Source organism: Phalacrocorax aristotelis, chromosome 3 (assembly GCF_949628215.1).
Source record: "Phalacrocorax aristotelis chromosome 3, bGulAri2.1, whole genome shotgun sequence".
Classification (NCBI taxonomy): Eukaryota; Metazoa; Chordata; class Aves; order Suliformes; family Phalacrocoracidae; genus Phalacrocorax; species Phalacrocorax aristotelis.
The window spans coordinates 1168405-1273749 of record NC_134278.1 but is presented as its reverse complement, the minus strand read 5'-3'; the positions used below and the strand labels follow the sequence as shown (position 1 = coordinate 1273749).

General features: G+C 53.5%; 1 protein-coding gene across 4 annotated transcripts; it reads left to right on the top strand.

Moving 5' to 3' along the window:
- The first annotated feature begins 11074 nt into the window (after positions 1 to 11074).
- OTOF (otoferlin) lies at positions 11075 to 105025 on the top strand. Of its 4 annotated transcripts, none has more exons than XM_075086389.1 (44): positions 11075 to 11148; positions 32724 to 32823; positions 37815 to 38026; positions 59802 to 59875; positions 62392 to 62518; positions 62828 to 62882; positions 66082 to 66213; positions 66671 to 66733; positions 67623 to 67707; positions 68814 to 68973; positions 70215 to 70401; positions 70732 to 70918; positions 71556 to 71779; positions 72836 to 72944; positions 73311 to 73494; positions 75914 to 76034; positions 76690 to 76790; positions 77165 to 77255; positions 78410 to 78526; positions 79815 to 79967; positions 80447 to 80636; positions 81022 to 81146; positions 82367 to 82501; positions 83002 to 83163; positions 84563 to 84682; positions 85817 to 85978; positions 86271 to 86433; positions 87423 to 87493; positions 88978 to 89007; positions 89652 to 89792; positions 90204 to 90270; positions 92150 to 92274; positions 92944 to 93078; positions 94212 to 94349; positions 95621 to 95748; positions 96315 to 96485; positions 97054 to 97214; positions 97914 to 98056; positions 98565 to 98653; positions 100554 to 100652; positions 102275 to 102516; positions 102880 to 103058; positions 103232 to 103332; positions 103850 to 105025. In XM_075086389.1, the coding sequence occupies exons 2-44, from the start codon at positions 32743 to 32745 to the stop codon at positions 104028 to 104030; spliced, it is 5721 nt and encodes a 1906-aa protein (XP_074942490.1). In that variant the 5' UTR covers positions 11075 to 11148; positions 32724 to 32742; the 3' UTR covers positions 104031 to 105025. The 4 variants fall into 4 exon arrangements, with proteins under 4 accessions (XP_074942490.1, XP_074942488.1, XP_074942491.1 ...); XM_075086387.1 differs by having other exon boundaries at positions 87363 to 87493; XM_075086390.1 differs by lacking the exon at positions 88978 to 89007.
- The last annotated feature ends 320 nt before the right edge of the window (positions 105026 to 105345 follow it).

Here is a 105345-nt window from a genome sequence, read left to right as displayed (position 1 = left end):
GCAGCACCCCACCAACCCAGGTACGTGCAGTGGAGGGATGCTGCCATCGGGGTGGGCACGTGTGGCCGCATCCCTGCGGTTGGGCTCAAATGTGCGGATCCTCCGCTCTGGGCAGGAGGGGGCTGGTTTTCTTGGGGCAGCTGGTCTTAAATCTCATCCCTGGGCTTTGAACGCACCGCTGGGGTGTGTAGACCTGCATCCCAATACCCCAAAGCTTGAGGAGCCCCTGCTGAACCCACATAAAAGCCTCTGCAGAAACCGCCACAACCCCCATCCCCCTGCTCTACAATAGATGAGACAAGATTTGAACGCACCGGTTAAGCACACTCCAGAAAACACCTTCTTACCGAGCTCTTAAAGCAGATTAATGTGGTGTTTAGTGCTGGTGCTGGGGAGTCGTAGCTGGATTCACCCTCTTGCGTGGGCTGTGTCCCCTCTGCACCCCTTTGCGCACACCCACACGTGCCTGCGGTGTGCAGTACCTCGCTGCAACCAACCTGGTTTTCCTCTCCCCTCTCCAGGCTCTCCTTCTACACCCGAGTGCTTGAAAACTGCGAGGACGAGGCCAGGTTTGACGAGGTAAGAGGAGATGTGTTTTCCTCCTGGTCTGTCTCATGCGTCTGGTTTGCTTTGCCGTGACTCCCTGTCCAGATGAGTATCCCCCTTCCCCGATTTAAGCAGGTGGGCATCTTCGTTGTCTGCTCCAGGGTTTCTCCTGGCAGGTACCAAACGGGTCTCTTGGCTGTGGTCTGGCTGGGGCTGAGGACACGGGGTGTCCTGTGGAACAGCCTTACAGAACTTCCCCTTGGGTGATTAATTAAAAAACAATTTAAAAATCCATATGGTTTGCGCTGAAGTTTCAGGAAAATTTGCTTGTCTCCACTGGGCAAATCCCGCAGGGCTTTTGGCTCTTCTTTTCCTTGCCTTGGGGGGAAAACCTCCTCCTTGTTTCAAATCCCTGGTGCCTCAGCTGTTGATGCTCAGCCTGCCAGCCTCCCCCGCCCCGTCTGCACCCCTCGACTCCCAGCGGGTAACAAGCCCATGGATCTACTTTGGGTACCCATCGGGTGAGGTATCAGCCTTTAGCGCTTGGCTTTGGGCTTGAAAAGGGAGAGAGGAGGAATTGAAACCCAGGTTTTGTGTGGTTTTAAAATACAGCCTTTTCTTAAGCGGTTACCAAGAAAAAAAAATCCGAGATAATTGAAATAAGGTCACCCACACAAACAGGGGAGAGAGGTGCTGCTGAGAAGTCACATTCGAAATGGAAAAATGCTTTCAAAAGAGAATGGATGTTTTCTGTGATTGCTTTGTGTTCCTTGCAGAAGATAACCGGTTCCCAGGGGCTGGGGAATACCAGGGGCTATGAGGAATATTAAGGTCTTTAAATTGTTTACCACTTTCTAAAACTTTTTCACCTTTACAAAATAAGGTTTCATCCAAGTTCTAGGCATGGGATGTTTTTGTGGGGTGATAAATCCCATGGTGTTCCCAGCCCCTCTGTGTCCCCGGCACATCTTAGTCCTTGCTCCAGGTTTTAGGAGAAAAGCTTAATCTCAGTCTCCCCTAAACAGCCAGGGAGGATTAAAGGGCAGGGGAAGCCCACAGCTTGGGCAGGGTGGGATCTGCCACTGGTACCCCCAGTGTTGTACCACGGGGCCGGTGGGGCCCAGCGAGAAGGTGGCTGGAGATGTGGCTCCCACCACGCTCCTACAAAGCGGGGGCAGCCGGGGGAAGCTGCTGGTGGTAACAGGATTCAGATTTCTATAGATCTGCACGCAGCAATTTGTTAGTATAATAACCGATTTGAATAACAACCACTGAGGTGTGCACTGGCGGAGCTGCCTGTGTCTCAAAACTCTTTGTGATGCGAATGAGGAGATCCTTCCCCGCCAGGGCTGAAGGGCTGGAGGCTCTGCTCGCTGTCTCAGGCTTGGTGGGATGCCCGATGCCGGCTGCTCCGAGTGCTTGGTGCTGCACAATGATCTTGGGGCACCCCAGCCATGCTCTGAGCCCCCTGCAGTCCCAGGCAGTGTGCAGGAAAGGATGGGCACTGCTGCATGTCAGGAGGACGAGGGCGAGAGACCTTAAAAGACAGCAGGTCTAAGTGAGCCTTGAGCCACAGATGTATGTTGGTGTGCATTGCATTTTCTTCTATCCTGCTGACCGTCCCCCAGGCTGCATCCCAGCAGCGCGGGCAGCAGGGCGAGGGAGGGGGTGCTGCCCCCCTGCCCCGCTCTGTGAGACCCCCCTGCAGCGCTGCCTCCAGCTCGGGGCTCCTCAGCACGGGACAGACACGGGGCTGTTGGAGCGGGGCCAGAGGGGGCACAGAAATGCTCCGAGGGCTGGAGCCCCCCTGCTGCGAGGCTGGGCTGGGAGAGCTGGGGTTGTGCAGCCGGGGAAGGGGAGGCTGCGGGGAGACCTTATTGCGGCCTCTCAGGGCTTGAAGGGGCTGATAAGAAAGGTGGGACAGACGTTTTAGCAGGGCCTGCAGCGACAGGACAAGGGGTGATGGGTTTAAACTAAAGGAGGGGAGATTCAGACTAGAGAGAAGGAAGGAATTGTTCACGCTGAGGGCGGTGAAAGCCTGGCCCAGGCTGCCCCGAGAGGTGGTCGATGCCCCATCCCTGGGAACACCCAAGGCCAGGCTGGACGGGGCTCTGAGCAACCTGCTCTGTGCTGCGTCTGCACGGTGTTGGAACCCCCCCAGGGACGGTGACTCCCCCACCTCTCTGGGCAGCCTGTGCCAGGGCCTGACCCCTCTGGCAGGGAAGGCATTTTCCCTCACACCCAGCCTAAACCTCCCCTGACGCAGCCTGGGGCCGGTTCCTCTCGTCCTGTCACTGGTGACTTGGGAGCAGAGACCAGCCCCCCCCTCACTCCAGCCCCTCTCAGGCAGTTGTAGAAGGCAAAGAGGAATTTTTGGCCGAGGCAGTAATCATACTTAGCAAATAGCATGTAAGCAGAACGAAAAACCCATCCAATCAATCTATTTTACTGTTCTCTTTAGTGATAACTATTAAAATACTTGTTTGTCAAACCAGTACAAACCAACCTAGGCACAGGTAGGAGTGTGGGTGAGGACCACAGCCATTACACAATGTGACATTTCCCCTTCAGATGAAGGTGAGGGGCAGCCTGTGTTTCTGTTTCAGAGATCCCCATGCTGCTTTCATTAAATAACTAAAGTATTAAAAAAAAATCTAAACAATTGTAAGTAAAATATTTCAATAAAGTGTTTATTGGAAAAAAACACTTATAGAACCTAAGAAGACAGCCCAAATGAAGCTGTATCTTAAAGGCAAATTAAAGGTAAAATAAAGGTAATTTAAGGGCAAATTAAAGGTAAATTAAGCTTGATAGACATTTACAGCGCACCGTGACCCAATACTATCCCAACTGGCCCGAAGGAGTTTGATGAGCTCTGATGGCACATACTGAACAGCACAGAAAACATGTAGGCAAGGCTCCATTTTCGGGTTCACCTTTCCGGGTTTGCTGGGAACTGAGCCACATCTGCAGGATTAGCCCGAGTGGGCCGTGCCTTCTGTCTGGGTCGGAACGGGGAGGCTGCGGCTTGCCCTCCTCTGCAAATCGCCCAGAGCTCTGTAAGAGCAGCAGTACTGGTGGTGCAGCCCTGCCGCCCACTGGGGGGCTGAATGCCGCTCCCCGCTCGTGCACAGCCGGACAAGCCTGATGACAGGCACAGCCCACGAATTTTATTGAATAAAATTTTATTATTGCATCACTGCAGCGCTCAACTCTTCCCCAAATATTCCTCCGCAGGGGGCTATCTCACGGGGGGCCTTCGGAGGGAGGTGATGGGCGCACGTGGTCTGTAATGCCTGTGGTGCACAAAATCGAGCTCTTCTAGATGAGCCCTGATGGCTGGAGCAGTAACGAGAGGCGCCAGCTCTCTTGTGGAGAGATGATTGCTCCGTGACCCAGCCTCTACGAATTTTTGCCATTAGCTGCTAGGTGAAGAGGACCACCCTTGATGCCAGCGCATCTCTCTTCCCGTCAGCGTCGAGGAGCTGGCTGGCAATTCCGGCAGCAAGGCTGTTAGCGGGGGGGGCTGTCTGGCAGGAGGACGTGAACTAGAGAGGTCCATCGCTCGGAGAAGGTGGTGTGCACAGGAGGCAACGGTTTTGGTGCAGGCTGTGGTGCAGGAGGTTCCCCGCACCCAGGCTGGGATGCACGGTGTGGCAAGGGTGGTGAAAAACCTGCAGGGAAACCCTGAGCGAGAAGCCTCAGAAATTACCCCATTTCCTCCTGTTTTCATCTGGAAATGGGGTAACATTGTGACCTTTTTTCTGGGGGTGATTGGGATGGAGGGGATGTGTCATCCTCCATGTGGGGAAGGCTTTTGAAGCTGAGCCGGCTGATCTCTCATCTCTGTGGGGTGAGATAAAAGGGGGTGAGGATGAAGAGGATGCTCCCTGCCTCATCTCAGAGCTGGGGACAAGCAGAAAATTCACATTAGGTTCGTGTGAAGCCAGAGGCTTTTTTGACAGCACTAACGAACCCATCGGCTTTCCCTGCCAACACATTCACGAGGACCCGCTACCAGGCTGAATCTGGGCTGCCCTAGTGGTTTCATTTGTTTGGTTTCACTCTATTTCTTTTGCAATTATTTTTATTCATTGCTTAATGAATTATGCAAAGCCTGTGCTTCTCTAGAGCCTGGGGAAGATAAGCTGCTGGCTATTCCAGAGGGTAGCTACAGCACTACGGCTGTACTTTACATTATCAGGAATGGCCCCATTGTGTCCTGCCTGCACCCAAAGCGCTTCTTCTTGGAGGGGCCAGCCCTTCTGCAGGTACCCACAGGAGGGAAGGGGACTCCCGTGATGGTGCTGGGCATGGAGAGCTGTGGGTGGGTCGTGCGTGGTCGCCTTTGCCTGCATTCAGCCTCTCCTGAAGGGACCAGGACAGGCTAAAGCACTGCTGCCAGGAAAGCTGAGACCTGCAGCCTTGACCCGAACATCTGGAAATGCCCCTGATGAATCAGGCTTGGAGGTGACAGGCAGGATGAGCTTCCAGCCAAGGCTCCCAGGTGTTGTGGGAGACATGGCTTAAAGAGAGGTGACATGTCTTAAAGAGGGGAAATATGGCTTAAAGAGGGGTGACATGCTTAAAGAGAGGTGATATGGCTTTAAAAGGGGTGACTTGGCTTAAAAAGGGGTGATATGGCTTGCAAAGATGCCCTTTCCCAGCTCCCTTAAAGCAGCCTCACTGGAAGTGTCTGGTTTCTGTATTCTGCCAAGGAATTTCTCTGCCTCTACCTTTCCCACACCCCCCGCCCCCCTTGTTAATAAAACCAGGTAAAATTGACCCAGCAGATAGCGCTTGCTTAGCTTTGCATGGGGCTTTTAACAATAAAACCGGTAAGGAGAATAAAGAGGCAGCCAGCCAGGGGAGGAGGAAGGGTTTAAACCCATCATCCCTTGTCCTGTCGCTGCAGACCCTCCTAAAAAGCCTGTCCCCTGACTGCTGGGCAGGTCACTGAGGAATAAAACGGGTTTGTGGATTATACTATTACTTTAATAGTGACTTAGTACTTAGATCATGGCATGGCTGGAGGGACTCCTGATGGATGTGAGATCATCAGTCCCAGAAGATCAGCTGCGGAGGGCAAGGAGGGTGGGGAGGCTGGGTGGGTCTAATGCCCAGCACAGTGCCACACAGAGGAGCCCAACTGCCTGACTTGGAAGGAGATGGGAAACCCCACAGGAGGCAGATTTGGGACAACCCGCTGTCCCCACCCGGCAGCGTGCAGCATCCCTTTGAATGCGACCCTTGGTTAGATGTCAGGTTAGAGTTTGTCATCGGTGTGCTTTGTTTCTCAGCAGGGATGTTTTGCGAAACGCTCGGATGTGAAAACGGGACGGAAGGTTGAGTGGGGCTGTTGCTGCTGCCAGGGGCGGAGGGACAGATGGATGTGCTCTCAGAGACCTTCCAGCCTCCCTCCCTGGGCTTCTTGGGCACCGGGGGCCATCAGACCACCTAACTGCATTGGATAAATGTAAAGTCTGTGGCTTCCACGCTGCAAGCTAACGCCAGCGCTCCTGCTGAAGCAGAGTGGCCGTTGCAAGTTTTTCTAGTGACAAAAGGCGCATTTTAGCAGCAGCCTTCCAGCCTGTCCCCACGCCACCTCCTGCCGCAGGAGCCCTCTGCCACGGCCGTGGGTAAACACAGCGAAGAGCAGCCATTAAGTGCAGCCCCTTGCGAGGGTCGGGCTCTCCCTGGACGGGCTGGGTCTGAGAGGACAGTCACCTCCGTGCTCTGCACATCTGGGGAGCGCTTTAGGGGTGGGGATGCATCGCAGGCCCTGGTGCTGTTGGGTTTTCGTGGCTTGGTGGAAAGCAGCCTGGGAAGGGAGGCGTGGGAGCCGCCGCGGGGGCTGCAGCCCCTGCCACTGAGCTGCTCCATGGCACGGTTTGTGTTCGCTTCCCAGTCCACGTTACCCACCACCCGGTATTCACCTTCAGCCCAGGCACTCTGAACCGATGAGGGCAAGTGATCCCTCAGGGCCTGTTATACATTAACTGAGGAAACTTCAGCTCCAAAACATCCACCCTCTTTCATCGCTTGCATGAAGGGCAGCTCCCTGCGAGGGTGTCGAGGGGAGGAAAGCCTGCCTGCAAAGAGCAGAGGTTGTGCAAATGCAATGCGGTTCTTGGGTGGCAGCAGCTGCCCCGGTGCCGGTGAGAGGGGCAGGAATTTGCAGTGAGACGATGCCTGCCCCGGCAGAGCCTGCGCTGGGTGTTTTTAGCAGGGCGCCCGTCCCCAGTCTCCTTTCTGGAGGGGCATAGCCTGGGCTGGTGGCATTGCTTTGCCTCTCCGCGATGCAAAGGGAGCGCTGGCTTCAGCCCAAGGGCGATTCCCCATGTGCTTCTCCGCAGGCAGCCAGGAACAACATCTAAAAAGCCAAATGAAAGGCTTCAGGTAGCGCCTTAGCTTGGTGGGAGAACAGAGGGCAAAGGCTGGGGAGCTGAAGCCCAGAAATTCGAAGCAAGAGCATGGTGCAAACGTTTATCGGCGAAGGCAATCAGCTGTGGAAACCACTTATCTGGAAGTGTAATTAAATGTTGGTGCTTGAATTCTGGGTTGTCTTTTTTTTTTTCCTTTTTCCCTGTTAAAATTATGTTCTGACGGAGGTACAGGGAGTGTCCGTGTTTGATTTAGGAGCCTTCGAGTGAAACACGAAAATCCGTGGAGTGGGATGTTTAAGAGGTCAGGCTGAGCAACTGTAATAATCCTTTCCAGGCTTAAAAGATCATGATGATGATGATGCTGCTGCTGCTGCTAATAATAATAATAATAATAATAATATTAATAATAATAATATTAATAATAATAATAATAATTAATAATAATAATAAAAAAAATAAATGCCTCTCCTAGGAGGGAAACCGTATCAGCCAGTTCCTTTGAGCTCTTTTTTCCCTGCCGAGGCTGAGGTGGCTGCAGCACACAGAGATAAGCGCAGAGAGGTGCGTTTTCATTTCACAGCTGGGCTGACTTGCCACTGTCAAAACTTCACTTGCAAGGTGCTCAACATGGTTTGGGTGCCCCAGATCCACCACCCACCTCACCAAAATGCTCAGAATCAAATGGCAGTCGGAGAAGCTGAGAGCAGCCTCGGGGGCAGCAACGCTCTGGGATTCACTAGCGCAGGGAATAGCGCGTTTGTAAAACAAAGGCAGGGAAAATAAATTTGTAAAACTCCTGACCAGGTGCCATGGGTCAGTCTGAGTGGTTTTCCATGCACTGGGATAAAACCAGGAGGAGTCTGAGGGTGACTGGGCGGACTGGCAGAGCATGGGCCATGGGCTGGGGAGCACGGTGCAGAAGTTTATTCACAGCCTGAGGATCTGGGTGCCCATTCCCTGCCCTGTCAGTGTTGTTTTGGGGGTGGATTTTGGGCAGCTTCCAGAGCAGGGTGCCCTCCTTTAATCTGAGGTGTATAGTCATGGCTGGATAGTCTGTCCAGAAAGGAGAGAAAGAGTGTGACCCCCTCCCAAAGGTGAGCCGTGGCTTGGTTTGTACCCAGGACATGCCAGGGTTTCTCCAGTGATGGAGAGCCCAGAGGAGGGGTGTTGATTTAGGTGGGTAACCTCTAAGCATCCAAGTCAGGTGGAGGAATCCCAACCCTGATTCTTAAGCCCCAATCCAAGAGCATCTGCTCTGTATTCTGTCCTAAACTATTTAGCCAAACCCAGGGGATCTGCAGCAGAATTCAAATCTGAGCCCCAAGAAACCAGGGACAACACCACAAAGGGAATACTTCTGATGGCGGAAAATGGTACCCTGGTACCACATTCCCTGGGATTTTAGGCAAAAGCCCACGTGCTTGAAGCAAATTGCATTAGTGTCTCCAGGCGGGTGGGTCCCTCTGGAACCGGGGGCGTGCAGGCGTGTGTGCAAGGGGCGCTCGCGGGGCGATGCGGCGCGGCGCAGAGCACAGCAGGCGGGAGGGTGCTCCTCCACGCCGTGCATCGCCCGCCAGCCTCCCGGGGTTCGCTGTCGCCGCAGCGGGTGGGCTGCGGCTGAACGTCCCCGCACAAGCTTCTTGGTGCGGAAAGCTGTCAGCAAGGCCGTCCAGCGGGGATCCTGGCAGCCTTCCTAGCACACCGCGCTTTCCATAGTTATTATTTTGCTGCCTGACAAACCTCTAACCGAGGGGGAGGATGCCTGCACATCGTTATTTCTGTATCTTATCTTGGTAGCCAAGCTCGAGCTCCGGGATCTGCTCATTAGAGGACCAAACTGTAGAGCCGGACTTCCCTGTGCTTGGTGCTCTATGTACGCAAAGAGCAAAAGGCAGCCTCTGTCCTGCACCCTACAGCCCAAGGGTGGGGAGCAGAGATGTACCTAAATGATTTTGTGGCAGAGGCCGGGATGCCTCTCCCCCAGTTTCTCCCCCAAATTTGGTCTGTGGACAAGCAGAGAATGGTATTTCTGAGGAAGGAAGATAAAAAACAACCCAGGAACTGGGCTCTGCTGGGGTTTCAGGAGGTGCTTCCAGACTCCCTTAAGCCCCCGGTCTGTGTCAGAGGTGTGTGAGCAGAAAAGAGCCTGCGCCTGGACCGCGGTTCATTCTTCTGTGGAGATAGCAGAGGGGCTTGGGTTTGTCTTGTAGTGGCCAAGGCTCTGGACAGAGGGATCAAAGCTGAGGCGCTGCTGATGTGGTGGGGATGCACAGACATCAGGTATCAGGAAGGACCAGGAGGATCCTTTCAGGGCTTGAAGGGGCTGATGAGAAAGGTGGGACAGACGTTTTAGCAGGGCCTGCAGCGACAGGACAAGGGGTGATGGGTTTAAACTAAAGGAGGGGAGATTCAGACTAGAGAGAAGGAGGGAATTGTTCACGCTGAGGGTGGTGAAAGCCTGGCCCAGGCTGCCCCGAGAGGTGGTCGATGCCCCATCCCTGGGAACACCCAAGGCCAGGCTGGACGGGGCTCTGAGCAACCTGCTCTGGCTGAAGGTGTCCCTGCTCACGGCAGGGGGTTGGGCTGGGTGGCCTTTAGTGGTCCCTTCCCACCCAAACCCTTCTGTGACTCTGTGATTCTGTGATCAAGGCAGAAATCATGTCCCCTGTGCTTCAGCTTTCTCCATCTTAGAAGCACCCAGAAGTCCTGATCCTGGCAGAGCAGCTTATCCCATAGTAATCTACCACTGCCTTTAAAAGTGAAGCGTTTCCCTTGGGAAGCGCTAAGCTCCGGTCTCTCTGGCCGCCGCGGGGCAGGCGCTGGGAACACCGCCCTCTGCTGCGGGGCAGGGTGGGGAGCCTGGCTGAAGCTGCAGGTAATAGACGGGACCGGTTTAACACCCAGAACGTTGCGGAAGGTTGAAGCTGCTGTGCTCATGACAGGTTGGACTCTGTCCCCTTCACCAGCGGGTCTGGGGGCAATGGTGGAGAGGAGAGGCTGGGGGCAGGAGCACAGGGCTGATCAACCTCCTCCTGCACGTGTTGAGGAGCTCTGAACAGTCCGGGTAGGAGAACTTCTCAGGCCAGAGAGGCATGGTGGTGGCAGGAGGGACCAGATGGCTCGTAATTAAGCTTGAGATTGTTGGTTGCATTTACCAGCCTAGGTAGTACCGGCTAAGGGAGCATCGAAGCGGTGGGAAGGAGCGAGCAGAGAGCAGCGCACGTGCCATAAGGGGATGAGGTACGTCCCTGCGACGGAGAGCCCAAATGCAGCTGCAGAATGAGGAGTGAGGCTGGACCATAAGCAAAATGATGTCACTATCTTGGAGCCATTTCTAGTTTTCTTTTATATTTCAGGATTTTTTTCGTTTGCTTCCTTGACTCACTGCTGAAACTGTAAAGGGGGAAAAAAATAGCTTAAAAATGAGTGTTGGCATATTTCTGAAAAGTCGCTAATTTCTTCCTGTGAAGTTGCTTGATAAGCACTTTCCTTTCAAGACTTTGAATGCGGTCCTGCCGCTCCTGCAAGCGATGCAGGGCTCAACCCCGCCGCCTCCGCACCTGGGGCATCATGTCCCCATCCCAGTGTGCACCGAGAGCAGCCTGGCAAGGGGGTGTGCTTGGTTTTGGGAGGTCACAGGAGACCCGTGACTTGGAGAAGTGAAGGCAGCTCGGGCGGTTTAGCCTAGCAGATGGACTTCTTGGCTTGGGAAGCAACAAAACCACAAATGAAAGTGATTTTTATATGTATATACATTTATGCATACATACGTATTTTTTATATATATACACATATAAAAGGTGGGACTTGATGATCCTAGAGGTCTTTTCCAACCTTATTGATTCTATGATTCTATGAAATACATAAATGTAAAACATATGTGTGAATATTCATACTATATATATAAAATACTTGGCACTGAGGCACATGCTTCATGAGACCCCTGTAAAACATCCCTGTCTGCCTTTTTGCTTGGAAAAAGTTCGGCTAGTTAGCCTTTTGTCATGGTCATCTGGCGAGTTAGGCTAGTTAGCTCTTCTCCATGGTCACCACAGCTCCATCCCCATCGCCTCTGCAGCAGCTCCCTGAAACAAGCCTGACCTCTCCCTCCTGTCCTTTCTCCGCAGACCTTCCGCTGGCCGGTGGCAAGCAATATCGACGGGAATGAGATCCTGGAGATCCAGGTGTTCAACTACAGCAAAGTCTTCACCAACAGGTGAGAGCGTGGTCTGCCCTTCCCTCCCACCGACCCCCCGGGTCCTCTCCGGTGGGAAGAGGGAGCTCCTGCTTGAGCTGGAGCCACATCCCAGGTTGGTGAGGAGGCTGGAGGGTGAGGAAGACGGGGGTGGTTGATATCTCCTGGGAAGGGCAAGGAAGCACAGAGGCAATGTGTCCCGCTCAGCGAGTGAGGTTGGTAACGACCAACGACTAGATGGTGGTCAGTGCCACGGCTGTGCCGTGGTTTTCCCAAGGTGCTGCCGTTTGGTTCAATGCAATTTGCATGTGTTTAAAAGGAACTGAAAGCTTTTGGTTAATTATCGAGGCGGGAGTTGATACCTAAATGTAGTTCCTCAGCTTTTGCAAAGTCTGCAAGTGTTTATTTACCTTATTCTTGTAATTTTTTTCTCACATAGAGACTATGGGTTTTGCCAGGACTTATGTATTATGTGCAATTTATGAACACTTTTTAAGGTTTCTTCCAGTTCTTCCAAAACTTCTAAGTTTTGCCCTCACATTAATAATGAACATGAGAGAAGGAAAGTTTGTCTGTCCCTTCTGTCAGCCTTAGTGTATTTCATACATTCCTCCATGCTGTCATCGCAAAAATATGGGAGCATTTCGCAAAAACAGGGGTGGCGTACATGAGGTGTCCTACAGAACATTCACACTGACTTTAAAGAGGGGAAAGGAAAAGGGGAGCCGAGGAAGGACTCATGCTTGTGGTTGGACATTGCACTAATGCTTTTGCACTGAAATCCAGTGGCTTCCCCAGCAGGGTCTCCTGAACATCCCCCAGGCACGTGTTCATGCAAAAGCTTGCTTCAGAGCAAAAGAAATGAGTCGACAGGCAGGCGGCGTGCAGGGCAGGCACGTTAAATATGCAAGGTTTAAAAAAAAAAGCCACAAAAAAAAAACCCCACAAGCAAAACAATAAACCTAAACGACAAACTGAGAAGAAAAATCACCTACCTTTGTCTTGCTTTTAAGTAGGAGCTTGAGTAGCAGAAGGAGAGTTGAAGAAACTTGGCTTCTTCAATCGCTCTCTGGAAAGGGAAAGGTAAGGGGCCCCCGGAGGGTCCCAGCCCAGGTGGATGCGTTGGGTGGGGAAAGGGTGGCAGATACAGGCAGAAGAGCGGTCCAGGGCTTGCAGGGAGATCGCAGCTCTGCCGCAGGGGCCGTCAGCGGTACAAGTCACTTCGAGTTGTGTTCAGACCACCTCCTGCAGGCCCCTTCACTGAGACAGCGCAGTTGTGGTGGCAGTAAGTGCATGAGCGATGGGCACATGGAATAGGAGATCTGAATCGTTTCTGCAGCCCTGAACTGTCCCAGGGCCTGTGTGAGAAGGGACACCTCGGGTGCTGTGGGCAGCAGACAGGCGATGGGAGCCTGAGATGGACAGATGCAGACCTGGAGATCCACCTCCTTCCCCAGCCTGTGACAGCTCCAGGCTCCAGAACCTGCTTTTCATGTTAGCAGTGGGTTTTTTTCTTTGACTCGATGCTCCTTCATTGCCTTCCTTCACTTTCTACTCCCCTGGTGTGAGCGAACAGCCTGGATGCTGCCACGCATTTGCACAGACTTAGTGCAGCCGGCAGCTGGCCGACATGAAGGGACAGAGCATCCCTCCATCCATAATGACGTGGACCTTCATATCTTCGTTACCCAGCAGATGGGAATGAAAAGATGCCAAATGAACCAGATACTTTTACCCTAACAAACTGCTCCTCAGGATGTACACAATTTACCTCCCAGACAGCAAGTCTGCGTGCTGTGCACACAAAGAAGCAATCCCTTCTCTCTCTCTCTCTCCGTCTTAAAAGCTGGAAAAAAAAAATTCACTTGGAAGGTGCAATAAAAAGCAGAAAGTGGTGTTTCTGTGTCTGGAAATGAAGAACCATCACTGTTCCTCCATGGAATTGGGAATTGGAAAGGCCAGGGCATATCAGCAGGTTGCACTGATTAGAGGCTGAGAAAGTGATCACTCGGGTAATTCTTTCTGCTTAAATGGTGACCAAAGTCTCTTAGAAATTTCCAAATACCCAACACAAAGTAAATATCCAGCTAGTTCAGTCAAATTGCTTAAAGTGCCTTCTTTCCATTGGTGAACTGCATATGCAAAGAGGTCGGCTGTATCAGCCAGCCAAGAGCCATGCCCGCTTCCAGGACGACCTTCTCTTTTGCCATTTTTATCAATTTGGACATTCTCCTCAGTTTGCCTCTGACTCGTGAGGGCCTGGGCTGCCGCAGAGGAGCACGCGCTGAGCCCCCTTACCTTTGGGCAGCAACGGCTGATGCTGCAGGGGAGCAGGCTGCAGTCGCGTCCCAGCAGTGCCATGGGCTGCCCAGGGAGGCTGTGGGGTCCCTTCCCTGGAGACATTCACCCCCCGCCTGGACGCGGCCCTGTGCCCCTGCTCTGGGGGTGCCTGCTCAAGCAGGGGGTGAGACGGGGTGAGCTCCAGAGGCCCTTCCAACCCCCACCATTCTTTGCTTTTGTGATTAACTTCATTCCTCACCATTAAGGGGCGACCAGTTCAGCAGTCTGGTTCCACCACCCCATGAGAATTGCCTCCTTCCATCAATTTAGTGCTCCCTTGGTACAAAGAACCCCCCACATGCTGTGGCCCCTGTCCCAGGGACCCAGGAGTCTGCGCTGAGGCAGCCGGGCTCCCCCATCGTGGTGTCTAGAGCACATGAAACCAGGAGCATCTCTGCCCATTGCTTGGCAGGTATTTTCTGCCCTCAAAAGCACATTTGTAGTCGAAGCACCTCTCAGTCTTGTTTTTGAGAAGGCTGTTCTTGGCACCTCTCACTGCAGAGCGATTGTTACCATCTCAAATCCTCTTTGCAGCTCTTTATGCCACCAACGTTCAACTTTCAGCATCCTCCCTCTAAAGTACAGGTGCAGGCTGGATGCACCCGCTTCTGCCCTGCATCTCCCCAGCCCTGCGGCCTGAAACACACCTCTCCTCTCCCCCATCCCTCCTCCGTCTGTGCAGTTACGGATTAATCGGTGGTTTATCCACCGTGCTGGGCTGCCGGTGCACCGCACTCTCCGGAGCTGTTGCGTTCATGAGAGTCGGGTCCGTTTTCTGCCAGCCTGAGGTGCAGATGCTGCTTCTTGGAAGTGTTTTTGGTGCAGGAGTGCCCTCTTTGGCTCAGGCGCATCCCAAAGTCCCCGCTGCTCTGCGGGGCTGCCTCCACCTTGTCAGTCTTCACATCATTTGAAAATTTGATTGTAAGTTATTTTTACATCGCAGTCACTGATGTAGTAGTCATGGGCTTAATAGCAAAATTGCACCATAGCACTGTCAGTCGAAGATGATTCTCAGCTGATGCCCTATTTTTAGAGTTTCTCCATTAATCTGCACTTGTTAGCGTGTAGCACTGATAGCAGGCAGTGCTGAACCAAACAGTTTGTAAGAACCCGCTCCTCGCGTGCGGTTACCAAACAAACCGACTCCGAAGAAGGAAACCAAGCTTGTTTTGACAGGCTCGATTTCCTCATAAACCTACCTTGAATGTCACTGATTACACTCCCGTTTTTAATTGCTTATTCATTGAATCCTGCACAAGCTTTCCTATTCTTTTCCTAGGACGGCTGCCAGGTTAAACCTGGCTCTCTCCACCCACCCCGTATGAACTCTTTGCTGCGCTGGCATTTATCCGTAATTCCAGCTTTGTTAAAAATTGATATCAGTGGATCAGAGGCTGCTGGTTCAAAAGAACCATGACGGTTACCCACAAACCACCCTTGGCCTGCAACAACCAACAAATATTTACCCAGCATGTTCATAGAGTCATCGAATCATCGAATCACAGAACGGTTTGGGTGGGGAGGGACCGCTAAAGGCCACCCAGCCCAACCCCCTGCCGTGAGCAGGGACACCTTCAGCCAGAGCAGGTTGCTCAGAGCCCCGTCCAGCCTGGCCTTGGGTGTTCCCAGGGACGGGGCATCGACCACCTCTCGGGGCAGCCTGGGCCAGGCTTTCACCGCCCTCAGCGTGAACAATTCCTTCCTTCTCTCTAGCCTGAATCTCCCCTCCTTTAGTTTAAACCCATCGCCCCTTGTCCTGTTGCTGCAGGCCCTGCTAAAACGTCTGTCCCGCCTTTCTTATCAGCCCCCTTTAAGCACTGAAATGCAGAGCTCATCCTCCCCAGCGGCCAGACCCTGGGCAGAGCCTCCTCTCACCCAGCTGTGGGACACAGCTGGACCAGCCCAGCTGCCCAGGGCAAGTGTTGGAGCGTTCAGCACAGCGGAGGAGTATCCAGCACCTCCCTGCAGAGGTTTGCCGAGTTTAATTACCTGTTCCGTTTCTCTCTGCTAAATTGAAAAGCCCTTCACAGTAGAAATAGTTCCCTCATGATGGCATTTACAGGCAGTGGTAAAATGAGCTCCAAAGCGTGTCTGTGCCAGCATGCATTCAGCCTGTCCCTCAGCAATTAAGAGACCAAGCACAGCGTGCTCTCCTTGCTGCCGCCTTTGCTTTGGGCCACCGGAGCAGCCCAGCCCAGGAAAGGAGCTGGGATCAGAAAACCCCTTCAGCAAATGCCAAACAAGACATCTCCCCTGGGAAGCAGAATCCCAAGGGGGGCTTCATCTCCTCTCACTGCATTGCAGGTGTCCAGAGGGAGTCTGGGCTCAGCTCAGGTCCCCAAGGTCCCCAAGTGCCCTTGAGTATCCAGCCTCTGGAAGGACCTGTGTCTCCTGTAGATCCAAAATTCTACCTGCCAGCCCCGTGTTTGTCTCAGACATCCCACGACACGTGTGTGGCAACAGGTACTCATGTTTAGGTGATGGCTGGAGACGGGTCTGGGAGAGCCAGGAGCAGCAAGGTACGCCGTGCCCCAGGGCGACGCGCTTTGGGCACAAGGAACTGAGGACTGGCTGTGGTTGAAGGGTGGCCTGAAAAGGCTGAAGTTCCCTGAAGGAGAAGACAACAAGGACCCCAAAAGAGGCAATGACAGGAGAGCCTCAGTCCAACCCTGAGAGCTGCCTACGGATGGAGGAAAGACTATCTTTCAGACCTGAGCATCCACGGCAGGAATCAACCTGCAGAATAGAGTACTTCAAGTCATAAATATAAAGGAAATATCTGGGGATTTCTGTTCAGACTCACAGCATTTCTCCTGCTGGCTAAGAAATGTCTACACCAGGATATTCGTCCCAAGGCCCAGCCAATGAACCTGGTCCCAGCCCTGCCCTGGGCAGCTGGTGCTGAGCACCTCCTGCAAGGAAATGCAGGGAATCTGTGATAGAAAAGAAAAAAATAAAGCCCCAGGTCACAAGTCAGTGCTGTGGCTACAGCCCCATCCTCCCTGCACGAAAATGAATTGTAGGAGGACAGACAGACATAAATTTTAGAGAGGAGGGAGGAGAGTGGTGAGAAGCAGAGCCCTGGCACTGGGGTTTGGAAAGGCGAGCCGTGGTCTCTGTGAATAATTCACATCTAGCTGATTAGCCTTATTTATCAAAGTCCCAGATAAAGGCACGACACCTGATGCAGGTCCCCCTGAATAATGGAGGGGGCCAGTGCCGAGACGCGGCTGTGTGGCTCATTGAGTTGCTTTGTTTCCTGCCTCCGTGGCCATCGGAGTGCAGCTAATTAGCTGGTAAGATAATCCTTTCCTGGCCCAGCCAGATGCCTCAGCCTCCTCCCAGCAGCTGACTCCGCGTCGGCTCCCAGGGGCTGTGGTCTCTGGTGGGTCTCGGCTCTGGGACGGTGGCTGTCACTGGGGGCTGTTCCCCAGGGCACCGTGTGTCTGAGTGCCCAAAGAAAGGAGGATATAGTTCATGAGGATGGCTCAAATGGATCAGACCAGCAGTGCAACCAGCCCAGAAACCTGTCTCCAGGTTATACGCCTACGGGGTAGGGATCCCCAGGCTGGGAAACTCTCCTGTCCATCCAAACCACCCCAGGGATGCCCTGACCCAGTGCGGGTGGGTGAGGGGCAGTGCCACATTCTGCCCGTGGCTAATTTACTAGTGTAGAAGCAGGCTGAAAATGCTCCATACAAGAGAAGGACCAATAACCATGAGTCCTACACACCCATCCTGCAGACGTGAGATGCTTCAGCCGATGCTACGTATCCCATCCCGGAAAGCAGATGGTAAAGCCAAATAACTGCTGCGTGGTGGGATGACCTGGGTAGAAACCAAGTTCCTACTGGAAGTCAGTTCATCCCTGTCCTTGATTCCTGGAGCTGGTTTGTTTTCCTCTATGTCACTCCTGGAGGTGGTTTGAGGAGCGGCTGAGGGGGCTGGGGGGGTTTAGCCTGGAGAAGAGGGGGCTGAGGGGAGCCCTTCTCGCTCTCTGCAGCTGCCTGAGAGGGGCTGGAGTGAGGGGGGGGCTGGTCTCTGCTCCCAAGTCACCAGTGACAGGACGAGAGGAACCGGCCTCAGGCTGCGTCAGGGGAGGTTTGGGTTGGGTGTGAGGGAAAATGCCTTCCCTGCCAGAGCGGTCAGGCCCTGGCACAGGCTGCCCAGAGAGGTGGGGGAGTCACCGTCCCTGGGGGGGTTCAAACACCGTGCAGCCGTGGCACTTGGGGCCATGGTTTAGGAGGCCTGGGGGTGTTGGGTTGGGGGTTGGACTTGATGATCCCAGAGGTCTTTTCCAACCTACATGGGTCTATGATTTTTTCTTTTCTGGTCCATTGGGGAGACCTACAAAATACCTTCAAGACAGGTAAAAATTCATAGCACGTGGTCCCACAGTGAAGGGCCCTGGGAGGGGGAATATGCAGGAGGCAAGCACATGATGTGAGGTCCCAGATGTGGATTTGAGTGGGTCTGAGCAGCAGAAGACACTGGGACACGTGTGAGTGATGTGGCATGGAAGACCATATGCACAGGAGAGGCAGAGATACAAGAAGCAGGTGGAGGCAGCAGCTGGGGCAGCATGCCATGCTGGTGGGGCATCAGAGAGGATGGCTGTGTGGTCCAGTGGCCACAGAGCATCATCCCTGAGGCAGAAGGTCTGGTTCCTGCTGCTGCTCCCATCCCTGACCTGCTGGGACAGCCTGGACAAACCTCTTCTGGGCCACATGATTTCCTTGTGCATAAAATGAGGACAATACCAGCCAGCGACCACATCCCTTAAGGATGAGGAAGGATGCACAAAACCTAAGAGCTTCTGCTTTGAGGTGGCTTGTTTTCCTCTATGTCACTTGTTTCCTCTCCAGGGCGAGAAGCAGTAACTGGATCTGGCCAAAGGCTGAAAGCCATGTTACAAACCCGTCGGCTCCGGGCGATGCAGGGGTGGGGGCACAGATAACATCCCCCTGCAGAAAACCGATATCCACAGGGAAGAGGCAGGAGCTGGCTCTCCTTGCCTGACAGGGAGACAAAGAGAAGAATACCAAAGGCTTTTAATACAGCACTGTGCTCTCTGGGATAAAAATAGGGCTTTGTTCTGTCCTTTGTAGTCTGGCTTCTCCAGCAATTAAGATCTTTGCAGAATTCAAGTCTTTTGTAGGAAACTGCCTTCATCCTGCAGAAACCAGGGTGCTCACCGTTTCATCTGCAGAAAATGATCTGCTGCAGCGTCACTGTAGAAAGAGTATAATGGAAAAAATTATTAAGTCTGGTGCGGTAGGTTTCCCCTCCTGTGTGAGTGCCCTCCCCATGCAGAGCAGCGCTCAGGCTCCAGGCAGGAAGGCGGCTGCAAGAGCTGCGTTTTGCAAACCAGAAGGTGCCGTGGTTTCCTTGAAACGGTGCTTGGACCACAGCTGGTCAAGCCTTTCTGCTTCCTTAAACATTGCAGAGGTCGGAGCTGCAGCCCTTGGAGGTTAAGTTCTCCCCAGTTTCTTCCCTCTCAGTGTGGAAGATCCCAGGGACACCCTGAGGTTGCACCCAGGGCTCTGCATCTGACTCACCGGACCACTGGGTGAGTGATGCTCCTGCTGCGCACGTCAAGATGTTAGTTCTGTCCAGAGAAAGACAGAAAGCAATTAAATCTCTATGAATATGCCTAAGTACGCCTGTAACCCAGGCAAAGTGTTTGCATAAGATCGCGACACGCCAGCCTCGTGCTTGGCTTGCCTTTGTCTCAGTCCAAAACGTTTTAGAGTCCCTTCTTAATCTCACCAATAAGACAAAAAAAATTCATATGGGAAGCTCGTCGGGATTTGGGGGCCACCTGCACAATTTAGGGTTTATGTTTGTAATTTTCATATGTGATTCAGATCCTCAAACTTTATTGTGTGAAATCCAGACCAGGCAGGTCTCTCAGAGGGAATCTTATGCCCGTTTTAGTAGTTGGGAGCAATCCAGTAACCTTGATCACCCGAACATCATTAAAAAAAGCTTTTCCACTAATCCCTTCAGCACTGGAAACACAGAAAGTTGCTCTCCAAGGCTGCCTCAGGCTGTCTTTGCAACAAGCTGTTGGTTGTGAGAGTCCTTTGGTTTTGCATTATTCAACTGTGCAGGATCAAAAAGGATCCAATAGAACAGACAAAAGCCCTGGAACAGCTTTATATGAGGAACTACAAATTAAATTAGTCCAGTTCAAAAGAGGACAGAATGAATAGCCACAGGGTTAAACTGGGGAGGAAGCAGTTATTCATCACCTGTTTCAGTAGAAAAACTTGGAAGGCTTGAAAATGAAGATAGCGGGAGCAGGCTCAGGGTGAAGTGGGTCTTCAGGTGATGCTGGGTGGGCTGTGGAGAGCCCTGCCACGAGATCTGGTGGGTACTGAGAGTTTACAGGTTCAAAACTGGATCTGACATCTTCATGGAAGAAAAATCTGCGTGAGTTTATTGGACACAGAGATATTCCCTCTGGCCCCAAGAGTCCTAAGGTGGACATCTTACATAGGCCAGAGGACTTATACTTGGGATGACAAGGTTTGACGAGCTGTGGTGCTTCCTGATGGATCTGGGTTACCATTCCGAACGGATTTGTCCTCTTCGGAGCCCAGGCTCCCCCATCCTCCTGATCCACGGGCTGCACCCTTTCTTTTCATGCCTTTTCATAAACTAACATCATTTTTTCTCCTCCATTTTCCATTGCACTTCCTGAACTATGGGATTATTCACCTCAGAAGAAGGTCCTAGTCCAACTTCTTTTCCAGCTGATCCACAATGGGCATGGTGGGGATCTGGCCAGTGAGCATGGTCTCCTCTCACATGCCCCTCCCCAAAGTAGGGTGCGTGCCGAGTGCTCCAGAGCCTGAGGTTCCTAAAGCTCAGCTTATCTTCTTTGGCCTTAGGGCTGGTGTCTGTGGTACACCTACGGCTGCCTGGTCCACAAGCAGAGGTATCATCTACCTGAAACCTTCCTCCTGCATGAGGCCCCTTGCAATGGGACGGCTGCAGCATGCAAGTCTGAAGTCTCACGAAGACTTTCTAGCATCAGTTTCCATGGAAGGTAGAAGGTAGATGGACAGGGTGCGCTTGGTTGTGACCTGAAAGGACCGATGTCACCAGGGGCAGGAACCTGGAAAGGTACAAGTTTCCGTAGCATGTCAGAGATGCAAGTTAATCAGCCGAGATGTCTACAGGGGTATCAGCTCAGCCCTTCTGCAAGTGATACCGTGTCGTACACGTTGTCCAGTTTTGCAGGCAAGGCTGGCACGTGAAAAAAAAGAGCTGAAATGCTGAGGCCCGTGGAGGAGGGAAGCCGCAGAGACAGAGGTGAGCGGAGTCCAGACTTCCCAGGAGGGGCTGCAAATCATCTTGCCTCGCCAAGAGCCAGAGTAAAGCGAGCAGGGGAGAAGGCAGCCGGGGCGGCTGGCGCAGCTCAAGCTGGGTACGGCCAGCAAGTGATAATGTGGCTTGTGTAGTGCAGGCTACGCAGAAGAAGAAGTTTGAGCCCTTTCTTTCATGTTTTATTACCTCCTGAGGCAGGCGAGACGTTTGGCTACTATAGGAAATGATACTTTGCTGGCTTTCAAACCCTTTTCTTTTTGTAATGCTAGAAATTCAGATCCTCTGCCGGAAGGTCTGGAGGAGTTTGTGTCTGAGCGCTTTCAAGGGCAGACCTTCCTCCTCTGGACTGGTCCCCACCAAACTCTTTTTGCATCACCAGGAAAACACATTTCATTAAGATCTCCAGCAGCAACAGGACAATTCCCACCTCCCAGCTTTGGCTGCCTCTAACCTGGGCAGGGGGTTTACGTCCAATAGTCAGCAGAGCAAGACCAGAACCCCCCACGGGCATTTTCCCCAAATCAGGTACATCTAAGGCATCTGGGACGGATTTGTGTCGAGCTGGGACAGTGTCCATTTGGGCACAGAGAGCTCAGGGGCTGCAGGTGAACTGCAGGACAGCTACGAGTAGGTGGGATGGAGCCTTCCCCAGGGAGAGAGGAAAATGAGCAAACCCTGATGATTTTGAACTGCATCAGGGTTTTTCACTTTTTGGGGTTTTGTTTGGTTTTAACATATTCTTGATCATTGAGCAAAGTCTATTTTAGCGAAAGGGAGTCTTTGAAGATTCCTCAGCTTTATATTTAAGTTTTAAAAGCACACAGAGCATAGATGGGCTTCCCGCAAACCCCAGCAAAGGCCAGATCTGATATCCCTGGGCAACTTGGGTGTCTGGAAAAGGGAAAAAAGGAGACGAGAGCACTTCTGTTATTCTTTATGCAAAGACACAAATACGCCTGACCTGACACCATATTTTTTTACATCTAGGGTAGATTTAAAATGATCTCTGGGCAGGGTCTTGAGCCCAAAGTCCTTCTTGGAGGCAACCTGAGACACTCAGAGCTAGCTGCCTTGGCAGCTCTGCCTCCAGGGTGGAGCAAAGCCCTACCAGGCAGGAGGTGGCCGTGGAGAAGGCTTGTGTGGCAGAACCATGCAAAGGGAATCGCTGAGCCTCTGCCCTGGACTCACCGTGGTCCAGCCCTGCCCACAGACCCGCGACGATGTGCCAAACATGACTCGGTTTGCCACGTGGAGGTCGGCTGTGCCTTTCCTCTTTGCCCTGGCATGTCTCATCCCTCTCGCCTCGCAGAGTTCACGCGTGCTGAGCATTATGACTCAAAGCCCTCCCTGTTTCTTCAGACCTGGGTTGGTAAAATGGCCCTTCATGGGTTCGTTTTTTCCATATAGCCCTAGATTCATGCAAACCCAAGCCCTCCTCTGCTTAAGAAGTTGAAAAAAGTTGAAAAAAGTTATTTTTTTCTAGCCACGGTAGCATTTTCTAGTGTTATAATTCCTCTGTCTCCCAGCACATGAGGATGCCTGTGCTGGGACATGCACCAGGGGCTAAGCTGTGGCCAGCTTGCCTCCAAGAAAGGTTTGTTTGCTGTAGGACCATCTTACTTCGCACCAGCAACCCACAGCAGTGGCTGTCCTTTAGCTCTGTGATGCCTTGCAACCAGGCAGGACTGACTGCGAGACCAGAGATGTGCGAGGGGAGCAAAAATGGGTGATGGGAAACCAGGGAGCTGCTCTTGTGAGCAGCTGGGTAGGTCTGTTTGGTCTGTAAAGCTCACCGGGGTACCTGGGGGGAAAGGCAGTGGCTCTCCGGGAGCTAAGGCTGGAAAAGCAGAAAATAAATGAGCTGAAAGGGAGTTGCTGTTGGATACCTGGGGGTTCTGACTGTACGTTTGGAAGCTGCAGCGCTTGCGTTTATGTACAAACTGGTGTTTGGGCAATGCTGATAAATGCAAACCATCTCCTCCCGCAGATTATGCGATGAATGCCCTGGAGCTTGGACCAAAATGAAGAGCCTTTTTCACTGTCTAGCCAAATCGCAGCTTCATCTGTAATCATCTGACTCTTTAAGTTAAAGCTTCCTAAATCACTTCCCTCCTAATTACCCCCTTTGCACCCGGCCTGTGCGATAGGCAAGTCAGAGCTTACACTTGCAATCTCATGTAATTATTATTGTTTTGTTAACGTTCGGATAACCTGGTGAAATGTAGGGCACAACAGCAGTTCCAGCTCAGCAGCCTCCAGGTATTAAAAGTTGCTTCAGTGAATTAACTTTGGGGTTTTTTTAGGAAACTCTCACAAAAATTCTCATTAAATATAAATTGATTTTCTTTTCACCTTGCAAGACAAGTGGAATAGCATGATGAGTGCCAGTCAGCCCTGTCGTATTGAAATATATCCCGTCAGGTAACTAATTTGGGATGAGATTACAGATCTGGTTGCTAAAGTGGTAATTTGAGTATACTTAGACTTTTGCACCGTGTTTGACTTGGTGTCATGCAATATTTTGATTAAGAAATGAAAATTTGACATGGCGGGTGCTGAAGGTGTTACACACGTGAGCGGTGCTCGGCAGGGATTCGTCACCGAGGATGCTGGCAGCCGGCAGAGCCCTGTGGGGACCAGATCTTGTCGTAGAGCATTTCCCCGCGTGCAGGGAGTGGTTATGCTTAGCTGCGCGGGCAAGGACGCCGAGCACGGGGCAGCTACATCTAGGGAAGCTGGCAGGGAGCTGCTGCGATTGCTTGGAAGCCCAAGAATAACAGCGTGTGTGCTTCAGTGTGGTCTGAAAAAAAAATGTGTCTAGTTTCAGAGCCCACCGGTTCAGAAAGGTGCTGGAAGAGTGGGGTTGACTAGAGGGGAGCAGCCAGACTCATTAAAACCTTAGCAGATCTGCCTACCCTCAGGACAAGGAGGCCCTTGAGGGGCTGGAGCGTGTCCAGAGAAGGGCAGCGGGGCTGGGGCAGGGTCTGGAGCACAAGTGTGCTGGGGGGCGGCTGGGGGAGCTGGGGGGGTTTAGCCTGGAGAAGAGGGGGCTGAGGGGAGCCCTTCTCGCTCTCTGCAGCTGCCTGAGAGGGGCTGGAGTGAGGGGGGGCTGGTCTCTGCTCCCAAGTCACCAGTGACAGGGCGAGAGGAACCGGCCCCAGGCTGCGTCAGGGGAGGTTTAGGTTGGATGTGAGGGAAAATGTCTTCCCTGCCAGAGCGGTCAGGCCCTGGCACAGGCTGCCCAGAGAGGTGGGGGAGTCACCGTCCCTGGGGGGGTTCAAACACCGTGCAGCCGTGGCACTTGGGGCCATGGTTTAGGAGGCCTGGGGGTGTTGGGTTGGTGGTTGGACTTGATGATCCCAGAGGTCTTTTCCAACCTTAATGATTCCATGATTCTATATCCTGAAGTCATCAGCAACTCCATCTGTTTGGTTTATTGGTAAGAAAAGGAAGAGGTGGCCTGATCACAGACCAAGAAGTGGGGATTTGGTGGCTCTTGGAGATGACCATTCCACAAGGGTTCATCATCTCAGCAGATTTTAGCTGAGTAGGGCTGAGCCATGCAGTCATTTAAGCCCCATTAATGGTCCAAAAGATCAGCATCTCCCACAATCACTTCTCTGAGCAGCCCAGGCATTGGTCATGTCCCCGTGCTGTCTGTTTTGCATTGCAGAAACTCTTTAATTCAGGGCAAAGTGTGCACGGGGCAGCCGTTTGGGACAACTGCTCTCCCTCCCCACCATGCTTCCAGGTTGGAGGCTGTGCACTGCGCAGACATCGCCAGGGTCCTTTTCTGTCCCAAGCCCTCAGCTGGGTTGGCCATTGCCAGGCAGGGAAGCTTTCCTCTCCAAACCACGCTGGGGCCGCCCAGCCCCGGGTAACCCCTGCCCCTGCATCCCTGAGATGGGCTGGGGAGGATGCATTGGCCTGGCCAGCCCTGGCAGGCAGCATCCCAGTGTGGATGGGCACAGGACAGCGCCCAGGCAGCACTTAATCCCCTAATTTAGATGGAGCCAACAACTCCAAGTAGTTCAGGAGCAGGAGACCAGCTGCCCCTGAGGTCTTTACTGTAAGTGCAAGTTGGATCCTCCCTTGGGCAGTTGAGCCTTCATTCTACTCTCTTGGGCTCTTGCAGGCCTGGCAATGGGTTAAAAGCTGTGGCATCCCTCTACTTTCCCACCCTACCATGTGAGGGGTGTCCGGAGGTGGGGGCCAAACCAGGACAGAGATGCCATGATTTGCTTTTTGTCACTTCCCAGGGTCTGACGATGGCTGGATGGAGATGCCACCACCCTACCAGAGGCTCACCCTGGGTGCAGGAGCCCAGGGAGCAAACAGTATCCAAGTGACACTAGTAGAGAAGATGGGACAGGACTTGATGGGCTGGAGGATGCTCTTAGCAAAGCCAGATGAAGATGCACATCTTGGCCTCAGAGCCCTTGCTCGGAGGGAACGGGCACTTCAGTGCTGGCAGTGCCTGGTGGGGTTCACTCTCCCCCCAGCCACTGTCTCTCCTGAACTGCACCAGGCACACAGATGGCTTCGCTGAAAGAATGTGCCGCACGGGCAAAGAGCAAAGCGGGTCGTGGGGCGCGCAGCAGCCCCAGGCTGCCCTGGTGTAAGGCTTGGTGCAAGCTCTAAGCACCGAACTAGCCAGCCTGGGTTTGAAACAAGAGATGTTCCTACAGTCTGATAAAATTACGAGTGACCCAGAAAAAGTCCCTCTCTTTCCATCAGCAGAAATGCCAGGGAAGGGAGCGGGGCACAATGATGAATTATGAAACACTTGGAAATAAAAGGCTGTGTAGACAAGTGCTGTATATTTCATTCCCTTTTGCTTGGCTCTTGCCTGCCAGGGGAAGTGGGCTGGGAGGGGTCCGAAGGAGCCCGTTATCCCGACCCTAACGGAGATGCATCTTCCCAATAATTCACATGCTTGCAGATGAGCCGGTGCGAGGTCAGCGAGCAGCGCTGGGGAGTGCAGAAGCACACAAGTCAGGCTGAAAGGGTCGCAAAGGTGTGCTAAGAGGATGGTGAAAGGGTATCTCACCATCTTAGGAGGGGGGAGCATCTGCTCTTTGCCTGTTGCCGCCATCCAGATGTGGCTAGGGAAAAGCTGTCACAGGGCTAGGACTGGCTCTGACATACCTGCTCTTATATGCTCCTGTGGTAGCAACAGCCTGCGCTTCCGAGCACTCACAGGCAGTGTGCGCTTTTGACTGTAGCTTGGCTGGGGAAAGCATCAACGTGCTGGAGATGGACATGTTGCTCCAGCCTCTGAGCTTCTCTCGGGTGACCTTGCTGCAGACAGAGGCAGCACCGCAGCAGGTCACAGAAGGAGGATGTGCCAGGAAAGTCTGTTTGGGGGGTCAGGAGGGGCCCCTGGCTCTGTGCTGCAGCTGGGGCACGTGCTCTCCTGATGGGTACCTCTGCCTGGGACATCCCCGCTGCCCTGTTCTCATGCTGCCTGGCTCTGGGGTCTTGCCCATCAGCCCCAGCTCCCCCCATCACAGAATCCCAGGCTGGTGGGGGCTGGAAGGGCCCTCTGGAGCTCATCCCGTCCCACCCCCTGCTGGAGCAGGCACCCCCAGAGCAGGGGCACAGGGCCGCGCCCAGGCGGGGGGTGAATGTCTCCAGGGAAGGGACCCCACAGCCTCTCGGGGCAGCCTGTGCCCCTGCTCTGGCACCCGCACAGGGAAGGGGTTTGTCCTCATGTTCAGGGGGAGCTTCCCGTGTTCCAGCTTGTGCCCGTGGCCCCTTGGCCTGGTGTTGGGCACCACTGAAAAGAGCCCGGCCCCATCCTCCTGACACCCACCCTTCAGATATTTATAGGTATTGATGAGATCCCCCCTCAGCCTTCTCTTCTCCAGGCTGAGCAGGCCCAGGTCTCTCAGCCTTTCCTCATGAGGGAGATGCTCCAGCCCCTGATCCCCTTGGCAGCTCTCCCCTGGCCTTGCTCCAGCAGTTCCCTGCCCTTCTTGCACTGGGGGGCCCAGAACTGGCCGCAGCCCCGCAGGTGTGGCCTCACTGGGGCAGAGCAGAGGGGGAGGAGAACCTCCCTCGCCCTGCTGGCCACATGCCTTTCCATGCCCCCCAGGACACCGCTGGCCCCCTTGGCCCCAAGGGCCCAGTGCTGGCTCAGGGTCACCCCGCTGCCCCCCAGCACCCCCAGGGCCTCTCAGCAGAGCCGCTCTCCAGCAGGTCCCCCCCAGCCTGTGCTGGTGCGGGGGGCTGTTCCTCCCCAGGGGCAGGACCCTGCACTTGCTCTTGCTGAATTCCCTGAGGCTCCCCTGGGCCCAGCTCTCCAGCCTGGCCAGGGCTCGCTGGGTGCCAGCACAGCCTCTGGTGTATCAGCTGCCCCTCCCAGCTTGGGATCGTCAGCGAATATACCCCCATCCCACAGCCATGCTCCTGAGCAAGCACAAAATGCCTCTTGACGATGTTTGCACCCTGTTGTCTCCTGGAGGGGGTTTTTCCACTCTTCTTGGTACTTGCTTTGACAGAGCCAGACCCAGATGCTCCCAGAGAGAACCACCGCTGGGGTGTGTGGCTGCAGCCATGCCATAACGCCCTGAGCAACTCTCATACCCCTCCTAGTAAGGCCGCAACTGGTCTTACCGTTAAAGATTGAAGCAAAGAAGGCATTAAGTTCCTCAGCCTTTTCCTCAGACTCGGTCACTTTTTTCCCCCAGCACCCAATAAAGGATGGAAATTCTCCTTAGCCCTCCTTTCGTTGCTAATGTATTTATAGAGACATTTTTTAATTGTCTTTTATGGCAGTATCCAGATTAAGTTCTAGCTGGGCTTTGGCCCTTCTAATTCTTTTCCCTGCATAACCTCACAAAATCCTTGAGGGCATCCTGGCTTGCCTGCTCCTTCTTCCAAAGGTCATAAACTCTCCTTTTTTCCCTGAGTTCCAGCCAAAGTTCTTTGCTCATCCAGGCCAATCTTCTTCCCCACCAGCTCATCTTTCGGCACATGAGGACAGCCTGCTCCTCCTGCACCTTTACAACTTCCTTCTTGAAGAATATCCAAGCTTCCTGGACTCCTTTGCCCTTCAGGGCTGTCAGCCAGTCTCCTAAACAGGCCAAAGTCTGCCCTCTGGCAGTCCAAGGTAGCAGATCTGCTGACCCCCTTCCTTCTCCAAGAATCAGAAACTCTATCATTTTGTGATTTCTATGCCCAAGACGGCCTCCAACCATCACATCACCCACAAGTCCTCCTCTGTTCACAAACAACTCGTTGCAAAGCCTTGTCATGACTCATAAAAGACTTCAGTTGCGTCCTTGGTGGGGTCAATACCGCCAGCCGTCAGCTGAAACTACCACCACCACCATAAATGAACCCTCAGCTGAGCAGTGCCAGAAGCATGCAACCTGCAGGGATAGGTGGAGGGAGCAGGGCTTGGTTGGTCTGGTGGAGAGGACACCAAGGGACCACCTGACAGCAGCCTGCAACTACTTGAAGGGGAGTTACAGAGATAACAGTAGTGACAGATGAAAACCAAGGAGCAACAGGCACAGACTGTGGATTGGGAGGTTCAGGTTGGATATCAGGAAAATATTCTTCCCCAGGAGGGTGGTGCAGCCTTAAAAGTCAGTAAAGAGGCAGGGGATCTCCATCCATGGAGGTTTTTGAGGCTTGGATAGATGAAGCCATGGCCAAACTCTAGATGTAGAGTGGGTGATGGTCTTGCTCAGTGCAGGAGGTCCCTTCCACACAACGGGTCTGCGATTCAGACGTACTGGCCCTCGAAAAAAAAGCTCTGAGCTGGGCTGCGAGATCCCTCGGGAAATATTTCAGCCCTGCGCTGATTCGTCGCTAAAGCAGCAGCTATGGGCACTGGGCTGCAGGAGATTTCAGGCAGGAAGCCAAGAGGTGTTCAGGGAGTGAGAAGTGGGTACGGGCACATTCCTACCCCCTGCAATTGCAAAATAAGGCAAGGCAGCTTGAAACCATTTCAGAGAAGCTTCTGCAGCTTAAATAGAAGCCAGAAATGCCCAAAGCTGCTGTGCTGCAGCCTGACTGTTGTCCATCCTCCATCAGCCTGAGGGTACTGAAGTAGAAGGTGGATTGCAGTTTTGTGTAAGTCAGGTTTTCTAGAGCACTGAACTGATCAGGAAAACTCCGTTATCCGTCTGAACCTGGCGAACACACTTCTGGTGCCAGACACGTGCTCAGTTTATGGCAGCTAAGCAAGCTACCATAAAACGGCTGAGCTTGGCAGACTCTCCACATACTCATAGCTCACTGCAAAGACAAGCAAAAGCCTAGCTCTTCCTCTGCCCCATAGACATCGTACCGTGACCTTCGTTAAAGGGGCACACCTTGTCTTGAAACCACGGCTCTCCCCTGAGGATAACTCATTAAACCAGGGCTGCTGGGAGGGAGCCTGAGCCCAGGGTAAATTCTCTGGAGATCAGGCTGGTTCCAGCTCACTTTGCACGTCCCATCACGGTAGGAAGGGCTTTTCCCATGGCTGAGAGGTGTTCCCACTTACAGACGCATCTGTCATCCCTGTGTCAGTGCACGAAGCTTTCTGCTCCTCCATCAGGCCACCCTGGGGCAATATGTACCTGTGAGGCAAAGGTACCTGGGTCTACCTCGGTCTAAGAAGAGCAGAGAAGCCACCCACCACACCGTAGGGCTGTGTGGCATTTCCAAGGGGCTGCATTTTTATGACGTGCCATCAGCAAACAGGTTAAATAATACTGACACCTACAAACATATGGAAAAGCAAAAACCGCGCAGTGCGTTACCAGCTGAGCCTGGCAACCTTCATGTAACTTGTCAGCAACTGCACTACAATAACTTGATTTTAGAGCTTAAGCCACAAGAGCATCCCTCCAAAGTGACCTGCCAAAATCGAATCCAGCCATGAGCAGAGGGCAGCCCTCCAGAGCCCTGCAACAGAGTCTGTGCTCAAATCCTGAGAAATAAAGCGCAGATTTCTCTCAGGGAAAAGCAAGAGAGCTGCTGCTTCTGCAAACAGCAAATAACATTATTTCACAAACCCTGAAATCCAGGCTGAAGCAGCAGCCTTTTCCCTCAAGAAACCCATCTCAGAGAAAAAGCAGGTCTCCACGGGAGGCAAGGATGTGTTGTTATTCACTGTGCATGAAGCAATACGAAGCACACAAAGCAAAGGTGTTCATGTTCCGTGCCCTACATGGTACCTCGGAGATAGAGTTGAAGGAGCTCAGTGCTGGGACCCACCCCTGCTCAGCACGCTCGAGCTGAGGAGGGGAGGGAAGAGCCTCATCCTGCACAGCACACCGGGGCAGGTCGGCCACGGCTCTCCTTCGCTCCTGGAGCAAAATGACAGCAGGACCCGTCAGAGGTTTGCTGGAAAGCAGGACCTCCCTGCTGCTGCAAGCCAGCCAGAGCTAGATGAGCACCAGTAAGGTCATGTTTCAGTTTTCTTCAGGTGGTTTATCGTTATAAATGTGTACAGTGGGATAACTGCACAGCACAGTTTGATTTCTTCAGAGAAATTCCCACAGCAGTAGCGTCTGATCCCCACGCACGCAGGTGTGCGCACAAGGGGACGCAGGGACCCGTGCAAAGAAAGGGCGTTCGGGCAGGGAAAGAAAAAAAGAGGGTTGGCGAGGCAGGACCCAGGCAAGTCAAGCCCCAAAGCCAGTGAAGACCCCAGGGGGATGAGCAGGGCTGAGCAGACCCCGCTCTTCCATCCAGTGTCGTGCTGCACTTCAGAGAGTGCTTCAAAGCATAAGGGGATGGCTCGAGAGCTGGGAAAGACTCTGCCACAGGCTGACCTGGGGCAAATCTGCTAACCCTGCTTTTACCCTGGGTCTCGAGGCTGCCGATGCAGGCGCAGCATCGGGTGCTTGGGTTACACAGGGGCAGGAGAGGAGCCCTCAGCCTCCCACCGCACAGCGCAGGGAGTTCTCGTCTGCCTCTCTGAAATCACGTCTCAATAAATCAGCGTCACAGCAAGCAATGCCTTAAGGTTTGCAAGGAAGTAGTTCAATCAGCAGCAGCTTTCTCGCTGGCCCCAGCCAGCAGAGGACTGCAGATATATTCCTGGTGTGCAGGGTAATATCTTCGCTGTCATCTGGGATTGCGGCCCTGGAGATGACATGCAAGGCAGATGGTGTCAGGCAGCTCCACATTGACTGTTTCAAGGCTTTTTCCGTGTCAGGAGTCACTTGTTCATTCATAGCTGGCTCTTCTCAGGCTGGGAAGGTCCCTCTGGTACAACAGCAGAACATGAAGAACATAAAGCCACAGCTCTTTGACAAGCCATGAGCTGACAAATAAGTAATGACTTTTATTAGAGGGTGCCAGGCTGCTCCGCTCTCTGCGGTGCCTGTTTGGACCTGTAATTTAACAAAAGTGGATGCTTTTAGTACACACTGTGCTGCACTCCCTGGCTGCGAGAGCAGCAGCCTGCAGCGAGCCCTGGCAAGAACCACTAAGAGCAATTAGATGCCTTCATCCCGCTCATCTTGGGGGAGTTTAGGTGGTTTTTAGATGCCCATGGGAGAAACGGCCATGGTGGTTGGAAGGTGTTGTACACCCTCGCCTCAGCATTCATCTCAGCCCATGGTGGGAGTCAGCATGTCCCGGTCGGATGGGAGAGATGTGAGCCCCCCTCGTCTGTTCCTATGCAGGGTCAGGCAGGCTGCTCAGTGCACCAGTAGTGGTGGGAAACCAACTGGTTTTCCACTGAAGGGAAGACAGGAGTGCTCTGCATCTAGCACAAGAGTGGGAACAACCTGGGAAGGAGGAAATAATGTGTTAAACCATTGCTCCATACCTGCTGTAAATGTCTCCCTTCAGCCACGGGCCCTTTTGGCTCTGGGACATGTGGTCCTGGCTCAGGTGAGCCTGTCACCAACTCCATGAAGTGTGACAAATACACAGGGGCTGAACTTTGGCATGCAGCTTGCCCCACACACTACAGACCACAGCAATAGTAGGATCAAGGATGGTAAGATCGTATCAAAGGACGACAGGATAATTCAGACTGGAAGGCATTTCAGGAGATGTCTATTCCAGCCTTGTGCTCAAAGCTTGGTCTACTTGACCTCACACTAGGTGTTTCCTGGCTTTTTCCAGCTGGGTATTGAAAGCCCCCAGGATGCAGACAGCCTAACTTCCCTGGGTCCCTGCTACGTTGCTTGAAGACACCTGGCAGGCTGGGAGTGGGCTGGGACAAGGACACGAGCCTTCAGGCATTGGTTATGATTAGACCTCCATTAGCAGAAGGGAGTCAGTCGTCTCCTCTGGGCAGCATTCAGACTCACACGCAGTGCCTCCAGACTATGTCCATCCAAGTAAACTAACCAGCGTGAGCCCTGTTCTCCAACCCGGCTGGGCTGTTCGACTCATCCCACGCACAGCCAGCCACATCCAAACGGCTCCAGGGACACCCTGCCAAGGATAACCCCTCCTGGGCGGGTGAATTGGGGTCAGGCATGTTGACCGGGGACCTCCCCATGGCCTGTGCTGACAACGTCCTGGAGCAGAGGGGTGAGGGACAGTGCCTTCGTCCTTGCTTTGTTCAGTTCTCTAGTGCAGACGTAACTGCAGCCATTCAGGATGGAAAAGGACAGTTTGGGTTCCCTTAGTTACACAAGACTGATGGTTCCCATCAGTCCTCCTCCTGACGCCTCCTCCTCTTCTCACCCCAACAGTGTTACCCTGAAACGGCTTCTCTCTTGGCTTCTCCTTTGCCCACCGTCTCCACCGAGCTGGGGTCACTGGCTGCAGCTGCCGGAGTCCTTGGCCATGCTCTGATCCCGCATCTCACATCTACCTCCTCCTAAGGCAAACGGGAAGCAAAAACAGCCACACAACCTCTGGCGACTTGGCCAGGAAAACCTTTTCCCATTAAAAATGAATGGTGGTGGATGGTCAGCACAGCTCGCCCGACTTCTCTTTTCTTCGCTCCATAGGCTCGTTGGCACTTTCCGGATGGTCCTGCAAGAGGTGGTGGAGGAAGGGCAGGTAGAGGTGACAGACACGCTCATAGACGACAATAACTCAGCCATTCAGGTAGGTCACGCGGAATAAGCCGCCACTGCTGCCCTTCAGTCGTTGGTCTGTCTGTCCGTATTTCCACTGCCTCTGTGGGAACAGAGAAGCCTGTGTTATGCACCTGAGCCCCCGAATCAACCTTACTTCATCTCAGTATTCTTCATCTGAAGGACCAAGGCAGCCGGGACTGTCCTGGGGGCGCACAGCAAAGCCTGGCTATTCTGCACGCGTCAGATGTTTAGGCTGGGGGCAAAGCAGGAGGGGATCGGGTTTAACCTGCACACAGACAGGGTGCAATTGCTCGTGGACAGGTCAGAAACAGCCTGAACACGTCCCGGTGCTGGGCACCCGTGGCAGCTCAGAGCACGGTCCTCAGATCCCCGCAGAGACGCTGAGCACACGGTGCCACGCTGAGCTCTGCTCCCAGCGCTCTCCTCCTGCACCCGGGCAATCCCGCGCTGCCTTGGCCATCGGAGTATCAGCTTGTCATGGTTTTAGCTGGGATAGCTGACACCGCTTTAATCCCTGTCAGCAGCACTGGGTGTTTGAAATGCTCGACATTCACAGTATTTGTCTCTGACCTCGGCGCTGCTTTTATCCGACCCCTGTAGCGCACGAGGAATGCCTTGTGCAGCAGCGCACCTGAAGTCCTGCTCTTTACACCCCTCTGGGGAAAATAAGGGCAAGAACCCCCACCCAGCCTGGGTCTTCACCCCCCACCCAGAGCCCCCGATGCCAAGGAACGCGCTCCCTGCCTGCAGAGCAGCTGCTGTGTAACCCAGTGCGTTTCCATCTGCTTAACACGTTTCATGGCAGCCGTTTCCCACAGGGGCTGAGTTTTATAACGCACTTGGAAATACAGCTACTTCTGATCTTCTTGGGTATCAAAACCCTGGTGTTTTAATTAAAAAATAAAAACTCAGCTTCCCCACCGCCCCCCTTCTCTTTTCTTATTCCTTTATAAGCTGCTTCCCACACTCAGCATAAAGGAAAAGTGCAATTGCATGTAACCCTCTGTGCTAACAAGTAATTAGCAATGAAAAGGTGAGCGGTTTCATTAGGAGGAGACAGGAGGTGACATCTCCCGTGGGGCTGGAGGGAATGACGCCGATGAAAGCACAAGGGATACAGTCCTGAGGAGGGATTAAAAATGGAAGGGCTGCAGACCCAGGGTGCAAAAATAATTTCAGGGTTGGAGAAAACAGCTCCTGCTGTTCTCTTGGTTTATCAGACTGAGACATCACCCGACTGAAGTCCGTGGGACCCTCCAAAAGAAGAAAATCCCATATTTTTAAGATCCTTCAGTGTCACAGCAGGGAGAGAGGAAAATCAAGGGATGAAGATTAAATACATGCAACTTCTTAATATCGAAAATGATGGAATTTTTAGAGTGAGCTAATGTAGGACTGAGGAGCGACCTGCAGTGCCTGGCGCCTTGCAGCCTGGCCAGGAGTTGGGGTGGCTGCCCAACAGGGCAAAGCAAAGAGTCTGCTCCCCTTTGCCCCTTTCTAAGCCATGTGCTTCTAACTGGAGGCACCTGGAGGAGAAAGGACCTTCCCCAGCCTGTGCCTGGTGTGCTGGATAACCCGTGCTCGTCACCTCCCCTCTGGGGACCCCACGCCTGCGTCTCCTCTGTGTCCTGGCAGCTCTGCTGGAGTTGTTTTAGCTGGTATCCACCGAGTGCTCTGGAAAGTGTAAATACTGGCTGCTGCCTATTGCTACAAAATCAGGGCAGCCTGAGCAAGGCAGATTTTACCGGAGTACAGGTCTCTCTTGTCTAAGACAATAAATCCCCCATCTCCTGCACACCACAAGCTGTACGCACACACATGCACAAACCCTGTGTTTCTTGAGCTTGTGGTGAGCAGAAATACCACATCCCTCGATTTCTCCTGCATTTCTGGGGCATCGTCTTAGCCCCAGGTTCCCCCTGTTCAAACTGGAGCTCGGAGGTGAGGGTGTGTGTTTGCATTTTGGGCTTTCAGCAGGATTTCGGATCCCTTTTCCCATGCAGTATCCACTGCAACTTCAAGGGCACAGAGACAACTCAGCTTCATAAACTCTCCCTCCAAATTGCCCGCTCCCAGTCTTTGCTCCAGCAAGAGGATAAATTTGGACTGAGGGAGCCTCGAGAAGAAGGAATCCGGAGAGCAAAGCCTGGGACACTTTGCATGGAAAGATGTTAGTGGAAATATAATGCTGGATGTGCAGAATAATCTGTGCTTATCACCTCCTCTGGCAGGCAGGCAGCCCTCCTGGAGAGGTGACCCACTTTCTCCCGGACTCGAAAGATGCTGGTTTCTTTTTTAGTAGGTGCAGGAGTGGACCACAGCCAGTGAGGGCTGTTGCAGGAGGAGAGAGGGACTGAAAAGCGATCAGACATGGTGAGGAGGCAGAGGTGGGCACGTATGGAAAGCCGCTGCCCATCAGCTGCGACGGGATAACCGGCCGTCTGCACCCCTCGTCCTTCGAGATGCAAAGAAAAAGGTTTTGCTGGAAGCAACATATTCTGTGCATTGAGCAAACCTGAAGACAAATCACGTGCGAGGGTTGCAGAAATCACCTCCAGAATTAGGGAAGAAAGCAATCTCCGCGTGTCTCCTGGCGGCAAGCCTCGCCTCTCCCAGCTCCTTAAAACCTGTGATTTTAGAGGCGCGTTTCCTCTGCAAAGGCACCCGAGCAACTCCTGGCGTTGCCCTGTGCGCAGAAGGGCTGCACAGGCGCTGCGCGGGCGCGCGGGGTGCTGCGATGCGGCACCGCTCCGCCCTGGCGAGAGGCTGCGCTGGCGCCAGGGATCCCCCCTGCAGGCTGTGCTCCCCGAGGTCCCAGCCCAGCGCAAGCATCCCACCTCCCAGCCCGCCCTGGGGTGGCCACACGTCGCTGTGAAGCAGGGCCGGCGGGGAGCAGCAGCCCCCAGCTCTGGATGAAGGCAGAGGCGCATCTTCGCTGCCGCCGTTACTTGGAAAGCAGTTTCCAGGCATAACTTCATCTTTCTGTAATCAAACACAAAGGAAGGGTTGAAAATTGTTTTCCTTTTTCTGTGCAAAACATCACCGGCAGCTTCCAGCCAGCCCTAATAACGTTATTGACTTGCCTTAGCAGAGATTAAAAGAGCCAGGAATTGTAAAGCCAGGAGGGATATTGCAATCGTGTCATCTGGCCTCCTACATGAGAGGCTCTGGGACGCCTCAGAATTTGTTATTATCTCAAGTGGTGGAAAAAAAAAATAAAACCAACCAAAAAAACCAACCAACCAAACAAAAAAACCCAAATAAAACAGATTTTAAAATGTCCAGTGACAGAGCAATCCCAGCCCTTCAGTGAATCATTCCGCTCATTAATTTTCTTTACTGTTAAACTGAGTTTTGTTTCCAGTGTGAATGTCTCTTGGTTCTAGCTTACACCTACCAATTTCCCTTCAAATAAGTGATGATTTTATTCAGCTCAAACCAAAATGCGTTTATTACACCCATAATTTTTCATTCCTTTTAAAGGGTTTTTAAACCTTTAAATATAGTTTAAAAATGAGATTTCAAAATCAAAATGTACCATGACAGCGTTGAGGTGGTTTGAAAATGTGAAAAATTAACGTTTCAACGTGAGTCTTTGTCTCTCCTCTGCCTTTGCTGGTTCTAAACAATCTGAAACAGCTTGGTGAGGTCAGCGCAGTGTGGCAAATCATCCTGATTGACTCAAATTTGTATTTTGCCACACGAAGAATAAAATCAGTCCAACCCTTCCACAAAGCTCCATTTCCAGCTGGGTTTGAGTCACCCCTTAGCTATGACAGAATCCTTCCAGGCCATATCTTGTATTTTCCAGCCTTTCATCACCCCTTTGACAAGCTGTGATTGGAGGCAGTCAGGAGGCTGTGCCTCCTCTTAAACATATAGATGAAGAAAGGACGATTTTGTAATAAATTTTCCCACTCACTGTTTATTAGAATTTTTATTTTGTTCTGCCTAAAATCAGTTGCCTTTGCATTGAATAAAACTTATAATTTCTCCGTGGAAGCTGAATGGAGGTGGAGAATGGGGTCTGCTTTTGTTTTTGTAGCAGCTGTTTGCCTTTCAAAATAGATATGTTTTTAGCAGAGATATTTTTCTGGCTTCTTTCTCCAAAGCTGTGGTTTTAGAAAGACTTCGGACACCAGGGCAAAGGTAGTGCCGGCAGTTCTTTACAGCAAGATGAACTTTCACGTATTTGATTGGGTTTTAAATCCAGAGGAAGACTTTTCAGGAAAAAATGTTTGGGATTGCCATCCCTGAATTCGCTGCAGCAGCCTGGTGCAGTCTGAGGTGGGTAAGTGGGCGATGACCAAGTAGAAGAGGTAGAGGACCTTACTCTATCTTGGTTCATCCAGAAGAAGCTTTACATCGAGCTTGGACAGACCCAGTGCCAGGTCCCTTCCCGTCCCTGAGCTCCAGCTGGGCTGGCCATGGCCAGGCTGGGAAACCCTCTCCCCAAACTGGGATCTACCCAGCCCTCCCCAGGGATGCTCCTCCCTTGCCAAACCCTGCCTGAGGACGGGATGGGCCAGGCAGGAGCAAGGATCCTTACATCCGTGGAGCTTGGCAGCTCAGCACTTAAGAGCAGGGCACAAATTCTTACCAAGTTGATGCACCACAGCGAAAAACCCACCAACATGACACGGCTTCCTCTGTTCACGGCGCCTTCAGCTTCTCGAAGGGTTTGTCTGCCGTTCAGGGCTTTTGGCATCTCTTGTACCTGATGTAGTTGGTCTGGGATGCACCAGCGACTCCAAGGTGAATCAGGTCCCTGAGCAGGAGGGAGGCTGCAGCACCACGCTGGAGCTGGGTCGGACCACCTTCTGAAGCCAAAGACCTGCTCTCCACATGTCTCATGCACTAAGAAGAGACTTCGGGGTCAGCAAGGCTCAGAGATCAAGCCAGCTGATGCAACAGCTCCTCCCACCTCTCAGATTTTGCAGGACCTTTCCTCCCTGTGCTGCCCTTGGGTGCTGATTATGTCTTCCTTGTGTGTTGCAGACCAGCATCTCCATAGAGATCAGGTACCAGGCTCTGGACGGGACAGTGGGCGCGTGGAATGACAAGGAGTTCCTCGAGACCCCCAGCATCCACTCAGAGGGGGATGGCAGGTACCCCTTAGAGACAGACAGCCTCCTTTCCAGCCACCGGCAGGGCTCCGACCTCTCTCCGGGCAAATCCAACCAGCAGTCCTCAGAGAGGAGCTTCAGAAGGTAACGTGGTGCTCAGCACTTGGAGATGTGCGATGGCAGCAGGGAAGGGGCGGGCTTGGCTTGTCACGAAAGGGCAGCATTGCCCCAAGTGCTCCTCTAAGGTGCATCACATCTCCTGGCCATCAGAAGACCCATTATCACAGCTCAAGGTGAGGATGGGCTGTAAGTGTCCACCCACCGATGCCAGCAGGTCCCTGGTGCTCCACCATGCCCGCCCAGCACAGAGCTGAGTCTTCCAGCAAGCGCTGGGGTTTGCAGCACATGGCAGATGCTGGAGAGCAAACGTAATTAAGTAGAGATTCAGAGAAGATGAAGGGTCTGGCTGTTGGTCAGGCTTCATACTGGACAAGATTAGAGCCCATCCATGGTGTCTAGAGCCACATGTGCAGACATGTGGGGTCTCGCATCTCGATGGAGCTCACGGTGCCCCCAGGACTGAGCTGCCTTCAGGGCAGGAGGTGGAGGTGTGCCGAGGGGCGAGTGCAGCTGCAACCAGGGGCAGGGGAAGGAGGGCATGCTGGCCACAAAAGCACACCAGTGTGGATGCTTCTGGGGTGGAAGGTGACAGTGACAGTGCCTCTGACTCATGTCGTGTGCTGGGGGACATCATGAGTGTGCACATCCCATGGCAAGGCGGTTGGCACAGAGGAGGCTGGAGGAAAAAGCAAGGATGCTGGGGCGTGGGCAGGCAGCGGGAACGCGCCCTGGCACCTCCCTTGCAGCATTAACCCTCAGACAGCTTCACAAAAACCTTGACCAAGGTCCCTCCACGGCAGTCTGTTGGGACCTCAGCACCTCACCCGGCTTAAATGAACCCCGTATCAAAGGCAGCGCCTGGGCAGGTGAGCCCTGTTTGGATTATCCGAGGGGCCTTCACCCTGTGGTGGCACGTGGGGACACCGCCAGTGCTTCTAAGGGATGCTGCTACCACCTTTCTATTCATTTAAGGGTCCTTAGCACCACCCTTTTGTCTTTCTAAGCTCATGGGACCTGAAGTTGGATGAAAACAAGCCCAGGGACTGTATCCTTCCACTTCTTGGCACAAAGCTGCTGTAACCAGCTGCAAAACCAGCCTGGTGACTGGGATGGGTGGGGAGGGCTCAGGACTGGGGGCGCTGCAGTTGGCTGTCCATTGGGGTGAGGTACAAGCTGGGACCAGTTCTGCCATGAGCTGTGGCTTGTGATGCTCAGGGCTCAGCCCTTGCTGGGAGGAACAGCCCCTTTACTGCCTCATACGTGGCCACGAGGCCAAGGCATGGATGGACCCTGAGTCCCCAGTGATGCTGGGCTGGATTCAACCTACTCCATCAGAGGCACTTTGAACCCTGCGCTAATCCTTACCCAGCTCTCAGGCAACAGGAGAGTTTTGCAAGCATGAAACCACTTGTGATATAAATTAATATTGGGTTCATGGGCTGCTAAGCCAGATTTTCAGGCAGCTTTACACTCAATTGTGTTGTCCACCAAGGTGACTTTGTCTGTTGGTCTCCACTCCCGTAGCTTTTGAAACTATTGACCTCTTTCAGTTGGAAGAGTGGAGCCATCAAAGTCTGGACTTGCTAAAAGTCATATGGAAAGAGATAAACTGGTAGAGGAAAGAGAGTCTAGAAGTGGGACAGGCAGAGAGTGCAGGCAGCCCAGGCAGAGCTGAGTCTTTAGGTCACCCACCGCTCTCCTGGGACGAGCACAGTCCTCGTCCGAGGACTGCAGAGTGCTGGTGCATCAAAGGACAGCCCTTGCGTCTCCAGATCCACACGGGAGCCCAGCCTGGTGGTGTGACTCCAAACATATCCCTAGGGATCGGCTGCTTTTCTTACCAGCATTTACATCTCGGGTGCTGCTGCAGCCGTACATCCCCCACGCTGGCTAAATGCAGCTGTGTGCTTCGGTAGCGTTGGCTTTCTGTCTGGGTTTAGCACTTTGTTGTGGCCATATAAGGGCAAAATTTCTTTTCCCCATGGTGCAAGACGGGAGGGAGATATCTCCAGTCACTCGCACCACTCCTAGGCAGCTAATTAACTGTGTGAATTGGGCTGAAACCTGTGAATTTTCAAGCAGACTGGAAGTGCGGATTCGTTTCCCAGCTCAGTGGACCGTGATGTTGCTGAACAGGGAAGACGCTGTGGGATTTAAAAGGCGGGCGGCAGGGCATCGCACCGGGCGCAGCCTGGCTTGCAGAGGGGGTGTCAGTCTGTCTGTCAGCCCCGTATGCTGGGCGGTCAGCATCCTGCCTGCACCACGTGGGCTTTGGAGATGCGGGCAGCATGATGTGAACATGGTTTCGCTCTCACCGGAGAGAGAATTAACACCGCAAGGCTGATGCGTCGCCTGCAGCAGGCGGTCGGATGAATTGAGGCTCTGCATTAGGGACTGTAAAGTAAGTCTAAGGTGACCAGCTCAGCTGGAGGTTGAGGACAGCCGCATTTAGTCTCCCAGATCCCACCTGGATTGCACCCAGGAGGTGTGTGGTTTGCTGAGCAGCCCTGCTCGGGTGCACAGAGATGCACCGTGGCTGAAGGCTGCTGAGCTGTGCTGGCTGCATGAAGACGGTGCTGAGCAGAAGGTCTTTTTGAGGCTAGTTTATACATAGTTGGTGAAAAATCCTTCCTGTTGGAGAGCTGAAGTAAATGCAAGAGTTTATAAACAGGCAGCAGAGCCGTGCGGAGGTTAAATACCACTGTGGCATCTGCAAATGGTGCTGTGGCACTGATCCTTGCACTGAGTTTCCCCCACAGGTTGGCACCTCTAAGCAGGTGGGAGAGTGGTTCCTGGTGGTCACAGTTTGGTGAAAATCCCTTAATATTTGGCCTCAGCTTCTCCTTCAGATCCATGAAGCTTTAGAAAAAAAAATCCCTTTATACATCAGGCTTCTGCCGAGCGAGGCCGAGTGCAGCGGGTGGCCCATCAGCCCCAGCGCTGCCAAGAGAACCGCTGTAGCCCCTTCCCACTGCCTCAGAGCCCTGGCTACAGGAGCAGGCTGTGCAGTCCCACGCTGCAAGCAGGCTCATAGACAAACTGTTTTAAAGGAGGAGAGGAAGAATCATCCCTTAGCCTGGAGCAGAGGAGGCCGAGGGCAGCCTCATGGCGCTCTGCAGCTCCCTCCCGAGGGCAGGAGGAGGGGCAGGGCTGGTCTCTGCTCTCTGGTGACCAACGCCAGGCCCCGAGGGAATGGCAGGGAGATGTGCCAGGGGAGGGTGAGGCTGGGCATTAGGAGAAGGTCCTTCCCCCAGAGGGTGGTGGAGCCCTGGCACAGGCTCCCTAGGGAGGCATCACGGCACCAGCCTGGCGATATTCAAGCAGCACTTGGACATGGCCCTCAGAGACACGGTGTGAATTTGGGGTGTCCTGTGCAGGGACGGGAGCTGGGCTCGATGGTCCTTGTGGGTCCCTCCCAGCTCAGGGCATTCTGTGATCAGCAGACATGCCAAAAGAGCAAGGCATGCCAGTCCCACTGTCCCAAGCTTAAATTCTCACGTGGACGATTGCACTAAAACTGGTTTCACCTGCTGCTTTTGTCCCAGGGAGCTTCCACACGTCCCCTGGGCTGGAGACCTGTCCCACAGCAGGTCATTTTGAGCACAGGGGCTGTCAGGCCTGGCTGTGTCTTGCTGCCAGCGCTCGCCTCTGCCAACCCCAAGGGTCATTAATGCCACCACCACTATTGTTACGAGTACCAAGGGCTGATGTTTTCCGTGTCACCACCCTCGCAGGATGGAAGAGGACGAGATGTATTACCACAGTGAAGATGAACTTTTGGGAGAGGGGGACACCCTTAGCCAGGGATCCCTCAACACGAGGTAGGGAGCCAGTCAGCACCCACTCGTGCTGGTGGCAGTGGGGTTTGCAGTGCTGTGTTGCTCCTGCCTTGTCCCCGTGGATCTCCCACAAGCGTTAGGCTTGGGTTCCCATGTCTTGGCTGCAAGAGAGCTGGTTGGCAGAAGCGATGGAGCAGCTGGGAAAGCATCCTTGGAAAGGATGCTCAGGAGGGGTGCTGGGATTCAGGATAGAGAAAGGGCCTGAGGGTGAGGCTGAACTGGGGTACTGCCCTGCCTTTGTGGTCCCCTTCCCCCTCCAGGTCCCACCACCCATCAGGCACAGCTGTCTCCAGAACCAGACATCGGCCATGTCCAGTGCATGGGGAGGAGCTCTTGTGGTGTGCATGAAGATCTGACTCCTGTTTGCAGTGGCTTTTCTTGCAGTGCGGTGCCACCAGCTGCTCCCCAAAGAAAAGAAAGAGTTTGGGGAGGAGCTGCGAAAAAGAGAAGTTCAGGTAAAACCCAGGGACCGACCCAATGCCTCTGAGAGCAGCTCAGCCAAAGGAAGGAGCATTCTGGGGGGGGCGGAAATCCTCAACTCGGTGGGTCCAGTCATGGCAGAGAGCACATGAGGGTGGTTCTTCCTACACATGGCTCTTCTGGGGAGCTCATTTCTCACGGCAGCTCCCCATGCAGCCTGTTGCCTAATGCCTCGAGCTTCGCTGGCATGAAGATGTTGGCCAGGTCAAGGACCTGAAGTGCCCATATCATTAATAAATTATTAGGACAGTCTCTAAGAAGATTTTGGCTACCTAGAACTGACCTAAACAATCCCCAGGCAGGGTCAGGAGGTACAACAGCCATGGGCCAGCCCCCAGATTAGGGACTGCCCCTCCAAACCCTTTGGATGGAAAGCATTAACACAGGTGCGACGTGTGCCAGGCAGTTTGGCTTCAAAGGCAGGGAGCATGCCCTTGAACTTTTCATTTCATAGCGTAGAGGTGTGGGGCTGGGCCCGTGCCCAGCGAGCAGGATGCTCCAGAAGCACGTTTGTTCCCGCATGTGCTCCAGGCTGTAGATGCATCTGGGATATCATATGGAGGGACAGTCAAAGTGCTCTGACAAGGCTTCTGGATGCCTGGGAGTCCCCCAAAAAGCTCAAATCCCACTTGGGCCAAGCCGAGATGTGGGAGCCATCACCCTGTGTGTTGGACAGGGCACTGCTGTGCAATGCCTTCAGCTTCCCGTGGGTACCACCGCTCGGCGAGGGGCTGGGTCGGGCAGCCCTGCCGTGCCACACCGACCTTTGGACCTGGCCAAACCAGGGAAGACAAGTTCAAAGCCGAGTCCAGCTCCCGCCTTACCTTCGAGGGTTGGGTCCGGTTTGGGATGAGCTGCTCATCATTTTGGCACAAGATATCCAAAAATCAAATTTCTGTGGGTCGGCAGTGAGATGCGTCGTAGGGATAAGGGGAGAGAAACCCCAGGTGTGACTGGGAGGGAGTTCAGCTCCCGTCCCTGGAGATGCGTACATACAAGCTGGATGCACACCTGAGGAAGGGTTTGTGGGGAGCTGATCTCCCTTGGGGAAGTAGTCGGACTTGAAATCTTCTTGGCAGCCCCTTTGCCTGTCATTCTGTGTGTCTGTTTCCATCCTCTGTGTCCCCTTTGAATCCAAATGAAGGCAGTGGAAAGATTTCCCTGGATTTCCACAGGCTTTCTCTCAGCGTTGCCTCCATCACAAAGCTGTTTACCTCCTCCCCTGGCTCGTTAGGGATATTATTTTGTTATTCAGCTGAATCCCTTTCCTGAGGGGATGCAGAAGGGGGGAAACAAACAGACCTTGAGATGGGAAAAGCAGCAGCAGCAACAAGGAATGTATAAATAGCGCTGGGCTTGCCAAGCACTTCTCAGCCATTCGCTTGCAGCCTAATAGAGGTGCCAGCGGTGCTGGCGAGACGCGCGGTGCGAACCTGTGCCGGCAGCGGGGATTATACCGGCGAGACCTGCAGCCAGGCTCAGTCCCTGTGCTGTCAGAAGACACACACCTTGCAGGAAATACCATATTTGCTCTTGTAACTCCTCCATGCCCAGAGCAACAACTTCAGTTCATAGAAGACGTTTGAACAGAGTGAATTTTCTTGTTTTCTGGACCAAATCTCTGGCGAGGGGATGAGAGAGGGGAGGCACAAGCTCGTACGGGGTAAATAAATGGTCCATATGGAAGCACAGGTGATGGTTGGGCTCTAGACAGTAAAAGGCAGAAAAAAACTGTGACTGCAGTCACGATTTGCTGTTTCAAAGAGACGCCCAAATCCCTCGGCCCCGCTGGGCAGGCGTTGACGAGCGGCCCCCTGAGCGTTGCTGCGGCTGGACGCTGCGGAGCAGAGAGGCCGAGCGAGGTCCCCCTGCTGCCAGCATCCCTCATCCCTCCCTCCACCCCTCTGCTGCCACCGCCTCTGCCTGGCCCAGCCAACGGCCACGTCAGGGCACGGATCCACCTGGGAAAAAAAAAAGTCAAGCAGTAAATAAATAACCACTCTGGGCTTTTATTCATTTGTTTTTCAAAGCTGGGTCACTTCCAGTTCACAGTGGGGCCACACACCGACCTCCAAGCTGGCTCCAAACCGGCTCCAAACCTTGCACCACCTTTGCTGTTGACCCACAGCCTGAAGCTTACTGAACTTCTTGCCTGGGCTCAGACTTTGCAGCCTTGCACAGAAGCCCAGACCCTCCTGCAGGCAGACGTGGAGCTTTGGCCAGGTTACTCGCCAGGGTCACCTCCCTCCGGTGGCTTAGAGGTGGAGAGGTCCTTATGTCCACGGGCTGCCCAAGGAGGTAACCAGCACTCCAGGGAAGGCTGGTGGTGATGTTTGGGACGTTATGGCACTGAGCAGTGAGCAAGGGATGTCAGATTTGCCTTCTTTCCACCAGTCTGTGCTTCATCTACCTTAGCAAAGCAAGACCTGAAAGCCTTGCCCCAGGGCGTGTCATGCAGGGGCCACCCTGCCCTCAGCAGTAGGCACAAACCCTTAAGGGATGGCCATTTGCTCCCCATGAAGTCCCAGCAGGATTTCTGGCAAGGAAGTGCAGGTGCAAAGCTCTATTTGCTATTTTTTTCCTCCATCACAAGGAAAAGTACTCAAAACCCTGGAGCACCTCTCCAGTTCCCCTCTAATGATGCAGGCAGAGACAAAGAGCACACTGAGAAATAAGGCTGCAGTCAATAGACCCGTGGGAAGCAGTTTGCTGGAGGCTGCTGCCTCGCTGCAAACATTTTTAAAACACAGCCCTCAGCCATGCGTCCTTATGGCTCGACCCTCCCCTGCTGACAGATCCCTTGGGAGCCTGGGCTCGTCCTCTGGCTGCACGCACGGTGCTTTCGTGCAGCGACAGCATCATTATTGGCATTTAACCTTGCCAAGACTGTGAACCGGTTGGCATCGGCATCGTCCAGCTTCACCTCTGGGGTTTTTTCCACCCTCTGGAACAGCTTTTAATTTTTGCCGTCCAAATAGGCGATGTCTTTCCTAAGCTACCTTCCCAGGCTCCCTCAGCGTTAAATGAACAGTGGGGCAGCTCCACAGGCTGCTCGCCTGCCCCCAGGCCCAAGCTTGAGGCTGGTGGAGGATCCCCCATCCGCCCTGCTTCTGCTTCTCCAGTGAAAGTGGGGGATCCTAGGCGAGAGGTTTACTCTCCACCCCTAAAATTTAAATGGCTCAAGATTAGTGAGACAATTCCCATCTCAGAAGTGCCTGCAGACAGTCCAAGTTCACAAATTAAGGCATTGCAAGGACTGCTTTTATTATTCCACTAACTGGAACTGTAATCCCATGTATTTATTAAAGACAGACCATTATTCCCTTATTTCAATTACACTTGAATCCTAGATCTGTGGTTACCAAAATTAGCAAGACTCTTAACTAGCTCGGTCCAGCCAGGGTGCTAATCGAGATCTCTTTGCAACGCTTCTTCATACGGGCTCCGGAGAGAGCTCCTGCGCTCCTGGACCAAAGGAGGGGTGGGGGGAGCAGATGGGTCCCTGTGGGCACCATGTCTGGAGCATCCTCCCCAGGCACAGCATGGCCAGCTCCAGCTTGTTCTGATAGCTCTAGTTATTGTGACAGCTCTAGTTATTTTGGCAGGCCTAGTTGTTTTGGCAGCCAGGAGCAAGGACTCCTGGTGCTCTGCATTTCCCCGCCAGCAGAGGAGGTGTGCTGATGGGCTCATCTAGACCTCGTCGCTCTTTGCAGCTTCCTGAGGAGGGGACGTGGCGAGGAGGTGCTGAGCTTTTCTCCCTGGGACCCAGGAACAGGACACCTGGGAACGGTTCAAAGCTGCATCGGGGAGGTTCAGGCTTGGCATTAGGCAGCGTTTTTTTACCAGGAGGGTGGTCAAACACTGGAACGGGCTTCCTGGAGTCGATGCCCCAAGCCCTTCAGTGTTTAAGAGGCATTTGGACAATGCCCTTAATAACATACTTTAACTTAATCACCCTTGAATTCATCAGGCAGTTGGACTACGTGATCTTTGTAGGTCCCTTCCAGCTGAAATAGTCTCTCCTCTCTTCTCTTCTCTTCTCTTCTCTTCTCTTCTCTTCTCTTCTCTTCTCTTCTCTTCTCTTCTCTTCTCTTCTCTTCTCTTCTCTTCTCTTCTCTTCTCTTCTCTCCTCTCCTCTCCTCTCCTCTCCTCTCCTCTCCTCTCCTCTTCTCTCCTCTATTTCTATTTCTATTTCTATTTCTATTTCTATTTCTATTTCTATTTCTATTCCTATTCCTATTCCTATTCCTATTCCTTTCCCATCCCATTCCATCCCACCTTTGGCCTGGCTGGGGCCAGGGGCTCTAGGGCAGGAGACAAGAGCTGGACCTTGACCATCTGCTCCAGGATGCCCGGGCAGGGCCACCCCCTCGTCGGTCGTGGCTGGGAGGGGAGAGGTGCCCCCTGGCAGGCTGGAGCTCCTGCCTGTGGGAGTCATGGATTAGCGAGCATGTGAAGAAAAAGCTAGAGAGAGGGAGATTGCAGCAGTTGAGCTGTCTAAATTTCAGGGGTAAAGGGGCTGGATGCACCCATGCAAGCTTGCAGCAGGAAGCGGAAGGTGCAGGAAACATTGGTACACTCTGTCCCGTCCCTGGGAGGGGGAGGACTTAGCCCCCACCCCAGGCTGCCCAGAGATCGATCCCAGACAGATTGCAGCAGCTCTGGAAGTGTTAGTGACACCTTACCACTGATTCATTTTCAGTGATCTCCCCTGGTGCAGGGAGGATTTTGCACAAGAAGCGTCTGAGGCATTGTGCAAAGCTGAGCCTGGCTCGGGCTGTAGCAAACCTGTGCTGGGGTTTACCATGAATCAAATGAGGGGAAAAAAAAAAAAAAGAAAGAAAAGATGTTTCACATTCAGGCTTTTGGAAAGAATGAAAGGGCACTTTGATGTGAACCGTCCTTTTGAATCAAAGAAAAGGACTCATTTTTTTTTAAATTTTTTTGTTCCTATGTACAGCAATGTCCTGGCTCCTTTGGAAGGTCCTTCCTTTTCCAACAGATACGGGTCCCAGACCCAAGACAAAATTGCACCACAAGAATAAAAAGAAGAGAACGTTTCGGTGTTGCCAAATCTGCATTTCAAAACCAGGCATCAGTGTGGCTGGGAAGGGCTCCCACCAGACCCTCTCCTGGCCTTCCTCATCCTCATCCCCCCCATCCCCTTCCCTGCAGCTGCGCTGGGAGCATCGCAGACCTGAGCATGCCTCGGGGCGTCCTGCCTCCAGCCTGAGGAACCCCTGGCCTCTCTGTCTTGCACAGGAGATGGACAGTTTGCATCAGGGCAGCAGCACCAGGGTGCCGACAGCTGGATCTGGGCTCAGGGGCAGGCAGAGAGGAGCAGGGAGGGAAAGGGCAAGGGAAGGGGGATTAACGAGGCACAAATCACGATGTGCAGGAGCTCTGCCCCATTTCCCAGCACCTGCAGGGTCTGCTCTGGAGCAGGGGGGCAGCTCCAGCAGAACTGGGAACAGAAATGCCTTGGACCAGCGCTGCTAAAACCATCAGAGCTTCATTCTCAGGCCCCTTAGACTGGTGCTGTATCCCTTTGAGGGTGCCGTGCAGGTGTTTGCAGGATGGGGCCTGAGTTTGCAAGCTGTGATTATTATTTGTACTATATTGGCCTCGTGTTTCTGCTGGGGAGGGAGCTGGTGTGCTAAACCCTAGCTTGATGCCCGCTGCTCATACTCAGCACTGCAATCAGCCAGGATGGGGTGAGGGCAGGACTTTGCAAGGGAAAAGCAGGTGGTAATTCATGTTACCTCCTTCCAGGCAGCCTGACACAGGGTACAGCACCAACCCAAGGTAGTTTTTTCCAGCCTAAACAGCTTTTCTCTTTGAGCAAACTCACCCCAAGCAGAAGGGAAGAGGTAGGAAGGAGGCCAGGGCGGCGGGGACCAGATCACATCCACCCTAGCGTGAAGCTCACCCAGTCAAATAGCCCCAGAAAAACCAGTCTGGGTCGTGCACGGACCCTGCAGGCGCAGCTGGGAGTGGTGTGGGTGGCGGGGGGAGGATCGTCCCAGTGCAGGGCGGCTGTGGGTTTCCAGGCATGCATGAAGTGGTTTGCTGTGTTGTTATGTTCTGAAGTTCTTCCTGTACTGGAGCAAATCACCATGTTTTCTAAAATGCTGATGCAACAGAAGAGCCCTTTATCTTTGTATCACAGTAGATTTTTTTCCTCTCTCTGTAAATGCCCTAGCCTTGGAGATGATACAGAAGAAGAGCAGCACACTAGGTAAATACCCACACCAGCCCTGCTCAGGCGGTGACCCTGAAATCTACGTTCAAAGCCTTGCTCTCCAGAGACCACTTCCTTAAATCCAGGCTTCAATGTCAAAACTTGGAGGTCCAGATCTGTCAAGTCTAGATTTATGCCTTTCACCGGGGGTCACAGGCCAGGAGCCCACTCACCCTGAGCAGCATCCGTACGATGAAGCAAGCCAGGGCTCGGGGGCAGCACCTTCCCGTCTGCGAGGACGTTAGCATGGTCCCTGGCACGGCTCTGGCTCAGTATTTGTCTGGGATGGTTTATGATAGCACAGGGACTATGATATGATAGACCGGGGACCACCCCCACCACCCTGGTGGATGCAGTTTGTCAAGAGAAGGGACTTTACCTCTACAGACACGAGCAGTTTTATGTCCAGAGCCTTGGTCCATTTATTTACCAATATATCCTCAGATTCCCTCTGTGGCCAGTAAAGTGAGATGGGCACTTCCAGAGGTGGTTCAGCCCGCTCGGCTGCCAAAATTCGGGTGCGATGGGTCTGTGCATGTCACAGCTCCTGACCACCATGAAACTGAGACCCCAGGAAGCATCACCCGATAGCTGTTGACCTTGAAATATTCATGGGCAGGACAGAGCTCTGCAGATGAAAGCAATCTGGTCACGGTGAATTATTGATCGTGTGTTTTCTTGTGCCTGCCCAGTGGGTCCAAGACAAGTCTGATTGGGTTCAGCTCTCTGCCTGCCACTAATTAGCCCCATGGGTCACTTGCCCCAAAGTTGGGGTCATTGCCAAGCACTGGAGTTGAACTCAGGGATGAAAATACCCTTGACAGGAGTCTGGGAGAGGCAGGACGCCCTGCTTCTGTCAGGCCTGGGCACTTTGCTGGTCAGCCTGTGCTGGTCAATGGTGCAAACACATTTGCTTGGCACTATTGCTGCTCACGGTGGCTTTCCAGAGCTGCTGTGTCTTAGACAGGTAGAAATCAGATAGTGCTGTGAGGCGCATCCTAGCACCATCCTGCATGGCCCTAGGAAGCTCAGAAAGCCTCTTGCTATGATCCCAATCTTCCTAGGCTGCCCCCATAGTCACAGGAAAGAGGAATCTCCCAAGGGATGGTTACCCACATCGGATCTCGCTCAGCCTTTGGATGGGTGTGACTCCATCCTTGGTGGTTCTGGAAGACCGGTGCGGACAGTTCATAACCTCCATGTCCAAGTAGATAAGGAGGGTCCAAAATTTCTATCTCAAGTGTGGCATTTGGACACACATCTTCGGGATGTCACACACCGGACCAATGCCTCCATCAGCATGACCAGGCAAAGGTCCTTTTCACCCTGAGCAAAGAAAAGTGATCTCCCAAAGGCTCTCAGCCCCTGTCAAGTTTCCCCCATCCTTTTTGCAACCCTTCCAATGTACCATTAAATTGCTGGGGGGGAAAAAATGCATCCTGAGGACCCTGAAAAGCAGGAAAAGGCCTAGGAAAAGGTTCAAAGCGATAGACTGGGTGCTGCCGTGAGTCCCAAGGCAGAGCCTGTAGGAGCTTGAGGTATTTCCTGGAAGCACCTGTGATCTAGACCGACCCTGAACTGTTCCAGTGTAGGAGCTCACTCCTTGGAAGGAGGGAGCACTCACCAGGTCCACGTTTCCCTTGCTGCTCGTGGGCTGCTTCGAGAAGCCTGACACTGCTATTATTTTTTTTTTTTCTCTCTTTCTTTTCGGTGCCTCACTCAGGATTAAGTTTAACGATGGATACAAGTCAGTAGCAAGGTACCAAAGTGCCATGACTGGTGGGATCTTGGCTTTTTGGCAGGGTGGGGCGGGGGTTGCTCTCATCCCAGCCCATCCCAGTCACCCCACATCCCATGAATATGTGACTGCCCAGACATAAATACCCCCAGGATTTGGGATACGGGTCAACCTGGTTTAAGCTCCAAATCTTTCTTATTTCAAATTAATTCTCAAGTCTTAAGCCAGGAGAGCAGGGTATGTGTTCCAGACCTGGGTGAAGCCAATGGTTCATGCGCCAGCATCACAGCAGTGCGTCTCTGCAAGTGCAGGACAGCACATGTGAGTGCTTGAAGCTGGAGCTGATGCCTGCAAGGGAGGAAGAGCTGTACAGTAGCATATGAGCCCTGTGCTCCAGGAGCTTTCTGTGGGACCCTGCCGCACCTGCAAACCTCCTCCATGTCACATTGCAAAGGAAAGACAGGTCCTGTGGTCCCTCTACAGCCAAATCCCACATAATATGATGATGGTCACCCTGTCCATAGGGCTAGTGGACTCCCAAAGGCACCATGAGTAAGAATACATCTGTATAAGTAAATTTGTCTGGCATGGGTGAGTCCAGGACAACGATCCCAGCCCCAAACCATCCCTGTAAGTCTGTTCTTCATTGCTGCTGCTCAGTATCTGGGGGGAGGTGGAGAGGATGCAGACAAAACCTGCAGAAGATTGCTGGCCTGCCACTGGCAAGCAGGACCTGGGCGGTGGCAAAGAGCTGTAGGACAGCATCTCCTCAGTACCTTGCACTGAACAAACCTTCTCAGCATCAGCCCAGGAGGACGCTCCTGGGGGGTGGTGGCAGCCATTAGCCCCTTCCCCTGTCCTGGCTGGGTCCCATGGGCCCCGGCGGGGGTATATGTGTTTGGGTGGGTTTGTTTCTTCCTCTTGTTCATCCTCCTGGCTGTGTCTCTTCCTAACAGTGAAGACCCTGAAGATGGCAGGTACTGGGCGTGGTACCCCTGCTTCGCTCAGGCCCTTTGGGCATGCTGTGTGCATGCATGTGACATGCGTGTTGCTGTACCAATCCCTGCATGGCATCTGGACCCAGGGAAAGGACCTCACTGCTTCCTGCCCTCTTCTTAATGGGGGGCAGAGCCTTCTTGTATTCACCACATCCCCTCCTCCCCAAAAAGCGGGGCTTCTTTGTATCCGGTCTATTTTCCCCTATGCCCAGCAAGTATATGTTTCCTTCTGCTCCTTCCAAAGGAGCTTTGAGGATAATATATCTCTGTCTACCTGTCTATCCATCCATCCACCCATCCATCCATCCATTCATCCCAATGCAGTCTCATCATCCACCAATCTGTCCATCTGTCCATCAGGCCATCTCAATACAATCCTATGCATTCATCCATCTCATTGTATTTCTTTCCATCCCTCACTGCCATTCTCACCATCCCTCCACCCATCCATCCCTCCATCCATCCATCGCAGCACAGATCTGTCCTTTCATCCCAGTGCCGTTCCATCCGTCCATCCTTCCAGCTGTGATACTATCTGTCCATGCTTCTACCCATAACACCAGCCAGCCAGCCCAGCGCCAAACTATTTATCCATCCATCCTGATGCAATGCTTTTTTTCTGCCAGTTGTTCTATCTTGTTCATGCACTCTCTGCCCCCCTGCTCATTCCAGCACCACCAGCACTGTCACTATCTCTGTACCCAGTTCCCTGGATGCCAGTGGGTTAGGAAGCCCTGTTGCAGCAAGATCTCCCTCTGGCGTGCTTGCAAATTGGGTTTGGTGGGTTGCTTGGTGCATGTTGCTGATGGGGGTTTTGAGGGGAGAAGGCGGGCAAGGGTCTTTGTCACTGCAGCAGGATGAATCACGTCTGAATGAATTGCTCTTTGTGATTGCAGAGCTAAGGCTAAGGGGAAAGAGAAAAGACATCTCATGTTACCATTCAGGTACCCTGAGTCCCCCGTCCCTGCCTGTGCCGGGGCTCATTTTCCAGCTCCAGCCTCTAGCCCTTCACAGCAGTGACGCTGCATCCCCCTGAAACGCTGCAGGGCAGGACCACAAGTTCACCTCTGCCAGTGAGAGTGCTTAAGGCACTGAAGCTGCTTGAAGGCATAAAACGAGAATTCTTTGGTGGTGCCACTAATGGGAAATCCATGCCCTTTTCAGGCACCCAAAGCCCAAACTGTGGCTGTCCAGAGTCAGAGAGGCACCTTCTGCAGTGAGGGTTGGTGTGGAAGGGGCAGGGGATAAAGGAGGGGAGGGAGAAAAAGTGATCTGGCGTTAGCTGCTCCACCGGGCCCTTGAAGAAGAATCTCTGGATAGCAGTTCTATAGAGATACCTTCTAGACAGAGATTCTATTTTCTAGATAGACATTCTGTAGAGATTCTATAGAGATATATTCTATAGAGAATCTCACACAGTGCAATCGCCTCGTTCACCCAGGCACTGACGGTCCGGGTGCCCAGGGCCAGCAGCACCACGTGTTGCTGCATGCAGGAGCCAGGAGAGCAGGGAGATGCAGGAGGAGGGAGTCACTCAGAGCAAGAGGGCAGCTGCAGCTACGCTCTTGCATCCCTCATCCAGGCCTAATTTACACCAGCGGAACGAACAGGGAAAGGGCGCAGGCTCAGGCACTGCCCTGTCCCACCCACCTGGGGATGTTGCTCCCCATCCTGGCGTGGGGGGGATGACACCAGAGTCTCTGGCACCCCAGGGCAGTTTGGATGGGCACTGGTGGGGAGGGAGGGTTTCCCAGCCCGGTTGCAGCAGGGAAGGATCCCGCAGCAGCGAGTCACCCGGGGAGATGCAGCTGCTGGTCCCTACAGCGATGCAAAGGGCTTGTGCATTCACGTCCAGCCAAACCAGCTGTGCTCTGGGTGAGATGGTGACAAGCCATGGCTTTGAAGGGACCACGGACCACATCCATGAGCTGCAGGAGAAAGCATGGAGTGATTTAAATCCTCTCCCAGCACTGGGCAGGGGCACTAGGGCAGCTTTTACAATGCAGATGAACCAGCTGAGCTGCTGCATTGGTGTTTGCTGCTCCCCTGACAAGCTCAGCTGGCAAGGGAATAACTTCTGCTGGTTTGGTCCCAGAGCAAGTGTCGGTGCAGGGAGAGAGCAGGACTGCTTTCAGAAGCAGCTTCTGGATGGGTTTCCTTGGCTGTTCTCCAGTCCAGGCTCTAAGCAGATGCCTGCCCACGCTGGGCTGAATGGGAGGACCCTGCTCTTCCCAGACTCCCACCCAGCGCTGGGTCCTGCCCCCCACCTTGTGCTTGGAGCCGGTCTTCCGAGCGTCACCTTTCTAAAAACCCATCCAGCAACACCTCAAACAAAAATGTTTTGGTTTTGTTTTTTCTGGGTGGTTTTCCAGCAGCTCAGCACACAGAGGTCCATGCTCTGAAGGCACCCTCCTGCCCCATGTCCCCAGCACAGACACGGCCACGGGGTGAAGCAGAGTAATTAGCTGCAATTAAAAATCAGCCCTCCTGATAACTTTCTAAAGCTGGTCACCACTCTGCTGGTGCAGGGAGATTAGCCAGGGAAGAAAGATTGACGGGGGTGGAATACAGGGAGGCAGGACCCAGAGAAATGTAGGATCCATGAGAGAAGGAAAACAGGTTTGAAAAGCCAGAAAGCAGAGGCAGAGCAGGATTCTGCAAAGAGAAACAGCAAGGTGAGGAGCCGGTGTTTCCTGCATGGTAGAACACGGCGTTGGTCTGGGCAGGGATGAGGACCCTGAGGTCCAGCCCCTCTCCTCCAGCTGAGCCCTCTCTGGAGGGAGGATATAAATACATCTTTGTGGGAGCATTAGGAAGACCACTCACTTTTACCAAAAAGGAGAAGAAGCCTTGTCTCCTGCCCCGGGAGCACCCCCAGCACCCCACTCACATGCGTGCACGCACAGCTGTAGCTGCTTTACTGGCCCCATACACACATCCAGTGAATGCCCATCACCTCCATCTCCCAGCACAGGAGGCTGTGGTTCTCCTAAGCCCCTCCAGCCTAGCAGAGGGTAACGCAGAGCTGTTATACACCTAAATTACAGATGTAGGCAGGACAGAGGTGTTTGGGGCCGGCCCTGCTGAGGAAGGTTGCCCATGACCGCAGCCTGGGGATGGGGCCCTTGGAGCACTCGTGAGGAGCGGGGAAGCTGCAAAGGGAAGAGCAGCCTCTTTGTATTTTATGCTCTGATTTAAAGCCCTTGAAGTGCACTGAATCTTGTTTGCCTTTTGTTCCCTTGATGCGTGGCCACCGGCTCCAGCAAAGGCAAAGAGAAGACGAAGGAGCACAAGTAGGTTTGCTCGCCCTGCTCCTTCTCCTCCTTCTTGTTTCCAGCTTTCCTAGCTCACGCTGTGGCTGATCGGGTACATGGTGTGCTCTCCTTTTCTCTAAAGCTGAGCCTGTCAGCCCTGGAGGAGCTTGGGTCTCTTGGGTGTGTGGCCTGAGGCTTCGGAGCCCCCAGGGAATATTTAACTACAGCAAAAGCCAATTGTAAAAGACAGGCTTGGAGCAGTCCCTGGCAGCACTGGAAGGGAACTGTGAGGTCTTGAGAGAAGCCTGGCTCCCATCGGGTTTGGATGGGTCCTGGCTGGGGGGGACAGTTTCCCGGCTTGGGCATGGATATCTTAGCCAGGGCTCAGGGTAGGAGAGGGTCTAGGTGCAGGGCTGGGCAAATGGGACTTAGCACCAACCTTACAGCTCCTGTGCCCACAGGTCAGGCTGCCACATCATCCCTGTAGATGTGTTTCTTCAGCTCCTGCCTTCCTTTTATCCCCAGCTGCTTGCACTGATACCAGGCTAGGCTGTGTCTGAGCTCTCTCCCAACAGCAGCATCCTCCAGCTTAGCAGATGTGCTGAAATTTAAGCTCGAGTCTCACAAGTGCAGGCTAATCTCCTCTGTGCAGGGGGCAATCCCTGCAGCCACCACAGGACATTTCCCAATGAGTGAGGTCTCTTCTGGCTCGTATTTATTGCACTGCAGTTTAAGGACCAGTTTATGGCAGTATCTTACTGTTGGACCCTCCTAATCGATGGTGTAAAGCGAGGAGGCAGAGATGAAGTGGGGAAAGGACGTTTCTCATCTTCAAGCAGTCAGCAGGGAGAGGGCAGGCTCAAGAAAAGGTGAGAAGAGATCTCCCTGTGCCAAGCAGCCTTGGTTGGCTCCCCTCCCCCGTTTGGCCATGCAGGGAAGGGGGAAGAGGCAGACTGGCTCTGAGGGTTGGGATCTTCCCTGGGCTTGAGGGCGGCATGCATAGGATGACCCCGTGGGGCTGGCAGTGGGGTCTGTCACTGGTACAGGTGGGAGAACTGGAAGCCTTAGCATGGGGGTGATGGAGGCAGCACCTCACCTGACAGGAGTAATTCTTGCAAAGAAATGAGCCATGGAAACCCTGTTCCCTGCTCCCAAATCCCCAGTAAAAAGCAATTATTAAAATGTCCTTTTTAGCCATAAATAATTAACCAGGAACCTGCAACCATATCTTTAACTAGAAGCTGGCCAGAAGAGAGACTGCTTCCACCTCCCTGCTCCTCTCTGTGCTCCCCTCCTGGAGAGCCACATGGGTGAAACCGTAAAGGACAAAACCAAGTGCTTCTGGGAGCAGAAAATGGTGGATGTGTGCTTTGCCATCAGCTGAAGATAATTCATCTGCTCAGTCCCATATTAGACACCAGAAAATCCAAGAGGAGAGTGCTGTGGGAGGCTGGGTGGATACTCTGGTGTCTGATACAGGTTTAAGCTTGCTTGGAGGCTTGTCCCTGTTTGGGAACAGGGTCAAGGTGTTCGGTCCTACCCCCCCAAACTTGCAGGAACCCAGTCTTGGTTTGCAAGGGGCCAGCGGCTTGCGCTGTTATGGAGGGGGGCGGCAGCCTCCTCTCCACCATCTCAGTTCTTCAGGAAACCAGGCTAAACCCAGGCTTCGGCAAAGGAGGGGCCCTCAGTGCCACCCCACACATTGTGCCGGCATCTCAGGTTCACGGGTCCTCATGTAGTATTCATGACGGTGTCAGCTCTCCGCCAGCGCCGGCTGCCCATCCGCACCCTCGGAAGCCCGGCAGGAGCAGCCGAGGGGTTGGCACCACCTTTTGTTTAATGCTGCAAAGACCCCGCTGTGCCCGGAGGGGAGCTTGGCCGGGCTCCCCATCCCTGCCCGGTCCCGACCTGCACACGGGGCACGGCTCTGCCCTCCGCACCGGGACGGCCACGCCACCCTAGGCGTGCCGCTGGCCGCTCTCCTCGCTCAGCTGAGCTCTTCCAGAGCCTCATCCCGGGGGGAGCCAAGTCCTGGATGGCCAGCGGGTGAAGGTAGTACCCCTGAGGGATGGGAAGGGGAAGGGGGGGGCTGCATGGGGTGTGTCAGTGCTCACCTGGCTTGGAAAAAGTGACAGATGGGGCTGGGGGACAAGGGTGAGCTGCTGAGCATCTGCTCCGAAGCATCTGGGACGGCTCCTTCCTCATCCTTCCCTTGCTTCTTCCCTTCTCCTCAGCACATACAAAGTCTGCTGCCAGAATCCACCAAAACCCACTTTTTATCCTTTTTTCTCTGTTTTTTTTTTTTCTTTTTTTCTTTTCTCAATGACCCCCAAGCTCCAGTCCACTGTGATAATACCAGTAAGCGCAGTGGTGCAGGAAGGAGGCAGCGCCAGATGTGGTAACTGGGGCTGAGATGTGACCGGGATGCAGGCATGGGGACAGCACCTGAAGGTTTATGCCACCGAGGGACCTTGTGCCCGCTGGACTCTGCTCTCCAAACCAGCTAGAGCTGCGGCTCCTCTTGTGGATGTGCTAGAGGCATCTGGCTGTTTCCCATTTCTGGGACCTCTTCTGTAGTAAAATTGTCTTTGGGGACACACGAGAGGCTCCTGCAGCTGAAGCCCCCAGGCATTTCCTGAGGCTCAGCTGGCAGCGAGGGCTCATTGCTGCAGGAGGGGAGGGGGGGGTGACACCGTCTCTCACTCGCATCCCTCTGGAAGGAGCTGGGTTGGGTTGGTGCTGCTGGGACGGGTCTCAGCGGATGCTCCTTGGACCCGGTGCTTAATCCCAGTCTTTTTCCACATGAACCCAAACCAGCTTGATCGTTTTACTGATGGGGGCACCAGATGCTGTGCTAACCAGGACCCAATGCATCCTCAGTGCCCATGTTATTTTGGGTCCTGGTAGAGGACCAGCACTGCCAGTATCTTCCCTGCAAAGTCCTACTGGCTCCACCACCAGTTGCTTTGTTTTACCTCCCAAGGAACCTCAGAAATTCCTGGGACAGATACAGTGATTTTATCGCTAACCGTCTCGGAGCACATTGCCACCATGCCAGCTCTGGGGCTGGTGGGGCTTTTTTTCTTCTTCATTTTAAAGAAATTAATTGAAAACAAGGGAATGTAACGTAAGCGACCCTGGAGGTGCAGTGTCTCACTGCGGGGCTGTGTGGCTGCTGGGTTTCCCACACTCCGTGGTGGAGAGCAGTCTCAGAGCAGAGTTTCACAGCCTGAGCTGTTACAGCATTTGCTCATTAAAAAAAAAAAAAAAAAAAAAAAAACACCACAATAGTTTGCAAATAGCTTAAAAGTGTTCCTTCCCCTTAGCACCTCGAGGCAGATGTTCCCTGGCAGGATGAATGACAGACGCAGAACCCTAGCCCGCGTCTTTCCTCCTTCTATCCATTGAGAAATTGCCCTTTCACTGAGGATCCCGTGAATTAATCACAGCTACCAGAGACTGCCTCGAGGCCCGAGCAGTGCTTTAGTCCCAATTAAACCTCAGCTATAAATAGTTCCCGTATCTTATGCCGGCCTTCTGCCCCGATTGAATTCCCCCCTCCCTTGGTGAATAAATTATCCTCCCGTTCCCCTTAATTTTCTTCGCATTTGCTCTGGCTCCATCAGCAGCCTGCAAGCCTCCAGTTGTTATTTAAGACAACAAATGCATCAGCCTGGCTGCAATGCCGAGACTTCTTTGTCTTGCAAAAAAAACCCCCGAAAGGGTGGAACTTCACCCTTTGTCCCCAGCCAGATGCGATCAAAGCTGAGACGGGGCGACCCCGCAGCTCAGGGGCAGCGCACCCCAACCCTGCTGCATCCAGGGCTGGCGCTGAGCCCTGGCAGCCGGCTCGGAGGTGAGGGCCAGGCTGGAGGTGAGGATGCCCCTTGACCCGAGAACGTGTCCATCAGGCCTGCGAGGTTTCTGCAAAGAGCAGCACATTCGGGTAATGGGAATTTTCCGATTAAAAAGAAATTCCCCTTCAGCTTTACCGCCTTCTGCTTCTGGGACAGTCACAGGCCATTGCCTTCAACTCTCTCCCCAGCTCTTTGCTCCTTAGAACAGGGCTGTTGCACAGCCTGACCTGTGCTTCTTGCTGCTTTCCGTTTTGCACATCCCATGGAGTTTTTCTCCTAGTGAGATTTTTCAGCTGAATCTTCAGGCTAAAAATCCACGTTACAGCCAAACTCCATAACTTTCACCAGGGTGGCTCAGAACCTCCTGCCCCTTTGCAGCAGCAGCATGGATTTACCTCCAAACAACAGGGAACAGCTTCCCAAAAATATCTGCAAGTCCCTTATTGCCTTTAACAACCTCTGCCCCTTTGCATTTGAGAGCAATCCTGTTTGCGGTGCAGAAATCCTGTGGTTTACTAAACGCTGTGTTTTTATATTTGCTGTAGATGTGTGAAACAAACACCAAGTAACGTAGGAGTCCAGACCGTGAGAGCACTTGTGGTTGCACAGGCTGATGTCTGAGCTGGAGCAGTTAGCCCTAGCCCCACTGAAGCATTTGGAGCTAGAAGTCTTACTCCTTTAACTTGCCTTGAAATGATAGATATTTTTAGCAAGCAACAGGCAAGCCATTTGCAAATCATTATTTTATCAGCCAATCCAGCCCAAACTGCCCCAAATGAATTTGACCCCAGCCTAAATTGCAGACGGGGAGTTAAGGCTGATCTGGTACTGGTGTTTACCGCGCTGGAAGGGGAAAAATCATGTTGCTGCAACGGGCTGCGGCAAGACTTTAGGCTCTGCATAGGTCTGCTGCTGATGCAGCCACAGAGGTTATTGATTTTTCACAGCAAGGTGGTGGGGGAAGTGGATGGGTGTTTTAATTTTTAGTAAACGGGTTTAGGTAACTGGGGAGCAATTGCACAAACGGGTCAGGAGAGATGGGGAGTCCGTGGGCAGCGGGGGCTAGGAGCGGGGACGGGAGGCATGGGTCGGGGGGGGAAAGAGTTCGTTAGTTGCTAACTCTGTGCTCCAGCCTTGTATTTTATCCAAAGTTGGGGCATTCCCTGAGGAAAAAATGAGACCCAAGACTCAAAGGCAGGGCATTTAGCTGTGACCTTGACTCTGCCCTGTGGTGTATTTGTAGCAGCCCCTGCTTAGTCTTTCAGCAGGCATTTCTTTCTCTTGCTTTTGAGCTGTGAAAGGCTCCTCTTCCCACCCCCAAGTCCCAGAAAACAACACTAAAAATACAGTAATTGATGGGTTGGTGTTTTTTTTCTCCCTTTCTTCTTCCAGAGCTGGGAAAGGAGTTTTTTCAGCCATGAAGCTTGGCAAGACGCGTCCATCAAAGGATGACCATCAGAAACAAGGTATGTTGCTCCTGGGAGGAGGTCGTTCTCTGCTCCAGTGCTGCTTTTTGGCTACCCTTTGCATCTCAGGAAAGCACCTGAGGGACCCCATGGAGTGGTTTGGGTGGGAAGGGACCGCTAAAGGCACCCAGCCCAACCCCCTGCCGTGAGCAGGGACACCTTCAGCCAGAGCAGGTTGCTCAGAGCCCCGTCCAGCCTGGCCTTGGGTGTTCCCAGGGATGGGGCATCGACCACCTCTCGGGGCAGCCTGGGCCAGGCTTTCACCGCCCTCAGCGTGAACAATTCCTTCCTTCTCTCTAGCCTGAATCTCCCCTCCTTTAGTTTAAACCCATCACCCCTTGTCCTGTCGCTGCAGGCCCTGCTAAAACGTCAGTGCCCAAAGCGGCTGAGGTCAGGCACAGGCAGTCGGTAACCCAGGGATCGCAGCGGGAGCGTTGGGTGCTCGGGATGAGAGCCGGAGCGAGGGGCTCCATGGGGAAGCGGGAGGTAGGAACTGATGGAGAGAGGCTCCCGCTGCAGGCTTGGCCAGATATCACCCACCTTGTGCAACTGTGGCAAAACCTGGCAGTCATGCAGGCAGCTTCCAGCTTGTTTTTAGAGATGATTTGCAAATGTGGCAAAGCAAAGCAGGATTTAGCCCTTGCACCTTGCTGGGTGCAGGGTGCAGCAGCAGCGCAGCGAGAGGAAGGGCTGCAGGGCTGCCTGTCCCCTGGCTCAGCAACGCAGCAGCACAGAAATCCGATGCCTTTCTGGAAACGCACGAGGGGGTCAGCAATTGGAAATTTGTTGTTGTTCCCATTCACGCCAAAGGATTGGGTTTCAACAGCAAAGAAATGGGGGAATGCATGTTTGCAGGCAAGGACAAAGCGCTGCTTTAGATAGTGTTCCTGGGCAATTCTCCACTGGTTTTCAGCCAGGTCTGAGTATAGGAAAAGGGGAATTTGGCCTGGGACACCGGTGTAGGTAGAGGCATTGGCAGCCTGTGAGAAGGCATGGCATTGAAACCTGGGTGGCCTCCCTCTCTCCCCAGTGCCTGGGCATTCATCTCGTGGTTAGAGCTTCACGCAAGACCATGGAGAAAGCAGCTGGGATGCAAAGGCAGGCGCAGGGTGTGCTAACAGATAGTAGAGTGCCTTCATAGCTGGGGATTTACCCGTGGTTGGGGAACGGCTGCAACACAGCTGCTATATTGCATGGTGTGGTCAGTGCTGTACAGCCGTGGGGCTCCTTGTTCAACCTTCCCCGGGTACCTCTGGCTTTCACACACCTCACCGGGGCTCTGCTCTCTTAACAGCCCCCTCCTCTCTCAGCCTCAGTGCTGTCTCGGCTGTGATCCCACCCTTGGTCTGGTCAGCTGGCGATGGCACGGGGTGGATGTTGCACCCTCTGCCTGTTGGCCAAGCCAGCATCCCTCTTGTGCCACGGTCTGCTTTCCTCCCGTACGGACTGCTGGTCCTGCTCAGGTCAAACAGACCCACTGAACCACCAAAAAGCAAGCTGGGAGGGTGCGAGTCCGTCCGCCCGCCTGCACGTGGCAGGATCAAACCTGCTTAGGTCCTTCCCAGATGGTGTGACTCTGACTCAAGCTCAAAAACACCCCGTTGAGTTGAGGACACCCTTTCCCCACCCAACCCGCAGCAGTGGGTGTCTCTCCACACTTCAGCTTCAGCAAAAGCCCATGTTATCTCACAAAAACAGGCCAGACATGGTGAAAAACCTGATTTCTGGTCTCCTGGAGCATGCCGGTCTCCTGGAGCAAGCTACAAGCTTGCCTAGGTTAGCAAAGAGGCAGGGACTGTTTCCCAGGAGCAGTGTTTGTACGAGTGGATTCGTACGGCTTGTGCCACCAAAGCAAACCAGTGACCCAACATCTGTACTGGTGGGTTTGGCCCAACAACAATAAAAAAATTCGTTGCTGCTTTGTGGTCCTTTCTTGACCAGAGCAAGGGCAGGAGGGGGAGGCATGACGTGCACACGGGTTGTACACAGGGAAAGGAATATCTGAGCAACTTCTTCCAGTAGAAACGCAGACCGGTGGGCAACGCCGCTGTGTCTCAGTGCCTGTGGGATGTGGGGTCTTGACCCTCCCTGCAGCAATTTTTATTCTTAGGAAACAACCCCTTTCTCCTGTTTTTTCAGACCTGTCTACCCTAAAGCTAGGTCTCTACCCTAAAGTAGAGTCTTTGCAACTGCTCTTCTGGTAGGTAGAGCTGCAGCAATTGCTTAAATGCTCTTTCACCCCTTTGAAGTGCGGGGTGTTTGCCATTTTCTGTTCTCTTTTTGCCATCACAAAACCACGCACAGGCACAGTGTCCAGGTGGAATAATGTGTCACAGGAGGCAACATGTCTTTTTTAATCCCTTTTTAGACCAGGTTATCTGTGACCTGACCTGGTGACCATTGTTCTTTGTATTATCAGGTGAGGCTCATAGGAGGTATTGGTTACCTTTCTCTTCGCCTTTAATTATTCACAGAGTGGAAATAATAAGAGACATTCTCTTGTCTCCTTTATGCAGATGAACCCGCTGTTTTGGAGGCAGAAGACCTGGACCGAAAAGCCACGAGGCGGGCGTGTGGACTGGAGCCAGACACCATCTCCTTGGCCTCTGTCACAGCTGTCACCACCAATGTCTCAAATAAGAGGTGAGGGCCAGATGTGAGCTCGTGCCAGCCAGGAGGCGAGGGCACGCTGGCACACACCCCACAACCACGTGCCCCCAGAGACGGGACATGTTGGAAATCACATTGCCCTGTGCAGCAGGTGGTTTTTTGGAAATAGGAAAATTGGCGCAACAAAGAGCACCAATGTCGTGTTTCACAGCCCCCAGGGTTTGTATTCCTCAAATTCAAAGAGGGCAGGAGCTTCGCGGGGGTGACCCTGCAAATGCTCTGTCACAGCTTGCAGCAAGTCCAGCCGTGGTTTGACCAAAGGTTTCTTCTGCCCCTCCAAAGGTCCAAGCCTGACATCAAAATGGAGCCGAGTGCTGGGAGGCCAATGGATTACCAGGTAGGTGACAACGTTGTGCCCCCAGCCTCGGCTCATGGGGGTCACAGCCCAGGGGCTGGGGGGGACTCTTCGGCAGGGAACAAGTTGGTGCTGGGTTTCAACACACTGCGCTCACAGAGCACGGCTTCCCAGGAGCTGGCATTTAAACGGTTGAGCGATAAGCTCGAGGTCAAGTAATTAACTGGTTTTGCCATCATGTGAAGCCCAGAAAGCCCGAATTAATCTGTCATTGAGGGAGGCTATCTCCAATACATTTCTCTTACTTCCCAAAGGCTTTCAGTGTTCTCTTTAGTGTTCGAGACTGGTGAGCCCTGGCTGGCAGTACGTTGCTCACCGGATTTCCTGCGATAGGCGGGTACCTGGCTGCTGTTGTCCTCCAGCGGCGCTCCGTTCCTGCCACTTTATCTAGAGTGAGAAGAACCACACGTTTAGTTTCCCAAAGCTCAGATGATCCGCGCTGCCCCCTCTTCTTTTACTAGTCGGTGCCAGCGTGATTCATTAATTGGCTCTTCTCATTTTCACCAAGCCGTGCTGATTCAGCAGCAATTTAGCTTTACGTCTTTGCCCCTCAGCACAGCAACACATTCCTGGGGATATCTTGGAACAATGAAAATAACGATTTTTTGTTAGAGATTTATTGCATAACATTTGCGGTGCCTGCTGCAGACCAGATCGTGAGGCTTACAGGGAGTGTGTCTGCGTGGTCCAGGAGGGGGGAACATAAAGGACATAAAGAGGAGGGGGAAGGTGCAAAACAAATTACAGCCAAGAGGCAGAAGGAACACAGGGTCCAGTTATTTGGCCACTGCAAACAGGAGGAGCACAAGATCAGTGTTAATGACGAATGGCTAATTTCTGGAGTATAATCACAGAATCACTGAATCCCAGAATCCCAGGTGCGAAGGGACCTCAGGGACCATCTAGTCCAACCTCTCTAGGAAGAGCCCAGCCTAGACAAGGTGGCCCAGCGCCCTGTCCAGACGGCTCTTGAAGGTGTCCAACGTGGCCGAGCCAACCCCTTCCCTGGGGAGATTATTCCAATGGTGACTGGCCTCACTGTGAAAAATTTCCCTCTGGTGTCCAATCGGAATCTCCCCAAGAGCAACTTGTGTCCATCTCCCTTGTCCTCTCCATGGGACTCCATGTAAAAAGGGAGTCTCCACCTTCTTTGTAGCTACCCCTTAAGTACTGGTACATGGGGATGAGGTCCCCTCTGAGCCTCCTTTTCTCAAGGCTGAACAAACCCAGCTCTCCCAGCCTATCCTCATATGGCAGCTTCCCAGTCCTCTGATCATCTTGGTGGCCCTTCTCTGGACCCCTTCCAGCCTGGCCACATCCTTTTTGTACAGCGGGGACCAGAACTGGACACAGGACCCCAGGTGTGGCCTGGCCAGCGTTGAGTAGAGCGGGGTGATGACCTCTCTATCTGTGCTGGTGAAGCCCTGTAACAAGGTTTGCAGCGCGAGGCTGGTTCATGGACAAGGTGCGTGCCCGGCTGACCTCCCTGCGTCTGCTTTCCTTTGACAACCGGCTTTCATGGAACATTGGAAGATCAAAAGGGAAGGACTCGCTCTTCCAGGCCCCATCCCTGGGAAACCTCAAGACACTGCCCCGGTCTGTGGCAGGGAGGGGATGGGAGGGAGGGACCAAGCGTGAAGAAGGATGGAGCCCCGCAAGGCCACCCCGAGGAGCTGGTGTGGGCCAGGGCAGGGGCGGAGGGGAGGTCTCGGCGAGAGATGACCCTGGCTGCAAGCCTCCCCAGAAGGCGTTTGGGATGTTTCCACGCGCCGTGCCACGCTGTGCGGGAGGAGCGGACCTGAGCCGGGATCCCTGAGCCGCTGCAGCGCTGGGTGTGGGGTCGGAGGTTGCCTTTGCACCTCAGCTCCCCCGCACTAGGTCAGCCTGTGCCCCGATGGATGCCGGGCAGCCTTGCCCCCTCCTCAGAGGCCTCAGCTACCCTTTATCAGCTGCCTTTTAGGAGCACTTCAGAATGGAATAGAATATTTTGGCTTAAATCATCACAGCATCCCCCCCCCCGCCCCTCCTTTTTTTTTACTGGAATCTGAATCTCTTTTAAAGAAATCTGATTGAAAGTCAAACCTCTTAATATGTTACCAAAATGAAATCTCCCCACAAAGATAACACTTTAATTTTTAATAGATTTCTGTTTTCCATTATTGTGTGATTCAAGATAAAGCTATATTCAAGTTACAGAAATAATTAATGATAGCTAAAGAAGGCACGTGTAAATTAACTCATCTGTTGGGCTTGAAAGGACTCAGGACTGAGACCTCATGTTATTTTAGAAAAATAATTTTAAATTATACCCAAATTCCCTGTGCTTTGCAACCTGGGAGTGACCCATCCTACCACCAACTCGTGATACCTTAAAGAGATGACTCTAGAAAAATGGCTGCTGGGAACTGAGAAGATTTGGTGTCTACATGAAATTAAACATTATGTTTTTTAGTTAAATTAAGAGATTTAGGACTAATCCAAGCAGGAATTCCTAATATGAATTTCACATTGCAAGGAAGGAATTCAGATATGATCTAAATACCTAATATTAGTTTAATGTCATGAGGTGGATTGAATTGTGAATTACAAACTCCTGTGTCATAGATTCATGCAAGTGTTTCATCTGGATGATTTGCTCATAATCTGTTGAAAGTAGGGGTTTTTTTCATATACCACATACAGGAATACTTAATTTAAATAAAATGGCATGTGTGTATACATGCATATAGGAGACCTGAGCCATGAAATGGTGGGAAATACTCCAGAAATAATGAAGAGTAGAGTAGAATAGAATATTTCCATTGGAAGGGGCCTAGAATGATTATCTAGACCAGCTGCAACCCTTTGTGTTTTCTATCAGAAGCAAGTGAAGCCAGCTGGGGTCTCACCAACCGAGCCTCCACTCCTCCAGCTTAGCTAAATCTATTTGACTTCACACCTCCCATGAAGCCCCCCATGCTCTGAGGCTGAAGCATCAGGGATGCCCAGGGTCTCCTGCATCCCACACCACGTCGCAACTCACTCGGGCTTGTGTGGGCAGCCCGCTGTCTTTGGTGTGAGCAGTAGACCCCGGAGCTGCCACTATTGCACCAAAACACCTCAAAAATGAGAGCTGGGGCAACAGGAATTAAGGCAGCGAGCTGCTCTCAGGAGGTGAAGGCGTGTGAATCCCTCTCCCCAGGTTAGCATCACCATCATTGAGGCCCGGCAGCTGGTTGGGCTCAACATGGACCCCGTGGTCTGCGTGGAGGTTGGAGAGGAAAAGAAATACACATCCATGAAGGAATCGACCAATTGCCCTTACTACAATGAGGTGAGTCTGTCCTCGGGTGATGCTCACGGCTACCTGCTCCTCCCGGTCTGCATTGCTGTTAGCCAATTAAATGTAATGTAATGTTACTTCATGTTTTTTCTTTTTTTCTTCTGTCACCTTTTGTGAGAATAAGATGAAATCTCAGACTACACAGAACAAGAAATGAAGCCTTTGCCCTCTGGTATTTTGCACAATGGTAAAAAGCGCACTGACTTGATCTGTGCTAAATTATTCTCCGTTTTCCCAAGAAGTTAGTGCTTCCTTCTAGTTCCTCAGACTGCAGAGACTGTCAGTGTTGGAGCTCACACGGATCCATCCCGCTGTGATGCCTGCTCCTGGATGCTCCTCCGGGCCGTCACAGCTTCTCCAGCTGGAGCGCGCACTGTAATACTGTCCTTCGATCCAGAAGGAGCCCACCCCGGCTCTCCTGCCTTCACGACTGCTTTTTCCCTTTCAGTACTTCGTCTTCGATTTCCACGTGCCCCCAGATGTCATGTTCGACAAGATCATCAAGCTGTCCGTAAGTGAGCGTGGTTGCGCTGTCCTGGTTGTGGGACTTTGGAAGAAACCAGCCCATTTTACATATGTACTGGGGATGGATTGAAGGTCCTTGACGTGAGACCCCCAACAGGAGAGCTGAGGTGTTCGATCCTACGAACCTGACCTCTTTTGCAGACCCCCGGTCCCTCTTTCTCTCACTGACCTTCATCTCTGGGGCTGCACAGCTCCGCTCCTGCATTCGCTATGTCCCCCCCCCCATGGCTGATCTCTGGTATTTCAGGGCCAGAGAGAATTAAACCTCTCTTGGGGTGTGTTTAGGCTTGGGGAGAAGCAAGACCTTCCTGAGCCTGCCAGAGGATGTCCTGAGGCGTGAGACTGGCAGAGCTTTTGTGGAATTTGAGGGCTGCAGCTGCTGAGAGCAAAGCAGGGACTGCAGCCCTCCCCACAGCCACAGAGGAGGGCAATGAACCGGATTTGCAGATTCTCTGACCAAAGCACACTAACTAGGAGTATCTGTGTCTATGCCGTGCACAGACCAGCTGTACAATTTCTCCCACAATGGGAATTAGACCATCAATTTTGAGCATCCTAAAGACCCTTCCTTCAGGTAAATGTCCCAGTGTTTGTTGCCACAGCGGCTGGAAAACTACATCTTGTTTCAAAGATTAATCTCATTGCACTTTTTTTTCTATTCAATCCAAGTATACGCTTGTTCGCAACACTGATAAGCAAGAGCTGCCAACCCCATCATGCCTCTTAGTGTCCTTATAAAGACCAAGGTCCTGCACAGACCGAGACAAATGCATCACCTCCTTTCCTACCTGACACTGAACAACCCTGGAAAGAACCTTATGGCTCCCCAGGTATGGGGAAAAAAGTCTGACTTGTTTTCCTCTCTCCATTTCCAGGTGATCCACTCAAAAAACCTGTTGCGCAGTGGGACCTTGGTAGGTTCCTTCAAGATGGACGTTGGAACTGTTTATACGCAGCCTGGTATGTAAACGCTGTTTGCAACAAGGCCTATGTGCCTATCTGCACCATTGAGTAAGTGTCCTTGTCAGGCAGCCAGGCAGGTGCTAGTTTCCTCGGGTGATGCTTATTTAACTTCTTTTTTAGTATCCCAGATATAAGCAAGTCACCTGGGCTCCCTCTGCAGTGTATAGCCCACCCTGAAATAAAGCGTTGGAGCCAGAGGCTGAGATGCCCTCTGGGTGTGCTGGTCTCTATCCACTGACCTGCTGAGGAAGGAAGCCCAAGAAGTCTTGTTTAGGCAAGATATTCACCTTCCAGATAGTTCTGGTCCTAGATAGACAGGTCCCAGACCAGGTCATGGGATGGATCTTGCCCTCTGTGGCTGGCAATTCAACCAAGAAATGAAGGTGCCTGGTGTGCAATGGAGAAGAGGGAGAGGTTGGTTAGAGCTGCTGCCGTGTTTCTCACTGATGACAAAGGGAACAGCAATGTCCCTTCGAGGGCCCGGTGCTCGCAGCGTGCCAGAGCTGAACACACAACACCCCTTCAGGAAAGACACCTCCAAAATGACCGCGGGTGGGTTTTTTCCATACTCCTATATCATACCTATTCCTGCATTCTGCCTCTATAAATAAGCCCGAGAGTTAAAATGTAAATGAAGCCTCCAAAGCCTGCGCAGCAGATGATGCTGTGGGGACCTGAAGGGAACATCTACTCTGGTTCCCTGCTCCACAGAGAGATGAAGTCTTTCTAACACCATCCAAAAGGCACCTGAGACCTTAAAGACTTAGAATCATAGAATCATTGAGGTTGGAAAAGACCCTTAAGATCACTGAGTCCCGCTGTTAACCCAACACTGCCAGCTTCACCACTAAACCCAGTCCCTAAGCGCCATGGCTACCCACCTCCTAAATACCTCCAGAGATGGTGATTTCCAGTGATGGAGACTCCAACCCCTTCAGACAGTTTATCCCATTGCTTCTCGGTCTTTAACAGGAGACACACCTTCCTAATGAATTTTTCTGTCTGAATTCCTCACACCCGAAGATGCCTCTCACATTTCCAGACCTCGCGGTAATGGCTGTGTCTCGTTCTGATAAATGACTGTCTTGTCCCCTGGCCTCCAGAGCACCAGTTCTACCACAAATGGGCCATCCTTTCTGACCCCGAAGACCTCACCGCCGGGCTGAAAGGTTACCTGAAGTGTGACATCGCCGTCGTAGGGAAAGGGGACAACATCAAGACACCGCACAAAGCCAATGAGACGGATGAGGATGATATTGAAGGGTAAGGATCTGCAGAGCCAGCTCCGTGCAGACTTTCTTGGGAATGCCTTTGCACATCTCTTGTACCTTGGATGGTACAATGAGGACAGCATCCCTACCAGCTCAGGACCCATACCTACCTCAGGGAATGAAACCAGAGGGACCAACAGGTTGCTTTTCAGGGAGAGAACACGTGGCAGGTTACTGGTGCAACTCCAGGCCATATCAAGTACAAACCAATCATTTCTATGAGGCCAGACCACCTGCTGGCCGTTGAGCTCTCTGTACTAACACCAGCCTGATGTCAACCAACCTGATGTCCCCACTGTTTACCTGATGCTCCTGTTGGTGATGGGATGGGGTCTCATCACTCACTGCCAGGGCAAGCAGGGAGGTCTGGGTGAGGTTTCCCAGGCCGTGTGGATAGGCAGGGCTCTGTGACTCCCCAGAGCATCTAAAAGGCCATGGAAAAAAAAATCAGGGGAGTTTAAAATTTAGCTCCAGCCCCAAAATGTTTCAGGCTAATTAAACATCTCCAAGTGCACCCACAGCCTTTCAAGTCTACCTCTCAGCCTCCCATCACTTAGTCAGAAACCCAGACTAGTAGCAAAATACCAATGCAGTTCTTTAGACTTGCTGGAGACCCGGGGCCTTGAGGCACCACCTGAACTATTTTGGGTCATCACTCCATGCTCTAGTGGTGATATTATCCCACTTTTTTACGGACAACTCCAGCAATTCTGCTAGAAATTGTTTTGTTCACAGCATACCCCGTGGCTCTCATTTCTTCTCCCAGAAAAGGAAAGCCAACTCTGGCGAGAAAAACAATTTGGCGGCGTTCACATCTCCCCCCAGAATAATCACCCCAGCTCCCCTTGTGCCCTGATAAAAAGAAAAGTCTCTTCTAACATCCCATTCATCTGGCCTGCTTTAGGTATCTAAATTAGGCTAAATTTAATTGTCCTCTAGCTTCCACTGACAATAATTATTACCTCCCTTTAGTGGAATGCACGTTGTCCCAGGGGCACCTCAAGGGGCTCCTCTTCAGTTTTTGCTTACAAAACCACCACTCTCCACCCCAAAACAGGAGGATGGGCAGAAACAGGACAGCAATAAAATCTATGGCCGCAGAAATGGTCATCCTTCCACCTCCACAGAGCCCGTGCTCAGAAGGTGGGGTGGCTCATCCCTCTTTGGTAAGCCTCTCCTGACACACCTGCCAGCCCCAGCAGCTGTTTCCAACCTTATCTGTTGACGTTGCAGGAACCTCCTCCTCCCGGATGGGGTCCCTCCGGAGAGGCAGTGGGCTCGTTTCTACATCAAGATCTATCGAGCAGAGGGACTGCCCCGTATGAACACCAGCATCATGGCCAATGTGAAGAAGGCTCTCATTGGGGAGAACAAGGACTTGGTGGACCCCTACGTGCAGGTGGTCTTTGCAGGGCAGAAGGTGAGTGCAGTACCAGGGTGACTCTGGGAGGTAACATGTGCAGGACCAGCCATTGTGCAGGTGGTCAGAGACAATCCCTGTTGCCCTGGCATGTAGATGCTGAGATGCAGGGCAAAGCCACCTTGTTTGCTATGTTTCCCCTCTCTTGTGCAGACTCTGATGGGTTTGCAGCACTCTCCAGTTGAGGAAAGGAAGTTGTTGCTTGGGAGAGGGGGGTTGCAAGACAGAGTGTGTGTTTCAGCGGTCATTAGCAAGGGAGCAGCTTGGGTTGTGAGGGATGGCTTGGGAGCTCAAAGCCTTGTCAAACATCTATCTCCTCTCACTTGGAAGGGGAAGACATCCATACAAAAAAGCAGCTATGAGCCTCTCTGGAATGAGCAAATAGTCTTCACAGAAATGTTCCCTCCGTTGTGCAAGCGGATAAAGATCCAGATCCGAGACTCGGACAAAGTCAACGATGTGGCCATTGGTACCCATTTCATTGATTTGCGGAAGATCTCTAACGAAGGAGACAAAGGTAAAGCTCAGGCGGGCAGCAGACTGACCTACCTTCTTCACGGTAGAAGAACATCCCTTTGGCAGAGAGTTAGCGAAATAGCCTAAGCTCCTTGCCCACGCCTGGAGGTAGCTGCCCAGCCAGAGAGTCCTTGATTCACTGCAGTGGCCTCCTGAGGTCACTGGGCATGCACTCTTTGAAAACCAAGCCCCATCACAAGCCTCCAATCTACCACTGGAAAGCAAAGACACCCAAGAAGAAAAAATTCATTGCCATGAATGGATGAATATCTGATGGGTCCCCCATTCACGCACACACCAGCATGCGTAGGCAGGACCGATGTGAAACCAAAGGCAGCTCTAGAAAGGGGACTTTTTTCTCGATTCTCACATTGGATAACTTGTCCAATGGCAGGCTCACCTCTGCCTTTGGGCCAGTGCACTGCACAGTCCCCATCGCTGCCTCCACTGCAAAAGTCTCTCCACGTAGGTTGCAATCATGCAATTCCATGCGCACACACGCATGTATTCAAGCCTGCATCACCGTACACAGACCAGGAAAGAGATGCCAAGCCATGAGTGAGTTTGTGTCCTGAGGCAAAGACATGCCTTCCTCCTTGCACATCCCCTTCCCTAAGCGTATGTCTGATCTACTGCAGGCTTTCTGCCCACCTTCGGCCCCGCGTGGGTGAACATGTACGGCTCCACCCGGAACTACACCCTGATGGACGAGCACCAAGAGCTGAACGAGGGTCTGGGAGAAGGCGTCTCCTTCCGTGCCAGGCTTTTGATGAGTCTTGCTGTGGAGATCTTGGACACCACTAACCCGGAGATCAACAGCTCCACCGAGGTGCAAGTCGAGCAGACCACGTCAGTTGCTGATGTAAGTCACCCCTAACCCTACAGCTGCCAGTTGTAAGTCTTGGGCCACAGGCCTCTTGGGTTTTATCTTTGGTCTCACAAACCGAGGATTTCATTTAGTGCTGTCCTAAGTGTTCTGGATCACCCAGCATGATGGAAGCAAATATTGCAAGGATTTCAGATTTTTGATCATTCAAATGCTTATCTCTCTTAGGAGTAAGCAGAAAGAATATCTGAGTGAGGTAGGTTCCTAAACTTGAGATGTTCCTCCAGTTTGGAGCCAGACAAGGACCAAGACAGCCATCTCCTAACGCCAGCTGTCTCACTGCTGTCCTGAAGATGAGTTTCAAACAGAAGCCAAGAATCTGCTCTATTTCCCAACCAGATCTGGCAGGGTGGAACTGGTCAGAGAAATTGAATCGCTGTTTCCTGACAAGAGAAGCCCCACAGTTTTAGTCCTGACTTGTAGAGCCCACAAGGCTAATGCCTGTGCTCTGCATAAACAGGCACATCCAGGCTTGTCCTACCTGGGGATGCCCACATAAGTCAATCCATGAGAGCCAAGGGTGTGAAGTAGAAATGGAGGAGTCTGATGGCAGTGCAGCCTCGGTGTGAAAGCTCTCCTTCAGAAGTAAAGTAGCTTTAATTCACCTTCAGGGTAAACAAAGCTGCCTGGAAGTAAAGCCATTCCAGTTCTGAAAGAGCATCCAGGCAGATGGTTTGCTGTGGTTTGATTAATTCAATTTGTGAGTGAACTCAGGCTCGTATCACTGAGTGTCCCTTAGACAGTCCCCCACGTCCAAGGGGGGGACTGATCTCAGTTAAGCCAACACATTTAAAAGTTAGGTTATAATCTTTAATTCAACTCTCTCTGCACTGAGCCTAAAGGCAGCTCAGGCTGGGTGAGAGAAAACCCTCATCATCCCCTTGAAAGCCTGAGAAGTGGCACCTTATCTTCAAAAAGCTCATGAGGGTGCCCAGAGGTGCCAGGTGATGCCACCATCTGCCCAAGGGGACCTGCCCTCCCGGGTGTCCCTCCGGCCAACCTCAACCCTGATCCCCGGGATTTCTCCTGCAGAACTGCACTGGGAAGATGGAGGAGTTTTTTCTCTTTGGAGCCTTCCTGGAAGCTACCATGATCGACAGGAAGATTGGTGACAAACCCATCAACTTTGAGGTCACAATAGGTTGGTTGTTTTTTGGGGGAGGGTGATTTTGAAGCATGTTTGGCAGGGAATGCAGGATATGAGGCCAGGAGCAGGCTTTATTCCCCATTTTCCATGCTTACACATTGTAGAGCATGCCAGGGCTCTCAGTTGAGGGAGAAGGTGATGGCTACTTGGTGTATTCCTACTGGCTTGAGAGGGGACATGAGTATGTGACAGACACCCATCACTAATTTATAGTTCCTGGGCATGGTTTCAGAGTTGAACTCCACTGTCCCCCGTGGTTCCTGCAGAGAAAACTCTCCCCAGCCTGAATCAAAGCCAAGAGCTTGAGCCCCATTGGAGTTACAACCCTGTGACTTTATTTCACTTTTTTTTTTTCTTGAGGTAACTACGGGAACCAGATCGATGGCACGACCAAACCCACCCTGCGGAGGAAGAAAGAGGGAGGGGATGGGGATGAGGAGGAGTCCGAGCTGCTCCAGAACTCAAGTGACGATGAAGGTGATGAGGATGGGGAGCTGGTCTCTGTTTCTTCATCTCAACCCATGAAGCCCCTGGTCACAGACAGGTAAGCGTGCCCACCTGGCCACTGCAGTGCCACTGGGCAGAGCTCATAAAATCATAGCATCATAGAATGGTTTAGGTTGGAAGGGACCTTTGGAAGTCATCTAGTCCAACCCCATGGATGCAGCTCTCAATTCAGACGCTGTCTGTGAGTGTTCCCACATGCGCTGGGTGTCCGAGCTCCCACCGCCATCTCCAGAGATGAAGTCAGAGGTGAAGTCAGCGCTGTCGTGGCACCCGGAGTCATTCAGCCAAACAGACCTGGGAGCAGCCGTGGGGACCAGATGTCCATGTCCTGTAAAGGGAGATTAGATACCAAATGTAGATACCTCAGCTTAGATACCACACTCTGCCAGCTGAACCCCCACCACACTCCCTACAGTCCTAAGCGCTCCCGTGGATTCTCTGATGTCCAATAAATGCTGAATTTACCTCCCAGGGTACCCTACATCCACCTGGCCATATATGCACCCAAAGCTCATGGCTGTCTGATACCTTTAGTGCTCTTCCCCTATGGAAAACAGGAATGAAGTTCACCAGCGGATTCAAAAAATCGTTGGTGCCACTGCAAAGAACAGGTTCATTCCCATACATGTAAGTTTTGTACATTCAGGAAACCAGCCTAAAAATAGGTTCTTCCCTTGGATCGCTGCCACCCTTGGTGGCACGACCCGGTACTGCACATCAGGAAGGAGAGGTCCGGGCTTTGTATCTGTGCTCTCTCCAGGTGCCCGACAGATAAAAACTTCATGGGCGCCAGGTGGAGAGGCAAAGTCCATCCAGGCATGAGGCATAGATCGCAGTAGCGAAGGCAGCTTGTGCTGAGGCAAGGTGCATTTCTTCATCGCTTTGGATCTTAAAAGCTTGATGAGGTCACAGACACGCAGGGGGGAGAGGATGCAAAAAACTGCTGGAAAAAGTTATTGAGAAGGTGTTTGGCGGGAGATTGGGGTAAAAGACTTTAAGTCCTCCCCACCTCCCTAGTTTGCAGCATCTCTCTTTCGGTCAGTCTGTCTGTCCCCATTGCCTATGGTCATTGACAGCCACGCTCTGGTGTTTAACAGAACCAGGAGTCAGGAAATTGGGTCCCACCCTGGGTCTGTTGATGTTCAGCTGGTTGTCGGTGGACAAATCACTTCTGTTTTCTCCGCCTTCGTTTCTCCAGCTCTAAAATTATGACGATTTCTTTTTTACTAATTGCTTTGTGACGTGCAAGTAGCAGTTACCCTAAAACACAGGTGAAATCCAGAGCGCTGCAAGTGTGATTCCGGTGGGTGATTTCTGCCCCAGGCAGCTGGATCAGAAATCTCCAAACTGAATGGGATGAGCACAAGTGTCTTGGGATGTCCGGGCTGGGCTTCAGCCACAGACTGGATTTGAATACAAAGGACTAGTACTAAGGAAAGCTAATTGGATTTAACCTGATGAGATATGCTTAAAGTGGATTTTAACCAGTAGATAGATGTTAATAGAATTAACCGGCTGATGTAATTTGGTTGGGAAACAAAACAAAGCATGCTGAATGGAGGGTATTTGCGCTCCAGATGTGTCTACCTGGGGTTCCCTCGCTTGTCCACCAGCTCCTCGTCCAGGTGAATCCCAAACAGAGACGAGCAGCCCTGATGTTTATTAAGCCTGTTCCCTGGGCGCTGACCCTCATGCCCCTTACCCAGATGTCTCCAGCCCCTGGGTGCTGGGAGCCTCGCGCCCAACCGTGGGGGTCTGCTGACACCTTCTGGCTGGAAGTACCTCGGTGGCTTCGGAAGGATGAGCTGAAGCTGGTTTTTAACTAAGGGTGATCCCAGGTGCAGCGGGATCTGCAGTGGCTTTACTCTGGGTGGATGCCAGCTCAAAGCCAGCGCTGAGGCATCCAAGAAGCATCAAACCATTCTTCAGCCTCATCCTCCCTTTGACTGTACCATGACTACTACCGCTCCACCTCACCAGCATGTGGAAACCTGCCAGCTCCGCAGAGGGCAGAGATCTCTGCGTGCTGTGAAGGCCGGGGGACTGCAGGGGATGCTCACCAGCATTCAGAAGAGCGTGTCCACGCTTTGGTTTCCCTTGTGCCCCAGCTCACGCTGCTGCCACGCTGGGGACGTTGGCTGCCTGCTGGGCTATGGGTGAGGTCGTGGGACGTTCCCCGGTTTCTCTCTGGGCCACTGGGTCTGAGATGGTAAATTTGCAATCCCTGGGCACCACACCCATCCACCCCGGGTCTGGCGTTGGGAAGGGTGCTAGGAGAGGTGGCACCCCTGTTCTTCAGAGCACAATTCACATCAGCCCCCTCCCTCCAATGCCTGACCTCCTATATACCCCCCTCCCCAACACAGCATTGCCTCCCTGGGAGAGGTGTGGGACGGGGGCTGTTCCTGGCCAGAAGCATAACCACCACAGAGCACCTCTTCTGCCTCCTCTTGCAGGAACTACTTCCACCTGCCGTACTTTGAGAAGAAGCCCTGCATCTATATCAAGAGCTGGTGGCAGGATCAGCGCCGCAGACTGTATAATGCCAACATCATGGACAAGATTGCGGACAAGCTGGTCAGTCTGTGCTGGGGAGGGAGGGAGGCTTGGGGCATGAGGCACATCCAGGCTCCCTGCGCATCTCTGCAGCTTGTCACAAAGCAGGAAAAAGCAGTGCAAGGACCCACTAGCAAACCTGGGTCAGAAACAGCGAAGTTTCCCAGTGCTAAATGCTCCACAAATCAAATGTCCAAATCCTGCGAGCTCATTGAGTTTTCTGTGGGTCGGGCACAGGGGTGCCCACCAAAGGGGGCAGGAGCAGGGAGGTTTTGTCCCCCTGGACTGCAGGGGTGAACCACTTGTGTGGCAGAGCCTCCTTGTTAGTCTCAGCTAATTCCCAAGGAGCCTTTGTGATAGCTCCATGCTGGCAGGGTCACAGCAGGATCTGCAAAGGGAGAGCCTGGCAAGTCCAGCCAAGATGGCGTGGACCATGGCCAGCAAGACTCATGGGGGGCAGTGGAGCCATTCCCATCACCCAGAGCCAGGTCCCTGCAGCCAAAATATGTGCCAGACCTGAGCCCTGAGGCCGGCACGTCTGGAGAAGCTGCAGATGTTTCCCACTGGTAGCTCCCACAGGGGTGCTCGATGCAGGGCTGGACCTCAGGGGGGACCTTGCCCCACCGCAGGGCTCTGCCCCATCGCCTCCTCACCTCTTCCCCCATCGCTGCTGCAGGAGGAAGGGCTCAATGATGTGCAAGAAATGATCAAGACGGAGAAGCCGCACCCTGAGCGACGACTCCGAGGGGTCCTGGAGGAGCTGACCAGTGGGTGCTTGTAAGTAAAAGATGGGCAGAGGTGGCTGGTCTATGGGCATCGCATTGGTGCACCATATCCACTGCCTTCTAGCTTGGAGCATGGGTGACGTGGTGCTTACATCTGCACCCCAAAGACCCCAAAGCATTGGTGAAAGCCTCAGCCTTGTGGCCTCCACAGGCTGGTACCTGATCAGCACCTACACCCCATGCATGGCACGTGGCATTGGGTGTAAACAGGCCACTTGGCCGCGACTGCGTTGCAGACTGGAGGGGGATGAGGGCATTTCCCTCCAGCGACGCGCCCTCCTGCTGGCAGAGATCCACCCTGCCATAGCTCCTTGGAGAGAGCCTGTGGGCTCCCACAGCATTCATGCTGACAACCCTTTCCGCCAGGCGCTTCGTGATGTTGGCTGACAAGGACCAGCAGCACTCTTCCCGCACGAGGCTGGACCGGGAGAGGCTCAAGTCCTGCATGCGGGAGCTGGTAAGTGAGATTCACAGAATCCCAGACTGGTGGGGCTGGAAGGGACCTCTGGAGCTCATCCCGTCCCACCCCCTGCTTGAGCAGGCACACCCAGAGCAGGGGCACAGGGCCGCGTCCAGATGGGGGGTGAACGTCTCCAGGGAAGGGACCCCACAGCCTCTCTGGGCAGCCTGTGCCCCTGCTCTGGCACCCGCACAGGGAAGGGGTTTGTCCTCATGTTCAGGGGGAACTTCCCGTGTTCCAGCTTGTGCCCGTGGCCCCTTGGCCTGGCGTTGGGCACCGCTGAAAAGAGCCCAGTCCCACCATTCAGCTGGGCAGGGAGGAGGATTCGTGGATGGGAACTGCACCTTGTCAATGCAATGAACAACTTCGGTCCTTAAGCATGCTGATTTCCAGTCTCTGTGGATTGAGGGTTTGGGGTTTATTTCTGAATAGAGGAGCTCAAGAGGGTCTTGCATGGGTCCCAGGTGGCACCTGGGTGCACGCTGCTGCCCCCCCTCCGCCACACTCTGCTTCCCCTTGGAAAGGAACCCGGGAGTACGGAGGCGGAGCTGCATTGCTGTCAAACAGCTGAGGAAACTGGGAAGGAGTAATTTAGGGGAACACTGCAGAGCACAGCTGCTCCAGGGGTAGATATAGCCTAGATGGTAGCTGGTAGCCCAGCTCCTTGCAAAGGAGTTGGGTGTGCAAAAGAGATGTGCAAAGAGTAGGTGGTTTCACCAGCTGGCACAGCCAAAGACACCGGCTTCAGTAGCCAGCTGCATCCTACAGAGTGATAAATTTAACATGTGAAAGCCTCCACGTTCCCTTTCCTGTACTGTGAGATGCTGAATTACAGCAGGGTCAGCAGAAGGGGAGAGACTATCCTTAGCACCAGGCTTGGAGCCACCCCTAAATGCCCTAAGTGCAGCTGATGCCTCTCTGTCCTGTGTAACTTCCACTGGGACAGACGTCTCTGCACTGTCAGGGACCCTCCCTGCATCATGCCAAGGTTGATGAACAGGTGTCATAAGCACCAAAGTCAGGATGCACATGGTGGGATTAAGACATCTGCCTCCTCACCACCCCTTCCCAAACGCCAGGGTGCTGCTCCCTTCTCTGTGCTCCCTTCTGCTCTGGCTTACGGCACGTCCTGGGCTCTCCTTTAACCACAGGAGAACATGGGGCAGCAAGCCACGACCCTGCGGTCGCAGGTGAAGAAGAACACCATGAAAGACAAGCTGAAGCTGGTACAAAACTTCCTGCAGAAACTCCGGTTCTTGGCGGATGAGGTGAGTCCCTCTGCACAGAGGGAGGGTGTTGCCTGGGTCACAGCATGCCAACAGCAGCCTGGAGTGGATGGAGACCTCTGGGAAAACCCTGTAGGGCAGGAGAGGTCCCTGGTGGGTGGCCCAGGTCTTGTGCAAAGAGCCACTCCGAGCCTACGCACTGCCCCATGCCTCCCAGGCTTGCCTGTGCACTGCTGGGTTGGAACGAGTCGGTGCTACAATAAATTTAAGAGCCCTTCTCAGCCTGTAACAGAGCTGGGTCATCTTGCAGCTGAGCTGAAGGCATTCCTGCCAGCCTTAGCTGTGGCAAGGCCATGCAATTCCCTGGGGGATCAGTCATCAGAAGGTGGCACATGTCCACACAACGTTAGAGTCAGCAGCACTCGCCGTTTCTGATCCTGGCCAGGCAGGGATTTGTTAAAGTAAGTGGCTCTTTGAAGGACTGTGGGATTGTTCTGGATTTTTTTTAACTCTACCCCAGCTGAAACCAGGACAGGGATAAAGCCCTGTCCTCTTGCAGACCACCAACCATCTGATTTTTATTGCTGCAGCGTACTCTTGCTTCACCCCAGCTCACGGGTAAGAGGTAATAGTCCAACGTATCCGAGTTGCTCACAGCATTTCCAAAGGAAATATTTTCCAAATGTTTTCCAAATATCTGCAAAATATTTTTTCATTCTTTCAGAAAATTACACCATTCCTCTGATATTTTTACAGTGTAGGTCTAGGTCAGCCACTGGGGGCCACTGGCCCTCACGGGTGCTGTAGCTGTTGCACCTCCTGTTGTCATTTCCCATGGCCGCTCCCAGCCTCGACTATGCACCCCCTGTCGCAGCAAGGCCTTCCCTGGCTTTGACTCACCACAGCAGAGCATAAACCAGACTATAAGGTGTGATGGGGCATGTCCAGCCAGGGAACCTCTTCCATAGTAAGGAATGAAGTTATGGCTCCTGCCCTACAGTCCCCATGGCCACTGAATGAAGAGAAAAGGAAAATCTTTTGCCTTCTAATCCAAAATTCATTTTGTTTTTAAACTAGAACAAATGTAAGTCCCAGTCTCTTTCCTGCTAGGCTTCACCCTGCTGAGCTTAGCTCTGAGCAGCTTTTCTTAATCAGACAAGCTTCTGCAGTGGGAGGCTCGAGACCATTTCAATGTCCCTAATGTGGCAGTAGATACACCCATCTCCTGTGGCATCTGTTGAATTTGCCCTCAGAAGGTCTCCAGCCCCACTGGTGCCTCAGGGTCAGAAAGAGCTGAGACACTGACAGGGCTCTTCGCTGCTGTTCACAGCCTCAGCACACTATTCCCGACGTCTTCATCTGGATGATGAGCAACAACAAGCGCATTGCCTACGCCCGCATCCCTTCCAAGGATATCCTCTACTCCATTGTGGATGAGGAGATGGGCAAGGACTGCGCCAAAGTGAAGACCATCTTCCTCAAGGTGCTGATCTGTCTTCCCTGGGGGAACTGCAGCCAAGAGGAGGGAGGTGGAGGAAGGACAGACTGGGAGGATGGGAGTTGAAGATGGGAGAGCTGTGTATCCAAATTTGCTGGAGCTTGAATACTAGGTGAACCAGACCCATACTCTACATGTAGGGATGGAAGTCAGATGCTAGGAAGTGTGAACCTCTAATCTTACCCAGCGCAGTGAGAAATGTTTGGAAGGAGAGGGAGGTGTTTGATCCAGCTGGCCACAAAAAGGATGTTGGCTTAGAAGGAGGAAGCCAGGGTGGTGCGAAGAAGGTAATGCATGAGCCAGACGTAGGGTCATGATCCAAAACGATGAGGACTGGGTCCCTGGTTTTAAGGGGCAGTGGTACAAGCGATGCACCGGGAGGAGTTGAAAGCTGCAAGAGGTCGTCTGGTCACCTCTAAGGCCTCCCCTATATCCATGTAAACTCTTCTGTCCTTTGTGCCCAGCTACCTGGGAAGAGGGGCTTTGGACCTGCTGGCTGGACAGTTCAGGCCAAGATGGAGATGTACTTGTGGCTGGGCCTCAACAAACAGCGCAAAGACTTCTTGAGCGGCCTGCCCTGTGGCTTTGAGGAGAAGAAGACTGCCAGAGGCCAAAACCTGCCATCCTTCCCACCCATCAGTCTCCTGTACACCAGTAAGAAACTACCTGCCTGCAGGTCTGGGGAGAGGACATGGAGAGGGCAGGAGGGAGCCTGGCTGACCACCACTTGGACCAAGGGCTTCCAGGAGCTAAGGGGGAAATAATTCCAGTTAACCCAGTCTGAGGTTGCCCACTGCTCTCATGGGGAGCTGGGGTATGCCCTCTTCCCTACCCTGTTCATAGCTGACATTCTGCACACCATGAGCAGGACATCAAGGAAGTCCATATCCATTTGGGACTCATGGTTTGAGCCTATATCCTTCATCAGTGCTGGCCCTGAGCAAAAGCATGTCCTGAGACCTCACGCTGCAGGCTGAGCCCCACGGCTGGGCTCCAGCATGGCGTTATCAAGTTGTCTCACTCCCCCTCTCTCTTGCAGAGAAGCAGGTTTTCCAGCTGCGAGCCCACATGTACCAAGCTAGGAGTTTATTTGCAGCTGACAGCAGCGGCCTTTCGGACCCCTTTGCACGAGTCTTCTTCATCTCCCAGAGCCAATGCACCGAGGTAAACACCATCCCCTGGCGTGGAGGGCTGGCTCTGGTGTTGCATGTCCCGTCAGCTCTCCATCCTGCTCCTCTGCCACAGGTCTCGTGATGGCTAGCGAATCAAGGATTAGGTTGACCGTGGGGTCCTGGGGTAGGAAGGCAGCCACAGCACTGGGGTTTGACTGTCTCTAGGGTCACCTTCCCCGGTGGCACCGTCACGACATGTCCCCCCACACCAGCACACAGATACCCCGTGTCCCCGTGGCTGTGATTCACCTGCCTGGTTAGGAGAAACCAGAGTATGTTGCAGTGGTTTTCGAGTCTTCCCTTCCCAGGCTGAGGGCTGCCAAGCTTTAGCAATCCTAGTGGACACTGGAAATAATTTGTGTCTGCTTGCCTGCTGTTGGGGTTTTTTTCCTTGAAAACGTCCTTGGGAGCTGCCCCACGGCTCACTGATCCAAAAAAACGTGCAGCAGCCCACCAGCGCTGCCAGGCACTGGAGCTGCAGCCTGACAGATGGCCGAGGCAGGCCAGGGCTGTGCTCAGTCTCCAGAGCTCATCCCCATGGCTGCCCCATCGCAGGGCACTGTTTCACCCTGGTTTTACAAAAAGAAGTAGATAATTCAGCGGGGCAAATAGAAACATCAGAGTGAGGGGTGAACGCTGTGAGCTGCAAGGGTCAAGATCTGCAAAGCGTCTCAGACCTTTAATTCCCCCTCCGTTCAGAAGATGCTTCAGATCCTGTTGTGGATCTGTCCCAGCTCCTGCCCCATCAGCCCTACGCTCTGTATAGCACCGGCTGCGTTCCCCCTTTGGTCCAATAAACAGCTGCAAACCAAGGAGGACATCGATACCCCGTAGACTGCAGGCAGCTGTAGCGTGCACATCTGCATCGCAGCGCTCTCAATTCCCTCAGTGAAGGGCGAAGAGAAAAGGACCCCTTAGGGCCACGGTGCTGCTCATCTGTTTTAGCCATACAGCTTAGGAGGAGACAAATTGCACTGTAAAAACATTGCTTCCTTTCCACTGCTTATAAAGGAAACCTGGGGTGACTATTCTAAAAGTAATGGAGCCTTTACCTTGTCCACAATGTCCAACATAAATATTTTCAAAGCATCACCCACCCTGGCACTGCTGATATCCTGGTGCAGGAAAACTGAGAGCAACGCCCTGCCTGCTGCCCTTGCACAGGGCATTAGCCCCTGGCTGGAGTTGTGAGTCCCCCTCCCATTCTTCCAGGTTCTCAATGAGACCCTTTGCCCAACCTGGGACCAGCTGCTGGTCTTCGACAACGTGGAGCTGTATGGAGAAGCTCATGAGATGCGGGATGACCCTCCCATAATTGTCATTGAGATCTATGACCAGGACACAGTGGTAAGATGAATCCCAGCAAAGGAAAACGTGTGATTTACATGCTGCAATCACTCCTGAGTCGGAGGCGAGGCAGACAGTGCAGAGGATGCAGCTTTTCTCCTGAGCTGTGGAAAATGGTCCCCCCACATCTCCCATGGCATGGACTGGGAGCCTCTGCTGCTCCTTAGATGTCAGACTCAGCTCAATACCTTATTTCTGGAGAGTGAAGCAAGACTTTTTGTGGGCCTGGAGGCAAGGAGACATTACCTGAGTCTTTCCCTTTAGAAAAACTGCTCTGCCCTGGCCTCCTTGCTATCCCAGCCCTAAGCCACCTCCTTCACCTTATTGGAAGAAGCCAGGAGTGAAACCTGGCACTTGAGCTTTGGTGTCCCAGGCCACTGGGCCGGTCCCATTCTGACCAAGATGAGGAGAGCTGTGGGGCTAACTTGGAAGACCTCATGTTGGGTGAGCAAACCTCATGTTGGGAGACCTCATGTTGGGTGTTCTCTTCGCCTTTCCAGGGCAAAGCTGACTTCATGGGCCGCACCTTTGCCAAACCGGTGGTGAAGATGTCGGATGAGCGCTACTGCCCCCCGCGCTTCCCCCCGCAGCTGGAGTACTACCAGATCTACCGGGGCAACTCCACAGCAGGCGACTTGCTGGCTGCCTTTGAGCTGCTCCAGGTACCAGCTGGCCAAAGCCTCCCCAGACCGAGGGAGGGAAAGGATGGGGTGGGGGTTTGCAAGAGGGTGGGGCTTAACCCGTGCTTATATATCTTAAGTGCCACAAGGAGCAGGTATTTCATACACCCTAGAAAAGACAGAAGAGTTTAGCATAGCTGCTAACCCAGTGATGCTGGTGGAGATGATGTGCAGTGGGTCCCAGGCACCCTGCTGGACAGGACACCCCACTGAAAGTATTGGGTTAGCCCAAACTCTGCATCATCATTGGGACATGGGAGATGCCAGTGGGAGTCCTGGTGTTCTCGGAGATGCCAATTTGAAGGTCACAGGAAAAAGGGGTGTGAATTCACAGCAGCATCCCAAGAATACAGTGAAATTTTAGCCACGCAGTCTGTGGGGGTAGCAGAGTCAAAACCTCCTGCTTTCATGCTTCCTTTCCCACATGCTGACACTTGTATTTATATGGATGTGTCTCAGCAGACTCCTGGTGTGCAGGAGACGTCCCAGCTGAAAAGAGAGAGGCCCCAGCAAACTCAGCACAGTGCTGGTGGGTTCAGATGTGCAAGGACTGACCTGCCACCGACACCTCTAATGCAGCTGAGCGCCAGCCAGAGGCAGGGTTCCAAGGCTGGCCTCGCATCTGTGCATGCTGGGGGCAGGCAGAGCCAGGGGAGGTGGACCCTTGGGGACTACGTGCTCCCTCCACCTCTGGGTGTCCCCTTTATTTCAAAGGAGACTAGACTTTACATGTCTGTCTGTCTGTCTGCAATGTCCTTAGATGCCCTGTGATGATGGTGAGATCAGGACAGCCTTGCAGGCTGCTGCTGAGCCTGGTGTCCCGCTCCCCACGGCACTTGCCCCATCTCCTTTGCCTGCAAGGGCGGGTGCTCATCCAAGCCTTTTTTTCCCCCCCCCCAACTTTCCCTGACATAAGGTGGTTTCTTTAGGGACTGGCTGACATGGGGGAGTTGATCTCCCTCATGCCCTGGGTTGAAAACAGGACCTTAAACCTGCTCCTGGGCTGAGCTCTTGGACCATTTCTGCATGTCTTCACACCCAGCCCAAGCAGATGCAACTCCTTGCAGGAGGAAGAGGAAGAGCCCCGGGTTTGGGGTGCGCTGGTGGGATGAGAAGTTTGCTTTGCTGCTGGCTCTGTCCTGCGTGGAAGCGCAGCGCTGCCCAGCACCTTCTGCTCCCACGTATGCCTTTTTCCAAAGCACCTGCATGGTCAGCTGGAGGCTCAGCAACCCTTGCTGCTCCTGCAGCCCCCGAGACAACGCAGACCCCAAGCGTGAGACCTTGTCCCTGTTACAGCTGAGACTGACAAAGCAACCTGTTGCCCAGCAGCTGAGCGCTAGCTCAAAGGGACTGATCCTGATCCATGCTGCATCTCTTCCAGATTGGCCCTGGTGGCAAGACAGACCTGCCCCCGATCGACGGGCCCACAGACATGGACCGGGGCCCCATCCTGCCAGTGCCACTTGGGATTCGGCCAGTGCTGAGTAAATACAGAGTGGAGGTAATCACCTTGGAGCACCAAATTTTCATGTTCAGCATTTTGGGGGGCAAGAGAGCCTGTCCATGGGTGTTTGAAGGCCAGGAGGGATCTCTGAGGCTCTGATGACTCACTGGGCACCAGGACCAGATGTCTGCACTGCAAGGCTCTGTCTGTACTGGCCGCACAGGGAGTGAGGCTGCAGCAGCCCTAAAAGAACAGGGAACTGGATCAACCCTTGCTGTCTCAAATGTGGGCAGAGTAGCAAGTCTAGAGCCAGCAATAAATGGCATTTGAGCTGAGACGCAACGCAGGGCACATTAGAGATACACCTGTAATATATCTCCACCCGCAGCAGCCAGGTGAGCTGCATCCCACCAGTCTCAGGCACCAGGGGCAGAATGCCTCTCATGTACCTGTAGATATCTAAAGGGTGATGCATCCAATCAGGGCCCCTCTCCCTTGGTTGTCTTGGTGGTGATCCAGGCAATACAGTCAGTGACGTTCATTGCCCAGTTCACCCATGGTTGTAGGTTTCTCTGCTCAGGTGAGATGCTGCTGACCAGACCTCCAGGTGTCTAAAAGGATCCTAGCTCCTGGTCTTCCACACATCTGCAGCTGGTTAAATAAATTGTGTTCCTCTGATGTGCACGGTGAATACAGCCATGGGAATGGGGAAGTGGCAAAATCTCAGTTATGGAGAACTTTTGGTGATGGTGGCAGCATTTACCCTAAGAAGAGAGAGGCAAGTTTCCCCAGTGATACTGATACCATTTTCACAAAACAATGCCAGAGCTGAATCAAGAGTGGCTTGGGTGGGTGGACAAAGCTGCTCCAGTCCTGCTCTGTGGGGTCCCATGGCAGAAAAAGGCTAGAAAGGGAGAAAAGCAGAAAAGGGAGTATCAAGGGCAGGAGGTCGGAGACCTTAGGCTGCTGCAGATCAGGTGTGGGGTGGATTATGTGGGGAGTCGGGGAGAAACTGTGCTGCAACCCTGAGCCATGTGGAGGAGGAGACGGTACCTTGGCGACCCACCCCTGCCCAGGTGATGACACCATGCAGCAAAGCTCCTGGGGGATGTGGAGAGCCAACTCCTTTGGCTCCAGCCAGGGGCAGTCCCTCTCACAGTTGTGCTCTTCCTTCTCCTCCTCCTGCCCTAGATCCTGTTTTGGGGGCTGAGGGATCTGAAGAGAGTGAACCTGGCCCAGGTGGACCGGCCCCGGGTGGACATTGAGTGTGCTGGGAAGGGGGTCCAGTCAGCCCTCATCCAGAACTACAAGAAAAACCCCAACTTCAGCACTTTGGTCAAGTGGTTCGAAGTGGTGAGTGTTTCTTCTTCCCCCTGAGCCCCCAGTTGAAACCCACATTTTCTGGAGCCCAACCCATGTCTTCTTGCCCCTTGCTTCAGTTTCCCCATGGCAATGGAGAACACAAACTCCATCCCACTTGGCGATGGCCTTTCTCTGAGGGCTCCCAAGCCATGCTGAAGCTGCTCCAGACCTCTTTGTCCAGCATGATCCCTGGTTTAGTCCCTACTGGCCTTTCCAACCACCAAAGTAGACATCCCACAACCCCCACCCAACCCTTGATAACCAGCACACCTTTGCTTCCCAGGACCTCCCAGAGAATGAGCTGCTCCACCCACCCCTCAACATCCGGGTGGTGGATTGCCGGGCTTTCGGACGTTACACGCTGGTGGGGTCCCACGCTGTCAGCTCCCTCAGAAAGTTCATCTACCGCCCACCAGACAAGAAAGCCCAGCACTGGAATATGACAGGTACCAGGCGTGGGTTGTGAGGACCTGGCCAGTATGGGTCATCCGTGGAGTATTGCGCATGGAGAAGAGATGGGTAGAGGGTTGTGAGGACTATGGGATATTGCCTTCTTGTTGGTTAAGCAAGCAGTGATTCAGGGTTTGGGTCAAGGTGGTGAGAAGGCACAGGGTGTGAGGGCATGACTACCCTTTGATTTTTTGATCTGTGGGTCTCGCTGAGATAACTGCATGCTCCCCTGATACCTGCAAGACAAGAAAGGCTGGTTCGCCTCTAACATCTCTGCAGCTTCATATCTCTATGCTCCCCAAATGTTCCTCGTGACTGGGAGGTGAATTTGCCATGCTCTGTGCCTGCTGCTGCTATTATTTGAATAAAGACCAGAAAGCTACAGACTGAGGCCACCCTCTCAATCCCAACCACCGCCCCATCTGTCAACACCCACAATAAAAACCATCACAAACCCGCTTTCCCTGCGCCCAGCACGGCAGCCAAGGTCTTGGCGAGCCACAGGAATTGCTCATCTCCTCCCAGTCCTTGGTGGAAGCAGAGGCACTCTTGGCTGGGCAGAGACAGAAAGTCCTGGGAGGGGGGGGATTGCTGAGGGCCACCCCTGGTTGCAGCCAGAGGTCTGGACCTGTGGTTGTACCATACCAGCTGATACTTTCAGGGCATCTTCTCTGCTGCTTCTCTTCTGGATGCTGGTGCAGGCGAAAAAAACTAACCCTTTCTCACCATCTGCTTTCCTTTGCTATGGAAGGGGTTTTTAATCATGCTGTAAGGGCCTGTGTTCATTTCCACCCCTCTTCATCCCTGAACAAGGCAGTCTCACATCACTCCTCCATGAATCCTGTAGGATCTCACCTGAGCTTTCTGTTTCACCTCTACACTATCCTTCTCTCTTGTTCTTTCTCTTTCTCTGTCCTCTGTCCAGCTAAACACCTCAACGGCTATCTGGCAGTGGCCAACAGGGCCTATCGCTCTCGCCCCACAGGGGAGATCGTTGTCAATATGGAACCTGAGGTTCCCATCAGGAAGATGGAGACAATGGTGAAGCTGGAAGCTGTGAGTATCCGTATGCCAGCACCACTTTAGCACCTCCTTCCTCGCTGAATTGCCAATCTCTGAGGGATTCCACCCAAAGAGAGGCCACCTTGTGCTGCGGAACATGGGGTTGGGCTGATGTCTTGAATGAAGGGCCTTGGGTCATCGTTGGTCTCACAAATTGGCCTCTTTCTGTCCTGGCTGAAATTAGCTGGTGCTGGCTGCCCGGGAAAGGACTGTCCTGGGCTACGCGGATTAGACAGCTTTATGTCTTCCTTCAAAAACAGTCGGATGGGAATGAGCACGCCCGAGCACAACCCTGTGCCTGTCTGTGACCAAGGCAGACACAAGCAACCCATCAGAAATGCCCCATCCGCACAGCTGCGGCAATCCTGCCCTTTCAAAGCACTGCCCAGTCCCTGCCAGCAGCCGCTCACACAGATCTCCCCGATACTTTTTTCCTTTTTGCCATAGTTTTGAGACAGTCAGGTGGCTACGTCAGCTATTTGTAATACCTGTTCAGCTCTTCGAAATACCTCTTCAGCAGTCTGGATGGGTGGTCAGCGCGGTGTCGCTGCACAACCACTGTACGGCAAGTGTGAGCCGCACAGGACACAGCAGACGCGCGTGGCATAGAGCTGAGCCAGACACACAGTCACGCTGAGGCAGCCAAAGCTCTTTAGACCTGTTGTGCTGGCCCATTTTCTTGCCCAGAACAGGGATTTCAGCTCCTCCTCATACTCACTCCACAGCTTCCTCCACAAAAAGAAATAGATTGCCGTTTGCAGGGGGCTCTGTGCAGCAACGTGCACACACAACCCGCCCCGAGACAAGCAGCACGCATGCATACGTGTGCCCACAGGCGTGCTGTGGGCTCCAGGTATGCATGGCCCCTCACACGTGGGCGTTGACAGAAAGGCGACGGCACATGCAAAGCCTCACAAGAACACGTGTACAGATAAATACGGATACGTACACCCCACGAGGTCCCTGGTGCTCTTACACGTAGGGTTCCTCCTGTGTGTGCAAGAAGCTGTATCATGTACAGCTCACATAGCTTCGTGCACCAGGAGCTGCAGGATATGTGCACGTGGGTATGTCTGCAGCACCCACCTGCTCCTTGAAGCCTACCCCAGTAGCTTGCAGGCCTTCCCAGGTAGGCAAGAAAAGCTCCAAGAGAGCAGAGAGGTGTTATCCACGCTGAAGGCCAAAGTGTCTTTCCAGACCCAATCCCTCGCTGTCAGGGACCGTGGTTATCCCTTAGCAGAGTGCCAGAGAGGCATCTCCCACGCAGAGATGGGTTTGGGGTGTGTGTCCGGCAGACGTCTCCGCTGCACGCAGAGCTTTCCCAGTCAGGGCTCTTCATTCAAGGCCTTTGGTTCCTTCATCCTCGGGGCTCTGAGTGACTTCTAGTGCACGTGTGTGCCAGCGTGTGTTTGTACTCGGCTGAGGCTGCCTGCTAACCTGCTCTCCCTCTCCCTGTTCCCTTCCACCCTGGGCGGCAGAACTCCGATGCAGTGGTGAAGGTGGATGTGGTAAGTGATGAATCTGCTCCGCATCCCTGCTCCCAACCCTCCACTTCATATCCCACCCTTCTGTGCCATTTTAAGTGGACCATGCACCCTCACCAGCACCTAGATAGGCGGCTGCCAGCCCCCCTTCATCCCCAGGCAGAGACAGCGTTGTCTCATCAATAGATACGGCAGGGGCCTGGTTCCTGCAGGCTGGGAAGCTCTTCTGGGCCAGCCCTTCTCAGCCCAGCTGTGCCAGGAGGAGCGGGGCAGGCAGCACCCTGTGGGAGAGGTGCTGGCTATTCCCACCACCAGATACCAGCTGCAAAAGGCTTTACTGCACCACTGAGTGGACCCAGGGTACTTTGCTGGGCAGAGGGAGGATTCCTACCATGCAAGATGCAGGTGCTGTAGCGTGGGAAAGGCATGGATGAAAGGGATGATGGCAGGAGGGGATGTCTTGGGACTCTGACACCGTCTCTGTGGAGCCTTGGGCATCTTGCTTTGCTGCTCTGTGTCTGCAAAAGGGGGAAAGTGCTAATGAGGCCACCCAGCCAGGAGGGCTCTGCCCTCTCGGGCACTTCACCCACCACCTTTGCACTTCAGGAGACATTTCGCTTTCATCTGATCCCTCTTATCCTCTGTCTTTGCTTCCCTTGTTCCTGCAGTCTGAGGAAGAGAAGGAGAAAAAGAAAAAGAAGAAGAAAGGAGGAGGAGGAGGAGGAGAAGAAGTAGAAGAGGAGGAGCCAGACGAGAGCATGCTGGACTGGTGGTCCAAGTATTTTGCTTCAATTGAGACTATGAAGGAGGTAGGTGCACAGCAGAGGAGGGGTGTCTGCAGAAGGAAAGAGGAAAACATTGTTTCCTGCCTGCGAGGTCTCACCTATTTCCAGCTACTTCCAAAGGCTTGGGGCTGAAGTCTTTTCCTTGTTAACCTTGCCCGACTGTTGGCAAGGCTTTTTTTTTAATCTGGCAGAGCTGAGCAGGATTCCTCCTCCTTGAGTGCACGCTGGGTGGGCTGGTTTGTGTTCAGGCACAGGTATTTAACGCCATCAGTGCTCAAGGCTGCACTGAGCGACTTGGATTTCTCCAGCACTGCCAGAACCTCGCTCACGGCTCAGGTGGGAAGAGCGAGCTGTGACCCTGAGTTAGGCACTTCCAGTGAGCACAGAGACCTCGGCACAAGCGCCCATTCCCTGTTCGCTTCTTTTCTCCCCCAGCAGCTCCGGCAGCAGGAAGCAGCCGCAGCAGAAGCAGAAGAGAAGGAAGACATGGAGATTGCAGAGGGTAAGCAGGTTGTGGGCGAGAGAGGGAGCACAGCAGGGAAAGATAGGACCAGGGCTCCTTTTGGTGCTTGAACACCCGTTTTGGAGCACGACGTTGCTTTTCTGCCAAACCAGAGGCTCACGGGGTGCTGTATATCTCCGTGCAGGATCAGCGTTTATGAATGCAAGCCCGGTGTGGGCTGTGTTGGGCTGACACGCTAATGCCAGGTGAACCCAAACCAGAGTGTGGTAGTGTGGCAGCCACCAACCCATCTGTGCTGGGAGGAAGGCCACGGGCAATGCAGACCAGGATCCCTGTTATTGCCCAAGGACATTTTTGTGCAGTGACAAGTTAGTATGTCATGAAAAGTCTCATCGCTTTGGCCGTGCAGATGTGTCAGCTGTAGGACTGTGTGCTTGAAGTCTGTAAGCACGCCAAGTAATAGATACTTCTAGACCACCCTCATGGGGTTTTCCATCCTCGTTTTGCAGGAGGCTTTAAAAGCTTTTCTTTTGTTTTGCTCCAAAGGAAGATTCAGCCAGACAAAAGGTCTGGGATTCATCTAATCTGAGGGTTTTTACCTGCATGTAGAGGCCTCCTTGTCTGCTGTTCTAGCACAGGCAGTGAAGAAAAATCCACAGTTTTACGGCAAATTCTCTGACCTATTTTCAATACTCTGTAACAATCAGGTGAATTGTGCCCTAAATGTGTTTTTCCCTGAAGGAAGTCAGGGGGCCTGTAGCTCAGATGGGGTGTTGCAGATGTCTAAAGTTGGGTGAGATGAATTTTGTACCGCAAATGATGTGGGCCAAGAGTGCTGGCGAGATGGGACATGGCGGTCAAGGGTGACTTTGTCCATTTGCAGCCTGGGGCTCCTTGCTAGTCCCACTCATGCTCTCCGTACGTCCCATGTCCCCACGACAACGGGTTGCTGTCATGCCCAGGCGATGCAAAAATCCATTAACTGAGAAAAATACAGAGCCCGGTTTCTTTTGGAAGACTGGTCTTCATATGACAAGAAAGATGACGCCGGGTCTTGCTGAGCTTGGAGACAACTCTGAGCAGCTTCTTCATGGGCTTGCTGTCATGGCAGCGCTTCTGGGGGCTGTGTTGTGTCCCCCCTGGGTTTCTTTGTCTTCTGGGATGAGTCCATCTCCCCTTGGCACTCCCCTTCCGTCCTCCTTTCCTCTTCCACACTGTGTCCTTGTGGCCGTCTGTCCCCATCTGCATTGCCCAGCAGATGTGGAAGCTGGCAGAGGCAGGGAGGGATGGGGAGTGTAGAGGGATGGGAGAAGAGTTCCTCAAACGTGCCTTTCCAGGCAGCCTGTTCCCATGTAGTTGATGTCCCTGGCTGGTGGTTGCTCTGAACAGAGACCCTAACGACCTGTCATTGCAGCTGGTCCTGGGCAACACCTCTTTGAGGGCAACAGCTTGTGCTCTGGTGCTGAGCATCAAGCACTGTCCCCTCTGCGATACCCAGGCTGAGGTTTTATTGTCCAGGAAAGGCATCCAGCAGAAGCAAGAAAAGGAGATGCTGTGGGCAGGCTGAGGTCTTCTCACTGCTGTTGAAGCCAGCCAGAGCCTAGCTCTCTCAGTTCGTTTTGTAGTCCTCCAAATGACTTCTGCTCAAGTCAGCTTCGGGAGCTGCCTGCACAGAGACCTCTGGGCTCCTGGCGATGCTGTGACCCCGGCAGCAGTGGCCAGAGTCAAGAAAAGACAGGAGAGGGCTGGGATGAGGGTTGCAGGCAGTAGCAGCTGTCAGCTTTCATGTTCTTCCTGTTTGAAGGACTTTGATCAAGTCCCCCCTCCCTCTCTCCTCCACCCCTCCTCACCCTCATTTCCATCTCCTCCCTCCCCACTGCTTCCCCTCGGGCTGAGAATTAAAACTCTCCCATTAAAGGGTCCAAGGGTCAGGCGAAGAACAAGGAGAAGTCCAAGGCACCCAAAGACGATAAGAAAAAGAAGCAACAGTCAGCTCCTGAGCTTCCTGAGAAGAAGAACAAGCAGAAGATCGACGAACTGAAGGTGTGTGTGTCGGCAGGGGAGGAGAAGACTTCAGCGGCAGGCTGGAGGTCTGGTGGGATGGCAGTCCCAGCCATCTGGAGATTAGGGCGGGATGGATCAACCCTGCATGAGGCACCCTGACTATCCGAGGGTTATCTAACCCTAGGTGAGGTGTGCCTTAGGACTGCCAGGCTCTCTCCATAGTCTGAAGGAGTCAGAGGTAACAAGCTTTACAGAAAAGGGGTTGCCCTGGGATAGGATCAACATTGGGGCAGCTCCGATGTGCCCTGGCTGGAGAAGAAAGTTTTCCAGCTTGGCCATGGCTGGCCCAGCCAGGCCTCAGGGCAGGGATGGGCTCTGGTTCAATGTGCTGGCCCGTGGTGTTTATTAGGATTAATGGCGTCTGTGATTCCGGGGTTCAGAAGGGGTTTGAAGCTGGGTCTTGCACAGAGAGGGGACAGCCACCTTGCCCGTTCAGCTGAGCTTCCCTCCTGGAGGTTATCAGTCCGGGGAAGTGCTTGTGCAATCCAATGACCTTGAGTTTGGGATCCTTTCCCTTCCTAGAGAATTCAGCACTGGGAGCTGAGGTGTCCATGTTCCCTCTGAGTTGACTCAAGTAGTCACCATATCTTTTCCTCACCTTTTTTTCTTTTTATCTAATTCCCCTCCTTTAACTTTCTGTCATCTCAGGTCTTCAATAAAGAGCTGGAAACAGAGTTTGATAACTTTGAGGACTGGCTGCACACCTTCAACCTGCTCCGTGGGAAGATTGGGGACAACGACGACAATGCAACCGAAGAGGAGCGGATCGTGGGGAGGTTCAAAGTGAGTTTGGTTGCTGAGTGGGGCCAGGGCAGGTCCAGCTTGGGAAGCCCTTGCCAACAGGTTTCTCTGCTGAAGCTGGTTTAGCAGGAAGGGGTTGGATGCAACAGAAACCAATTTGCATTGACCCAGCTGCAACACCTTAGAATCATAGAATCATAGAATTGTTAAGGTTGGAAAAGACCCTTCAGATCATCAAGTCCAACCGCTAACCTGTCACTGCCAAGCCCACCACTCAACCATATCCTCAAGCACCACATCTACCCTTCTTTTAAACACCTCCAGGGATGGAGACTCCACCACCTCCCTGGGCAGCCTGTTCCAATGCCTGACAAACTTTTCAGAGACCTTGCAGGGAGAGAAAGCCTCCAAGGATAGCCCCAGAAATCAGAGGGCTTCAAAGAACGCATCCACAGAGGTGGTGATCTGCAGGCAAACAGATCCTTGATGATTCTTACAGAAGGCCAAGGGAAAAGCAGATTTTCGTTCTTGCCCACTGTGGAAATAAGTCATGACCTAGCCTATCCCTCCGAACCATTTTTCACCACTAGCAGTCACCTAGGCTGACCGTCATGTTGCGCCATCGCCAGCCCCCAGGCAATGTAGGAGCACATCTGTCAGCTGTAAGATTCTTGAAAAAGAACCTTTTTGAGGGTACAATCCTGGCCAGATGATGCCTGAAGATGCCAGCTTTGCCCTTCGTTTGCTTAGCAGAGATGAGCAGGCAGTTCCCCACCTTACCTAGGATCAGATGCTTGGGGAGCACAGAAATTAGGAGTGTTTCATGTGGTCGTTCCCAGATTTTCCAGCCCATCCCTTGTCAACCCTTTTATTCCCATTCCTTCTGTCCTCCTGCCAGTTTTACTCTTGGAAATCCCTGTCCAGCAGCACCTTGCTGGCCTGATTGCTCTGCAGGCTTCCTCCCCTTTGTCCATTTTTTCTGCTCCTGGTTGCAGCCTCTGAAGAGGTTCTTGTGCGGTGGAGGAATTTTCCAGATCTGGCCTGTCTGCTACAGCGCATGGCTCGAAACAAGGATATTGACTGGGTCCTCAGGAAGGGTGGTTTAGAATGGGTCTGCTTACCCTGAGCGCCTGGGCGGCAGGACTCTCATCGGGCTGTGCCCTCCCTCACACTAGGGCTCCATGTGCGTCTACAAAGTGCCGCTCTCTGATGATATCGCCAAGGAGGCAGGATACGACCCCAGCTTTGGCATGTTCCAGGGGATCCCCAGCAACGACCCCATCAATGTGCTGGTCCGAGTCTATATTGTGCGGGTGAGTATAAGCACGTGGTGTGGCAAGGCGTGATCCTGCGCTCCCTTCCATGGTGCGCACCAAGGAGTTGGTCCCAAAGCTGTAGGGATGTTGGTTTTTAGCGCTCAGTGCATCAGGGCCAAGGATGCAGCATGAGGACTGAAGCAACTCATTGATGGGGACATGAATGTTGTCTCTGTAGCTGTGTGCTCCAAGCACTGGGAGCACCCCAGAACCAAGCTCCTGCCAGATCCAGAGACCTTTCTTCTCATAGGTAGGGTGGATCGGTGTGTCTGTCCTAGCGCTTAACTCAAGATGAATGATTTGGATCAGCCTGGACTGTGAGGTGCTAGGTCCTTACATAGCCATGACATCTCAGTGAAGCACGTGCAGAGCCAAATGGGAGCTGGCAGGGTCCAGTAGACCTGGTTGGAGGGCATGGCACCTCCTTGAGCACGTGCTGAGCGTAACACACCTTTGTTTGTGTGGAGTATGTTCCAGAAAATTCCTTTCCTGACCCCTAAACTAGTCATCTGTGTGTCCCCAAGCATGTGAGTGCGGTACTGAAGCCAGGCACTTGAGAAGGAGCTCAGTCCTACCAGAAGCCCCGGGGTTGCTCTCTGTCACCTCCTTATCCTGGTGTTTTACAAATGCAACCTACTTTGCGTTTCCCGCTAGCCTAATTCTCCACCTAGTGCTGCATCCTATTGCCCAAAGGGATAAGGAGTCCCCCATCCATCACCAACAGGCTGAGGCAGCAATGGTAGACACCAGCCTGGTCAGCACCACCACCAACCAGGAGTGGCTGGATGCGTCCTGGCACAGGCATCTGCTGTTGTGTGCCATGATGGAGGTTGGGACCAGAGAGTTTGGGGCTGCTCACCCCCTTCTTGGGGAGAAGCCAGAAGCCCTTGGCCCTCAGGTAGTGAGTGGAGACAACAAGAGGGGGAGGGGAAAGTCATGCTGACCTCTTGGTCAGGTTGTTGCTCTGGGTCTTTCTTTAGAGGAGTCTGTTTCTTTCCACTGATAAAAGAGAAGCTAAAGGAGACCGGTTATGTCTCTTTGAGGGGACACGGCCAGCCCCAACCCTACCCCAAACAGGGACAGGGGTTAACACAAGGCTGGACTTATCCCCAGTTTAAACCAATTCACTCTATTTAGGAGGCCCAAAGAGCTTAACCACATGCCTATGGCCAGGCGAGGCCAGCTGGTCTCAGGGATGGAGAATGGGGCCATCCCTGAGTTCTTCACTACTGGGGATGACACTGATGTATCACATCTGTTCTCTACAGGCCACGGACCTTCACCCAGCTGACATCAATGGGAAAGCTGATCCCTATATTGCCATCAAGCTGGGGAAGACGGACATCAAAGACAAGGAGAACTACATCTCCAAGCAGCTGAACCCTGTCTTTGGAAAGTGAGTTGCCCCAGCCCTGTTACCTGTCTGCACCTGGAAAGGGTGAGCTAAGCCTGAGCCAAGCTTGCCAGCCCTCAGACCTGCACCCTAGCAATTCCACAGCTGCTGCTTGGGCTCAAAAGGCAGGACTCATCACACAGAACTTTCCTTGCAAGCAGTGTAGGCATCCTTATTTCGGCCATCTGTCCTTTGCCAGTGCTACGGTCAATATAGTAAAGGGTGTTTAAGAGATGTCCATATCTGATCAAGATTAAGTACCTACTTTAGGAATCATTAGATCTGAATTCCAGTGAGAGTATGGCCTGGATCTCCAGTGACACGCAGACTTAGTTTCAGGACTATTGACATTCAGGTCAAGCAACGACCCTGTGCCACCTACTGTCTGGGGCTGCTGGATCTGGAACAGCCTGTGCAGAGGTTTAGTTAAAACCCCTACCTCAAACGTCCTGCAGTGGTAGATGCAAATTAAACACCATCCACAGACCAGAGCAGACCCACCTCATCCACGTGTCTGTCTTGAGTAGCAGCCAAACCCTTCAACAGCTTTTCTCTTTCCCCTGGCCTAGATCCTTTGACATCGAGGCCACCTTCCCCATGGAGTCCATGCTGACGGTGGCGGTGTACGACTGGGACTTGGTGGGGACTGACGACCTCATTGGAGAGACCAAGATTGATCTGGAGAACCGCTACTACAGCAAGCACCGAGCTACTTGTGGGGTGTCGCAGACTTACTCCATGTACGAGCAAAGCTTTCTCTGCCCAACCTTCTGCCTGGACCCATGCCTCTCTCATCTTCCACACCAAACCTAGATCTCCTGGAGGAATCTCCCTCCTTTATTGCCTGCTAATGGAGGAGTCTGTGCTCTACGCTCACTCTTAAGACAGGTTTTGTGACCAGCACAGCAGGGCAGCAGTGGAGCGGGTTGTAAGGAGCCCAGGGCAGGGAGGAAAGGACAGAGGGGCACTGGTGGGACTGGATAAAGGGGTGAGGCCAGAGCTGAGATAGCAGCAGGAGCAAAGGAGCAATGCTGAGCATCAGGAGTCAAGTGGGGTGTGCTGGAAATTTCAGGTCTGAGTCAGCACAGAGAAAGGGGCTGGGGTGGAAGGGTGTTAGCAAAGTGTAGAGCAGGGGCACAGAGCGACCTAGTCTACTCTGAAGTTTCACATTTGCTGCCTCAGATCCTTTCCCTGTGAATCCTGGGTCCTTCATGGCAGTAGCATTTGTTTTGCTGGCAGAGGGGAACAAAATCGCTTTTTCCTCCAAATCTTGCTACCACCTCGCTGACCTTGCCCTCCTATTTACAGACATGGTTACAACACCTGGCGTGACCCCATGAAGCCCTCCCAAATCCTGTCCAAGCTGTGCAAAGAGGGCAAGGTGGATGGGCCGCACTTTGGGCCAGGAGGAAGAGTGAAAGTTGCCAACAGGGTCTTCACCGGCCCCACGGAGATTGAGGATGAAAATGGTACCTGTCCCATGGGATGAAGGTTGTGATGGGGAGCAGGGTTCTGGGGTATTCCCTTATCATCCAGGACTGCAGACAGAGGTAGTGGCCCCATCACCCCAGAGCTGCAATCACTCTCCATCCACCACCTTAAATGGACCTTCCAGTATGTGACCAGTTAGAGTTTTATAGACCACCCAGGCCAGTGGGTTGCTTTCAGAATCACTCATGGACATCCATAGCATAGCATCACCAAAGCTCCTTTGAAAACTTTCTCCTGGCAGTGGATGCCCAAAAAAGCAATGCAGACAGCCCACCCTGGCCTTTCCAGGGTTTAGGAAGCCATTCTCCATGTCACTGCATCCCCAAACAATGGTTTTTTCCAAACACACTCACATTTGCCCAAGAAAGATGAAAGCAGGCCAGGAGGGGTGCAGAAGAGGAGGGGAACATGGCCAATGGATGTAGAGCTTGTTCAGCCTGGGAGAATTCAGACTGGCAGGGAATCTGGACCTTCCATAAATGACTAGGGTTAGAGAGAGGAGGAGAGGGGTTAGGAAATGTTGACTGAAGGACAAATTGTACACAAGGAAATGGAGAGCAGTAGCTAGTAGGCAGTTCTCCGCCCTTGGAGGTAGGGGTAGAGGGACAGGGGTTTTTGCTGTCCCTGGTGTCTCTCTGCCCATTTCTCCAAGCTCAGCCCTTCCCTTGCCCACGCAGGTCAGAAGAAGCAGACGGATGAACACCTGGCCCTGACTGTGCTGCGCCACTGGGAGGACATCCCACGGGCAGGCTGCAAGCTGGTTCCTGAGCACGTGGAGACGCGTCCGCTGCTGAACCCTGACAAGCCAGGCATCGAGCAGGTCCTCAAAGTCCCACAGCCAAAGTGGGACCTGCAGAGCCTCCAAGCAGGGAGCAGAGATGTTAGCTGGGCAGAGCAGCCATAACCCACCTTGTCATGGGGAGCAGAGGCAGGGGAGGCATCCTGCAAAGAGTGGCCCTTGGGCATCAGCAGCCCTTAACAGTCACCCGTTGACCCTAGCAGACTAAATTTTCAGTGCCTCTCATGCTCCGGCCTGCATCCATGTCATACCCCCAAGTCCCTTGGCCCCCTAGCTCCCCAATAACTGTGCACCTCGGCACCACACCATGCCAGGAGACATCCTTCTGCCAAGGGTGAAAAAGGACTCATGACATGCGGGAGCCCTGCCTCGCCCTATATCTGGCAGGGTTCAGTGCTGCAGGCCTGGGTCCCACATCTGGCATGGCCAGACTGATGTTGAAGGGCAAGAGGAGCTGGGGGGAATGCTGCCAGGTGAGGGGCTGCAAGGAGGGACAAGGGGAGCTGACTGCATCTCTCCAACCTTGCAGGGTCGCCTGGAGATGTGGGTGGACATGTTCCCCATGGACATGCCTGCGCCCGGCCCCGCCACTGATATTTCCCCCAGGAAACCAAAGAAGTAAGGAACCTCCCAGCCAAAAAACCCCAGGAAAGACCCAAGGCTGGGGATGGAACCCTGCTTCTCCCCTCTCCTGCTGCTCCTCCATGGCCAGCCCATCTCTCTGCCCGGGTACCCCAACCATGCGTGCATTTCCAGAGATCCCAAGAGTGGAGGCATCAAGTGATGTCTTTCCCCTCCCAAAGCTGCTACTGAAGGGTGGTGTCCTGCCTGTTCCATCCCCTGCAGCTCCCGATCTCTCTCATCTGTGAAGACTAGGAAATTAGTTACCCAGTCCCCAGCAGACCAGCGTGCCCAGCCCTGACCCCTCCCAGGCAGGGGCAGGGTTAGCCCAGGGCAAGGCATCCCTGGGCAGCCTTCATGGGTCCTTTCCAGGAGGTGAGGGTTGCCCAGTGTGGCCAGAGCCGAGGGCAGGGGACATTACTGGGACCGAGTTGGCCAATCCAAGCAAGACAGAGCAGGCAACAGGCAGTGTGATGAAGACTCCTCACCCTACCCTCTTCCAGCTTATTTAGAGAGAAGAAAGACATTTCTTCCCTCAGCATTGCTCCTAGCCCTGCCTTACCCTGCTAGACCGTGTCCTCAGGCTCCTTTTCCCACCCCCAGGGCCAGGATACAGGGACGGCACTGGGCATCCAGGAGGGAGTCTCTTGCACTCCTGTGCCTAGCTGATGATGCCTTGGATGGAGAGAACATCCCTTGGTCCCAGTGGGCTGCAGATGGGGTCTGAACAGCAGGGCAGGTGGCCGCAGGAAAGCTGAGGCCAAGGGCAAGGTCCAGACACCAGCACGGACTGGAAAAGCAGCCCAGGACAGCCATGCTCAGCAGTGTCCCGTGAGCTGGAGCTGAGATGTTCCTATTGATGGGCTGAAAGAGAGGGTTTGCAGGTAGATAGCTTGTTTCAAGCAAGGTGTATGCCTGGTTCTCATCCTAGGGGTTTAATCCATCTCTCTCTTTGCTGGGAGCACCGGACACCACCCAACATTAGCTGTAGGTGCTGGAGAGGCATGGCAGGGGACAAGCTCCCACGCTTGGGAGAAGACAGGAGGGACCTGGGAGGGACCAGTCCCACAGCTGGGCTCAGCCAGGGCATTGCCAGAGGGAGATACCAGAGGAGGTGGGTTAAGGAAGCTGTAAATCCCCTTCCCCTCACCTGTAGGATTCCCTGCTACTTCTAGCGATGCGTTGGGCTTGTGGCCGCACAGCTGCTTTTCTCTGCCGCCGTCCCCCAGCCTTCCCCCAGCCTTTCCATGTCACAGCTGTGCCCAGCGAGGACTCTGGCTTCTGCTCTTCCTCCACCCACTCCCACCGCAGCTGCTTTCTCTATCGCCAAAATTCCCAACCAAGCCAAACATGGCTGGGAAACGCTGAGTTGCTGCACACAAAAGGCAGTGCTGGGAATGTCTCGGAGCCTCTGCACCTGCTGGAGTCCTAAGAAGGACTGTGATGCCCAGCAGGCTGCCCTGGACATGGGAGCAGGACTCACTCCTGAAGGCACCAGCAAATCCCCCCCATTTCTAGGGGGTGACAACCCTGCTGAGTAAGGGGAGCAAACCAGGAAGAAAGCTGGACTCAGATTGCTTTGCAGAGCCCATTTTAGCCACAAATCTACCAAAGACCAAGCCTGGGCTGTCCCTGTGAGCATTTGGCTTGGGCTTTGCAGAGGTTCAATGCACAGGGAGGTAAAGCTCCCCTTGCTGCTTTGCTTACCCTGCCTGGGCTGATCTGAGCTCACGTGGAGATCCCCCTCCTCTTCTTGCCCTCATGATCCCTCAGATAAGGTCCCTGTGAGCAGTTCCCTGTGGTCTTAGTGCCTGGTTTCTGGCAGCATCACCCCGTTCCTTCCTGCCCCTCCACCTGCCCCCGTGCCTCACGTCCTTGTCTCCCTTCCTCCTGCCAGGTATGAGCTTAGAGTGATAGTGTGGAACACAGACGAGGTCATCCTGGAGGACGATGACTACTTCACTGGTGAGAAATCCAGTGACATTTTTGTCAGGGGGTAAGTACATCATGGCATGCCAGCATCGCCTCCCCTGTTTCTCCCTGGGGGGTGCTAGGGCTCACTGGGGTCCCCGCGGTGGTTTTGGATCCGGGGGTGGGTACGACGTGGACTGCGGTGCAGGGTCAGATAACACCAATGCTGCCATTGTCTTCGTGCTGTTTGTTGCCCCTCCATCCCTCGCTCTCGGCTGCACACCCCACTGCGTGCACCTGGCCTGGCCGCCCGGCTTTGAGCTGCGGGTTGTTACTTGGAACACCGATGAGGTGCTTTGGGAAGACAATGCTTTCCTGACAGAAGAGAAGATGTCTGACATCTTTGTCAGGGGGTAATGGCCATGGCCTTGCTGCCTGGTCCCGTCTGCCCCTCTTCCCCTTTTTGGGGTTATCTTGATGCCCCCACTTGGCATTTCAACCCTGCAACCTCCAGTTCCAGCATCTGGATCCAACTTGTGGTTAGTTCACAGAGAATCATAGAATCATTAAGGTTGGAAAAGACCTCTAGGATCATCAAGTCCAACCACCAACCCAACACTGCCACATCACCTAAACCATGCCCTGAAGTGCCACGTCTACACATCTTTTAAATATCCCCAGGAACGGTGACTCCCCCACCTCTCTGGGCAGACATCTCTGCTTCACTCTCAGCCAGCAGTAGGGGAAAGTCCCTTCCAAATCTTGCCCATACAGAGATGAGGGAACCCACACCTGCTCATAGCCTGATTCTTTACAGCACCTCAGATCAATGCAATGGCATTTCAGGCTGGTGGCTGACTATGCTGTGATTTCCCACCAGTCTGTTAAACTGCTCAGTGCTTCCTCTGCAGCCTCGCCAGCTCAGGCCAGGTCTCCTCTGCTTGCACCTCAGAAAACTGGGCCTGTTTAGTGGCTCAGGTCCTATCAGCCCAGCAGCCTTTCTGCAATGGTTCTGAACCTGATATGCTCCAGCCCTTCCCCATCTGTGTAGGAGGGAAATCACTTGACCTTTGTGTTTTGCAGGGCAGAGCAGGGCATCGGCACGCTCAGAGGCCAAAAGAACAACCCTGCATTGGGTGCCTGAGCATGGACTCATGTCCCTGCTGGCTGCAGCCCCTTAGGGCAAACAGACACCCAAAAACCTGAGAGCACCTGGGGAACAGGGGTGCCTTGGCTCATCAGAGAAAGGGGCTGAGGGGCAGTCACAGCCTTTGCAACAAAGCTGTGTTCCCCCAGGGCCCAGACTTCCTGGTATGGACCATCCTCTGTTTCCCTTTTGCTCTGGGAATCCTGCTTAATGGAGCCAAAAAACATTAGGGGCACATGCACATGCAATGGCAAGGTCGGCATGGCCACCCCATCTCCCATGGTGGCATGACTGGGACCCTGCTGTCTCCAGTGACACAGTGCCCACAGTGCCTATGTGAGGTGGGCATTTTGGGTCCCTTTGCTGGAGACTGGGTCAGCAACGACAACCCCATCCTTAAGCAGAGCATGCAACAGGCCCTAAATACCTCTGATGGGCTCAGATAGATGTGCATGCTTTGCTGGCCTGGAGACGTCCTGGCTGCATGCACAGGATGGTCCTCTGCCCTCTCCTCCCTCCTGTACCATGTGCCACCCCTCTCATCCCTCCGGGCCCTGCAGGTGGCTGAAGGGTCAGCAGGAGGACAAGCAAGACACGGATGTCCATTACCACTCACTCACTGGTGAAGGCAACTTCAACTGGCGCTACATCTTCCCCTTTGACTACCTGATGGCGGAGGAGAAGATCGTCATCTCCAAGAAGGAGTCCATGTTCTCCTGGGATGAGACCGAGTACAAGATCCCAGCTCGCCTCACCCTGCAGGTGTGGGATGCTGACCACTTCTCGGCCGACGACTTCCTCGGTAAGCTGGGGGTCCGCTGCGCTGGGGCAATGGGGCAGCCAGCATGGCCGGACAAGTGGGGAGCAGCGTGGGGTGAGACAAAACCTGTACAGGAACAGAACCTGGAAGGGCAGCTCTGCTCCTCAAGCCCACAATGTCCTCAAACCCCTTTAGACGCTGCTCGTAAGAGTAGGTAGGATGAGAGTCCTTGTCTCCACTGCTGCTGTTCAAAGGCTGCTCCTGTAGCAGAGATGTCAGCTTTTTAGTTCCCAGACCTAGTTCAGAGTTGCTCTCCAGGGCAGGAGATGCTGGCCTAGCCCACCTCCAGCCAAGGACTCAGCTCTTTGGGGGTGCCAACATCTGTGCTTCCCTTTCTCCTGCCAGGGGCCATCGAGCTGGACCTGAACCGCTTTCCCCGGGGAGCCAAGACATCGAAACAGTGCAGCCTGGAGATGGTGACGAATGAGGCAGAGCTGCCCATGGTCTCCATCTTCAAGCAGAAGCGGGTGAAGGGCTGGTGGCCGTTCGTGGCCAGAGATGAGAATGATGAGCTGGAGATCACCGTAAGGATGGGGAAAAGGAAGGGGTTTTGCATCCTGGGCACTGCACTCTTTGCAGACACCCTCCACCCCCCAGCCCTTGCCTCTGTTCCCTCAGGTCCCCTCCGTCACTATGTCCTGGGGGGCTGAGGTGGGGAGCATTGCCTGGGTCTCAGCACAACTCTCTCCTCCTGCAGGGGAAGGTCGAGGCTGAACTGCACCTTCTGACAGCAGAGGAGGCAGAGAAATCCCCCGCTGGGCTGGCTCGCAATGAGCCTGATCCGCTGGAGAAACCCAAGTAAGTAGGAAACCCCTCTCCCCAGCAGGCACCTGGGCTTCTGGAATATGTTGTGGTGGTCCCCAGGGAGGGAGCCAGGCACAGGGAGGCGAGGAGGGGTCACACTGGGGGATGTAGGAATGAGGGTTATGGGTAGAGCCATCTCTATTGGTTCCCCCATTGCCTGCTATTCACTGCCCCACTGCTTTTCCTTACTCCATTTATCCTCTGCCTCTCTTCATGGCTCCATCCCCTTTCCTTGGCCTTCCTCCTCCTCCCCTCCTGTCCTCACCATCACATTCCAGCTTCAGTGGGAATCTTCACACTCCCTCATGAACCGGCATTACTCCATCTTACACGTCATGCTGTCTCCCCTTGTCCTGATCCTCCTGGTTGGGCTCTTTCAGTCTGTGCAGGCTTATCCAAGGAAGGGGATCCTGCACCTCCCTTTGCCCACCATGTCCATTGTTGCACTGCCAGCCACGCATCCCTTCTCTATGGCCATGGCACTAATGATGGGCATTTTCTTCCCCCGCAGCCGCCCGGACACGTCCTTCATATGGTTCCTGAACCCACTCAAGTCCATCAAATACCTCATCTGCACACGCTACAAGTGGCTCATCATCAAGATTGTGCTGGCCCTGTTGCTCCTCATCATGATTGCCCTCTTCCTCTACAGCATGCCAGGCTACATGGTCAAGAAGCTGCTGGGAGCATGAAGCATGGGAGCCTTCCCCACATCCCCAGCCCCACGCCATGACCTTCCCTGGCCCCATGCCTTCTCCTCCCTGCAGCCTCTTGGCAGCTTCGGGGGACATCTCCTCCCTGCTGCTCCCGCTGCTGGGCCTCCTCTTTTGCATTCCTCCTCTGTGGGTCCCGTTCATGGCTTCAGCCCCAGAGAAATGGGGGCTGGAGGATGGTGCCGATCCCAAGGCTGTGCGTCCCTCCCCGGGGCTGATAGAGATGCCCACCTGGCTACTGCAGGGCACCCAACCTGGGGGGCTCAGAGCCCTTTGCCCACCAGGGCCATGGTGGGTGACCTCCTGTGGGAGCCAAGCCCCAGGCCCCAGGGGAAGGGGAGCAAGAGCTGGGGCTGCATCGCCAGACCCTGTGAGCGCTGCGGAAAGGCTCCTTGGAGGGACGTTAAGAACCAAGGGAGAAGCAGGGACCTGGTATGGGGCAGCTGGGGACATGCCAGCACCCCAGGATGTCAGCGAGCAGCCCCAGCACCTGCCCCCCCTGCCAGCACAGTCCCACCTCCGCTCACGGCTCCGGCGGTCACTGCCCCCGGTGCAGGGCCCATCCCGCCGCGGGGGACACCCGGCATCGTGCCCCTGCAAGCCACCACGGCCCTGCAGAGAGCCCTGGGGCTGTGCAAGGGGCAGGCCCTGCCCTTCCCTCCCCATGGCTCCGGCAGAGGCGGGGAAGTGTCCACCAGCTCAAAGCCTTCCGAAGGCTACCGACCCACAGCTGGAGGTGGCTGGACATCCCCGGGGGCTCACAGGGAGCCGGGTTCTCTGGCACAGCTGGAGTCTGCCTTGCGCGGTGTGAGGGGAGGGCTCTTTTCTCAGCTCCCTGCAATATAGAGCTGGGGAAGAGCCACCTTCCTCAGCCTCAAGCGTGCAAGGCCCTCACTGAAGAACTGGGGAGACCTCGAGGGTGTTTGAGGATACCACTCTTTTAATCAGTCAATAAAAACGGGCTTTCACTTCCAGGTCTCGGCCGAGGTCTCGTGTTGGTGGGGAGCGCGCCTGTCGCTGGCTGCTTTTCAGGGCGAGCCCTTTCCTCCTTCCCTGCCTCTGCCCCCGCTGCTCCCCAGGCGCAGCCTCTTCTCCCGCTGCCCCTCCCCAGTTCCCCTGCCCTGAGTGGCGGCCTGGTCTGCCAGGTGCCCGGGCACCGAAGGAGGCCTGGCTCTGCCGTCCCCTCTGGGCGGGAAGGCAGCAGGCAGGCAGCGACGTCCCGGGGACGGCAGGGACCGAGAGGGGCTGCTGCTGGGCAGGGAAGCCCCGCTCGCTTCCCTCCATCGTCTGCCAG

What these genes read in the sequence shown, in the direction of transcription:
- OTOF (XM_075086387.1), top strand. Translation starts at nt 32,743, where the DNA reads ATGGTCCTGCAAGAGGTGGTGGAGGAAGGGCAGGTAGAGGTGACAGAC. An exon ending in AACTGTTTATACGCAGCCTG is followed by an intron (nt 67,708 to 68,813) that starts GTATGTAAACGC and finishes CCTGGCCTCCAG; the next exon opens with AGCACCAGTTCTACCACAAA. An exon ending in CTGCCTTTGAGCTGCTCCAG is followed by an intron (nt 83,164 to 84,562) that starts GTACCAGCTGGC and finishes CATCTCTTCCAG; the next exon opens with ATTGGCCCTGGTGGCAAGAC.